At 46.9% G+C, this 127,692-nt stretch overlaps 2 protein-coding genes across 12 annotated transcripts; both read right to left on the bottom strand.

Annotated features, from left to right (window-relative positions):
• Window positions 1-7,494: 7,494 nt before the first annotated feature.
• Window positions 7,495-31,332, bottom strand: TEF (TEF transcription factor, PAR bZIP family member). Of its 4 annotated transcripts, none has more exons than XM_073327189.1 (5): window positions 31,042-31,330; window positions 21,348-21,671; window positions 18,910-19,130; window positions 17,928-18,139; window positions 7,495-16,004 (listed from the first exon to the last, which is right to left on the bottom strand). In XM_073327189.1, exons 1-5 carry the CDS (start codon window positions 31,142-31,144, stop codon window positions 15,983-15,985), a joined length of 882 nt encoding a protein of 293 aa, XP_073183290.1. In that variant the 5' UTR covers window positions 31,145-31,330; the 3' UTR covers window positions 7,495-15,982. The 4 variants fall into 4 exon arrangements, with proteins under 4 accessions (XP_073183290.1, XP_073183288.1, XP_073183291.1 ...); XM_073327187.1 differs by lacking the exon at window positions 31,042-31,330 and adding an exon at window positions 24,616-24,886; XM_073327190.1 differs by lacking the exon at window positions 7,495-16,004 and having other exon boundaries at window positions 17,924-18,139; window positions 31,042-31,332.
• Window positions 31,333-53,978: 22,646 nt separating this feature from the next.
• ZC3H7B (zinc finger CCCH-type containing 7B) lies at window positions 53,979-119,651 on the bottom strand. 8 transcript variants are annotated; one of them, XM_073327179.1, is made up of 23 exons: window positions 119,434-119,651; window positions 111,775-111,835; window positions 108,869-108,902; window positions 108,173-108,370; window positions 103,498-103,656; window positions 98,677-98,757; window positions 96,774-96,833; window positions 94,543-94,585; window positions 91,995-92,254; window positions 91,182-91,527; window positions 90,083-90,141; window positions 89,098-89,260; window positions 88,854-89,015; window positions 87,908-88,113; window positions 86,765-86,865; window positions 86,069-86,250; window positions 81,438-81,523; window positions 71,570-71,703; window positions 65,784-65,889; window positions 62,898-63,006; window positions 61,533-61,666; window positions 60,591-60,754; window positions 53,979-59,317 (listed from the first exon to the last, which is right to left on the bottom strand). In XM_073327179.1, the coding sequence occupies exons 2-23, from the start codon at window positions 111,825-111,827 to the stop codon at window positions 59,125-59,127; spliced, it is 3,033 nt and encodes a 1,010-aa protein (XP_073183280.1). In that variant the 5' UTR covers window positions 111,828-111,835; window positions 119,434-119,651; the 3' UTR covers window positions 53,979-59,124. The 8 variants fall into 8 exon arrangements, with proteins under 8 accessions (XP_073183280.1, XP_073183282.1, XP_073183281.1 ...); XM_073327181.1 differs by having other exon boundaries at window positions 90,083-90,138; XM_073327180.1 differs by having other exon boundaries at window positions 96,774-96,830.
• Between the last annotated feature and the right edge of the window lie 8,041 nt (window positions 119,652-127,692).

Raw genomic sequence — 127,692 nt, 5'->3', positions numbered from 1 at the left:
TGATCTGCGTGTGTAGAGCAGTTTGCAGAATGACGGACAAAAGTCCTGAGAGGTTTTTACTATTACTACTACCTAGATTATAAGATCTTCAAAGCAAGGACTTTTTTTTGTGTGTGGTCAGCATGGGAGGGTGGGCTGTACTTGCAGGCCCAGATCCTCAGAAGTATTTAGGTGCCTCTCTTCCACTGATTTCAATGGGAGTTAGACTCCTAATTACCTTTGAGGATCTGGTCTCCAGTACCTAGCACAATGGGGCCCTGCTCTCTGAGCAAGGCCACTAAGCACTACCAGAATACACATAACAAATCAATATTAAATACATTTTTGCATATCTGAATCATGAATTAATATTAGTATTCCACAATTAGAAGATGTGTATGGAGGTTGGTGAAAGACAGTTATAAGTACTATAGATCTGGTGGTGTATTATGTGTTGAAAAGTCTTTTTTTTTTTTTCTTTCTAGAACTTGTAAACTGAAAAACAATATTTTTAGAAGCTATGTCTTTGGGGGTCATAGTTCAGGTGCTTATTGTTTAATGATGATGTTCACACATCAAGATTTTTTCCTAGAGGATGTATGAATTATAAAGGTATTTGACTCTTGATGCACATTAACCCTTACTGTATCTCCATATTGTTTAATGTTAAGGTTGCTTAATACCAACATTCCTGGTATTTATATTCTTCAATATCTGCTACTTACAGTACCAAAATCTTTATGTTTTAGGGTTTTTTATCTGGGAATTATACAGACATTCAACAACTTCTGACTAGACTGCCGGTAACATTTCAAAAGCAGCTAAGTTTCTTAAAGCCTAAATCCCACTGATTTTCAATGGAACTTGGGCTTCTAAGTCACTTAGACACTTTTGGAAAATGTTACCTTAGGTCTCATCATTGCTGATGATGACCTGGTCTCAGTCATATGCACTTTCATTACCTTCTGACTGGATTATTGTTGTGCGGTTTACCTGGATTTACAATCAAAGTTTACTCCTGCAGGAATTCTGCGCCAATGCGCGCATGCCGAATTCATGTTCCCGACAGATTTCTTTGCCTCCCCACAGAAAAATGACTTTCTGATGAGAAGCCCTGAGAGTGGTCACACACTCCTCCCCAGCAGCGGAGATGCATCATTTTTGGGCACCCGGAGCAGCCGACAGAGAGGTAATTCACTGCAGGGGAGAGGGGACTGGGGATGCCCCAGGCTTATACCCTGCAGCTGAGCCCGGCGCTAGTCCCAGCTGGGCTGGGGATAGGGGAGGATAGGACTTCCTTTTCCCCTGCAAGGAGTGACCAGGGCCCGCCACCCGGTCAGACCCACTCCCAGAAACCTCCCCTGACTGATGGAAGCTCCACACTCCCTCTCACACTTCCTTCCCCCATTGCCCCTCAGCTGTGGTGGGGAGGGATCACTGCAGGGGGAGCTGCTCCTCATCCACCAACCGCCATGCATCTTGACACCCCTCCTGTACCCAGACCCCCTGCCAAGCCCCCCTCACCCAAACCTCCACCCCATCAAGAGGCACCCCCCTGCATCCAGAGCTCCCCTGCAGCCAGACCTCCCTGCATCTGGACCCCCACCCATGCACCCTGACCACCTCCTCCTGAGCCCCCACATTTGAACCCCCACACAAACAAGCCCCAACCCCCTGCACCTGAACCACCCCAACAAGCCCCCCACATTTGGACTCTCACCCCACTGAGCCCCAACCAGCTGCACCCAGATCCCCACCCCACCAAGCCTCACTCCCCCAGCACTTGGACCCCCTTGCTGAGCCCCTCAGATGCAGACTCTCCCACCAAGCTGCATTCCCCTCCACACCCAGACCCCCCGATGAGCCCCAACCACCTTCACCTGGACCCCCCTGCAGAGTCCCATTGCTACTGCACCTGGAACCCCCCCAACAAGCCCCTGCGCATCCAGATCCCTCCCGTAACCCCCACGGAGCTTCCCGCACCCGGCTTGCCCCAGACAGAACCCTCTCACCTCACACCTGGTCCCCCCACACTGAGCCCCTCCACACTTGTATCCTGCCAGGCTGTGCCTGCCTGCCACATCTGGTGTGCCTAGCATAGAGGGGCAGGGCCTTGGGGCATTTCTGGGGCAGGCCCAACCCTTGTGCTATCAGGGTTGGGTGCAGCCTCATCCCCAAGGCCATGTCAGAAGGGGGATGCAGAGTGATCTCCCACCTCTGTGCAGCCAGTGGCCAGTGCTCCCCACTGCCCTACTGAAGCTTCCACATTTATTGACTGACAAATAATATTTGCAGAATTTTAAAACATTGCACACAGAATCTGTAATTGTTTTGGCACAGAATTCCCTCAGGAGTAAAATTTATGCCACTAAGCTATAGTATATCTGCCTAGGCTCTCTTCCATGTTGTAAGCATAAAACTTAAAATAACACACTCTACTCACTTTACTTACCTGGACTTATGGGCATCAGCCCTGAAAATAAATGTGCAGAACGCAGCGGCATCTCTTCTCAGCAACACAGGTTACCACAAACATCAGCCCTGTACTCTGCTCACTCTACATGCTACCTAGAGAACAAATTCACATTTAAGATTTCAGTCCTTATTAGAGTCTAGGGGAAGGTTGCCTGAAGGACCCCTCATCCTCTGAGGGCCAGATGAGCCCATGGCTCAGAACCAGCGGAGCTGTCTACCTGAAGGCAGAAACTTATATCTTAGGCCTGGAACTCCCTCCCAAAGGAAGTAAATACAAACACAGTCTTCACCACTTTCAGTTTCTAATGCAAAGCTCACTTCTTTGACCTCACTTTAACCTTCATTTATGATTTTTTTTAAAGCCAAAATCAATCCCCTCATGTAACTTTTCCCTGTGAGAGAAGAACCCTTTATCTGACTGATGGTGGTCACCTGGTTTATTTTTAACTTTGGAGGATGCTCACAAACTCTGGCGATAGGCAGGGTGTAAGAATCTAGACAGAACTGAAGAGATTAGCTGTTTAAGTCTTACTCTGATTTACTTTAGGAGCCTGAAAAAGTCCTGCTTTTGGGTCGAACAGCTCAGGTCACTGACTCCACTGTCTCTCTCTCTGGAGGCAAAAGTCCAGGGCTAGAAAAATCTAAGTAATCTTTGACCCTGAACTTGCAACTGCGTATGAAAGGGAAAAGGTGTGTAAAGCTACCTATTGCCACATCTAGAATGTTGCCAGAGTCTCTGCCTTTTACCCTGCTCTTCCTGCCTGTCCACTCCCCTCAGTTCCTCCAATCTCAGCTTTCTCTGTCCTCCCCCTTCCCACAGAGGAGAAAGGCTGGACACTAGCTCTTCTTTCACTTGCACTACGCATTATCCAGGATCCCCTCCCCTTCCCCTCCTCCTGATGTAATTGTCTCTTCAAATCAAACCTTGAAACTCTGCTCCTTTCTCTACATGCCCCCACTGCTTCCTTCTATTCCCTCTCATTCCCGACACACCATGGCTGCCTTCTGCCATTCTCCCTTCTCAAATAATCATGAAACCTCCACACTTAATTGTGATTCTGAAGGGGAATTCAGTGTCACATTAAAGCTGTGATCACATATGCAAACTAGTCACCTGCTGGTGAAAGAACCTGCATCTCCAGATCAACAGACTGCTGAAGCACACCTGCTGAAGACCATGTGTAGTGCTTGAAATATGGTTCATAAGATGTGCTAGCTAGTAACAAGGGCTAACAGAGTAGCAGGAAAGAAGAGAAATGCTGGTGAAAGAACCTGCATCTCCAGATCAACAGACTGCTGAAGCACACCTGCTGAAGACCATGTGTAGTGCTTGAAATATGGTTCATAAGATGTGCTAGCTAGTAACAAGGGCTAACAGAGTAGCAGGAAAGAAGAGAAATGCCTTGTTTTAAATACACAGCAATTCTCTGCAGATTAAGTCCTAGTTGGCTTCTTGGGGAGAAAAAATAAATCTGTTGGCAGTGCAATGCCAACACAAAACAGAACAGATTCCAGCTCACTCTCCTATAGCTCTGCTGGCTTTGTGGCAATAGCAGGAGCAAAAAGTACTAAGGGTTTATTCTGGTCACTGAAATCAGCAGATCTGACTCCACTACAGACAGGAAGCAGACTGGCTGAGGAAGAGTTTTACATTGCCACTCTTCTGAGCATCACTGCACTTTCCTGCAGGGAACAGGTAATAAAAATGTGCTTATTTAGCAAGTTTGTAAGTTTCCACAGAAGACATTGACCAGGAGTGGGGGAAGGAGCATCAATGAGTATTTCTACTGCTAGCAGCAGCCATCTTGCTAGGCACCAACCCCAAGTGTTCTCACTGGGATGTTAATCTGTTTCTAGAATGAGACCCATACATACAGACCTCACTGCACCCACACAGTTCCTCTTAAAATGCGCTATCAAGCCCATGGGCTGGACATGACCTTAAATGTTAAATAGGTCAGGTTCTTATTTCTAGTTAACCGATTGAGAGTTTGTTTATGCTCCTAGCCTGAGTCCCCATGCTACCCAGGTCATTGGCAATCATGGCATTTCTCAGGGAGGTGAGCAGAGAGAAGAGGGAGTAAATAATTTGTAGCAGGAGACCACTAAAGCCAGTCATCTAGTCTATTCTCTGCAACACCTTAGGGATTTTGTTCAGCATTTCATTAATGATCTGGATGATGGGATGGACTGCACCCTCAGCAAGTTCACAGATGACACTAAACTGGGGAGAGAGGTACATATGGTGGAGGGTAGGGATAGGTTCCAGAGTGACCTAGACAAATTGGAGGATTGGGCTAAAAGAAATCTGATGAGGTTCAACAAGGACAAGTGCAGAGTCCTGCACTTAGGACGGAAGAATCCCATGCACTGCTACAGACTAGGGACCGAATGGCTAGGCAGCAGTTCTGCAGAAAAGGACCTAGGGGTTACAGCAGACAAGAAACTGGATATGAGTCAACAGTGTGCCCTTGTTGCCAAGAAGGCCAATGGTATTTTGGGCTGTATAAGTAGGGGCATTGCCAGCAGATCGAGTGACTAGATTTGGCACTAGTGAAGCCAAATCTGGAGTATCGTGTCCACTTTTGGGCCCCCCACTACAGAAAGAATGTGGACAAATTGGAGAGAGTCCAGTGGAGGGCAATGAAAATGATTAGGGGGCTAGGGTACATGACTTATGAGGAGAGGCTGAGGGAACTGGGCTTATTTAGGCTGCAGGAGAGAAGAGTGAGGAGGGATTTAATAGCAGCCTTCAACTACCTGAACCTGAAAGGGGGGTTCCAAAGCAGATGGAGCTAGGCTGTTCTCAGTGGTGGCAGATGACAGAACAAGGAGCAATGATCTCAAGTTGCAGTGGAGGAGATCTAGGTTGCATATTAGGAAAAACTATTTCACTAGGAGGGTGGTGAAGCACTGGAATGGGTTACCTAGGGAGGTGGTAGAATCTCCATCCTTAGAGGTTTTTAAGGCCCAGCTTGACAAAGCCCTAGCTGGGATGATTTAGCTTTGAGCAGGGGGTTGGACTAAATGACCTCCTGAGGTCTCTTCCAACCCTATTCTTCTAGGAGTGTATGATTTCCATTATCCCTTAACCCATACCTGATAGATGGGCATTTAGTCCGACCCCTGGAGCACCTCCAGTGATAGAAATTCCACTTCAGCCTTCAGCGGTTCCTTCCAGTGCCCAAGCAAATGAATTGATTGCTGGTAAAAGGTGTGCCCCCAGCTGTTGCTGTAGCTTCAGCGGTCCCTTTATTCCCCAGAGAAAGTAAAACGTAACACGAGTATCAGCAATGCAAGCTTTGTCCCTGCAGCTGTGCCTCAGTCAGACTCTGCTGGAACACTCTAGGGAGGAGATGTCAGTGCAGTCCTTGGACTCTCTGCTGAGACTGCCAAGGAGGCCACTTGACACCAATGGTGAGCAGCCACTTCATGCAGAGCTAGACTGAGAAACTAACTTCACCGCAGTAACTTTTGCTCACCACAGACCTGGGGAGGATCAGAACAAGCAAGAGCCCATCATCAAGCCCCTCCTCATCCAGACTGCAAGGCCATTCTTACAACTCCATGTGGCTCTCAAAGGTTTCATTTAAACAGCAGAGTATGGAACCTTCTGCCTCCACGTGTATTTTGTGTTTATTGTTCAGTCACATCTAGACGCCCTTCCCACCACTGCTTGAGACCTGGGGAAATTTGATTTCACATGTTTCTCTTACACCGCACCTTCCGTAGATGAAGCTGACAGGAGATGGGGCTGTTGTTCAATAAAGGGAGATTTGAGTCCAAAAGAGAGATTTGCTGACATTTTGCGAACTTCAATCCTGCTCAGCACAGCTATAGAAAAAACGGGAGTTAGAAGCAGATGACTCAAGGGTCAGGCACGAGAAAAGGAGCTTTAAACCTCATCAGACTGAAGCAGGAGACATTAGAAATCACTGCTACTATCCTATGGCCAGTCACTGTGAAAAATGGTGAAGACGCCTCAGTGCATTTCCTAGTAGAGAGAGTTGTCCACATAATTTTTTCTACATTGTTCTTTGCAGAGGTAGTCCTCCCCCAGCCTTCCCTTTTAAGGGACTGTAAATTTAGACAGTGTCATTACAGACAATACAGTTTTAGGTGCATGGAACAGGTCTTGGTTTGTTTTGTAAAGCACCATGTACATTTAAACAATGAGGAGTCCGGTGGCACCTTAAAGACTAACAGATTTATTTGGGCATAAGCTTTTGATAAATCCATTAGTCTCTAAGGTGCCACCGGACTCCTCATTGTTTTTGTGGATACAGACTAAACACGACTACCGCTCTGATACCATGTACATTTACAGCACCTTAATTATTCATACTAAAGTCACAACTGGCCCCATTTTTGATAGTCTCAATGGGAATGGCCAAGGACTGAATGGGGCCAGAGACACCAAGGCCTTTCCCCAGTAGTGGTCCTTTTAAGTTAAGTCTGAGGCACAGGGTGGGGATGGGGGTAGTAAAAAGCATGTACTACCACTATGTAGGATTTACCTGATTGGGGGAATAAGTAATCCAGCACTTTTCACCAGCACCATTTATTAGAAAGTTTGGTTGTGGTTTAAAATAGGCAAGGGGAGGGGGGAAGAGGGAGAAAATCATTTTCAACATATTTTCTCCCTGGAGTTCTAAATAAATTCTGCGTCGTCCACAAGATTGCCAACTAAATCCTAACTACCTCATTGTAGTGCTGAGGCAGAGAGAGAGCACAGATGATGTTTGTGGCATTGGCAGGTTTTCTTTGGACCTTGCAAAGTGGAAGTTTGATCTGGAAGTGATCAAGGGACAAGAAGTATGAATGGTGAGATTTGTGACATTTCCGAAGTCAGTTTATAATCACAATGTAATAAAGGAAACAGAAGATGAGAAACTGTGTTGCATGTACACCATATACGCATACAAAGGGACCAGTAGGACCTAATTTTGGAAGATGAAGCACCTTCCAACAACAACTGAAGGATCAGCATCAGGCAGAATGCTGGCAGAGAGAGAGAGAGGAAAAATACATGACTAGATCTTCCTGTAGTGGAATATACACTTTATTTTTTTAAAAAGGAAAAATACTAAACAATTTCATACAGTCAAAACTTTACATATTAAAGAAAAAAGCATTAAAAAAACAGTCATCAAGAGCAGAAAGGATTTCAACTACAGTACCCACAAATTCCAAGCGATTTTTCAATACTTGGAAACTTCAAATCCAGAGTTCGTTCATTAAAAAAAAAAAGTCAGAAATGGAAATATAGGAGGATACTGGGTGTACAGTGAAATGCCCCTTTCCTCATCAAACTGCAATTCAGGTACCTTTATTTTCTTTGATCAGCTGGCAAGAGTATGTGTACAAAATGAGCAGTTTTGGGTACATGATTAATAGCGAAGCTAGATTATTTATGGTAATAGACAACTTTACTCACCTGTTTCACAAACATGATATCTGGTAAAAGTAGCAATTTTACATTTCTATAGGGCCTTTCATTCAGAATGACCAAAAAGCATTTTACAGACTGACTTACAAAACTATATACAGGAATTACTCTGCCTTCCTCAAAAATGGAGACACCCAAGAGGTGAAACACAGCAACTGTTTAATGACACAAAGCAAAACTATATATTAAAATAATATTTTGCAGTTAATAAAATATTCCGCAGTCAAATTTTTCCTTTTGAATGAGTGGGATAGAGTGGTGTCATCTGTAGATCCAAATAAAGGACACTTCAAAATTCTCTTGCTTCTGGCATTAAAATGTAGTGTAAACCAAACACACCAAATGCGATTCTTCCAGAAACACTAATTAGATCAAAACAGACTCTCTCCTCTTCTCCAAAAAAGGTTGACAGGTGCAGAACTCCAGTGAATAATTTGCACATAAGTAACTGTGAAGCAGCTAAATTAACAGCTTGGGAACAGAATACAAAAATGTACCACCATTTCTGCCCACTATAAAAAAAAATGTGTAATTTTCCATTGTTATTTCAATGGAATGCTGCAGCAGCAGATAATGGAGAGCAGGCCACTGCTGTACATCAGTTAAGGTCAGTGAGCTAAAGATAGGTCAGCAGGAAGGTTTTATAACAGGGCTGTGGGCCCCAATGCTAGATAAAGTTTGAAGGACAAGGACAAGTTGCTTCCTAACACATTGACCATGATTCTCAACCATTAATTTTGTTTTCCTCTAGTCTAAAATTGACACAAAGAAGAATTTCACTGGCTGAAAGTTCCATCTGTGCAGTATACAATGAAAATGCACTGAAAACTCAAGTCTTTAGTCAATGTATCTCTCCATGCACCAACGGTGTGCGAGCAGGATAACCATATATTTGTGTGTACACACAACACGACTGATGAAGGTTTATTCTACTTATGTTATGGGTGAGTTGCGGTAACAGTCAATGACAGCGCAGTCTGGTTAGAGGGCTACGTTTAAGCCACAACCAAGCAATTTAAAAAACAAGTTACTGTTTTTTCTGGACTCGCACAGTGCTTTTTATGAAACTGACCAATTGGAGTGCTTTCTGTTATTGGCCAACAGCAAAACGGACAATCCAGAAAATGGGATTGTCTGAGAACAGTGATGAATGTCACCTCAGTGACTACTGTAAAAAAATAAAATGAAGTTTCTCTATTTGGGTGGTTTATTATTTTTAAATATTTTTGTGAACAGGAAGCATCACAATTAAATGAAAACTCCACAACATCAATCTCACTTTGATTTCTGCAGTTCTCTAGAAAAAAAATCCCAAGTCATATGACATGAAGCACTTTTAACAATTTTCAGGTGTTACAATAGAAGCGTTATTTATTACTTTATAAGACAGATTAATTTTAAAAATTTATTTACATATTCTAAATTATACAAAATACAATATTCCAATAAATCACATCATCACATAAGAGTGTAGAAGATGAATCCTTCCATTACCCTGACCAGTAGCAAACAGACACCTCATCGCTTCTCCAAAAAGATAGATACCAGCTACCTGCTATTCCATTTAGGTAAGTGAATGAATCCTCACCTCATCCTCACATATGGATGCAGTGCTGTCAAGCAGTTCAGGTAACCACATGAGCAAAGTGCAGCATTACTGAGATCTGCACGTCAGAATCAAGTGCCTTAATTTAATGGACATACAGTGAGTAAATTAATATAACTACAGTAGTTAAAAATAATAGCAACTTCCCCCACTCTCCAAAGTTCTTTTCACCTTCACTCTCTATTGTGGCCCATAAGAAATATGAGCAAGAAAAGGAGGCACCCATCACTTTAAAAAGTGAACATCTTGGATATGAGCTCAAGCTGTGGGGATGAGATCTGGATCTGAACTGCCCCAAAGTTAGAAGCAGTTCGGCTTCAGTTTCAGCATTCTGGCTCAGGCTAGTATTTTGCCTTAACCTTATCTTTCGGTTTTTCCTCTCTTCTTTATGCTCTGCTTACTTTTTTACTTCCCTCACAACTCTCCACTCTATTGTGACTGCCTGAACTTTAAAAGTTTGTATTCCAAAAAAGCCACACAAAATATAATGAACCATCTGGCTAGAAATATTGACTTTGTCCCTTCCCCCAACCTTTAGTGGTGGTTTTGGTAGATGTACAACAGAGAAATTACTGAAGACCAACAAATCTGGTGAAGATTTTGTATTTGTGTGAGGGGAAAAGCCCTTAAAAAAAAAGATACTAAAATAAATGTTCTTTCCTCAGTAAAGATTTAGATATAGGTTACTGTAAAATATGAAGTTAATGGGTCAGGTCACCTCTGCACCTCCCCTTTGTCTTGGGTTCACCCACTACAGCCAGGAGAAAACAATACAGGCACACCCTGATTTTACAAAGCTTTGAGATAACTAAACACTTTGTAAAATCAGGACTTTTGATAACCAGGAGCTTCAATTCTGTGAAGTTTAGGAGCTCTGTGGATCTGAAGTTGCACAGCAGCACTGCTCTCCTACTGACTACACAGAACGTTTTTGTCACAACAATTGTACTTTTACAGTATTCCTAAACTCTGGCACTGCTGGACCTCCACTGCACCTGCTACCTTAAGATGTACCTGGTACAGTTAGTAGCAGCTCACCAGATGATGCGGAAAATAGTATTTCCAGCTAGAACACAAGGGACTTCCAAACAGCACAGCAAAGAAATGAAATGGATAATTATCAGCAGTGAAGACCTTATTAAAAAAAAAAAGTAAAGAACTATATGACACCTGGAATTAACACATTTCTTCTCTTAGCATGCACTGCATATTTCTTCTTTACCCAGACCAAACAGCAAATCAAAGATTAATTAAGCAGACTATCTGAATAAAAAAAGTTCTCTCGTTCGTAAGATAAACAAAAGTGATGGGAAGATCAGTCCACCAATACTGCACCTGCAATCACAGGGGTCTCTTCTGGTCCCAACTCAGGGCTTGTCTACCCTACAGAGGCGACAGCTGTGCCGCCATGGCACTGTACACGCTTCCTACAGCGACGGAAGGGGTTTTTCCGTCAATGTCACCGATCCAACGCTCTGAGGGGGTTGTAGCCAAGTTGACAGAATTCTTCTGCATCTATATGGGAAGTTAGGTCAACCTAACTATGGTGCTCAGGAGCATACACTTTTCACAGCCCTGAGTGATGTAACTAGGTCACTCTAATTTTTAAGTGTAGACCAGGGCTCAGTGTGCTCCAGAGGAAAGCAAAGTCATCCACCGCTCCAATGTTTGATGAAAACTCAAAATCACCAGAGCAGAGAATAAAGACCTTTGTCTATGGAAGTTCATGAGAGCTTTGCCAACAACTTCAATGGGAACAGGATTTGGCTGTAAGTAAAAAATGTACTTAAGGAGTATTTATTGCAAATGTGCACTGCTATTAGATATCTTACGCTGTTAGACCTATTGGCAGACTTTGTATGAAACTAATGCCCATTGAATTCTCTCTTGCATCATTTATTGAACTGTTTTTTCTGGTTATGTAATAGAATAGACATTTTTAAAGCAGACGTTCCCCACAGGTAACCCTATTAATAGTGGGGACATTTTGAAAGTTTGTAGTCTGATGGCTGTTCAGTGGAAGCTAGATTTAAACCACTAGCCATTTCACAGGGGCTACTGAACAGGCATCCCCATCAAACTGCTCCCTTCATGATAGTCTCTGTAGTAAGGCCAAAGATGCAATTTCCTTTTTTCCCTTTGAGATGGTCCCTATCAGTGAGGCATAGGACACATTGCCATGAAGCAGTGTATGTGAGAACCTTGCTTAATTATTGCTCAAGCTGAACTTGTGCTGTTAGAAAACTTCAGGCTCTTGGCCTGTCAATTCAACCCCTTTCAATATTAAATTTGTTTGAAACAATTTGTCAGTATTCCACTGCAGACACTACGGTACTGTTACCAAGGGGAAGAGGCTGCACAGGTAAGATGGCAATCCTAGTTACATTATCGTCTATCACAATCTCAGAGTTCATGGTAATTTACTCTAAAAGGAGTGGAAAGCTCTGAAGCAGCATGCCTAACCTCCAAGAGACTGTAAGAATTGGAAGAAGTCTGACATAATCTCGCAACAGAAAGCCAGAACAAGACAGAGAGAGGTGTTGGCCCCGCACAAAGGAGGTGGCTGGTAAGAGCTGTGTTCATATGGGAATAAGAGATCACCACCATTACCTCAGAGAACTTACTGGATGTCTCACAACGTGACGGTTCTCCAGCTATAAAAATCAATCCACACTTGAGAAAAAACTATGCTTGACTGACACAACCTTGTATCACCTAGGTACAGCAGCACACATGATGTGTAACTTTGTGCACTAATCTACACAGAAGGACCACGGCATGCAAGATGGATAGTCTTCTCTGAAAGACAAACCAAATGAATATTTCACTGGTTTATGTTATATTGCACAAATTAATCTGGAAACCAAATGGGACTATTCACATTACTTGAATATTATGGTGATAATGTAGCATGATTATTACAAAAGACAATTCTCCATACATGCATTGTTCTAGACGATAGCATTAAAGGTTACCATAGTCCACTGCAGTTGCCTATTTAAATATCAACTAAGACTGCTGAAATAAGTATATTAGGATTGTTCCTAATGCAGAACGATGGTAGGATCCAAATGAATCATACTTGTAAATTTAGTCAGTTATTATTTAACTAAAAAAATCCACCTCACTTCAAATGGTAAACATGGCTGTGAAAAACAATAATTCAGAGCCAAGTAATTGGAAATAAATGCTAGAAGATCATATTTACATGCATTCAGCGTCTTTAAAATCAAGCCCCTTAAACTAAAAAAGTAACCCCCCAAAAAAGGGTTGTTCAAGGCTGTACTACAAGGTGTAAGCCTGTGGCACTTTCTACAGGTGGCACTATATTCCCAACATTTTAGGAATTTGATGCTGGAATAGTAACCCATTTGCAGATGTTTGGAAACTTTCATGTACTATCCTAGCGAATCTTAAGAGTTCCAACTTATACAAGTACTAGTTGTGTTGTTCCATGGATGTAATTTGTAAAGTCATGTGTGCAAAAAAGCCAAAAATGGCTGTGAACTTAGGACAGTAACAGATCACAGCGATGGCTGCACCTGCTGATATTCAGAACAAAAAGAGCTCTCAACCACCTGTGTAGCTGTTTTCCACCGCTTCACACTGACTCTACAGCAAGTTAAAGAAGTATGGGCTGGATGAATGGACAATAAGGTGGATAGAAAGCTGGCTAGATTGTCCGGCTCAACGGGTAATTATCAATGGCTCCATGTCTAGTTGGCAGCCGGTATCAAGTGGAGTGTCCCAAGGGTCGGTTTTGTTCAATATCTTCATAAATGATCTGGAGGATGGTGTGGATTGCACCCTCAGCAAGTTTGCAGATGACACTAAACTGGCAGGAGAGGTAGATACGCTGGAGGGTAGAGATAGGATACAGAGGGCCCTAGACAAATTAGAGGATTGGGCCAAAAGAAATCTGATGAGGTTCAACAAGGACAAGTGCAGAGTCCTGCACTTAGGACGGAAGAATCCCATGCCCTGCTACAGACTAGGGACCGAATGGCTAGGCAGCAGTTCTGCAGAAAAGGACCTGGGGGTTACAGCAGACGAGAAGCTGGATATGAGTCAACAGTGTGCCGTTGTTGCCAAGAAGGCCAATGGCATTTTGGGCTGTAAAAGTAGGGGCATTGCCAGCAGATCGAGGGACGTGATCGTTCTCTATTCGACATTGGTGAGGCCTCATCTGGAGTACTGTGTCCAGTTTTGGGCCCCACACTACAAGAAGGATGTGGAAAAATTAGAAAGCGTCCAGCGGAGGGCAACAAAAATGATTAGGGGACTGGAACACATGACTTATGAGGAGAGGCTGAGGGAACTGGAATTGCTTAGTCTGCAGAAGAGAAGAATGAGGGGGGATTTGATAGCTGCTTTCAACTACCTGAAAGGGGGTTCCAAACAGGATGGCTCTAGACTGTTCTCAGTGGTAGCAGATGACAGAACGAGGAGTAATGGTCTCAAGTTGCAGTGGGGGAGGTTTAGGTTGGATATTAGGAAAAACGTTTTCACTAGGAGGGTGGTGAAACACTGGAATGCGTTACCTAGGGAGGTGGTGGAATCTCCTTCCTTAGAAGTTTTTAAGGTCAGGCTTGACAAAGCCCTCGCTGGGATGATTTAGTTGGGGATTGGTCCTGCTTTGAGCAGGGGGTTGGACTAGATGACCTCCTGAGGTCCCTTCCAACCCTGATATTCTATGAATAGGCTTCAGAGACAATCCTGGAATCTTATTACATACATATAACACATTGATAACATTTCTTACTGGTTAGGAAAAAAGTTAAAGCGTGTTCTTTAACACTGAAAACATGGTCCACTTGTAAGACTAGATCAAGCAGTGCACTTGATGGATCAAGCCCATTCATCTTTCCCAGGTTCCACTGAAAAATTAATTGGTTACAACTTTGTTTAAAGAAAGTTTGCAACAGTCTGCTTCTCCCCATTGCTCCCTTTCCTCTTCACCTTCCTACTAAGATGTTCTGGGGGCAGGAATCCCTCTGGGGAAGAAGACGACATGGTATTTGTACAGTATTAAACCATATGTCATAAGTTTCAGTTGTAATGGATCCTGAGCCTCCCATTTAGGCCCTTTTCGTTTTGCTGGCTTTCAAAAGGTCTTTATCAGCCAGGTGTCTGCCATTAATCAGCCTCCTGGCAGAGAGTTTAGAGAGTTTTCTGTGTGTCATACAGTCACATAGAAAACCTCCTCTCCATTTCTATGTTATTGACATAACCTTGGATACAAGTGCAGCCCTACAATATTTTACTGGAAATAAGCCATTCCATTTTCTCTTTCACCTATACATTTGGTTATGATGTCTGGTTAGGAGTCTTTTGCTGTACTGATGGCAATTTTCCTTCCATGGACATCCTCCCTTTTCTACACAGGGCCAACATCCCTGCAATGCTCTCTAAGTGCCTCATCTATCTCCATACACGCCCAGAGTCTGTTTTTAAAGCTGTTCCATTATGACACAATGGAATTGCTGGATATTTTGGGTCCATGAGACAGATGCCCACCGTACTTTCTGAGGTGCTTGGGGAATTAGAGTGCAGTAGGAAAAAGAGAAGGATGCATAGCATAGTAGCTGCTAGCCGCTGTTCCTCTGGGGCTTCAATACAGACTGACTGGTCTGGCCTGCAGCCAGATACACGGCTCAGCAGCTCAGAGAGGTATACACCTCTCCTCTATTTTGGTACAGCAGCCAAGGAAACGGATGTAATTTGTTTTATTGAGATACAAAAGTATCCCCTTAAAAGTAAAAGGGGAAGGAGGTGGGCTCCCCATAGTGTACATATCAGGAGAGGAAGTAGTTAAGGAGTTTTGTGTCATCTGGGCTATATAACAGGATTTATTTGTTACTCTTTGTACAGCACACTCTATGGTGCTTTTTAGTTTACTTCAACAAATCTGTTGCATTTTCTTGCACTCCTAGACTATTTTCCATGGATGCCTCTGGTTCAGCACCCCCAGCAGTACGTCACAAGATGCTACGCTTGTCAGAACCCAGCTGCAGCAGTAGCTAAAACCTATTCTACTGCTCCCCCCAACCCCAAAAATCGGTGACAATATAGTTTAAGCCATTTTAAGTTAGAATCCCCCTTCCTTCCATTTCGTTCAAGTATCAAAACAGAGTCACCATTCACACAAGTCATCAACAGATTGGACTGAAAGACATGAGCTGTGAGTGTCATTGACAAGTGTCAGTAAGTAACATTACTGTAGTTTGATTACAGAGAGAAGAAAAACATTAGTACAAAAAAAGAGAGATAAGAAAGCCATACACAGCATTAAGGAGACCTTGCACTTTTCATCATGTCAGCCCCCGTGCAGTTCAGATGGGATACTTGCAGGCAGTGTCCCCGTCAGTTGTTTTTGTTGGATACCTCTCACACATCTCACTGTTCACTCTGAAGACAGATGGTTTCATGTGTGCTTTTTAGTTTCTTTGTTTTTAGAAGTCTTTAAAGTTGCATCACTCGGAATCAGATAAGTCACTTTAAATAAAGCAAAGCAGTAAGTGTGACAATTTATTTACAGTATACTCCATCTATCACCACTACACACCACTCTGTGAAAGAAAAAACCCAATGGTGTGGGATTCTATTTTCCTGCTGCAAAGTTATCTCCCTCCTTGATGCTCAGGAGGAACCTGACTGGCGCTGCACAAAATAACCAAAAACAAACAAACAAACAAAAAAAACAGCTCAGCCCAGACAAGCAGGTAATAATGCAGGGAGAAAACAGCTCCTGTATAGATTTACTTTAATCATGCTAGATTAGCTTCCTTCCCCACTCCACTGGGGAGTGAACATATGAATTTAGACAAGCTGTTTTATTCTCACATTGAGCTCACAAAGCTGACCTAGTCAAAATCTGTTACAGAAAAAAAACCCTATAACTTCTACGTGCTCTTATAAGTTTCTAATTCCTTCACTCAAATCTATCCTAAAACCTTTTATCTCCCACACTCCTCTTGCTCCCAAATACAAACACCATCCCCAGACATCTAACCAACAGTTATAACATATTCACTGCCATAAGCCTGGGATAAAATACATATGACAGTGACAGTCTACTTTTGTACCAGGCATTTTACTAAAGCTCTCCATTGCAGGTGGAGGCAGCCTCCAACATTCACAAAAATGCATTTTTCTTTAGCACCATTTACTGTACGAGCAGTACTCGGAAGTAATCCATTCTCAGCACCAAGAGGGCAAGTCATGTGCTTGAGAGAAAACCAGCTGGCATAGAGAGACTGCCACCCAAAGAGGTTGTGAGAGAAGTTCTTCATGTTTAGAGTGGGTGTGGCTTCTCCCTTGCTTGCTCAAAAGGCAAAGGACCAAGTATCACTTACAGAGGTGCAACTCTTGTACGACTGCGAAGATGCATTAGAGTGGTGGATTGGGTTTGTCCCCCCTTCCCCGCCCAAAACACAAAGTGCTGGTGATTCCCAAACCAGATGGACCTAAGAATTGATCTGATGAGGCCACAGGTAAATGACTCAAAGTTTGGTGGTGCCCTTCTCCTTCACTTCTGAATGAAGAGTCATGCGCTGCATAATTAGTAGTTCAAGAAAAGAAGTCCCCTAACTGTATTAGGGGAAAGGAAGAAAAGAGTGATGCACTCCCTAAAACCCATTGCTGTGAACTCAGAAAGTGTTACCTCACATTAGTAAAGGAGAAGTATGGGGCTCTTTGCCCTGCACCTCATCCTATGCTTCTGGGAGCTAACCAAAGAAAAACGTGTAAGTATTGTTTAGAAACAATGTGTTCACTGCACTATGGTTTACACAAATGCACGTTCATCTGAATGTTATCTTCACCTCTGCAGAAGACAGACAGTTCCCAGGCCTAGGAGGTTTCCCTGTTCCTCCTGAGCAGGAGCACAGAGCCCTGCACAACAGGGGCTGCTCAGCTACGTTCCAGTGTCTAGGAACTGGGGAAGGAACTTTTTTATGATGCTGTCCAGCAGCACCCATTTGTATCCCAAATTATAAAACTAAGTTTTAAAAAGAAAGGGGGAGAGAGAGAGAACGAGAACGAACAGGAGACTTTTGCACTTCAGCCAGCTCTCTTTCCATTTAAAATGGAGATTAGAACAGAAAGCAAAAGCCTTGTCCAACAATCTAAACAGATTCACTTTTATTTCCCTGGATGGATGAATCCATTCTCTTGGATTAGCATCACCAACTGCTCTAGCAGTGTTAAAACAAAGCTGTAAAGATGGACACAACTTAGATTCTGGCACCACAAGGGTCAGGAAAGGACCTGACCAAGTTGTGCCATCAGAAGCGGATCTTTGCTATAGATGCACAATGACAAGGTCTCCATACATGTTATTTCTGGGAGTCTCTACAGAAGGCAGAGAAGTCCAAGAACTAAACAAGGAGCCCTAGCAAGGAAAGAGGGTGTGCTTACAAGGGTCCGTATCTGGTCTCATATTTAGAGACAATGTTCTTGCATTTCCCCACTTCCTTGCGCAGCTCTGCCACCTCTGTCCTGAGGGCAGTGTTCTCCTTCTCCAAGAAGGCTGCTCGGATTGTGATCTGATTCTCTTTCAGTCGCCGAGCGTCACGGGAACGTTTCGCTGCCACGTTGTTCTTCTTTCGCCTTGTCCAATATTTTTCATCCTGTAGGAAAGGGGGGGGGGGGAGAAAAAAAGTCAATCTGACAGCTCAGCATTTCATATCCAGCATCAAACAGCTACCTTCCTGCCCTACCACAAGAGTCATCCTACCCATAAAAGCCATCCTACTTGCTATCAGATTTCCTCCTGTAGCTCATGCAGGAAGTTGTTGGGTTGGCTAGGCTCAGATACTAACTGAAGTTTAGACAACATGGTACTGGAAGATTGTCTCCTCAAAAGAAGCCTATTTAGGATAGTTCAGGGTGGGGTGGGGAAGTAAAATTGAGGTGAAATTAAACAAAGGGAACATTTCAGCTAGACATCAAGAACAATTTCTTAACAGCTATGTCTATTAGCCTGTGGAATAATCTCCCAGTGAAAGTGATTAACGTTCCATTGTCTGGGGCACATAGAATTGGACTAGACAAAAGCATTGGCAAATGAGCATATGACCATTTGTGGGGCGCAAATTTGCATTAGTGAGGAAGAGCAAAGGAGGAATGAGCTGAGACAACTTAGTTTTTCCATCCTTTTCTGTGTCTACCACCACAAGTCACTCCTGCCCAACAATTCACTCACTGTTCCAAGTTAAAGCAGTAAGGGCCTTACAGCTGAATAGGAATCAGTCTTCCAACCCTCTTCTGAGCAACGTTCTCCACTCAACCCAGTAGGTATGGCCCACTGGCCTTGCCCCAAATGTATTTCAACATACAAAAAAAGACCCCCACACACTCTGCGTAAAGCCTTATCAGTCTGATAAAAGAAGTCTGTTACCTTTTGCTCATCTGGGACAAAAACCTTCTTGGCCTTTTTAATCATGGGCTGTGGTTTCAGGTCCTCTTCAGCAAACTTGTGCTTGCGAGGATTGAAGAGCTCACCACCGGGCACGCTGGAGAGCACTAAGTCAGCAGGGTCGGGATTAAAGTTCACATCAATCTCAATGCACTCTGGATCAACAGGGCTCGGAGTCTCTCTCTCACTCTCTGGGGAGGAGTCTAGCAAAAGGCAGTAAACATCAGAATAGGAGATCAGCATGATGAAGAAAATAAATCCAGGTACCCATATATGGGCATCTCTGCTCACTGACCTAGTGTATGCCACATTTATCACTTCTATTTAATAGTGAACTCAGTACTGTACAAGACATAGTTCCATTCCCTGCAAGAGATAACATCTCAACTTTACACAGAAGTGCTGGATAACCTGCTTCACCATGGAAGAAATACAAGCCCTGGGCATGCATGCCCAGAATGAGATACACAAGAAGATAAAAATGGCAGAAAGAGATGAAAGTTTCTCCCTTCAGCAAAAATCTTGTGGCCTTGTGCACCTCGCTACATATAAGAAGTATTTGCTCCAACAGAGTGAAATCAGAAATTCAGAGTTCTAGCTCCCTGCCATTTATGGCTCAGAAATTCCCACAGAAGCATGAGCTGGCCTAGAGATTTCTCTCACTGAGCCCACGGAAGACCATAAAAATTTGATTTTCAACATGAAAAACAGAGGTTTGATAAAAATCCACACATCATGTTCTTCCTTATTTGTTATATGTAAATGGAAGAGTAATAACAGAGGGCCTGGTGTGGAAGAGATGTGTACTGTGACAGAAACAGATTGGTAGCATGATCTTTAAAGACATGAGTTAAAAGTCACATTACAGTAACTTTATGTTTATATACATCTTTCACATTGATGAACTGCAAATTTTAGCACTAAGTGAAATATAGGTAGGGATAAATAAATCTCTTCTTCCACCAGTGAAATGCAGCCACATATCTGGGCAGTAAAACATTAGCAACACTACACGAGAGTTTAGGAGAAGCAACAACAAAAACTATACCCAAAGGATAACATAAAACACATCATATATAAACATGGAGTCAATAAGTGAGCACTTGATGCACGGTTGCTTTCCTCTCTCCTGTTGAAAACCTTTGTACTCCATGTTGTGCATATGTCTACCAGGTTCGTGGAAAGGGGGTCAGGGTTCAGGCCCTTTCCATAAAGCCATCTCGCAGGTTCTTTTCCTCACAAAATAGCCATTAAGTCTGTGCAGTGTTATTGTGTGGAGTTCCCAAGTCCAGCACTAAACTGAAAAGTGAAGGTCCTCTCCAGATACGCACACTGCTATCTAGGATCAGGTCACGGGTAGCTAAGGTGGAGGCACCAGAAATGTGTTTTATTTCTTTGTCTCTCCTTTCTCACCTCAGGTACTCAAGAGACTTCCAAGCATTCCTTGGAGCTTCAAACTAAAGTATAAACAGCCTCTGTCCAAAAAACTTAGCTGTCACACTTCACAAGCCAAATGAAAGGCTTTATTATAACATTTCCATAAAGCACAGTTCACTGGATGTACACTAACTACTAATGGCTTACCTCAATGGACTGAACCACCAAGGTATTCAAAAGCTTATCTGAACCTATCAAGACTGCAGATCTTATAGTAACAGATTCTTTCACAAGAATTCAAGGAATTCCAGACTCTTGCTAGGTTAGAAGTACCAATCAGAAAGTTGGTATTTCAGATTTGCCAATTCCAACTAGAAACAAAACAGCACAGAAGCAATGTGTTTTTTGTTTTTTTTTAAAGACAGATATTAAAACCTTAAAAAAAGTCCAGCTTCAGTTGTTGGGGAATGTTTGGGCTGGTTCTTATTTTATCCAGGCTCATCCACCCAGCTCTAGCATCAACAGCCACAAGATCTGCAATCAGATACACTGAATGTGAAGTGGCTAAGCAGCAGTGGCATTAAGGCCTTGTCTACACTAAAAGGAAAAGTCGATCTAAGCTACGCAATTTGAGTTACATGAATAACGTAACTCAAATCAATGTAGCTTAGACCTACTTACCACAGGACCACACTAAGCGATGTCGAAGGGAGACGCTCTCCCGTTGACTCCCCTTACTCTTCTCGATCAGGTGGAGTACAGGAGTCAACAGGAGAATGATCGACTGCCGACGCATCAATCGCCGCAGCGTGGATGTTCCGGTAAGTGTAGACAAGCCCTAAGTTATTTTGAGGGTGGGAAAGACCTCTTCATAAAGATTAGCAGGAACTTACAGATGAATGAGACTCTATAGGCTAAACACTGTTTATGCTTCTGAAGCTAATCTCCTCAGGATGGTAGTGCTTCTCCTCAGGTTAAGGAGGTCTCTTTACATATCACAACAGCAGAAACCATTCACAAGGCTTCAAAGTATTTCACCCTACCTGTGCCGGAGGCAGCTTCAGATGGTTGGAAAACTACAGTGGAAGATGATGAGGGAGGGGAGGCAGCAGATGCACTGGTGGGCTCTTTTCCTTCCAGCTCAGCCACAGGCAGAAGCGGGTTCTGGTTCAAGCCTAGGTGAGCAGGGCTGGAAGGGATTCCATTCTCCAGGAGGAACTCATCCAGATCCATGTACTCCAGGTGGAAAGATTCCCCATCATAAGGGATGGTTTTGTCCCAGATGGGAGGCATGAGGGAGGCAGAGACTGCCATAGTGCTGGCAGCTGCAGCTTCATCCTCCTCAAGTTTTTCCTTCTTTTCTTTATCTAAAAGACAAAAACATAAAGGTCACAGTGTAAAATATGGGTTAGAAGATTAAAGACTAGATTTAAATAATGGTAAGAATTCAATACAGACTCCATCAGAGCAAGAAAATTAACTCGACATGTTCTACACCAGTTTACTCAGACCAATCTCCATGTGTAATGTTCGATGAAGTGGGTTTTAGCCCATGAAAGCTTATGCTCAAATAAATTTGTTAGTCTTTAAGGTGCCACAAGTACTCCTTATTCTTTTTGCTGATACAGACTAACACGGCTACCACTCTGAAACTTAACAGTTCATTGGTCTCCATCTAATAGGTAGGCCACAGAGATTTACAGGTACATGAAAGTCTTTGAGCTGAGAGAGCAGGGTCTTTTAGCATAGAGGTCCTCTGTACAATCCGTGCTGCAAACAACCCACCCAGGGGTGGCATAATACACATAGTCCTAAGCACCATGATTCACCACAGTTTAGATTTGATTATCTTTAGGATTTATGGCAGATATTTTGTTTCTCCCAGGCTTTTCCTGGAAGACAGGAAAAGTAGATGTGGAAGGGTCAGGTTATAATGGAAACTATTAAGAAGCCTTTGAGGTAACAAGAGTTTATCCTGAAGTTGGGAGAGAAGTGCAAAGAGGGAAAGATTAGGTACAAGCGGGGGTGTGGGGGGGGATTTTCATATTTGATTTGGAAATAAGACAAAGTCCATCTATATTAAATGCTAACTGTAATGGTTCAGCTAAGCATTTATAAAAGCATTTGTTCCTGAAAAAATTCAGCGTCCCCACACAGTACTCCCTCCAACACTTAATTATAGGTCAAAGCACCTATCACAGCGCTCTCCAAAAGGGGAGCTTGTAGGAGAGCATCTCAGAATTTTCCCCAGAAACTGATGCAATTTTCTGTTTAAACTACACTATAGGGTATACACAAAAGAAGCACAGTTGTCTCTATGCTAAGCAAAGCCCATTTCTGACTGAATTCCTGGAAGCATGGTCAACTGGCTGCTGAAGGTCATAGATAAGCTGAGCAGAATCTCAGCAAAGAATGAGGCCCAGAAGAATTAGAAGACAGCCTTAAATAATGGCACTACTTTGTTAATGAAACCCACACTCACTCAAGGTGCCTATCTCTAGATCTTACTAGACTGAGTACCATTTTGGGGGCAGAAGCACATCCACAGATGGGTGAAAACATGCTGGTGGAGACCTGGGATGACGAGCAATGGCTGTAGAGCAATGAGATCTTTTCAATTTTTGTGAGGTGCTCACTCCCACACAAGAGTACCTGGATGAGAGCTCCTCTCACTTTAGGCAATACAGTGAAGATTTCTCTCTGGAAGCCAGGAACCTCAGGTAATTAGTGCTTGATGGGATGTTAATTTGGGAGTTGGAAGTCTACATACAGGCTATTGTGTGGGAAGTGTATACAGCGGTACAAATTCATGCAGCAGGTGTGATCAAAGTATAAATATATACTTGCAAGAATGCTCAGCAACTGTAAACTAAATTTCCTTATGCTGCAATATGGAAATAGACAGCACCATCATTCAGATTCCGAATAAAACAACAGTGACCAGAATGACAAATTCCAGAGAGATGTAAATCCTGTTGCATCAGAGGTCAGCTCTTCAATGTTCACATAGGGTAGCCTGGCAAAGGGCACGATGCACAAACCTGAGAACACTGCGCTGTTCCAAAGCAGATGGAATAGATCAGTCAGTAGGCCAGTAGGGTCAACTACACACAGAGACAAGGATAGCCGTTTTAGCCCTGCTGTGATTTTAGAAGATCCTGCCTACTAACCCTTAGAAAACCCTACCCCGATTACTCTGGCAGACATTACTTCAAACTACTTCCTTAACAGGAACAGAAGCAAGGTGGAATATGTCTTTTGAAGGCTCAAGGCAAGAATGAGGTTTCTGTTGAAAAGGACAGCACTGTGATAGAGTATCATTGTTACTTCAACCTGCTGTTTTTCTCACATTATGTTTAAAAGCACAGAAGAAAATGTAATTCATAGCAAATAAACAAACCTGGATGAGAAAGTAATTGCTTTGCCAGCCAGAGGCTCAGGACTCCGCAACAGCTGGCAGGAACACACAGGCTGATATTACATCATAGGCTCTTCAGATAGAACTATGTCTTTCCATGCATTTGTTCAGTACCTAGCAATAATCTAGCCCATCCTGCCTGAGATGGCTGGGTACTAGCATAAGTATTAATCATAGAATATCAGGGTTGGAAGGGACCTCAGAAAGTCACCTAGTCCAACCCCCTGCTCAAAGCAAGACCAATCCCCAATTTTTGCCCCAATCCCTAAATGGCTCCCTCAAGGATTGAACTCACAACCCTGGGTGTAGAAGGCCAACGCTCAAACCACTGAGCTGTCCCTCCCCCAAATGCACCAAACGACACTGACGACTTGATTCTGGTTGGAGTTGTAAGGCAACTGGACACTTGCATGCACCAGGTGGCCACGCCTGGAGCAAAGCCCAGCCCTGGGGGTCAGGCCGCGCTGCTGCGGGGGGGGAGGTTGTTTTTTAGTTTATGTTGCGGTACTTTGCACTGGCAAAAAGCCCCGAGGCTGCAGCCAGACTCCGAGCAGGGCAGTCACCCAGGCCACAAGTCTCCTCAGGGCAGCCCTGGCCGCGTGGCTAAGGAAGGGGGAAGACACTGGACGGGGGGAATCTCTCCCGCTGCCGCCTGGGCACACCGGGAGGGCCCGGAGCTCCCCGGCCCGCAGCCACTCGAGCCTCGGGCTGGGCCCGGCCCGGCCCTGCAACCGGCGGGGCGGGGCAGCAGCACGCGCCACTCGCGGGCCCCGGCCCAGCCAGGGCGCCTCCCCGGCAACCAGAGAGATGGGGCTCGCCCCGCCCCCTCGACACGCGCGCGTCCCGCCGCTCGCGCGTGCGCGCCGTGCGTGCGCGCGCGCTCCCGCCCTCACCGAGGCGCGCGTGCCGCGGAGGATTCTCCATCAGCTTCTTCAGCACCAACGGGAAGGTGCCCGCCAGGCTCCGCTCCTGCTGCGCGGAGGCGGCCGCCCCCGCGCTGCCCGCTGCTGCCTCCTGGCGCGCGGCGCGGCCGGGCATGCTCCCCGCTGCCCGGCGAGCGGTGCCAACACCGAGGCCCCCGCAGCGGAAGGCTACGAATTAGGGCTGCGCCAGCAGCTCCCGGAAAGACACCGCCAAGGCGCACGCGCCAGCAGCTGACGCCGCGAGCCAGCCTCGCCTTACTTCTTTATTCATGAGCGCGAGCTTCCCTCACTTCCCGCCCACAAGCCAGGCCGCCTTCTGTGATTGGCTGCGCCGCTCCAGGGCAGCGCTCCCATTGGCCGCAGGGGGGGGGCACGTTCAGCCGGCGCAGGCCAGGAAAGTGCAAGGAAGGCGTGTGACTCATTAGCATGTTAGTCCCGCCCACCCAGCGCCCCAAGCGTTCGCGTCTCCGCTGCCGCTGTTTCTTCCACAGACCGCGCGCGGAGGGGTGCGGAAAGAGCCGCGCGCACACGAGTGCCGCGGCCACCGCAGGAGAGCGCGCGGGCGAAGCCACTGCGGCCGGGAGTCGCGAGCCCATTAGCCGCCGTGCCCCCTCGGGAGGGGGCGGGGCTGCGGGCGCGCGCAGCGGCTCCCCCCCACTTCCCCAACAATCCCTTCCCCGAGGCGCGGCCCCGCTTCCCTGCAGCGGGTGGGGCCGCGGCTCCGCACCCAGCGGAGATGGGGGGCCGGATTTCGGAGCGATCCCAGCTCGGGCTGCAGCCAGCGCTCGGCCGCGCGGGGGATTATGCCCCACGTGTGTTCCCGCGTGACAAGCTGCGCTGTGCATCGCCCCAGCTTACACTGGTTTCAGGCAAACAGCCTCTGTCTACACTAGGGGTCGCATTACTCCAGCTCCACTCCGGGCTGGCCCCAGCTGGCTGTTCGCGAGTCACCTTTCCAGTGAGGACAAGGCTGATCACGTGACACGGGCTCCACTTGCGTGCAGCTGCTAAATGTCAGCAACACACGCTAGAAATACGTTCGTTTCTTTGATATTCGTATCCTCTAGAGGCAATTACTGTCATTGCCGCAGCGGAGCTATGGGCCCAGAAATATTTAAAAAAAAAGGAGTTGTTTGTGCACAACCGGGGAGGGGAACATACTCTGAGATAAAGAACTCCAACTTCTTCTCTTTTCCTTTCCCACCCTCTGCTTCTCCCCAGCATTTGGTGCTTTTATTTTACCTTTATTATGTTAGTGATGAGGGGCCAACCAAGAATCCTTCCCTGTTGTTCCAAGCACTGTACAAACATAGAAGATGTCTGTCTGTTGCCAAAGAGATCATGTCAGCACAGTGAAAAAAAAATGTGAAATCCGACTCAGCCCCCTCCCTCCAGGGTCTGAAGCAGTGATGTGTATGATCATTCTCCTTGCACAAAAGTCATCATCTAACATTTGTGCCTGACCAGCACCTGCTTTACTTCTTGGAGTAGATTTTCAAAAGTACACAAGCAGGAGCAGAGTTTCAAGAGAGCTCAGTGAGCTAGGAGCTGAGCTCTTGACATCTGGATGCCAGTACCACAATACAACGAGCACTTGAAAGTCTGGCCTTGAGTTCCTTACGAAATCTATTCCTTATTTTTCATCCAGGGAATATTGCTGAGTAAAGATGTGTTTAGAACTTCCATCTCTTTAGCTTTTTTTGTTTTTTTTGTTATTGGGGGAGAGCAGGGAAGATAAGTCACAGTCTAGTGATAATGATTTAGATTAATGGGAAACATAGCGTATTGACCGACATAAGGAAACTAGGTGAAAGGCAATGTAAAAAGGCAGAGCACTCTATGGTACTACCAGTCTGCTTAAATTCAAATGTCATGCAAATTTATTCTCTGTGGCCAACATCAGGGGAGATCAAACCTAACACAACCTCCAGATGGGATACTAGCATTACTGCCTGCATCAGGCAGCATAGCAATTAGGAGGATACATGAAGACCATAAGAACATCGAGGAATATAATTTGGATCCAGAGATCACCTATCCCCTGTGACATGGATATGATCTCCCCCTGTCCTACATCGTGACAATAGCTGCTATGTGTCCTATGTGATGTCAAACCCCCTAGGAGAAGGAAGAAACTTTGAGGTTGTTTCCAGCCCTCAAACAAACAAGGAAAATGGTGCTGGATTTAGAGGTGCAGACCCAATATAACTATACTGGTGAAGTTGGTGAGAAACAACCCAGAGTTACAATCTGACATTGGCAGGCTTTGGATAGGGTAATCTACGAGTTCTTGTTTTTCTTTCTTGTCTTTAGTAATTTCCCACCTCTGTTCCTGCTGAATGTTTCCTGTATCACTCAAACACATATATGACACTTGCCACCTAAATGCATAAGTGGAGAAACTACATCCTGCAATCTTCCATTTCAAAACACACAGATCTCTACCCAGCCAGGTGTTAAAGGAGTACCTCCAGTAGCTCAGCTAGCAGAGCTAATAAGCTCATAGACAGTGATATACACTTCAAACGGACAAATTTTTGAACCGCAACACTGTCTTTTACTTTTCAGAGTAACAGCCGTGTTAGTCTGTCTTTGCAAAAAGAAAAGGAGGACTTGTGGCACCTTAGAGACTAACCAATTTATTTGAGCATGAGCTTTCGTGAGCTACAGCTCACTTCATCGGATGCATACTGTGGAAACTGCAGTAGACATTATATACACACAGAGACCGTCTACTGCAGTTTCCACGGTATGCATCCGATGAAGTGAGCTGTAGCTCACGAAAGCTCATGCTCAAACAAATTGGTTAGTCTCTAAGGTGCCACAAGTCCTTCTTTTCTTTTTGTCTTTTACTTGACTGTAAAAGTGCCACACACATCTACAGTGATGTATGAATAAATAATATATTCCAACCAGTGGAGGACAGTGTGACACATGCTCAAGACGGTCCACCCCATATCTAAAAGAGCCACTTCCATAATTCAGCCAGAAGGGAACTGCACTCCTCTGGCACAAGTGCCATTATCTACCACAAAGATGAAGCTCATTTATGCATTTTCATGGGTCAGACCATGACCATGGAACTCACTCCCATAGAATCTAAGAACTACCTCAGATTTCATCACTTTCTGTCCCAGTTGCAAGGCAAACTTTCTTTGACCTGACCTTCACTAATACAAGCTCATAGTACATCAAAATCAATTTCCCACCCACGCTCCAGGGGGATAAATGGAGAAGAGATAGCACATGATAGTAATTAGTCATGTTGCTCAATGCATCACTGGAAGACATTGAGCATACCATGATGAGCAGCACAGTGAAAAAATCTAAGAAGAATAGAACTGATATATGCCCTCTACAGATTCGAAATAGTAGGCAATTAGTGCCCACATACACACAGCCAATCTCCTCTAGCTCAGCCGGTAGAGGACAGAAATATACAGATAAGAAGATTTAATATATTTTATCCAGCAAGGGGCAATGAAAGGCATGCACAAGACTACTCATAATAAATCCTCCATTTGCAGACCATGATACTCCATGTGGGGCAACTGGACTGTAAATGAAGTTTCCACCATGTGCTAACTTCCTACAGCTAAGACGAGAACTCAGCCTGGGGAGACTTAAAAGGAGAAGGAATCTCCCAGGGGAAATGAGATTTTGCAGAGGAGGTGTCACTGAGTGCTTGTTAGAGGGTTACAGTCCTCATATCTGCTTCCCACCATTTTGTTCAAGGCTGCAGTTTCCCTGGCAAGGCTGGTTTCCAGTGACCTACTGCACCCATCCACTTTATTCCATTGGTGACTAGACTCTGAGTATCTAATCCCAGGAAGAGTCCAAGGAAACGAAGATCTGTAAAGGAATCTAAACTACTGTACTTAGGCAGTGAATTAGCTCAACAGTGTCTTCCTCATCTCTAGGCCCCAAAAGTGGAAGACTGTCTGGTGGAGGTGCAGTGTTTGTGCCTAAGACTGACCTTGTTCCCTGACTTACTTCCAGATGAGTTCAGCAGATGCTGAACATTAGGATTAGCTTTGTACAGTCATAGGCATGTGCCTGTGCACAGGGAGTGTTTAATTTATGCAAAGATGATTTTTTGCATAGGCTTTAACAGGAGTTTCCAGGGAGCTTCTTGTGGGATCCTTCACAATGCACTCTGCATGGGTGTCAAGTGTCTGGCTCTTCTTCAGGCAGTGATGGGAGAGGCTGGTTTGAGAACGTTTCCTTGGACTCTTCCTGGGATTAGATACTCAGAGTCTAGTCACCAATGGAATGAAGTGGATGGGTGCAGTAGATCACTGGAAACTGTAACATCAGCTGCACCCTCCTGCTTTATTTAGATTTTGCAAATGTAACTGTCAGTTTCTCTTTAGCTGTGGTACTAAGAATTGGGGCACGCAAGATGGGAATCCTCAGTGGGCTTAGCTTTTACACTGCTTAGCTTGTGATGGGGAATTCAGCTCCAAAGGGGATGAGGAGAAGCACAGCTCTGATGTGACGGGAGAATCTGTAATAAGGAGCCTACGGCCAGGTAGGGGGGTATGTGTGCAATCAACACCACTAGGAGGTCTGCTGCAGGATAGCAGAGTATGTAAAATGGAGGGGTGTGTGTGATGACAGACCTGGTCCCTGAAAGAGGGGGTTGGAAAGTCTGGCTCTGGCAGGGAGGTGTACTAATAGGGAACTAAGAACTAAAGGAGACTAAGAGAACATGAGGGAGGTCCCCAGGCAAGGGGAGGGAGTTGTCATGGTACCATGTCCCCATGCAGCCAAAGAAAGTCATATCCAATAATCAAAGAATTTCCTCTCTAGCCCCCTCAACAAATTCTTCCCAGCTCTCCTAGGTTGGATGGATTCCAACCAGTTGCCTCGCTCCGCTGAATCTAGATACCAAGGATCTAAGGAATTTACTTAATCCAGCCTTGGCCAGAGCACCATCCAGGCACATGCACTAGTGACACTGTTTTCCTAGCTCTGCCACAACTACACCCTCCTCTCTCGGTCAGCTTTTCACCATGGCACAGGATAGCTGAGAAACACGTCCAGGACCAGCCATCCAGCTCCATATTATATAACAGTCTGGTTATTGTACAAGTCTCAGCAAGGGAGGGAGTGAATTTACAGAGAACAACAGACGGACTGTGCTACAGGGACTTGACAAAATGAATCCGTTCAGAGAGGTGGGGACCTACAGTAATCCCTTCGTCATCACAGGTCTTCCTAATGCCACAGGTCCTTGTGTCTAATTATTCTGTGCCATAAGCCACTTACTACCAGCACTCCTGCCCCCATTTATATCCCATTAGCCGCTCTCCTTGGCTAAGAGATTCTTTCATTAATGCCTTTTCTGGTGCACCTCTCCTGTACCATGTTAGCCCCTTTTGCTGCCACAGAACCATATCTGTGTCCTGGCAGCAGTTTCCTGAGAACATTTAGTTCAGTGAACATCAGTCTGTGAGGTAAGGAGGCACATGTCCAAACATGACTGAGGTGTGCCATGGCATTTCCACGTGCACTCCCACCCACAACGCTGCTCAGCCAGGAAAGAGTTAAAACAACCACAAAGCAGCCTGCAAGGGACATGTTTCAGAGTAACAGCCATGTTAGTCTGTATTCGTAAAAAGAAAAGGAGTACTTGTGGCACCTTAGAGACTAACCAATTTATTGAGCATAAGCTTTCCTGAGCTACAGAAGTGAGCTGTAGCTCATGAAAGCTTATACTCAAATAAATTGGTTAGTCTCTAAGGTGCCACAAGTACTCCTTTTCTTTTTGCCAGGGACATGTAACTATCCCATCTGAAAATGGAAAGGTCCCTGGGTGTAGCGATTCCCCAGTCCTTAGAGTGTATCAAGCAAGGGTACTGCCCCGGAGAGGACAAGAGTTTGCACCGGGGGACCTCCTAGGTTTTTTGCATCTGGTTTGTGCGGTACAGTCCTAGGAACACAGCAAGAGGGAAAGTCCAGAAAGGAAGAGGCTCTAAGTGTACAGAAGGTGGGACATCGCTCTTGCTCCCTGCCCAGCTTTGCATTCGTAACCCCCTCCGCAGCAGCAGACACAGAGTTTGCCCCACAAACACCCAACCCCCTGGGTGACTCGTTCCCACCGTGCGCCCCTGGGGGCGAGGGGCAGCAGCAAAAGCCGGAGGCTCGGCCGTTCTTGTGAAACGGGCCAAACAGGGCAGAGGATCGGCCGGTGGCGAGGAGTTGCGCCTATTGCGGCGCAAAGCCCGCCAGGAGCAGAGCCCCAAAGGCTCGGCAGCTGCGCCCCCTTCCCGGGGCTGGCGATCCGTCTAACCGGGACCCCCGCCTCGCCCTCTCCCGCGGGAGCGCAGCCGGGCAGCGGAGCGCTGGGGGTGGGCAAGGCGGGGAGGGGAGGGGAGGGGGGCGCCCGCCTACCTGCGAGCGTGTCGGCCCAGGGTAAGGAGTACTCCAGCAGGGACTTCAGCACTTCGGGGAAGTCCATGGCAGGCGGGACGCCGAGGTTGTCGCAGCCGGACATGCCGTGTCCCGGAGAGGCCCGCTGGGTGCAGAGCGCGGATGGCGCTAATGGGAGTCACGAGAGAGGTTGCGGCCGTGCTCGGCGCGGGATTGGCGGAGCAGCGCTGGGCTGGGCAGAGGAGAGCGAGCGAGAGCAGCAGCCTGTCCCAAGCCGACCCTGCCCCGCCCCGCCCGCCCGCCTCCGAGCCGCGTCCCCGCTGCGGGGCCCGCTGGTGGAAATGGCCTCCTGACTGGCTGGGCCGGGGCCGCCTGGCACGATTGGCTGATAGGGCCCGCCGCAGCCAACCAGGCGGCAAAGAACTGGGCCTGTTACCTAACTTTGGGAAAGAAGTCACCGGCTGCTTGGAAAGATGGTCGGACAAGTAATACACGCACCGAGAGGCAGTCAGTCACGCGCCCTGAGAGCGGACACATGCACAGAGCAAACACGGGTCATCACAGGCGCTGAGAGCAAACACACAGGGGGAAACCATGCACCGAAACAACAGACCGAGAGAGAGAGACACACACACACACACAGCAAACGCAAACACCCATTGAGAGACAGCGGAACACACACAGAGATACAGCAAGCAAACAAACACACATACTGCGAGCACATACATTGACAGCAAATATACACTATGAGACACAGAGCACAGGGACAACGAACAGAGGCAGCAAATACACACAGTCACACATAGGAGAGTAGGAGGACTTGTGGCACCTTAGCGACCAACCAATTTATTGGAGCATAAGCTTTCCTGAGCGACAGCTCACTTCATCGGATGCATACCGTGGAAAATACAGTGGGGAGATTTATATACACAGAGAACATGAAAGGATGGGTGTTACCGTACACACTGTAACGAGAGTGATCACTTAAGGGGAGCTATTACCAGCAGGAGAGCTGGGGGGGGGGGGGAAGGGGCGGACCACACCTTTTGTAGTGATAATCAAGGTGGCCATTTCCAGCAGTTGATAAGAACGTGTGAGGAACAGTGGGGGGAGGGGGGGAAATAAACATGGGAAGATAGTTTTACTTTGTGTAATGACCCATCCACTCCCAGTTATTACACAAAGTAAAACTATTTCCCCATGTTTATCCCCCCCCCGCCGCCGCCACACTGTTCCTGAGCTGTTCTTGTCAACTGCTGGAAATGGCCCACCTTGATCATCACTACAAAAGGTTCCCCCCAATCCTGCTGGTAATAGCTCACCTTAGGTGATCACTCTCATTACAGTGTGTATGGGAACACCCATTGTTTCATGTTCTCTAGCTTGTCTATCTTGGTTGCTTAAGGTAAGTGGAGTAGCTGTGGGGGCTATTCATTATTAATGTCTGTTTAATGAGGGGAGGAGACAGACTATCCTCAAATATGCAGAGGCCTGCCCCTCCTCAGGGACCCATTCATTGACACTGGCATGCTTGCCTGTTATCACCAAGTCTAACTTATCCCCTTGATTAAAAAAAAAAAAAAGTTGAGCAGGTAGTGGCTATTCAGTTCCAGATGCATTTGTACACCCAGTGACATCCTGGGTTGATTCCAGGTGGGCTACAACCTCTCTTTGAAGGTGAGATGACACCGGTGAGGGACAAGAATGTTTTTTTTATTATTATTTGTTTTTAATTGCATATAGCTAGCCATTTGGGGGCTAGAAGACTTCTCAGTAATTTGTGGAACAAATGCCTGTGGGTTATTGCTAAAGAAGGATGTTGCTAGTGTCTGAAATTGCCATCCAGTGGTTTGAGCCATTAACAGAAAAGAGGGGCTGTTCTGTGGTGATAGATATTCATGTGTTATTCACCAAAGGTCTAATAAGTAGTATCCCCCACCATGTGTTCACCATATAAATGAGGCCTTGTGAAGGTTTGGACTCACCCAGCAGCACCTCCTGCTGGCAGTCATCAGCTCATCCAGGCACCGGAGCACCCTCTGCAGGCCGGTGATCCACCTTACCACTGGCCCCTGTGTCCCTCCCAGAACCCGGTGCACCTTTCTCTGGAGTGCTGCCCCCCTGGCAGTACCCCCACACTCTTAGGTTCTGGGTCTCCCCACCCAGAGGAACCCCCACCCTCTAACCTCACCTCACTCTGGGCTACTGCCAGTCCCCACTTAGCTCCTTGTATCGGGGATAGACTGAAGTGTATACTCCACTCATCACAGGCAAGGGGGTTTTGGGCCTGCTGCCTCTGCCTACCCATGGGCTACCCCTCTGCAACCCTGCACCTATTTGGCCTGTAGTCAGGCCTACAGCCTGAGGCTTTCCAGGCCAGAGCTCCCAGCTCCTCTAACCCTTGCCTTGCCCCAATCTAGGTGTCCTGCTCAGCACCTTGCAGCCAGGCCCTTCTCCCTCTACAAGCAGAGGGAGACTAACTAGGCTCCTGGCTCACAGCCTCTTATAGGGGCCAGCTGGGCCTGATTGAGCTGACCACAGCTGCGGCTGCTCCCTTAATCAGCCTGGGCTTTTCCCCATAGCCCCAGCCCTCTCGCAGGGCTGGCCTCAGCCCTGTCAGGACCGGAGCGGGTAACTGCCCCGCTACAGGCCTCTTGCCAAGACTATGTCTTTCATGCTTCATAGACCCTGAAAATATAGTCCCTGCCCTGGAGAAATGCTTGACTGATTTCACTAGAAGGATGCATCAGAGCGGTCTTGTTTTCAAGGCCTGGGGTATCAAAAATCATGGCAGTAGGTACTCATCGTAACAGGAAGGTTCTCTCTTCCTTTGTGCCCCTGCTGTTGAGGGGGCTTGCTCTGAGATAGTGAATAATGTTTAAAACGCTGGCTCTATCTTTGTCCATGGAAAGCTGTGTGTCAGACATCGTAATAAAATGTTTCAGATGCACAGTTTGTCCTGGCCACATCTTTATCATCTTGCAATGACCTTGCAGGCCCTCATGCTCCTGTGCGGTTTATTATTGTAATTCCATCTGAGTGGAGCTCTCAGCAGGGCTTCTCCATCATTCACAACTTGTTCAGCCTCTGGAAGCATGTTTGCTCACCGGTTTGAACTACCAGGGTCAAATTACGCCTGCCATGCATTCTTTATATAATGTACGTAGATGTAGCTTAATTTTAAACTGGCACTCCTGGGTTTTAAAGCCCTCAGTGGTGTAGGCTTCAGTTACATGCAGAACCATTCCCCTAAACCTCATCCCACCAGGTATCTGATCACACACACCATCTGCTGTGTGGTAATAAGCCTGTTAATCTTGCCTTTTAAATTTGTATGCAATGGTGGCTTGACTGCACTGGGCCCTAAAGTGGAATATTCTTCCCTTGATATCTATCTTAGTACATTTCTTCCCACTTTTACAGTTTTCACCGCAAAGTTGGCTTTTCATATAAAACTAATGTTGAGCACATATTTGTTTCCTTTACACCCCATTCCTACTCTGAGTTTGGCCCTTTTTCCCAGTAGCAGACCCCTCAGTTTGCTTTATTAATTCCACATTTTAAGAAGGTATTTTTCTATAGAGTTTTATTGCATGTTGGTATGGCTTAAAGCGTACAGCAGAGCGGCCTGTTACAAATTATTCCAGTTAGGACACATACAGTTCATTGCTAGGCTGAGGCAACCAAATAAAGACAGACTGCAGAGTATCTCAAAGTTTGTAGGTTTATTACGCTCGAGTGTGGTACCGGTCTGTTAAGCAGAACGGGACCCCGATTACAGGTTACACAAAGATTATATACTGTTGGCAAAACATCCTGCCTGGGTGCCTCGGTCTGGGGGGGGCCTAAACCAATAAACAGGCCTTCTCCTTATCTATCACCAATCCCCTGCAGCCACCTTCCCCCTGCAAAAAAGCTGAATTAGCAACTGTTTCAGGCATGTTGGCTGGTTCCTGTCTCCTTTGTTTCTCTTATCTTGAAACTGTCCAGCTGTCCACCCTGAAGGATCCTCCCTTGGTACGTGATGTGCTCGCCTCTAGTTAATGGCCGAGAGGAAACCAAAAATGGAGTCACATATGCTAACTAGGTTGATTTCCCCTAACAGTCCTGAGTGCAGTTATTATTAATTCTTCGTCTATCACTCCGCCTCTGTGTGGGTGAGGCAAAACTCTGTTGAAAGCAACTTGGTTATCCAGTAGTTTTGTCTCTTCTAGTAAACAGATGCTATTTTTTCTTCAGCTGAGACAATTGATTTTTGCAGCATTGTCATTTGCTTTGGAATGTCACAATTGCCCTCACCGAGACTTCGCATCATTCTGCCACGTGTCCTGTGGATCAAGATGACTCATAGCGTTCGCCATCAAGGCTCCAAGCCCTGAGGATGGAAAAACTCAGCACTGACAGTTGGCCCCTCTTTCCCATTAGAAAAGTTTCTTGGAGGCCAGGCAATGACCTTTCCACATATTTCTTCTTTTCTTTGTCTAAACCAGGAATTGGGCTAGGTAGTCAATTGAAGTCAAGGGGAGTTTTGCCTACTTCCTTCAGGACTGAATTTGGCTTCTTTGGGGATTTTTGTAACTTTTGATGAGAGCCACCTTCTCTGCCAATGACCTAAATTTCACCACAACCTTTTGAAAAAGAATGTTTGTGCCATATCCCAGCTTCCCCTTTACGGTGGACTTTATCCAACCCAGTGCAGCAGGGGTCCTAGGACAATTTTTATAGTAGGGGTACTGAAAGCCATTGAACAAAACTGTAAACCCTGTATATGATGGAAACCACTTCTGCACTCCCAGCATCCCTAGTTCTTGCACCCCTGAATTGCAGTAGTTCATGAAGTAAGAGAGAGATGGAGATCAGAAGTGAGGGGCATTTGGCAGAGCTGCGTGGGACCTCAGGACTGCAACACTAGGGGAAGCTGAAGCTCAGGCTTGAAATGGATTGGCAGTAGGGTTGCCAATTTGGGTTCAATGTATTCCTGGTAGGGCTGTCAAGCAATTAAAAAAAATTAACGCAATTAATGACATGATTAAAAAAATTAATCGCGCTTAATCTCACTGTTAAGCAATAATAGAATAGCATTTATTTAAATATTTTTGGATGTTTTCTACATTTTCAAACATATTGATTTCAATTACAACACAGAATACAAAGTGTACAGTGCTCACTTTATATTTATTTATTACAAATATTTGCACTGTAAAAAACAAAATAAATAGTATTTTTTGATTCACCTAATACAAGTACTGTAGTGCAATCTCTTTTTCATGAAAGTTGAACTTACAAACGTGGAATTATGTACAAAAAAACTGCATTCAAAAACAAAACAATATAAAACTTTGGAGCCTATAAGTCTACTCAGTCCTACTTCTCGTTCAGCCAATTGCTCAAACAAGTTTGTTTACATTTGCAGGAGATAATGCTGCCCACTTCTTGTTTACAGTGTCACCTGAAAGTGAGAACAGGCGTTCGCATGGCACTGTTGTAGCCAGCATTGCAAGACATTTACGTGCCAGATGCGCTAAAGATTCATATGTCCCTTCGTGCTTCAACCACCGTTCCAGAGGACATGCGTCTATGCTGATGATAGGTTCTGCTTGATAATGATCCAAAGCAGTGCGGATTGACGCATGTTCAATTTCATCATCTGAGTCAGATGCAGAAGGTTGATTTTCTTTTTTGGTAGTTCGGTTCTGTAGTTTCCACATCAGAGTGTTGCTCTTTTAAGACTTCTGTGAGCATGCTCTACACCTCATCCCTTGGATCGAGTGCTGTAGCTATCTTTAGAAATCTCACATTGGTACCTTCTTTGAGTTTTGTCAAGTCTGCTGTCAAAGTGTTCTTAAAACATGTGCTGGGTCATCATCCGAGACTGCTATAACATGAAATATATGCAGAATGCGGGTAAAACAGAACAGGAGACATACAATTCTCCCCCAAGGAGTTCAGTCACTAAGTAATTAATGTATTATTTTTTTAATGAGCATCATCAGCATGGAAGCATGTCTTCTGAAATGATGACAGAGGCATGAAGGGGCATACAAATGTTTAGCATATCTGGCACATAAATACTTTGCAAAGCTGGCTACAAAAGTGCCATGCAAATGCCTGTTCTCACTTTCACAGTAAAGAGATTGCACTACAGTACTTGTGTGAGGTGAATGGAAAAATACTATTTCTTTTATCATTTTAAGTGCAAATATTTGTAATAAAAATGCAAAGTGAGCACTGTACACTTTGTATTCTGTGTTGTAATTGATATCAATAAATTTAAAAATTTAGAAAAACATCCAAAAATCTTTAATAAATTTCAATTGATAGTCTACTGTTTAACAGTGCAATTAAAACTGTGATTAATCGCGATTAATTTTTTTGAGTTAATCACGTGAGTTAACTGTGATTAATTGACAGCCCTAATTCCTGGAGGTTCATCACATGACAATCTTTAATTCCTGGAGACTCCAGGACAATCCTGGAGGGTTAGTGACCCTTATTGGCAGAGCTCAGTACTGGTGGGGGCTAGTGGGATAGCTGCCACATAAATCTGAAGTGCAATGCCCACATTGTGTTGCCCTCCAGTACCTTTGTAGGGGACATAATTTTAGCCTATCCCTAGCAGCTGACCGTCCCTTACACTAAATTACCTGGGTGATGATATTGCTCATTATAGACAAATATCACCATAGATTGGAGGATCTTTCATTCAAGTATCATACAGGTTGTGATTTATTTATTTTTTAAGGGAAAATAATCAAATATCAAAGGCGGATGGATGGCTCAGAGGTCTGAGAATGGGAGAGGAATTTTTCCACAGTAGACCACTAGTGACCTAGTTCAGTGACTGTGAAACGAGTCAATGAAACAGGAGTAGGTTAGTGTATACTAGGAAACTTTCAGCACATGGTAGCTGGGTCCACAGAGACAGTTAGTGTGTGGCACCCTAGTGTGCTGTGCATTTACAGCCCAGCTTGCCACGCACTAACAGTTCATCTGGACAAGCCCTTAGGTAAGTGCCCACATGGCAAAAGCCCCATGACTACTGGCCCTAATTCTCAGCACAGAAGCCAAGGATTGAATAGCCTGTAACAGAGAACCTCTCCCATAGGGGCTTGAGTGCCTAAAGCTAGCCAACCCTGATTATGAAGGAGCCACACCTGGGTTGGATCAGGTGGTCCCACTATCAGAGCAGCAGGAAGCTGCAACAAGGAGGAAGCCAGAGAGTGAGAGAAAAGCTGCAGCCGGAGCACTGAGAGAGTTGGTGAGACTGCCAGAGGCAGGAAACTGTGGAAGAGACACCCTGAGGCCAGAATTCAACACTAGCAGAGTAGTGTTATTTTCAATTTTTGTTTGCTGTACTAACAAAACGAAAGAGGACTAAAAGCCTGGCCAGAAGTGTCTGGAGACTGAAGCCTGATAAGAAGCTGGTGAGACTGTTCCTTTGATGTGGAAATTATGGGAGAGTCCTGAAAAGGGGAGGAATTGTTAGCAGGGGCAATGCCCAGGCACCCCTGGCCATGAGGGGGTGCCCAGGAGGCAACTGACCCATAGGGTATGTCTACACTACAAAACTAGGTGAATTTTATAGAAGTTGTTTTTTTAGAAATCGTTTTTACATAGTCGATTGTGTGTGTCCCCACACAAAATGCTCTAAGTGCATTAAATGCATTAACTAGGCAGAGTGCTTCCACAGTACCGAGGCTAGCATAGACTTCTGGAGTTGCACTGTGGGTGGCTATCCCACAGTTCCCACAGTCTCTGCCGCCTTTTGGAATTCTGGGTTGAGATCCAGATGGGGCAAAAACATTGTCGCGGGTGGTTCTGGGTACATGTCATCAGGCCCTCCCCTCCCTCCGTGAAAGCAACGGCAGACAATCGTTTTGCGCCTTTTTTCCTGAGTTACCTGTGCAGACGCCATACCACAGCAAGCATGGAGCCCGCTCAGCTCACTGTCACCCTACGTCTCCTGGGTCCTGGCAGACGTGGTACTGCATTGCTACACAGCAGCAGCTCATTGCCTTGTGGCAGCAGACGGTGCAATAGTCCTGAAAACCATCATCATTGTGTCCGAGGTGCTCCTGGTCACCTCGGTAAGGTCGGTCAGGAGCGCCTGGGCAGACATGCACAGGGACTGAAATAGGAGTGACTTGACCAGGACATTCTCTTTAGTCCTGCTGGCAGTCCTATTGCACCGTCTTTTGCCAAGCAGGCAGGAGATGAGGATGGCTAACAGTCCTACTGCACCGTCTGCTGCCAGCCAAAGATGTAAAAGACAGATGGAGTGGATCAAAACAGGAAATAGACCAGATTTGTTTTGTATTCATTTGCTACCCCCCCCCTGTGAAATCAACGGCTGACAATCGTTTTGGTGAGGTCTGTCGGGGCACCTTGAAAAGTTTAATGGAGATTCAGTCCTGCCTAAAATACCATGTGGAGAGATAGCTCAGTGGGTTGAGCATTGGGTTCAGCATTGGCCTGCTAAACCCAGAGTTTTGAGTTCAATCCTTGAGGGGGCCATTTTGTGTGACAGTTGTTTTTGTTTCTCCTTGATGTAAAGCCACCCCATTAGTTGATTTTAATTCTCTGTAAGCTATGTCGTCAGTTGCCCCTCCCTCCATCAGAGCAACGGCAGACAATCGTTCCGCGCCTTTTTTCTGTGCAGACGCCATAACACGGCAAGCATGGAGCCTGCTCAGATCACTCTGGCAATTAGGAGCACATTAAACACCACGCGCATTATCCAGCAGCATATGCAGCACCAGAACCTGGCAAAGCGAAAATGGGCGAGTAGGCGGCAACAGCGCGGTGATGAGAGCGATGAGGACATGGACACAGACTTCTGTCAAAGCACGGGCCCTGGCAATATGGGCATCATGGTGCTAATGGGGCAGGTTCATGTGGTGGAATGCTGACTCTGGGCCCAGGAAACAAGCACAGACTGGTGGGACCGCATAGTGTTGCGGGTCTGGGACGATTCCCAGTGGCTGCGAAACTTTCGCATGCGTAAGGGCACTTTCATGGAACTTTGACTTGCTTTTTCCTGCCCTGAGGCACAAGAATACCAAGATGAGAGCAGCCCTCACAGTTCACAAGCGAGTGGCAATAGCCCTATGGAAGCTTGCAGTGCCAGACAGCTGCCAGTCAGTCGGGAATCAATTTGGAGTGGGCTAATCTACTGTGGTGGATGCTGTGATGCAAGTAGCCAGTGCAATCAAAGATCTGCTGATATCAAGGGAAATGACGCTGGGAAATGTGCAGGTCATAGTGGATGGCTTTGCAGCAATGGGATTCCCTAACTGTGGTGGGGCCATAGACAGAACCCATATCCCTATCTTGGCACCAGAGCACCAAGCCTGCGAGTACATAAACCTCAAGGGGTACTTTTCAATAGTGCTGCAAGCACTGGTGGATCACAAGGGACGTGATCAACATGGGATGGCTGGGAAAGGTACATGACGCTTACACCTTCAGGAACTCTGGTCTGTTTCGAAAGCTGCAGGAAGGGACTTTATTCCCAGACCAGAAAATAACCGTTGGGGATGTTGAAATGCCTATAGTTATCCTTGGGGACCCAGCCTACCCCTTAATGCCATGGCTCATGAAGCCGTACACAGGCAGCCTGGATAGTAGTCAGGAGCTGATCAACTACAGGCTGAGCAAGTGCAGAATGGTGGTAGAATGTGCATTTGGACATTTAAAAGTGCGCTGGCGCAGTTTACTGACTTGGTTAGACCTCAGCGAAACCAATATTCCCACCGTTATTACTGCTTGCTGTGTGCTCCACAATATCTGTGAGAGTTGGGGGAGGTGTTTATGGCAGGGTGGGAGGTTGAAGCAAATCACCTGGCCACTGGTTACGCACAGCCAGACACTAGGGCGGTTAGAAGAGCACAGGAGGGCGCGGTGCACATCAGAGAAGCTTTGAAAACCAGTTTAATGACTGGCAAGGCTATGGTGTGAAATTTCTGTTTGTTTCTCCTTGATGAACGCCCCCCCCCTTGGTTCACTCTACTTCCCTGTAAGTTAACCACCCTCCACTCCCCCCTTTGATCACCGCTTGCAGAGGCAATAAAGTCATTGTTGCTTCACATTCATGCATTCTTTATTAGTTCATCACACAAATAGGGGGATAACTGGCAAGGTAGCCTGGGAGGGGTGGTGGAGGAGGGAAGGACAAGGCCACACAGCACTTTAAAAGTTTAAACTTATTGAATGTCAGCCATCTGTTGCTTGGGCAATCCTCTGGGGTGGAGTGGCTGGGTGGCCGGAGGCCCCCCCACCGTGTTCTTGGGTATCTGGGTGAAGAGGCTATGGAACTTGGGGAGGAGGGCGGTTGGTTACACAGGGGCTGTAGTGGCGGTCTGTGCTCCAGCTGCCTTTCCTGCAGCTCAACCATTTGAGTTTGATCCTCCAGCAGCCTCAGCATTGAATCCTGCCTCCTCTCATCACTCTGCCACCACCTTTCAGCTTCAGCCCTCTCTTCATCCCGCCACCTTTCCTCCTGATCATTTTGTGCTTTCCTGCACTCTGACATTGTCTGCCTCCATACATTCATCTGTGTTCTGTCAGTGTGGGAGGACAGCATGAGCTCAGAGAACATTTCATTGCAAGTGTGGTTTTTTTTGCCTTCTAATCTTCACTGGCCTCTGGGAAGGAGAAGATCCTGTGATCCTTGAAACACATGCAGCTGGTGGAGGAAAAAAAAGGGACAGTGGTATTTAAAAAGACACATTTTATAGAACAATGGGTACACTCTTTCATGGTAAACCTTGCTGTTAACATTACATACATAACATGTGCTTTCGTTCCAAGGTTGCATTTTTCCTCCCCCCACCACGTGGCTAGTCCCTCACCCCTCCCTGTGGCTAACAGTGGGGAACATTTCTGTTCAGCCACAGGCAAACAGCCCAGCAGGAATGGGCACCTCTGAATGTCCCCTTAAGAAAAGCACCCTATTTCAACCAGGTGACCATGAATGATATTACTCTCCTGAGGATAACACAGAGAGATAAAGAACGGATGTTGTTTGAATGCCAGCAAACATACACTGCAATGCTTTGTGCAATGCTGACTATGTGCTACTTGCCTGGAGTGGTAAAGTGTCCCACCATGGTGGACGGAATAAGGCTGCCCTCCCCAGAAACCTTTTGCAAAGGTTTTGGGAATACATCCAGGAGAGCTTTATGGAGATGTCCCTGGAGGATTTCCGCTCCATCCCCAGACACGTTAACAGACTTTTCCAGTAGCTGTACTGGCCGCAAATGCCAGGGCAAATTAATCATTAAACATGCTTGCTTTTATACCATGTATACTATTTTAAAAGGTACACTCACCAGAGGTCCCTTCTCCCCCTGGCAGGTCCGGGAGGCAGCCTTGGGTGGGTTTGGGGGGTACTGGCTCCAGGTCCAGGGTGAGAAACAGTTCCTGGCTGTCGGGAAAACCGGTTTCTCTGCTTACTTGCTGTAAGCAATCTACAACCTCATCATCATCTTCCTCATTCCCCAAACCTGCTTCCGTGTTGCCTCCATCTCCATTGAAGAAGTCAAAGCACACGGTTGGGCTAGTGGTGGCTGAACCCCCTAAAGTGGCATGCAGCTCATCATAGAAGCGGCATGTTTGGGGCTCTGACCCGGAGCGGCCGTTCGCCTCCCTGGTTTTCTGGTAGGCTTGCCTCAGCTCCTTAAGTTTCATACGGCATTGCTTCGGGTCCCTGTTATGGCCTCTGTCCTTCAAGCCCTGGGAGATTTTGACAAATGTTTTGGCATTTTGAAAACTGGAACAGAGTTCTGATAGCACGGATTCCTCTCCCCATACAGCAATCAGATCCCGTACCTCCCGTTCGGTCCATGCTGGAGCTCTTTTGCGATTCTGGGACTCCATCATGGTCACCTCTGCTGATGAGCTCTGCACTGTCCTGCAGCTCGCCACGCTGGCCCAACAGGAAATGAAATTCAAAAGTTCACGGGCCTTTTCCTGTCTACCTGGCCAGTGCATCAGAGTTGAGAGTGCTGTCCAGAGCGGTCAAAATGGAGCACTCTGGGATAGCTCCTGGAGGCCAATACCGTCTAATTGCATCCACAGTACCCCAAATTTGACCCGGCAAGGCCAATTTCAGTGCTAATCCCCTTGTTGGGGGTGGAGTAAAGAAATCAGTTTTAAGAACCCTTTAAGTAAAAAAAAAGGGCTTCGTCACGTGGACGCGTGCAGGGTTAAATCCATTTAACGCTGCTAAATCCGACCTCAACTCCTAGTGTAAACCAGGGCTTACTCTGAACCGCCTCTGTATTTCTGGGGGGGGGATCACCCACTGGCAGTGTGTCTGCTGCCCCTGTGTTTCGGCTACAGAATTTGATTGCTAGGGGCACCAATCTCACCCCTTTCACCAGCGCTAAAGAAACATCTCCACAGGCTGGGAGCTGAGGGTGGCCTCCCACCTCACTGCTTTAGCAAGCAGAAAGGCCCGGCCTAATTAATCAAAGTGCTCCTGTCACAGCATCCATGGGAGGGAGAATTAGAGTTAATACCCACAGGCAGGTGTCTGAAGAGCACCAGGGAGGTGTGCCTGGTGTCAGCATCAGCGTGACTGCTTCTCCTTAATCCCTTCCCTCGATCACTGGGCACAGCATGGTGTGGGTGTTCAGTTTCAGCTCAGCTCCCTTGAGACAGAGTGGGAAGGGCAACCTAGTTGTTTGAAGGAGGGAGGGAAGGGGGAGGCACTCCCTTACTTTAGCAGAGAAAGAAGCAGCTATGGTTTTCGCTTATGTGAGCTGCAAATGCTTCCCTTAGACATCCTCCTGCAATGATTAGAGCAGCATTTCGGGTGTCCTAGGCTGGCATCCCTGTGGCTCCAGTGAGGAGCTGCTGTGATCAGTACTTTGAGCATCCAGCTTGGCACCTCTGTAATGGTCATCAGCTTTATGTAGTCTATGGGCATGTCATCAGCATGTGTGAGCCTGCAGCTCTTCATCTAAAATCACTACAGTCTTCCCCAGTCCCAGCCTAAATGAAACCAAACTGCACATGGGCAATATTAACAAGTCCCAGCAGCATATCCTTGGCCCCTTCCTTCCCTTCCCCCAAACTGTCTAAAGCCAGCAGGCCTTACTTATGGAGCCCTGTGTTGGACAAGCAACTGATCTCAGTGCTGGGAAGAGGAATCACCTGCACCTCCTGAAGCAGAAGAAATTCCTTTCACATGTCTGTGCCAAAAACTAATTAGCTTTGCTTCAATCCAAAGTTGTGCCCCCTCCCCGAGAGCTCACGTGGCAGCTGGCTTCACCACAGCTCTGCACACCCATGGCCATCTATAGCCCAGCGATGACTCACCAGTGCAGTGCAACTCACTGCTGGTTGTCTCAGGAATTAGCTCTTCCAGCCCAGAGTACCCCCTGCAGGCCAGTATCTTGCCTGCTGCTGGCCCCAGTGTCCCTCACGGACCCCGGTGCCCCTTTTCCTTGGGGGTACTGCCCTCTGGCAATGCCCCCACACTCTGGGTTTCCCCTCCCAGGGGAACCCCCAACCCTCCATCTCCACCTCACCTCAGTGGCTACTGCCAGTCACCATCTAGCCCCTGCTCACTGGGGCAGACTGCAGTCTGCAAACCAATCATCACTGGCAAGGGAGTGTTGGACCAGCTGCCTCTGCCTAATCCCAGACTGTACCTCTGCAGCCCCAGTACCGTCTTTGGCCTTTAGCAAGGCCTCAGCCTGGGGAGTTGCCAGACTGGAGCTTCCCAGCTCCTCTGGCCTTTCCCTAGCCCTGCTCCACTCCAGGTACCCTTTTCTCCCAAGCAGCCAGGTTCTTCTCTCTTGCTCTCCCCAGCTAGAGAGAGACAGACTCAGCTCCTGGCTCACAGCCCTTTTATAGGGCCAGCGGTGGCCTGATTGGGGCATGGGCCCAGCTGTAGCTGCTTCCCCACTGTTAATCTCATAGGGAGCAGTGGAAGCCTTTTGCATAGGGAGGCAAGGAAGGCAGTTGACACGGATTCCCCTCAGGGCAGGTCGATGTACTTCCTCTAAAAATAAGTGAGGCCAGCAGTGAAATTAATGAATTATGTTACAGCACAAACATGCTGGGTAAGGTAATATCTTTTTCTGGATCAACTTCTGTTGATGAAAGACAAGCTTTGGAGCTCTTCTTCACATCTTATGTTACAGCAGACATTTCTCCAGCACCTTTCACCCCCTACACATCCCAGAGCACTTTACAGACTGGATCACTCCCCCACCACTGAAATGCAGGGGCCTCTGGGGTGATGTGCCCTGGAGCAATGCAAATGAGAAGAGCAAGGGAAGACACTGTATGTGACTGAAACTGTGTGTGTTGGGGGAGAATGTATGTCAGAAGGATGTAATTACCCAAACTGGAATTAGGATAGGGGCAACACTTTTCCTCATATGGAAAGCAGCTTTTTTGATGACTCCAGATAGTCAGGGCCTCCATTTTTAGGTCTCAAAAGAAAGATGGCATCTGCAGCTGAATAGATTCCCCTGCCATCATTCTGAAATATTGGTTCCTTACTGACTCAGAACATCCCTGCACGAGTCACTAACACCACTTCCTGCAGCACCATGCAGTTTCTTGGGGGTCTCCTATTGATATTATCATTTGGGCCTGATGCTGTTCAGCATATGAAAACCGGTGCAGTCACCCACACACACTCCACGCAATCAGGGATTTCCAGTTCTACTGCACAACCAGTATTAGGTGCATGTTGTTACCAGGTGTTCAGTTCTAGCAACACATGGCTATCTACCCCTTCCCAGCATCTGCCTGTAAGGTACCAGAAAGTTAATTGTCACTGCAGACAGAGGGAATCTATAGGAGTAAGAGTTACTCAGGGTTCCTTTAATGTTAAGTGTTTCCCCCTCTTCAGAGCATGAGGTGGCCATGATGGGAGTCATGTTTGAGAGGTTCCCCTTCCAGTCCTGGGTGAGCTTCATTTATGAGTTCCACTCATCTGGTACCTAACAGTCTGTTTTTCAAAGGTCTGGCCCACAAGCTTATAATTCCCAAGCATTAACTGTTACAATATTTGAGCTGGCCCACAGGTTTAGCATCACATGTATATATTTCATCTTCATGTTGCATCATGGCTTGACATTGCTCTATAATCAATCAGTGATCATGCAGCTTGACTAGGAACCCCATTTACAGATTTTAGAGCGTGCAAGGTAAACTCCCCGTGCAAGATCACCTCAGAACTGCCTTTTTCAGTTCTCCATATCTAGCTTGTGTTGCATCACCAGGGCCTCCACCACCTGGCCTTGAGAGTCCGTCACTGCTTGCTCTCTGTTACTGTTGAAAATTTTCATCATATCAACACTTGAACTTCTTGCTCTTTGGTCATCACGTGTCCTGCTGCCTTCAGAACACAAGAGTTCCCTTCTTTCAGTGCTCATTTTATAGTTTTGAGTCATATCTCCAGGGAGGTTCTCCTTTCTCAACACCGCACATTTAGCTCCAGCTCTTTCTCCTCGTGTTGTCCTCCAAACCTCCTATATTTGACATTTGTATTTTATGTAGCTTTTGCCTGAAGCATGGAGACCAAAACTCCACTCCGTATTCCAGACAAAGTCACACTAGTTCTATAGAGTGACACTTACCACACAGTTTTACACAGGTGATACCTCCATAGACATCTTAAAACAGCATTGGACTTTTTTTCCTAAAGCTTTGCACTGCAGGCTCATGCTTAGCTTGGCATTGCTTGTTACCAGTAGGTCATCCTCTGTCTTCACCTTCCACATAGCTGTCCTGGTGCTTGTATCCTGCTGCATTCAAGACTGCAATAATGAATCTCAGCTAGTCGTTCATTGCATGTGGCCCACAGTTCCAGTAAGTGGCTGGGTATTTATACAACCGAGTTTCTTGTGTTTGCCACATCTCGATATTTTGGTATAATCAAGAAATGAAATCTCAGATAAGTCATTATTGAAAATATTTAGCAAGTGTCCCAGTATTGACCTCTTCCCCTCACCTGTGGTGCTCCACTGGATAGTGTTCTCTATAGGGGGAAGTCTGGGCAATTACTCTGCATTGCCTTAGCTGCTGGTACTAGGTGCAGAGGACTGTGCGTGTCCCAGGATGTGGAATGTCCTCTTACAGTGAAACATGGGAGGCAGGAGAACTGGCTAACCCAGTTAAACAGATTCAGTTATTCCGACCAATCTACACAGCAGAACTCTACAACAGCCTGACAATCAAGTTACAGACTTGCTCACCCACAGCCTTGAAACATGGGTGCCCCATATACTTAGGAAGGATGTGTTAATGCAGAGTGACCTTGTACAGGCTCAACACGCTTGGTAAAAATATGTCATTCAGATGGACCACTTACACAAAGATTTGCATGGCTGGTGGAGAGTTGCAACACACACACCCACACACTTTTCCATACAAGAGGGCAGCTCCATATTATGAAAGGTACCAGGTTCAATGTTACTGTGGCATTGAGAATGAACAGATTCTTCAGGGTGTGGAAGCTGACTGTTGGAAGAGGCAGTTGGTTTTAGGTTAGACTGATAGATTGACCTGAGTTCAGATGCTCTGTGTAGATGTTAACTATGTATCTAAAAAAGACAAGTTATTAGCAATTAATAATTATGAAGACTGGTGAATTACATGAATATAAAACACAGGGTACCAGGAGAGAAAGTACTGATAAAAAGAACTAGAAGTTAAAAAAAACAAACCCAAACCACCACCACCCTGAGGTAAAAAGGTTACTCATAAGTGAAAAACAAGTTTGATTGAAATAAGATGGATCAATTAAGAGTGCCCCCATTCCTAAAAATGTCAAGAAATGCTGCAGAAAATTGGAAAAAGCTTAAATGTGAACTTGATTGATTTTTGAGGGCGTTGGGATCTACTCATAAGGAAGATGAATAAAAGATTACCTGCAATATTCAAAAAGAAGGACTTGAAACAATTATATAATTCATCTGATTTTAAGGTTAGAGAATATTCTAAGAGTGTGCCTTAATTTGAGGAATACTGTTTACAAAAAAAAAAAATTGAAAGATTTCACTCAAGAAATCAAATGGACGCAGAGACTTTTGAAGCATTTTTAACAGATCTAAAGATAAGTCAGAATATAATTTCCAGAATTTGAGTCAATGAGAGAGATGAAATTGTGATGGGTATATAAAGATTTCAGCGTAAGCACGTTGACTAGAGTCACATATAAATCTGGAAAAAGCAGCAAGAATGTGTCAAACTGCTGAACTTAATCAACAGTGATTGCCCATTTAAGAAAGAAAACAAACTGATGAATAGAGAAGTTAAAAAAAATAGTAGTATGGAGGAAAACAAAGTGAAAGTATTAAAGTTAAAACATATAATCATATGAAAGAACGTTCTAGATGTGGAAGGAGGTACCAACCTAGGCAATGTCCAACATATGGTCAAACTTGTCATATCTGCAAGAAACAATCATTTCACAAAAGTTTATAAACAGAAGTCTGGAAAAACTTTAACTTTTGAATGTTGAACTAAATGTATATTTCTCACGCAATACCAAAGAAGGACAACAGAGCTGACATAACAGATGAAGAAACTTGTTTCTAGGTATTTTGAAACAGTGACTTTGAACTACAAGGAGGATTGGTCAATTACACTATCTACTAATGGAACATTTATTTCCTATGTAATAGATACCGGTCCACAAGCTAATGTAATTTCAGAAAAAAATTTAAAAATGTCTAAAACTAAAATCTGTAGTTATAACAAATACATATTAATTTACAATATTATAGGGATGAAAAAATTCTTATGGCTATTTATGAATTACAGGTCATAGTTAAAGGTAATTTAGAAAACAAGATTTGTAGTAGTTAAGGGAAAACATTTCTATATTAGATTTAGAAACGATGTTTAACACTAAATCTACCTGGTAGAATTCAGACTATTCAGGATTCCAAGACACTGGAAAGAAAACAGCCACTTACAGAGTTATTCACTGGCATTGGTAAATTGAATATAATGTGTAAAAAAAGAGTTAAATGAAACAAACCAGTAATACATGCAACTAGAAAGATATCCTTAGCTTTAAAAAATGGGATACAAAAAATTGGGTTAGTTAATTTAGATATAATTAGAGTAGGTGAATTCATTATTAACAGTAGAAAATAAAGATGGATCATTACATTTATGTTTAGATCTAAAAGACTTGTTTAAGGCTGTTAAAAGGAAACATCTTAAAATTCTTACTAAGAAACAGTTAGACAAATGTCAGGAGCAAAATACTTTTGATGCTTCAAATGGATTTTGGCAAATACCGTTGGAGCAAGAAAGTTGATTGAGATGTATGTTTAATACACCTTTTGGCTGTTACTGGTTTAAAAGATTTTTTGGATTACATTCAGCTCCAGAGGTATTTCATAGAGCAATACAAAACATTTTTGAAAGTGTACATAGATAAAATAATAAGGGAAAACTTTAGAAGAGCATGATATAAGATTAACTAAAGCATTGTCTAGAGCTGAAGTAACAGGATTGAAACGTAATAAAAATAAATAAGTTCAGAGTGCAAGAATTAACATTTCTAGAAGGAAAAACTGACCGCTCAGGGATTATATATTGATCCACAGTGAATAAAACCCATTGATAGTATTGCTTACCTAAAAGACGAGTCATTACAGAAATTTTGGATATTGTTAATTTTATAGGAAAATACATACCTAGCCTAGCAGAACCACCACCATATTTAAGGGCTTTACTTTGTAAAAGTAATAATTGGAAATGGGACCGTCAACAGCAACAAGAATTTAAGCATCTTAAGCAACTAATAAAAACAGCTCCAATATTAAAACGATTTGATAGTAACAGACTTATAAAATTGTCTTCATATGCCTCCAAACAAAGCCTAGGAGCAGTTCTATTACAAAAGTAGGGTGATGTATGGAAATCACTCTCTTATGCATCCTAGAGCCATATCAAAAATGAAATGTCAGTATGCTCCGAGAGAGAGGCTTTGACATTGGTTTTTGCATGCAAAAACTTCACATGTATATAGGGTAGACCAGTATTGGCAGAAACAGATCACAAACCATTAGTTAATATTTCAAAAAGGAACACGACAGACATACCGCCTCAGTTCCAAAGATTATTTTTTCAATTATTTAAAATTAGGGTATCAGCCAAGCAAATCATTAATGGCTGTTGCTACTGTTTCTAGAGCTTATTGCATAACCAATGTAACTGAAGAAGGGGGATGTGGTACATGTAAATGTATTTAAACTGTTTTCTATATCGGAGTGCACAATCCAGACCACAGGTGGTTCTGCAACCTTGGGTGCCTTATGCCTTGCTGTAGTATCTCCCCCATGATCCGCTCACAAACAGCCTTCCAGCATGCAAGCCACACCCTGAGTGTCTGTGTGTAACTGCAGCCTGCCAGCTACACTCTGGCTCTCACCAGCCTTGGTTATACTGCAGGGTGACCCCAACATTTCTCCAGAAGTGTGTGTGCTACACTGCCCAGCCCTGAGTTTGACAATACAAATATATAAAGTCTGTTAATCCTTAAAGGGAATAATGCGCCATTTTATTATTTTAAATAGAGTACGCAGACACTCCCACTTAAACACACTGGAGTAGAGAACAGTAAAACAAGCTTATTAACTACGAAGAGATTGACTTTTATGCCTCATTACTTGTACTCACTTAATCTGAAATGGTTACAAGTAGGGTTGCCAATTTTTGGTTGGACATATTCCTGGAGATTTCATCCCATGACATAGAATCATAGAATATCAGGGTTGGAAGGGACCCCTGAAGGTCATCTAGTCCAACCCCCTGCTTGAAGCAGGACCAATTCCCAGTTAAATCATCCCAGCCAGGGCTTTGTCAAGCCTGACCTTAAAAACCTCTAAGGAAGGAGATTCTACCACCTCCCTAGGTAACGCATTCCAGTGTTTCACCACCCTCTTAGTGAAAAAGTTTTTCCTAATATCCAATCTTAACCTCCCCCACTGCAACTTGAGACCATTACTCATCGTTCTGTCATCTGCTACCATTGAGAACAGTCTAGAGCCATCCTCTTTGGAATCTTTAAAGATCATAATCTTTAAAGATTGATCTTTAATTCCTGGAGACTCCAGGACAATCCTGGAGGGTTGGAAACCCTAGTTACAAGACAAAACAGAAAAAATGTTGACTAGTGCCTAACTATATTAGATTCATACAAAAATTCTCAGCACCTGCTTCCAGCATGGTTATTGTCCAAACTCTTCAGGTCAGGACCCCGCCCCCAAAGTCCAACAGGTATTTCCTTTTGTCTTCTCATGTGCTGACACTGCAACGGGCAGGGGAACAGAGAGGTGTCTTGGGGTGGCTGCCCCCCCCCCCTTGAGAAGCATTTCCAGATTAATCTTTAATTTAAAAACATCATGTAACAAAACCTCCAGGCATACACCCAACCAAAATTGGCAACCCTAGCAACAGGCAGTATGGTGAAGAAAAGAAACTCCATGCTGTTTCTTAGCTAAGATGTAGATTTTTTTGTGCCTGCCTCTTCCTTGCCAAAAAATAGCCACTTCACAGGTAATGGTCCATCAGCCTCATTGACACCTGGCTGAGGCCTCAGCTTGCCCTTTGCCTCGGAGGAACTGGTTTAGTCCCTCCCCAGACTTATCCAGGAAACATACACTTCAGTCATGATTTCAGCTTATGTTCATAACTTTACATATAATGTTATGTGCATTTTGCCATGACATTATTGATCAACAAATTGAGTTTTTTTTAAATACCACACAAGGCATATCTTGTACAAACATTATTACAATAGCATGTAGGGTACATGCATGAACGCAGGAGCATATTCTGTCACACAGTCTGGGAAGAAATTGTACAAGCAACTAGACAGAATGAGAATTTATAAAGGATTATTACAGCTATTGGAAAGCTAATAATACTAATAAAATGATACTGAAGCCATATAATCAATTTATTCAAGGTTTACCAGTAATTGAAGGAATTCTGTTTAAAGGTAATAGTAGTAATTCCCTTTAGGGTTAACAGCAGAGATGTTGAAACACACACAGGAGGGACAGTTAGGCATAGAAAAATGTAAACAGAGCAAGAGAGGTTCTGTATTGGCGACAAATGAACCAAAACAGAGCATTATATACAAGAATGTGACATTTGTAAAAAGATGTAGAAATGCTCAGTCTAGAAAACCTGACATTTATTCATGAAAATTCAAGACCTTGATCTAAAGTAGGTTTAGATCTATTTGAATATAAAAGACCTGCATGTTATAGTTCTTGATTACTTGCATTTTCCTAAATATATCTATACTGGAAAACATGCCAAACAAGTCATTAATAAAATGAAAATTTTTTGCAAGGTATGGCATTCCCAATATAGTAACAACTGATAATGGACCTTAGTTTCAGAGTCAAGAGTTGAAAAGCTTTGCCATAGCATATCATTTCAAACATATTACATCAAGTCCAGGTTACCCATAATCTAATGCGCTAGTGAAAATTGGTGTTAATAGTAAAAAGATTATTAACAAAAAAGGTGAAGAAACAAACACTGATTTATATTTGGCATTATTAAATTACAGAACATCACCATTACAAGGTTTATCACCTGCACATTTGTTGTTTAACAAAAACAGATTACCTACGTTTGTTTAAAAAAGGATATAAAGAAAAGAATAAGTATAAACGGTTGAGTTTGTATCAAAAGATTCATTATGATACAAGATTGCATAAACTACCTTATTAGAAACGGAATGATAGAGTGTGTGTCTATATTGGTAGACACTGGGCTCAGAAAGCCATTGTAACAAAAGAGGTAGCACCTCAGTTTTATGATGTCATGACTAATAATGGTCAAGTGTATAGGCGAAATCAGAGACATTGCAGTTGTTACCTACAGACCAGACTTAGTTGAAAGAAGAAATGAGGTAGTACAGTACCAAGAGCAGGAAGAAAATGACCTCATTCCTCTCAATAATAAGAGCAACTTCATTAATACAGCAAATATAGAATTTAGACAGCCACTGCCTCAAAGAAGATCTGTTAAGACAATTTTGATATGAATAGATTTGTATTAAAAAACTAGAACACAGATGTGGTGTTAATGTGGATTTAAGAGACTGAATAGAATTTTCAGGGTGTGGGAGTGACTCCTAGAGAAGGCTGTTTCTCACGTTAAAAATGATAGATTGGCCTGAGTTCAGATGCTCTGTATATACGTTAGCTATGTCTCTAAGAAAGACTGTTAATAATCATTCATTGCTAGTAGCTTAAGACTAGTGGATTACTTGGATATAAAACCACACCAGGTGTCCTTCAATCCCATACGCTCTCCCCTCCCACACCACTCTCTTCCTGGAGCAGCGATGTCATTTATCAAGGAGGCCTTGAGGCCCAGATAAGGCCTTTCACCAAGCTCTTTGCAACACAGACACGCAAGTCATCTGGAGAGGGTTTAAAGTGCACACTTTTATTTTCTATTACAAAGGCTAAAAGAAGCAAGTTTGTTTTAAGAACAAAAACAAAATTGTTAAAACATCTACATTATTATCTTGGTACTAGACCTTATGAAAGGTACTAAGGTTTTCTTTAATAGTAAAGCGTGGTATTCTTAAATTACATTAATACAAAGACATTTTAAAGGACTCCATCTTATTACTATCCAGCTTAGAACTGCAGCAACCCCTTTGCTATTTTCCCCTTTCACATGCCAAGAGCACATCCATTTCTGACGCACTGTTCATATGAGCGGATTTGTTGTTTTTTGCTTCAAACATTTGGTTACCTCTGACACCAACTTCACAAATCCCTCCCTTCACTTAAAGGATTGGGAGAAGGATTTGTATTATATCCCTCAGCACTTAACAAGCTGAACTAAATCAAAGCCTGGTGTGTGTGTTGGTTTTTATAAATAAAGGGGCAAGATATTTTTCTTAACGTTAGCCCTCAGATTTGTTTTCTTGCTGAAAATCCTCCCCTTAGCCCCCACATAGCACAGGCAAGATTGTTATTGTAGGAGGAGTGAGTGCTGTGCTGAGCATACTGGTTCGTTGTCGGGTTCTTTTCGAACACTGGAGCTTATGGTTTAATTATCGTACAGCTGATAGTGCTGAGTATTTTTGGTGAGATGAAATATCACACTGAAAAAAGCTAAGCAAAATAAAACGAGGGGTCAGATCTGGAGTCTCCTGCCCTTTACATACATATAAGCAAAGCTTTTAATCATAACTTTTACTCATTAGCTAAGCACCTGAATGTTCTTTCACTAGGGTGGGGTAGGAAGGTCATCACCGGAGGGTTTTCAGAGGTGTGATCAGGAAAACCTGTCCCAGCTTGAACCTTATACCTGAACTCCTCCCTTCCTCCTCCTTTCTGCCACCCCAGCTGAGGGTGGGGGGGGGGGGGGGAGCCTTCAAATTGAAACAGGAGATGCTGCATTTCCTGGATTGAGTCCTTTTCCCTTACCCTCATTAAAAAAGATTCCTTCGATACCACACACATATATAATATTATATAGAGCGATATATTTAATACCTGTGTATATATGCTTCACAGGGGTCACATATATACACACTAAAACAAGTCTGTGACAAAATACTGCAACACCACAGATCAGGTTATCATATCTGGGAAAACAAAAATAGATACGCAGTGCCCATGAGCATCCCCAACCCCTGTGCCCCCCCTCCCCAGCCAACACTATCAGTCTGGAGAAGAGTGGGTGCAGAGCAGTTATTTTGATTAAAGAGAAGGGGGGGCATCACCCCGCTCCATAATCTAAACAAATGATCAACTCTTAAATCACGGCACAGCAAATGTGACAATTACACTGTAAATGCAGATTTGTTTTTAAAATAAAAAACAAGCATTTCTTTCCCCCTTGATTAATTTTTCCTCTCTTCTCCCCTGCACATGTGCCTGCTGCCACTCCAGCGAACATGGTACAAGCCTACGCACTGGTGCGAAGATCACTTTTTTGGTAAATTCTGCAGAGGGAGTGACCGGCTGAGCATGCGTTGGTAAAGCAGGGATTAGACCGCTACAAAAAGGGGTGTGTGAAGGGAAGGCTGAATTAGCTCATTTAGCAGCAGTTGGGTTCCTGTTACTTTGCTTAATCCAGTGTCTCAGCAATTCTATACATTATGACTATACTTGGCAAAATAGAAGACAAGCATCCCTCTCCCTTGCCATCTAGCCTTTACAATTTCAGTACTTGAGACAATGAAATGTACGTACTAGGAGATGAGGTGCCCAGTTTCAAATCTGAACAGAAGTCACACCTCACCGTTGATCAGTGGAAACAAATACAGCATCAGCCTGTTCAAAAACCATGGGCATCCAATAAAACTTGGGATTGGGATCAGTGGAGCAAGGATCTTTCCAGCTGCTCTGCTGTCTCCTTGAGGCATGCGTGCATGCGAGAAAAAGTATCCTCCCTTCTCCCACCTCTCTATCATAAACAATGAATACATACTCAATCTTTGTGCTTCAAATGCCACTTCCAGGCAAGGATCCCAAAGAACTGTACACATACTAATGAATTAAGCCTCATATCGTTATCGCAATTTGGCAGAAGGGAAAACTGAAGCATTGAGGGGCTAGCGGCTTGTCCAGGGGACCCAGTGACTTAACAGCAGTGGCTGGAAAGACCAGTCCCCAGGTCTCATTAATACCCCGAGGCTCTAATCACTATGCAAGAGCTAAGCCAGCTGCCTATGAGTTGTGTACGTCCAGAGTTAGGTCTGTATAAAGATGCCAGGTGCCAATTCAGTAACTCCCACATATTACTCCCTACCTAATATCTCTTGTCTAGGGACACGTGTTCTCAGAGGCAGGGTGAAGAAAAGGGGACCCATTGCTGCTTAACCCCCATGCAAAATACAGCCATGTTTTATTTATTGTCCATACAGCACTGGAGGGCTCAGACTTCTCACAGGCAAAACAATCTCATGAGACCCTACAAAGAAAACAAAACCAAAAAAACTACACACACATTGCTTTAAGAAGGTGGAACTGTTTGTTCTTGAGCTGATGGTGCTGTATCAAATTATGTACACACATGCACACTGTATTAAACTGTAATCAGAGTGAGGGGTAGGGAGGCTCAGGACAAAGGGGGAAGATGTCAGCACACCCACTCCCCAGTTACAGGTGAACCAGGATGAGGCACAAAGCTGACCCCCAGAGAAACTCTGGGGTGTTGGCATAAGCTCATTATTGCCATTATAAATACTGAGATCATGACCTCAGTGGAGTTATATCTGAGACTCTACTCCGCACCCCAGTTTGGCCAATCCGTTTGAGCTGGCTTGTTTTAACATAATTTAGATCATACCAGTATTGGAGATATAAAATCCAGCGAGACGTCCTATCACCACCCCTCAAATTAACAAGGCAAGAGTGCAGGTGGTATAGCATGCACTATGGACAGTCTCTGCCATCTTCTTAACATAACCCTGCATCAATCCCATCCCACCCAAATGATGTGGGGTCACCCCGCCAACCTGCTGACAGACGGCAAGTGCTGGGCCACATCATGGATCTTCCCTCTGGAGCCACGCATGCCACATGCGCTGATGAATCCCTTCAGCTGGGCTCAACGGAGAATGGTACCTGCTCTGACAGGAACAGCATTCAGCTGGGTCACTTCATTTGGCAACACTAGCTTCGCTTACAGTGGACACAGTCTACGGGCTGGTCTACACTGGGAACATACAGCCGTACAGCTACAACTCTCGGGGCGTGAAAATTCCGCACCCCTGAGAAACGCAACTATGCCAAGCTAACCCCCGGTGTAGACAATGCTAGGGTGACAGAAGAATTCTTCCATTGTCCTAGCTCTCCCTTCTCAGGGCGGTGGGTTATCAACGCCAATGGGAGAACTGCTCCTGTCAGTGTAGGAGTGTCTACACTGACATGCTACAGCGGTGCAGCTGCAGCTTTGCCCCAGTAGCATTTTCAGTGTAGACATACCCTCTGAGTATCAGCTGCTCCCCCTAGAGCTGACCTAATTCAAAATGAAAGTCAGCACAATACCAGCAGCGGACCTGACAGCTGTTCCCTTTCTTGTGCCACGAGGCGGGGTGATTCTATCAGAGGCTCCTGTATCCCCTGCGTGCCTGAATGTTCCCATGACAAAGAGGCACTCCTCTATTCTTCCTGCTGGGAGGGGCCAGTTTGCTGAAAAATGACCTTACTTGCAGCACCAGCAGTCTAGTGAGGGGAGGGAGGCACAAAAGCTTAGAAGCCAGTTTAAATGCAATGTTCGTAATGATTTAAAAAAACCACAATCAGAAAAGCACACTTCCTACTGCTGAACATTCCCCACCAAAAAAGCAAGGTGTAACCTGATGGGGACACTGCGTCTAGGTGGTTGTGTTTCTATTTACCCTGAGGGACCCTCATATTACAAATATGATCTTCCTCTTCTCTTCCAGACGGTTGTTGAACATTTTGGCCTCTGTCTGACAATGGATACAGGAAGAATTCATTTCCTTTTTCTTTTGGGAGAGCGGAGGGGAGACTGCAAGGGGACACACAGTCAAAGTAAAATCACATTCTAAGAACAAACAAACAAACAAACAAACAAACATTCTCCTCACTTGCATTAATAACTGGCTTCAGTTTAATAATCTAAAAGAACCTTTAAAATTGGTCTCTTCAGCACGCTATTGGTTTGTGTTTTGCACTTCACTCAGCTCCAAACTATCCTGGTCGGTTTGGTCTTCCATTTCTAGTTAGCTTTGTTTTCTGGTTCCCACACACTAGTCAAATGCTATTGAGCTTGATTTTGCAACACTGCAAGAGAAAGTTTCAAGCCCTTCCAGCAACCACACTGTATTCATTTCAATTGTGAAATCATTTCCAAACGCGTTCTTTGTCAAACACAAACTCTGAATTTTGGGCCTATGCTACTTGATAGTGTCCTTTAAATCGATTTATGCCCACTTCCTCTGACAGCACATTCAGCCTCTACAGACAAAACCCATATCCAAGTAACCAAGTATGTAGACTATTTAAAGACGTAATCCCCGAAGCAGAAGCTGACTGACTTTACACTGCTGACAAATAAAAATACAAGCTCCTTTTCTGTTACTTTGTTTTTTCTGGCTGATCCCAAGGCCCAGAGCACACAGATGACAACAGCACCACAGTATTAGCTATATCCTGTGGACAGACTCAGGTCTTACTTACATAATCACACTAGTTTTTAAAAAAACAAACAAAAAAAAAAAACCTGCACTCTTCTGTCCATGAGAAAGACATCAAATGACCCATTACTAGTTTGTTTTTGGGTACAATCAATAGTAATATCAAAAAAGTCATCCATGATCACTTTCAAACTGCCCCTTCTGCAAAAAGCACCCTGCTTGTTTTCTCAGCTATGCTCCTTGCATCCATGTATGTGGGGGCTAGACAGCTGTTACCCTCCTCAGTTGTCGTGTGCCTCAGGGGAAGACTTGGGATGTAATTTTGCTCCTTTGCGGTCATCCACAGCAGCTAACAGGCCAGGAGTTTTAAAACCACCCTTTTAAATCACATGGACTTAAAGGCTTTCCTCACCTGCATCTCAGCTATAATTGTTTTTTATATTGTTCTTTCAGGAGAGTGTGAAAGAGAAGAGGAATTTTCTCCATCATACTGAGGAGAATGAGCACAGAAGACTGCAGACACATATGCTCCAGTAACCCTTTCCCCAATCTCGGCTCCCCCTCTCAGATGCATTCATGACACTGCATTGTCCCAAAAAACCTCCCAGCTACTCTTAAGAGTCTAGAGGTGGGGAATTAAAACGAAAGGATTTTCTCTCTTTCATGCCCAACTGTGTTCATTCCTTTCAATTAAAAAAAGAAAAAAGAAAAAAAGAAGAAGGTGGGGAGAGAATAAGGAAAGAAAAGAGAAGATAGAAAATAAACTTTATGAGCACGGCATTCACTGGCCACAGAGGAATCGGGTCACAATTTCATTCACCACCGGAAAATCATATTGGTAATCTTGAGACAAAAGGAAAAAATAAAGTTCTCCTTGTGAGACATGTATCTCAGTTGCCTTGCCACAGTCTCACTCTTTGAAAACTTGCTTCTGCTTCTCCAGTCAACGGATAAAAACCACCCCCCAACTATACACCGTCCCGCAATAGGAAGTTGTATTTGCCGAAGTCGTCATCCCTGGGGCACAGCAGCATGTCCTTGCGAGCTTTGGCCAGTTTCTGCTTCAGCACCTCCCGCCGATCCAGCCACTCTGTCAGTTCGTCCTGGCCATGAGCAAAGCAACATTTCTCCCCCTCAGGGCAGGCCTTGGTCTTCTGGAACCTGCCAGGAGAGAAACACAACTCACTGGACTATTTTTTTTAATGGGGAAAGGTTTAAAGGGTTGATCCATTTCTCTAGCATTAACATTGTGCTGGATTCTAAAGCACTTTACAAACTCTCTCCCTGTATCGGGCTCATTCTCTGACTGAAGACATGTAGCACCACCTCCGGGGTGAAGCCTGGAGGTTGTTTAAGAGAGTATAGCAATAACAGGTTTGGCCAAGAAGTGATGTATCCATACCCAACTGAGACTAGAAGGGGATTTAGGGCTGCAGAACGAAATGACAAGTTGAAACTGGGCTAATATTTAGGGTTGAACAGCCCTACTCTTGAAAAAAACGCCAAGGGATCTTTAAACAGACACGAGTGACCAGGACCCCAGTTTTCTATTTCACCTCCAGCGGCACAGTGCCTCCGGTCACCATCTTGAGGCATGGACAAAAGAGAGAGGGGCACTCTAGTGAGACACTAAACCCACTTACTGAAGCAGCTGGGTTTCCCAAAGAGATGTCTCAGACAAGCAAGGACCTAGCCAGGCTCTGATTAGCTTGTGAGAGCTGATGTCACCATAGTCATGGGTGGCATGGCTGTTGGGTTAAAGGTTCTTTCATTTCCCAAAATATAAACAGACTGTGAGCCTGGAGAAGCATCACTCGTGCCTTTTAGTTTTGTAGTTTATCACTTTTAGGTGCGGGAAGGGAGTGTGTTCCCAATAATGCAAGGGTGGGCACACTTTTTGGCCTGAGGGCCACATTGGGGTTCCAAAACTGTATGGAGGGCCGGGTAGGGAAGGCTATGCCCCACAAACAGCCTGGTCCCCGCCCCCATCTGCCCCCTCCCACTTCCTGCCCCCTGACTGCCCCCCTCAGAACTCCCGACCCATCCAAACCCCCCTGCTCCTTGTCCCTTGACCACTGCCCCCGCCGGGACCCCACCCCTATCAAACTTCCCCGCTCCCTGCCCCCTTACCATGCCACTCAGAGCAGCAGCAGGACTGGCAGCCGTGCTGCCCTGCCGGAGCGCTGGTGGCAGGCAAGCTGAGGCTGTGGGGGAGGAGGGACAGCAGGGGAGGGGCTAGGCAGGACGGTCCGGCAAGCTGTAGTTTGCCCACCTCTTCAATAACATCTCCTACTTTTCGACCTCCCCAGAACTTCTGCGAGCTGCAGTTCCTTGGGGCTCCCCATTTAGGAGCAGAGCGACTCAGTACCAGGTCTGCTCTCCTTTCACCGGCAGCGGCCCCCCGTGTGGAACGGGGGCGTGGCGCACGCGGTACCTGTCACAGAGCCGGAATTCACCCATGGGGAAGCGGTAGTTCCAGCAGCTCGAGTCGTTGTCGGAGGTGAAGACCTTCTCCTTATGCTTCTCCGACTGGATGTGCTGCTGCCATTGCTTCTTGCTGTTGCTGTTCTTCCCACACAGCCAGCAGTGGTATCCCATCTAACCGGCACAGACCGAGCAGCCCGTTAGCGGTGCCCACCCTGACCTGCCCGGCGCTGGGGAGTGGAGAGGAAGGGATGTCCCCTCTCCGCCAGAGCATCAAGGGTCTCCCCACCCCACCCAGCACCTCCCTCCCTCTCCTGACACATCAGTGTTGGGAACATCAAACTGCTGGCCACAGGGGACAGGACTAGTCTCTTTGTCTGAGCCCACCAGTATCGCTCCCTATAAACAGCCATAGGAGGGATTGTTGAGCAATTAGATATGGTTTCTCCAGACCTTAGTGGCCTGCCCATCCCCCTTCCCCATACCTCTCCTCTGCCACACATTAGTATGCTGCCTATGCACTCTCCCCCTACTTCTCTTCCCACCCATTGGTGGGCCAGTTACACTCCCACAGATCTCTCACCCCCAACCAACTATTTTCAAAACGGCCAGCCGTGGGGCTTTGCCATTCCAGGGCCCCAGGGAAGGGTGGGAGCCTGGGTGGAAGGCGGGGGCCAAGGAAGCAGGAGTTCATGCGTAAGATACAGTTTCAGCTGACTTCTTGGATAAAAACATGTTTAACGGACAGAAAAGTCCTGGAGCAGCCTTGCTGACCCGGGCCTATGGCCTCCTGCCTCATCACTGCTACCCCGGCTGCCCTCCTCCTAGCTGGCAAAGATCACAGGCTTTTCCCCAAGGGAGCGTTCCAACCCTGCTGGATTTCCAGTTAGCACAGCCTCCTCTCAAGAGACTCCTGCAGGGATGCACAGGAGAGAGGGAGGAGAGGTATTACCATGATGTCAGCATAGTCAGTGGGCATCTGGATCTGCTTCTCTCCTTCCCGCGACGTGAGTGGTGTCCCCTCTCCTGGCTTCCCAGGGTTGTGTTTCTTTAGCCACATGTCATAGGTCTGCTGCATATCCAATACTGTGAGGAGGGAATCAGCCAGATCAGCCAGGCAACTCACCTACCCACCCACTATGGACACACTCAGAACAAGGGACCTGTACAGATCTGGTGTTGAGTGTGCACCCTCCCTTCAGTTACAGACACTCCTTCTGAGGTGCGGTTACCTCCTCAGGTGAGAGGCTGGGTAGGGAAATCTCTTTCCCTTGGTCTGGGGGAGGGAGGCAGATGCGAGTTCTGAAACTCACAGGGTACTGTGATGGCAGCTTTTATAAATATTGAGAGAGAAGGAAGGAGGGCAAAGAGTTAGCGATTGCTCTGGACTTCACACCCACAAGGAGGTGCCAGATCAGACCCGAGCCTGGTCCCTCTCACTGGGTAGCTCACCTCCTGCTGCAACAAAGCAGGAGATGCAACAAAAAAAAGTAGCGTATTTGGGTTTCAAATGTTGTGATTTTTTAAACAAAATATTAATTCAAATAGACATTTTCTTCGGAAACAAAGTATCCAAACACTGACATGGGGGCGGAGAGGGGGATCATTCTTTTTTGGCCAAAACTATTCACCAAATTTGACCCACATTTTTGAATAGTTTTGGAACCCCCCAAAAATGCATTTTTTAGCAAAATTGCCATTAGGTAAAGCATTTTGGCCAGCTCTACAACTCAACTGGCGGGACAGTGAGGTGGCAAGGGTAGAAGGAGAAATTTTGGCCAAGACCATGGGGCATGGTGACCACCTACATTTCCAAGAACTATTAACAAGTGAGGACAAGCTTGTTTGTAAGGGGCACTGCCCAACAGCATCCTCATTCAGGACACAAAGTTCACACACCTGTGTACGATCTTTCACACAATCAGCAGGGAATGCTGCAGCCTAGGCGTGAGGGACATTAGCAGAACAAGGGGAGAGGCAAGGACAGGGGCAGAGGTCAGGAGTGAGGTGTATGGAGCCAGGGCTAGACTAGCAGAGGAAGAGCAAAGCTGTGGAGCATGCAGGCGAGAATGGAATAGCACCAGGTGCGGGACTTGGATGCGCTGGCAGAAGGGTGATTGCGCAGCTGTGCGTGGCTGTCGTTTGAATAGCTCTAGCTCACGCTCTGAGAGTCTCATTTTTCAGAGTAATTTCACCCTCTTGCTGGAAAGGCGGGGGTGTGCGACATCCTTTCCAGCTCTGGGACGCCGGGGAGAAGGGGCGTAACATACCCTGTGCTCTTCAGCGTCCCCATTCCTGCCCTCAGCTCACCACTCACTTTTATTTTCTTTCATGAAGGTCCACATGTCTCTCTCCTCAGGGCTGTGGGCAAAGGAGCAGTTCCCAACATACTGGCACTTCCTGCCATTTTGTGCATGGATACACAGCTGTCAAGAGACAGAAAAGAAAACACAGCCCCCCCCCCCAGACCCTTCTGGTTAGGGAGGCAGAAGAGAAAGGGGCAGACCAACCAGCAGAGGCACTGAGCAGGTGATGCTGATCACTCGTGCCTTTTCTCCCTGGGTCCCGTAAGACTTTGGGGGACGAGATCTTTGTATAAACGTACAGGAGGCTTGAGTTCAGTGACTTTCCTCTCACTACCTATCCACCAAGCCCATGGCTGGCCCGCTTACAGATAAGGTTACTCATGGAGCCAGGTGAGGTGGTGGAAAGCAACTTAAGGGGACTCTCACTCATGTCCTCTCCAGCCTGATGGATGGAGGTCTTTAAGAGATGGAGAGGCTTTCAGAGGGAAGTGGAGAGATACCCAAGGTGAGTTTGGATTCAGAGCAAAAGTTCCCAATGACAAAACTCTACTAGGAACAGCAAAGCTTTCCCTGCATACTTCCAGCCCACCCATTGCTAGTAACACACTCGCTCCCTTTCCCCCTGTAAACAGTCCTGCCAAGGAGAGTCCGGAGGGCTCAGCGAACAGCGGGTGGCATATAGAGCCTTTCCTCTCCATTCACGGCTGTCCTTATGCACAGCCAAAGCAAGCAGCTGTTTGGGGCCCTGTCTCCTTCGCAAATCACCAGCTGACCGTATCTCCCGCTTCAGCGCCAGGAAACGGGTCCCCTCCAGATCCCCTCTCCTCTTCCAGCAACCGGGCTGGAATTACGGCTGGGTTTCCCCCCATTTCAGCAGCTTAGCCCCTGAAAACTGTCAAGCTAGCCCTGACTAAGCTGATGGCTGCAATCCAGCCCAGATCAGCAGTGACACCTAATTGTTACCCACTGGGAAGCTGCAACGTGGCCCCACATGAAATGAGCAAGGCATGGTATGAAGAAGGGAAACTGCCTTTCGGAAGCACCTGACCGCAGAGGTTTTTGACACTGCAGCCCCCCCACCGAACCGTCTACCTTGCAAAAACCACCCCCGCAGTTAACACACCGACCCCTTGTTGCAGCCTCAGCAGCAGGGCCAGGGACTGAAGGCGTCACTGGAGACATAACCATTCTCTCGCCCCTTGGAAGCGAGAGAGAGAGCGCGCAGCAGGGCCGGGGTGGGAAGCTTGCACTCTTGCTGCCCATGCACTACCTATTGTGGAAACAAACCAACGGGTTCACTCCCCAGCAACAGCCAACGTGGCTCCTTTTCCACAAACACTAACCACACGTGTCCACCCGCACAGGAAAGAGAGGAAAAGCCCCGCAGACTCTCCAGTAACATCAGTGCCAGCGGCGGCGTTTGGGGCCGCAGGTCAATGATTCCCTCACAAGCTCAGGAAGAATTCAGAGCCAGGCCCAAGGCTCTTGTCAGGTCCTTCTCTCAGGACACAGACTCACAAAACAAAAGCTGTCACCCTAGAGCACATGTGCTGCCCCCGCCCAGGGGTCCCTCCTTCTGCAGCTCTCCCATGGGCACACCCCCCTTCCTCTTAAAGCCCCGCTGAACCCCGTGACAGGCAGGCCTTAGCCTCCTCCTGGCAGTGCCTGTCACAGGCTCTTTAATGGAGGCACGGTGGAGAAAACAAAGGGCTACTTCTTCTGCCAGACACCGGCTCCCATTTCCCATAGCACTCATGCCTCCTTTTGCACTACGAGGAATCTTAAAAACAAACAAAACCAAGTCAGCTATGCTGTGAGTCCACACCCTTCCCCTCTCCCTACCCCACAGCTGGGATCTCTCCTGGGTGACATCTCAACAGCAACTTAGTCTGACCTATCACCCCCTCCCACCTCCAGCACACATACATGATTTTGGCTTTGGGCTGAGAGGGGAGAGACACAAAAATCTGATTAGGAACAGACTGAAAAACCCAGGACAGTTTCCCAGAAGTCAGCAGCCACTCCAGGAAGAAACTCCCACTCCCCCAGGCACTGCCTGTGACTGCCATGGCAGCACATGGAAATCTTTCATTGCGAGGCAACGGAACACACTCAAGCAGCTGAATGATCCAACTGACAGAGGTCACAGATGCTTTATAGCTACCCTGGCTGTGAGCAGAAAGGGATCCCCAGCATTTTCACATGGGCTCCCCTATGGCTCTAGATTAAGACATGCCAGACACCTCTTAATTGAGGGGAGGGGAGCTCTCTGAGGCAGAAAGGAGAAGGGCACTATCCCACCTCCCATCACATGCTGAGCTGGGATTGGGCTTTACAGCTTTTCACATAGCTCTGGGGTTTTAATTTAGGGTGTGAGGGTTTTTTTTGTTTGTTTTTTTTAAACATATCAGTTTTCAAATCACCTTTCAAGAGATCTGTAAAAACTGGTGGAAGTGGCTAGATTGGAAGCCTAGAAGGCTAGTGCTCTCTTTACCAGCAGAACAGGAACAGCAAAAGCAGGGACAACATAAGCTTATCCCATGCCTACTGCCCCACCTGTGACCTGGTCTGGAAAGGTGTGACCTGAGGTGAAGGGCTAGATCCCATCCCCTGAGCCGGCCAGTCCTATAGGTGGTGACGGTGTAAAGAGCAGTGTCAAAAACCTTGCTGCAAGGGTCCTTTCATACCATGACACGGAGCTGGCTGAGATGGAACTGATTTCTCTTGGCTTTCAGCTGGTCTTTGCTTTCCACCCGAGTCCACGTCTACCTACCCACCCGATCATTTACAAAGCACGCGCCCTCGGAGCATCGAAGCACTGGCTCCATGCTTGGTGCGTGCAGTGTTGCAATAGGAAGGGAGAGGATTCTGGAGCCACAAAGGGGTACAGGGCTTACATCATATTGCTGTGGGAAGTTGCGGATGGAAGGCAGCGGTCGGACAGATACCCACTTCCTCTTTGCTTTGGACATCACCAGCAGGACGCGACGCTCCTTTGTCCAGCTAGGAAATGGGGGAGGGGGAATTAAAACAAAAAGGCAGGAGGGGAAGCAAAGGGGGTTTAAAATATCCCATCACCACACCAGGACCGTCACTCAGCCTGCCCCTTGCACTGGTTGGTAGCTGGACTGGGACGCCTGTGTGCGCATGTGCTACAGGTAACTACAGCAGACGCACCAGAAGAACAGACTGTAGCTCTCCAGGGTGAGCCAAAGGGACCCTTTCCTCCCCCCCCACAACCCACTCTTGTGAACTGCTGAACATCTGCAGCACTCCATCCCCAGGGGTGGCTGAACCGGTCCTGATCTATACAGTCTGTAAAAAACAAACAACAAAACAAAACACCACTTCGGGACCCCTCAGGGTGAGAGATGCTGTAGAACATCCTTACACACAGACACTGCACTGTGAACAAGATCCTACAGTTAGGCAAATCACTCTTCCACAATGCCGTACAAAAGAATCAGAAGAGGGTATTGTGGCAAAAAAAATCCAGGCCAATAGACCACAGTCAGAGAAATGACATCCCAGGAAGGGAAGGTGACAGTCCCTCTCTATGTAGCACTGAGGAGACCTCTTCTAGAGCACCACATTCACAGACCAAGGCAGAGAAATGCAACAAAAATGATCAAAGTACATACCATGGCTAAAAGTATAACCAATAGCGATAGGATTGCCACCTACAAACAGCAGACGTCTGGAAACAAGTTTGGAGATGAATTGTTTTGGGTGCTCCAGCTGAGTATAGCTAGGAGAAATGGGATGAACTGAACAAAGGGAAAGTGGGCTCCTAGAGTGGGGACTGTGTAAGCTCCTAGAGAGGGGATTGTGTCTTTTCTCTCTCTGCAAAGTGCCATGCCCAAAAAGGGCCCTGCATACAAATGAAAAATAATAGAATCTGACAGCAGAAAAAAAACCCAACAGTTACCTACCTTTCCGCAACTGTTGTTCTCGGAGATGTTTTGCTCATGTCCATTCCAGGTGTGCGCACGCCCACGTGCACAGTCGTCAAAGATTTTTGCCTTAGCGGTATCCCTAGGGCTGGCTGTAGCGCCCCCTTGAGTGCTGCACTCATGCGCCGGTATATTAGGCACTGCCAGCCCTATGCCCTCTCAGGTCCTTCTTGCCAACTCCTCCGACAGAGGGGCAGGAAGGCGGGTAATGGAATGGACAGGAGCAACACATCTCGAAGAACAACAGTTACGAAAAGGTAGGAGACCGTTTTTCCTTCGAGTGCTTGCTCACGTCAATTCCATTGTAGGTGTCTCACAAGCAGCATCAGTGGAGGTGGGCTCGGAGCTCACAGTCTTGCAGCTTGCAGCACTGCTCTGCCAAAGCCAGCGCCGTCTCGAGCCTGCTGGGTAAGAGCGTACTGAGACGTGAACGTGTGGACATATGACCAGGTAGCGGCCCTACAGATCTCTTGGATTGGCACCTGTGCCAGGAAGGCCGCTGACGATGCTTGCACCCTAGTCGAGTGTGCCGTCACGATTACTGGTGGAAGCATCTTCGCCAGTTCATAGCAGTGGTGGATGCAGGCCGTGATCCAGGACAAAAAGTTCTGAGTAGACACTGGGTGACCTTTCATTCGGTCTGCCACTGCAACAAACAACTGCACTGAGTTACAGAACAGCTTCGTTCTATCTGTGTAGAAGGCCAGCACCCTCCTGATGTCCAGAGTGCGTAGCCTGTGCTCCCTATCTGACGTACGAGGCTTTGGAAAGAAGACGGGTAAATATAGGTCCTGGCCAGTATGAAACTGGGAAACTACCTTGGGCGGAAATTACCTTGGGTGCGGTCGTAACTGGACTGTATCCTTGTAGAAGACGGTATAGGGCGGCTCTGAAGTAAGCGCCCCGATCTTGGACACCCTGGGGGCCCGATGTTATCGCAACCAGGAACGAAACCTTCCAGGAGAGAAGCAGGAAACCAGAGGTTCAAAGGGAGGCCCCAGATGCCTCAACAGCATGAGATTCAGGTCCCAGGGAGGGATGGGATCCTGGACACGTGGGTAGACACACTCCAGACCTTTCAAAAACCATGCCATCATGGCATGAGCAAAGAGCGACCTGCCTTGGAACGGAGGATGGAAAGCCAAGATAGCAGCCGGGTAGAACTTGATCGATGACAGGGACAACCCTTGGAGTCTGAGGTGCAGCAGATAATCCAGGATCTCCTGCCGTGGGGCCTCCTCAGCTCAGATACGCCGTTCGGAGGCCCATCACATAAACCTTTTCCACTTGGCCAGGTAAGTCACTTTGGTGGAGGGTTTCCTGCTACTCAGCAAGACCTGCTGAACACAGGGGGAGCACACCCGTTCGTCTGTGCTCAGCCACGCGGTAGCCAAGCGGTCAAGTGCAGTGCTGTTAGGTTCAGGTGCAAAAGGCCGCTGTAGTTCTGGGACAGCGGCAGCAGGGTGGCTACCGAAAGGCTCAACAATGTGCCAAACCAGTGCTGGTGAGGCCATGCAGGGGCTATTGGGATAATTCTCGCCCCGTCTTACTTGATCTTCACAGGGACCCTGTGAATCAACGGCACAGGTGGAAAGGCATACATCAGCGCCCCCGACCACAGAATGAGAAAGACGTCCGATAGGGGGCCCCTGTTTATTCCCCCCGGATCAAATAGAACACATGGCATTTTCTGTTCTGGAAGATTATGCTGACCGCCTCCAGATGGAGCAGCCACTTGTGGTGAGATGAGAAAGTCTTGCTAAGGTGATCTGCTATGATGTTCCTTGTTCCGGGCTGGTGCGCTATCATGCCGCACACAAAAAAATCCCGAAGGCGGAGAGCTTCTTGACAAAGGGCCGAAGACCCGGTGCCACCCTGCCTGTTGATGTAATACATCACGGCAGTATTGTCCGTCAGGATCTGCACCACCCTGCCCTTCAGGAGGGTCAAGAAAATTGCAGAGTACAGCCCTGAGATACTCTGTCCAGCACCCCGCAGTCCGAGGTGACCTGTGACCAAACGGTAGGGATGAACATGATCAAGGAAAGAACAAGGTGGATGCGGGGATTTGACTGGGGCGTCGCTCTCGAGCGCACCTTCAAAATGAGCATTTCTGGCCCTGGGATGCTTTGCCAGGCTGGGCTGCACAGGTGGCGATGACGAAAGCTCGTGTCTCTATCCCTTCTCCTTGCAGACCCCTGGAGAGGCTGCCAAGGCCTTGGTAGTGGGTGCAGCCAGAACTGCTTCCGTGCAGACTGCGGCATATGCATGCCCAGTGAGCAAAGGGTGGCCCAAGTGTCCTTTAACCTAAGCAGGCTTGCATCAGTCTGCTTCGAAAAGAGACCGTCCTCACAAGTTTAAACTGTACCTGCCAGAGAGGGCCTGTTGGTTCACCATGTGGAATTGCAGGCTGGCTGTTGAATAAATTTTTCTCCCCAAAAAGGTCCAGTCTTTTGGCGTCTTTATTTTTGGGAGTTGAACTGGTGTGTCCCTGCTTGTCCTTTTTGTTGGCCACAGAGACAACCAGCAAGCCCAGAAGTGGATGGGTATAAAAAGGTACTTGAACCCTTTGGCTGGGATGAAGTACCTCTTTTAGGCCCTTTTGGAGTGGGAGGGATGGACGACGGGATTTACCAGAGAGTCTTGGCAATTTTCAGGACCCCATCATGCACTGGAAGTACAACACATGCCGGGGTAGAGGCTGAGAGGACACTGAACAAGGTGTCCACCTGCCTGGCCATCTCCTTCACTTCTAGGGCCAAGTTCTCGGTCACCCATTGAAGCAGGGCCTGGTGTTCTTCTAAAACTGTCCGGCGGGCTGGCCCTCAAGGGTCCCGTGACAGCCTCATCCAGGGTTGAGGACGACAACTGTACTGCTGGGGGAGGCTCCGGAGCATCATCCCCCCGTGGAGGAGCGGGGTTTTGGGGTGGATGCCGTCTCCTCTACTCCGACCTCCAAGCAGGTCTCATGCACCTAACCCGGTGCCGCCGGCTGTTGCTCCAGGTGGTGGCAGATGAGCGATGTGAAGGGGGCATTGTCATTACCAGCATGCCCCATGCACTCTAATAAGGCCACTGCACCGGCCACGCTGCCAAGGCAGCGCTGTAGATGTCAACACAGCATCAGGTGCCCAATCGCGCTGGTGGGGTCTTGGTGAGGGGCTGAACTGCCCTTCCATGCCAGAGCAATCCCCTTCCGGTGACCACGGCAGGGCCATCACCGCCTGTGTCTGCCTGCTGACTGTCGCCGCCAGAGACCAGTGCCTGGAGTGGGGGGGTGGGAGTGGGGAAGAGGAGGAAGAGAGACCGGTGCCGGCATAAAGGGGACTGGAATCGCGACGGGGAGTGCTCCCACGGGGCAGGCAACCAAGATGTGTGCCGAGAGAATGACTGGCGGGAGGGTGAACAGTGCCGGTAGAATGGAGACCGGTGCCTCCCCCTAGGTGATCAGCATTGAGATGGTGGGGACCGTGATCGCAGTGCCGCTGACCGAGGGCGAGCCCCAGAGGATCTGGGGTGCGATGCTGTAGATCTGCGATGCAGAGATGGAGAGCGCTGCCTTGTCTTGGGGGATTGGTGGAGCTCCACTACCCCCGGAGGGGTCTTAGTGGCTGGCTTGCCCTTGTAGGGAGCCTTTGCCACTTCCTGTGGCACGGGAGGAGACCTCTACTCTCTCAGTGCTGGGGGAGCTTGGGAAAGCGTCAATGCCGCCAGAAGTTTAGGTCCCCTAACCCTCCCGGGAGTCAGTGGTGGCTCCTTTAAGGGGCTAAGGGCCCTGAACGGGAAGCGCGTCCACATGGCTCTGGAGCGACTGGTTGGCCCGAACTGGGTCCTTTGCTTGATGCCCCATGGCCCTTCTTGCCCGGTGCCGGGGAGCCGTGCTTTTTTGTTTTCTTTCTGGGCACCGGCAACGGGAAGCAGTGCCGGAGGTGTGCTGTGCACTGAGGCTGAGTACTAGGTGACTCTTGGTGGGACGGCTCGGAAACCAGACGAAGGGCAGCCTCCATGAGGAGAGCCCGGAAACAAATATCCCGCTCGGAGTCCTGGGTCAAATTTTCTTTTTTTTACAAATATGACACTTGTCCTCCACATGATTCCAAGCACTTGAGGCAGCTGCTGTGAGGGTCACTTAAGGCATAGGCCTGTTACAGTCCATGCAGGGCTTAAACCCTGGAAACCGGGGCGTGCCCCACCTGGGGCAAATTCCCCTCTGGGACTCTAACTTCTAACTACATTTAACAGCTACTTAACACTAACTACTATAAACAACTATTTACAAGGCCCTAAGGCTCGAAGTCAGAAGAAATGAAACTGCTAGCCCTTGCTATGCAAGGAAAGGTGCTCTGACTAACCACCCCTGGCAGTAAAAAGTAACAGATGGCATAGTGCTGGCGGTACTTGATATACTGACGTATGAGCACGGCAGTCAAGGGGGCGCCACAGTCGACCCTACGGATACTGCTAAGGCAAACATATCCGACAACCGTGCACATGGGTGTGTGCACACCTAGAATGGAATCGACACAAGCAAGCACTCAAAGAATGTTTGCTAATGGTGATGTCTATTAAACTGTGGAAGAGTCTCCTCAAGGGAACAGTCTGCCAGGATGGAAGCCCTCACAGATATTTCAAAGTAGCCTGTATAAAGCACTGGAGAATGAATACATGGCGGGGGGAAATCCTGCACTGAGGCTAGGGGGGGAGACAGAGGAGAGGGCAGGAACACTCACCAGTGGCGGGCTTTGGCACTACAATACTTGAGGTCCTTGTCTGGCTCCACCACCTGCCCGTTCCTCCAGCATTGGCCACAAACAAATTTCATCTGGAGGTCAAAGCTGCTTGACGTCGGAGCCCGGGGGGCAGCCTGTGAAGGATCACATGAAGAAGCAGGATTCAGGCAAATGGACCTCAACACTTTGCCCCAGTCATTACTGTGTACATGCATGCGTATGCCCTGGGATAGATGCCTTTCCCCATAGGCACTTGTACACTACAGCAAAGAGCATAGTATAAAAGCCAAGACAGAGGCAGACTGAGCTCTCATTTGGCAGCACAAGCCATTGGTCCATCAAGATACCAGATCAGATCAAAGCACTGGTCAGTTTAGTCTGGTTTCCTTACTTCTTGCCATATGACATAGGGCCATTGATCCCTCCTGTTTGTACCCTCTCTCTAACAATGGCTAAACCCAGGTCTTCAGAGGAAGACACAACCACCTCACAATGCACGTAACCAGGCCACACACACACCACTAGCGCTGACCGAGGGCTCAATCCGTACCCACTGGTGCAGCTGCAGACAAGGGGTGGGGATTCATTCGCAGGGAGGGTAGGGGGCATCTGCACTGAACTTCCTGGGGATGCTGTCTATCTGGAGAAAGCAGTTTAAAGTCACAATTTGGGCCCCTTAGGAGCTCTGATAGCAGAGGAGGCCCCCCAGGCTGCACTGAATCAACATGTCTCCTGGTCACACTACATCCAGCCACCGCCACCCACTTTTGGGTCACAGCTGGATGATGCGGGCCCCATCTTGTGCCTCTAAACTCCATTCTGGGCAGACTTTCCACCCCTGAGGTTCCTGTGCCCTGAGTTGCACAGCCAGACTCAACCCACCAGCCTATTAACCAACATGTGACCCGACGCTTGAGAATTCATAGCCCTTACATCATGATCCCTAGCTGAAAGAGTCACAAAATGTCCGCAGTCCTTTCACATGCTGTCTAGGGAGGAAGAATGGTCATATGATTAAGATACACAATTTGCAATCAAGAGGCCTGAATTCTGTACCTGCCTCTTCCACGCACTTACAGCAGAGTTACATTTGGAATTTGCGCCACTAACTCAGGCACTTATACCTGCAACAACAGGGAACACGTGATGTTTGAGTCTACAGCTCAAGGAAGAAGCAAATGCAGATGCAAGGAGCTGTGCTTAGCAGCCAACCACCTGGGGTGCAGCCAAGGATCCAGAGCCAAGGCGGAATTCCCAAAGGAATGCCCCTAGAGGCGAGCGGGCTGCGGAGCCCAATGATTTTGTGCCAGTACACGCGACTGTCTGCCTGTGCCAGCTAACCAGCTTGCACCAGCTGTCCCATATTGACTTTCCTATGCTGGGCATTTACCAGAGAGCAAACAATCTCCATGAGCAGCAGGTTTTAGTCAGTTTGCTCAGCAGCAATGTGGATCCTAGGGACGTTTGGGCCAATATCTGGCAGGTGGAAAGGTCCAATGGACAATGCAGAGCCCAACTGTACCTCAGTTACGGACCTACAGGCTTCCAGTTCGCAGACTCAGTTCTTTTGATTGAGGCAGATCTGGTGGCATATTCATTTTCACCAGCCCTGCAAGATCTGCTGTATTATCCTACCATGTGGTATATTTCCCAACATAACCATGAGATGCAGGTTAGCTCTACCCGACAGGCCAGACTGACATGTCAGATCCAGAGCATGACAATGTTCAGGGACCTGAGAGGATTAGCTGAAAAGGTCCTAACAGTGTCTGGCTCCTGTTCCGAGAACTTCAGGCAGGAGCTAACCAAAAGTTTTCTGATGTGAGTAGTGCAAAGACCGTGAATATTTACTGTGACGATCAGGATCCAGACACCCCAAGAGGAGAAGAGAAGGTTTAAACCCACAAAATGAGCAGTTAAACCAACTGAATTACAGCATAATACAGTACGCAAAATTTATCGAATAAGGTCTTTCACAAAAGCTCGTCATGCCCTGAACTTGCTGGCCAGTATGAGATATGTACACGGAATGAGGTTATGACTCTATGTGTACAGAAAACTGCTCAGAAGCTGTACTACATCTCACAGCAGGGCAGTGAGCCGTCAAGCAGAAAGGGGCACCACCCAAGCCAGGTGTTTTAACATGAAACCAGCTTTTTTTTTTCAGCCCAGAAAAAGGCAACAATGGACCATTAGCGATAACGGGAAGGCAGAGAGACAGCCTGGCTATCAAGCCAAGAAGGAATTTCCCCACTCTGGCTAAGCAGGAGTCATCGTGGACAGAGAGAAAATAAAAGGGAAAAAAACCTTTTAAAAACAGGCTTGAGACTGAGGGCTCGTCTACACTTAAAAGGCGACAGTGGCACAGCTCTGTAGCCGTAGTGTTTCAGTGTAGACGCCACCTACACAGACGGGATGGTTCTCCTGTCAGCATAGGTATCCACCTCCCCGAGAGGTGGTAGCTAGGTTGACAGAAGAATTCTTTTGCCAACCTAGGGCTGTCTACATGGGGACTTCGGTCGGCTTAATTATGCCGCTCAGGGGCGTAGATGTTTCACACCCCTGAGCGACGTAGTTAAACCAACCTAATTTTCCAGTGTAGACCAGGCCTAAAGTTTTTTATTCCAGAACTTGAGGGACAGTATCTAGGCAGGAGGCTGTCCATGAATGCTGGATCCCTTCTATAGCTAGAGGGTATGTGGAGAAACTGTTTTAGGGCAATAGGTAACTTGTATTTGAAAAGGGATTTTATCTAACACGGAAGAGTAAAGTCGGAGGTTGTGTCTATGTTTATTTACTATGTAACTTGTACAGGTTTTCACGACTTTACAATTTCATCTTTGAACCTGTGTTTTTTTAACAAACAAAACTTTTGTTTATTTTTACCCCAAGCGGGTCTCTAGTGTGCAAATTGAGTGGAGAGTGGGGGCCAAAGTGAACTGATAACTGGGAGCTGGTTTCATGCCTTTAGGGGTGAAGAACCAGATGGGAACAGTCTGAGCATCTTGTACTTAAGAACTGGGGGAGAATGAATTTGGGACTGGAAGGGCTGGTGGGGGTCTCTCTGCAAGGAGCACCTAGGCTGTTGAAAGCCAGGGTGAGACCTTGTGCTTGTGGGCAGGCTGCTGGTGTCAGGGGATTGAATCATAGCTGCACAGCACAGGGACACAAGGTTACAGGGCAGGCAGTGACAAAACCCCTAACCAGGCGGGTGATCCCCAGAACGTCTCACTGACCATGTGCAGTAAATCCAGCATGCATGCATGCTCAGTGGGGACTGGGCGTAAAGAGTCAAAGCAGCTGCTGCTATACACAGCTGTATTTGTAAGGACATGCTACACGTCTGGCAGACTGGTAATAAAACAGATCGCCGTGACATGGAAATTAGGGTCTCGAGAGGTTGCTACACATTAAGTCAGTCAAACGGGCTTCAGGTTATAACAGCGCCCATTGTTATGAAGCCAACACAGAAGACTACAACAAAGTTAGCTACTAAACTGTAGCAACCAAATGAATCAAGACTTTGGCACGGTCGTTCTTAGCTTTATGTTCCAAATAAGGCACCAGACACATTATAAAGGAGGCAAAAAAATTCTCCTTCCCACATTTTCCCCTCAGTGTCTAGCTACCAACTCTGATGCTCACCTCAGATGTTGTTCAGCAGCTGGCCACTGTGATGTGGCACAGTAACTTCTGGAGTTGCAAAGACCTCCGGGAGCCAGGGTAAGTCTACTGCAGATTCCCCAAACCACCTCCTCTCTCACCCACATCCAGCAGCCGTTTGCTTCTGCACTGCAGCAGACTCTGATCAGAAACTTCTCTGACCAGCTCTGGGTGAATGGCCAGAGAGCCCCACGTCCTCTGGGACTGAGCTCCAGCACTAGCCTGCAGAGCAGGCCTTTGGCATGTGGCACCTCCTGCGTGAGCCTCCTCGTCTGCACAGCATTGCGGCCTTACACGGTTCTTCTCCAGCCAGAGGCATCTAGCTGGTTTTGGGGCTCAATTAGCTGCTGTGACAGTTTAGGTTGCTCCTAACCCTATAGGAGATGCCTTGTTCCTGCTGTCTGAAGAACACCCTGAGAAGCTGACATCGGAGCTATTTAAGTTAAGGGTGGGAGGAGGGGCTAGTTTGCACAGTGCTCCTGGGAAGTTGCCTTTGCCATGCAGCTGAGTTGTGAAGCTGGGTGGATGTTATGCCAGATTAATCTGCTCAGGCTGGAGAAAAATAAAAGCAAAAACAAACTTCGCTCTGCCGAATGGGCTAGCCCTGCCCTGCAGTCTGCAGCAGCGAGTTGCTGACTCTCCTGAGCCTACTGTCCGAACACTCACTGTTGCCAGAGCTGTGGTGCGCTGCCAGGCACGCATGTGGCTTTAACTGACTGTAGGACAGTCTCTCTCTCTTTTTAAAGACACAAACGATGCCGTGCATTGGCGTCAGGCTGGGGCACCGACCAGCTCCACGCTCGTGACAAGGGACGACGTGATAAGCAAGCACCTTCCAGCTACACTGACAATATATCCCACGTGTCCCACGACAAACACAGCGACACAGGCCCTGCAGCTCTGTTATGTTGCACACCACCACAAAACTCAGCGCCTGGCTGTCATGCAGCTTTATGAAACCGTTAGCAAAGGGGGCTGGAAATTGTCAGCTTGGTCTTCAATCCCCACAGGCACTGATGTCCTCCTGATCCTGGCACTGCACATGTCACTGCTATAGGCCTTTAGCAATAAGGGGAACCCGCATATTCCAGGTGTTATTTCCTACTTCCCAACCTTTGTCTTTATTGTTTGTACATTGTCCATTTTAGGACCTAATCCCTCTGCTAGGCCGAGGCACCTCAATTCCCAGTGATTCTGATGGGAGCTGAGGACGCTCAGGGTCTCACCCGACTGGATTCTAGCTTTTCAGCTCTGCAGGGAGGGAACTGGCTCCTGTGGTCTCTACACTGCCAACAAAGTATTGTTGCTCTGCCACCCAGGCACGGCCCCTACATCCTGGGTGAGCCACTAGACTCCTCGGTATGTTGCAGATGGAAGCCAAGACCCCCCCTTGTGGCAGGAGGGTTTAACAAGGCATCCCCCGGTGGGGTTTGTATGCCAAGGCCTTGATTGGAGGCATAAAGAGACTCTGCTCCTACTTTTCTCACCTTGTCAGCTGCACCAGACAAGTAAAGAAGAGAGAACTCTGTGTTCTAATGCAGCTTTAATCTGACCCCAGGGCGGGGCTGGGCTCAGATGGTTACTCACCAGCTGGGCTCTGTTCCACAATGCAAACAGCCACCACCACCAAGGTAGAGGGCACGTGGTTAGGGCTAGGTCTGCCTGACACCACCCAGACCCTACAGCTCAGAAGGAGGCAAGCGTGGAGCAATGCTCTCTGCTTAAACACCCCTCTTCAGGGTCAGCGCTGTCTTGAAAGCCTGGGGGGGAGGAGGAGTACGACCAGGGGGACAAGCAATGCCCTCCATTTGCTCTGCCCTGCAGCCAGGTTGGTTGGCTGGCGTGACCAGCTTCACCAGCACCTGAGCTTGAATGTCCCTGGACTTGTTTTTAAAAATGGGCTCCTCCACCCTAAAAGGTGTGTTTGAACCTGGCACCCGTATGACAGTTACTGCTCCTCACGGGATCTGGCTTGCATTAGCGGGATGCCCTCCTTCCCTGCAGAGGCGACACAGGGGCAGGGGGAACGCAGGGTCACGTGCCCACCCCCCCCCCCCCCCGATTTCTCATGCCACGTCTCGCCGGGATGCCTAGCAGCAAGGAGGCAGTGGCTCGCCCTGGTGGCAGCGCTCACCATGTACCCATGCAGCGCGGGGAGGAAGGAAGCAGCAGGGTGGCTGTGGGCTGAGCTCCCCCGCGCACTACATGGGGCTGCTTCTCCTTCTCTGCTGCTAGAGTCCCAGCGTTTTGCAGGCTGCCCGCTTTGCAGGCTGCCCGTTAAGGTGAGTCAGGTGGCATCTTCGAGATTGGGAAGAGGAGCTGTGACATGGTGCCCAGCACCAGGTAGCTCAGGTGGAGCCCCATCCAGCCCGAGAGCCCTGGGGTGAGTGAGGGGAGCAGGCGGGGGGAGAGGGGGAAAGAGTTGGAAAGTGGGGGCTGACCCTGCTGCTGCAATGCACCCCTAGCAGCAGCTTGCAGCTGCTGGGAGTGCATTGAAACAGCAGCAGCCTCCAATGTGTCTACTAAGGAGAATGTGATTTGGGGGTGTCACATCCCCACTCCAACAAAAAGTGGCTGATAATTCTGCAGCTTCTCGTTAACTGAGATGAGCCAGCCCCAAGCACCGTCCCACCTTGGTGCCACCCACCCCGGACTGCACATCCCAACTGCATTCAAGCTCTGCAAGGGGCTGGCCAGCCACAGGGCAGAGAGCATGAGGAGGAGGAAGTTGCTGGTGTATGTTGTCTACATAAAGATCAAGTTTTAGGGGATGGAGGCAGAGGCAACATGAAGGGCGGTCATGTTGTGTGACCCCCACTATCTACACTCATGACTCACCTCTCATCTTCCCTCCACCCCCCCCATCACAACAGGCACCATCTTTGCTCCACCCCTGGCACACAGCGGGGGGAAGGCAGCCCTCACTGTGACTGAGAATGCCGGAAGCGATGCCTCATGCTAGAGAGAATCAAATGAAGTGAAAGTCTTAAATGAATCCACATCTTCCATAGAATCTTTATGGATAGTAATCCTATGCTCTAATAAGAATATAATAGTAGATCTATTATCGACCACCTGACCAGGACAGTGATAGTGACGATGAAATGCTAAGAGAGATTAGAGAGGCTATCAAAATAAAGAACTCAATAATAGTGGGGGATTTCAATTATCCCCATATTGACTGGGTACATGTCACCTCAGGACAAAATGCAGAGACAAAATTTCTCGATACTTTAAATGACTGCTTCTTGGAGCAACTGGTACAGGAACCCACAAGGGGACAGGCAACTCTCGATCTAGTCCTGAGTGGAGCACAGGATCTGGTCCAAGAGGTAACTATAACAGGACCGCCTGGAAACAGTGACCGTAATATAATAATATTTAACATTCCTGTGGTGGGAAGAACACCTCAACAGCCCAACACTGGCATTTAATTTCAGAAAGGGGAACTATGCAAAAATGAGGAGGTTAATTAAACAGAAAATAAAAGGCACAGTGACTACAGTGAAAGCCCTGCAAGCTGCATGGACACTTTTCAAAGACACCATGATAGAGGCTCAACTTAAATGTATACCCCAAATTAAAAAACACAGTAAAGGAACTAAAAAAGAGCCACCGTGGCTTAACAACCATGTAAAAGAAGCAGTGAGAGATAAAAAGGCATCTTTTAAAAAGTGGAAGTCAAATCCTAGCGAGGTAAATAGAAAGGAGCATAAACACTGCCAAATTAAGTGTAAAAATATAATAAGAAAAGCCAAAAAGGAGTTTGAAGAACAGCTAGCCAAAAATTCAAAAAGGTAATAACAAAATGTTTTTTTAAGTACATCAGAAGCAGGAAGCCTGCTAAACAACCAGTGGGGCCCCTGGACGATGGAGATTCAAAAGGACCACTTAAAGATGATCAAGTCATTGCAGAGAAACTAAATGAATTCTTTGCTTCAGTCTTCATGGCTGACGAGGTTAGGGAGATTCCCAAACCTGAGCCATCTTTTGAAGGTGACAAATCTGAGGAACTGTCACAGATTGAAGTGTCACTAGAGGAGGTTTTGGAATTAATTGAGAAACTTAACAGTAACAAGACACCAGGACCAGATGGCATTCACCCAAGCGTTCTGAAAGAACTCAAATGTGAAATTGCGGAACTATTAACTATGGTTTGTAACCTGTCCTTTAAATCAGATACTGTACCCAATGACTGGAAGATAGCCAACGTAACACCAATATTTAAAAAGGGCTCTAAAGGTGATCCCGGCAATTACAGACCGGTAAGTCTAACGTCAGTACCAGGCAAATTAGTTGAAACAATAGTAAAGAATAAAATTGTCAGACACATAGAAGAACATAAATTGTTGGGCAAAAGTCAACATGGTTTCTGTAAAGGGAGATCATGTCTTACTAATCTATTAGAGTTCTCCGAAGGGGTCAAACAAACATGTGGACAAGGGGGAATCCAGTGGACATAGTGAGTGTACTTAGATTTCCAGAAGGCCTTTGACGAGGTCCCTTACCAAAGGCTCTTATGTAAATTAAGTTGTCATGAGATAAGAAGGAAGATCCTTTCCTGGCTTGAGAACTGGTTAAAAGACAGGGAACAAAGGATAGGAATAAATGGTAAATTTTCAGAATGGAGAGGGGTAACTAGTGGTGTTCCCTGAGGGTCAGTCCTCCGACCAATCCTATTCAATGTATTCATAAATGATCTGGAGAAAGGGGTAAACAGTGAGGTGGCAAAGTTTGCAGATGATACTAAACTGCTCAAGATAACTTAAAACCAAAGCAGACTGTGAAGAACTTCAAAAAGATCTCACAAAACTAAGTGACTGGGCAACAAAATGGCAAATGAAATTTAATGTGGATAAATGTAAAGTAATGCACATTGGAAAAAATAACCCCAACTATACATACAATATGATGGGGGCTAATTTAGCTACAACTAATCAGGAGAAAGATCTTGGAGTCAATGTGGATAGTTCTCTGAAGACGTCCATGCAGCATGCAGTGGCAGTAAAAAAAGCAAACAGGATGTTAGCAATCAATCATTAAAAAAGGGATAGAGAATAAGACGGAGAATATCTTATTGCCCTTATATAAATCCATGGTAAGCCCACATCTTGAATACTGCATACAGATGTGGTCCCCTCATCTCAAAAAAGATATACTGGCATTAGAAAAGGTTCAGAAAAGGGCAACTAAAATGATTAGGGGTTTGGAACGGGTCCCATATGAGGAGAGATTAAAGAGGCTAGGACTTTTCAGCTTGGAAAAGAGGAGACTCAGGGGGGTTATGATAGAGGTATACAAAATCATGAGTGGTGTGGAGAAAGTGAATAAAGAAAAAAGAAAAGGAGTACTTGTGGCACCTTAGAGACTAACCAATTTATTTGAGCATGAGCTTTCGTGAGCTAAGTGAGCTGTAGCTCACGAAAGCTCATGCTCAAATAAATTGGTTAGTCTCTAAGGTGCCACAAGTACTCCTTTTCTTTTTGCGAATACAGACTAACACGGCTGTTACTCTGAAACCTGAATAAAGAAAAGTTATTTACTTGTTCCCATAACATACGAACTAGGGGCCACCAAATGAAATTAATGGGCAGCAGATTTAACAAATAAAAGGAGGTTCTTCTTCACACAGTGTACAGTCAACCTATGGAACTCCTTGCTTGAGGAGGTTGTGAAGGCTAGCACTATGACAGATAAGTCCATGGAGGTTAAGTCCATTAATGGATATTAGCCAGGATGGGTAAGGAATGGTGTCCCTAGCCTCTGTTGTCAGAGGGTGGAGATGGATGGCAAGAGAGAGATCACTAGATCATTACCTGTTAGGTTCACTCCCTCGGGGCACCTGGTACTGGCCACTGTCGGTAGACAGGATACTGGGCTGGACGGACCTTTGGTCTGACCCAGTATGGCCTTTCTTATGCTCTCCATGGCTGTGCAGAGCACCATTCGCATTGGGGTGTGGCAACAGCAGGGCTTCACCCTTCCCTGCAGAACTTCAGGTCCAGCCCAGGCCGCTGTCATGTGCTCACTCCCACCTGCTCGCTGTAGCACACGGGAGGCAAAGGGGGCCCTGGCAGCGCCATATTCTCTCTCTGATTGGTGGGGAGCAGCAGTGGGAGGGGAAGGCACAGAACTGACTGTGACAGGTGCAAGTAACAGCTCCAAAAAACCACAAACCAGTCCCAGGGTCCCCGTGGCTTCTTACCGTGCTGCTGGTGGCTTTGCTGGCATGCGCCTCCATTAGCTGCCAGTACTTTTTAGACTCCTGGACAATATCTTCATGGGTCATACCTGAGAACAACAAAGCAGAGACACGACTGAGCATCCCCACACCAGTCTGCTGACCCAGGCACCCGAGCGTCAAAGGCACTGAGGGAGGGAGGGGAAAAGGAGCCACATCACCACCACCGGTCCAAGACTCCACTTCTAGTAATGCTTCAGTTCATGCCTGCATCACATGGATCTTTAGTTTACAGGCTAAAAAGGTGCTGGAGTCACATCCCTGGAGACGCCAGCCTTTTACTTATCACCAGAACAGGTTCACCGCAGGCCAAGAAAGTTCAAATTTCCTCCATACACTCTCTCTCTCGCCCATGTGAATCAACACCGCAGAGAGAGAGAAGAATTCAGCCTCCATGACTCAGTCAGTCTTTGGCCTTCTTGCTGAGACAGCCACTGACTCCTTTGCTGGCAGTTTTTAAGATGTGGACACTTGTTCTACAAAATCTTGACAAAAAAGATCCACCAAACAATGTCATGCGGAGCACTGACCAGCCAGCAGAAGCCACATACATTACTACCAACCTGCAGCTGGGTTGGAGCTGGTGCCTTAAGGATGAAAGGCTGCATACAGTAGAACATCAGTGTTTGGGATACCTCGGGAATGGAGGCTGTCCGTAACTCTGAACAAGACGTTACAGACTTCAGCCATGGGGTGGGGGCTGTCAGGGCTTCTGACCCTCAGGAGCACCGGGGCTCAGGGCTTTAGATCGGGGGTGGGGGGAAAGAGTGTGCTGAAGCTCGGGGCTCCAACCTCACAGGGTTTGTTGGAGCTTCTCTGTCCCGCAGCTCCTTTCCTGGCTTCAGGGGGCACTGGGGCATGGGGCTGGTTTCAACCCCAGCGTTCCCCCTGTAGCTAAAGCTCCGATCCCTGGCACCCTCACAAAACCAGAAGCAGAGCTGTGGGGCTGAAGCCTCGCACCCCAGTGCCCCCCAATCTAAAGCCCTGAGCCCTGGTGCTCCAGAGGGTCAGAAGCCCTGACCACCCCCTGCCAAGAGTCTTGACCTCCCCCTTCCACGCAACTGCAACCCCAACCTCCACCCGCCCCACAAAGCCTTGAGCCCTGGGGCTAAAGCCCCAAGGCAGTAAATATATGGGGGTGGGGGTAGTTGGGGGGTGGGTGGTGTGTCTGTCTCTCCACTGCTGCCTGATGACTTCCGGTTCCAGAGGGTGTCCAGAACTCTGGAATTTGTATCTTTGAGGTTCTGCTGTATATCACATTCCCCTGAGTCAACCAGTCTCTCACAGATCTTGAAAATCTAAGCTAATTCCTGGCTCCTAGATTCAGTCTGTCTGTTTATGGAAAGTCACCCAGTTTTGATCAGGGACTCAACAAATCCACTTTAAAACAAAACAAAAAACCAAAACCCAAACAGGCCGTACATTTTATTGGATACCAACTATGGCTCCTCCCATTAACAAGACATTCACATATTTGGTTGAAGATAAATGTCTACAGTTTTTGTACCGATATAGCTATATTGGTTAGGGTATGACTGTTTACCAGTATAGCCCCTAGTGTGGACAGTTATATCAATCTTGAGATACCTTATACCAGCATAGCTTTTCCTGTACAGGAAGAGGAATAAGCACATTTATACCAGTAAAACTGTCTCCAGTCTAAGAGGGATGTGACACTTAACTGTAGTAGTGTAGGTAAAGCAATATAATTTGTGCGTGTAGACAAGCCACAAGGGCTGATCTACACACAAACTGTCACTAAATAACTAAATCAGGTGTAATTCACACCTCGTGGTACTTTGCTGCAAGTCTGTGTGTAGACACTCGTTTCAAAATAAACGTCCTTTTTTCGATTTTGATCAAGTTGGTAAGAAAAAGACTTACGGAAACATTGCCTTGGTCACAATTTATCTCAGGAGTTAACTCCTCGATGGGTTCAAGGATCTGAACCAAAGCCTTTGCCAACACTACCAGCGTGGAGACAACCAACCAGCATTAAGAGTCTCAGAGCACCGAACAGTGAGAACTTGTTAATTTTCTAGCAGGCGTACAAGCATGCAGTCAGTGGACCAGTATGTGGTGAGACATCTTTAACTAGCTGGGTTAATGCCAAGCCTAATTATCTTGTTGCCGTGCAGTTTAGAGATGGCGTATGAAGGATGTTTAAGATGTCTGACCAACTTCCAGCTCACTGAAACCAAAAACACCAGAGGGTTGCTTTAATAAAGCCCCACTTATACAGAAAGGCAGCAAAGCTGTATATATTACAGTCACTGAAAGCTGTTATGTTAGCTTTGCTATTACAGAGTACCCTGTGAATGCTCTCTCGGCTCTGAGAGTCTGTGTAGTCCAGAGGGTCGGAAGCCAGGAAACTCTATACTTCTTATGACCTGCTGCGTGGCACTGGACAAGTCAGAACATTCCGTGCCTCAGTTTCCCCATCTGTGAAATAATACCGTCTGGCAGCTTCCCAGGCATGTTGGGGCATTCATTTTGTTAAAGTCTGTACAGTGTGTTGAGGAAATCCAAAGCACTAGATAAGCATTTTTATTATTCAAGCACACCCAGAAATGCCTCTGAAGCAGCAGCTGCCCTGTGTTTGGTGCTGAAATCAGTGTTTTGCTGGTGATGTCCTTGTTGATACAACTTGGTGTTAGCCCCCAGGAAAGACTGCATCATGTCATTCTGGGTCCACTTCTCCCAGCCCTCATGCATTCTGCAATTCCAGAATGTAGGGTAAAACCAACCTCTTACCAGAAGATCCTGCTCAAAAATCTTTTTAGTTTTAAAATTACATTTCTTGACCTTGTGGTTGTGTAAAAAAACCTTCCAAGTGCAAACAGTGCTGTCCTTTTGAGTCTGCAGACAGCCTGAAACAATGGCTCTGAGAGGCATGAACTGCCCAAGCATCTCAATGGGATAGGAATGCTGAAACCCAAAGCCAACTATTTACGTTTTGACATTGTCAGCTGTTTCACCCTCCTCTGTACCATCCACCAGTATGGAGGGCAACTGCCTGAGGAGTCCAAAAAACCCCAAGTGTTGTTGGATGGTGGCAAAAGAATGCCCACTACCATCTTCTACTCACCAGAAGATTGCACCCATCTGGCTGTCGTGGCCCAGGCATGTGTCCCCTCCAGGCCTGACAAGTGCAATTCATCAGCCCTAGGACACAGCCTGAGAAAGCTCAAGCGGCTACAAAATGCAGCAGCCCATCTGCTTAGCAACACGGGTCACTGAACACATCACCTCCAGTACAACCACCCTCGCACTGGCTCACCAGTGAACAGAGTCCAAGTCAAGCTCCCAGCCCTGCTGGTCAAAGGTCTCCATGGGATTGGCCCCAGGTCCCCAAGAGAGCCCCTCTCCCTCCGTAACCATGAACTCCCATGGCAGCTACATTTCACTGCGACCATCAGCCACGGAGGGCAGGCTCTTGAGTGACCCAGAGACAAAACTTTCCCAGGGACTGCCCCTACGTAACAGCACCCATTCCTGCAAAGAAACAGGAATGAGCATGGTTCGAGTCCCCCATGCAACTAAATGCAAAACCCACGTCCTCTCCTCACACACAAACACACTCACTTGCACCCAGGCTGAGGAGGGAGTTCATAATTTCTCTTTTTATGTACTCGGGAGGAGCTTAAATACTACAGAATCCATCAGTACGACAGGCCACACAAGCACCTCGAGAGGCAGGCAGATATTTCTGTGCTTTCCCCTCCGGATGGGCATCAAATGGAACTGTCACAGGTTTAGCAGCCTGCTTATATTTAGGCAGGCAAAGGACATTTGCCTTCTAATTTCAGCCGAACTCCTCCAAGCACACTGCTGGGTTCTCCACGAACTGTTCCAAGGCAGGAAAAAGAGTCGTGCTTCATTTTGGGACAGGACAGTGAAAATCTCTGCTCAGCATGCAGTGAGTCAGAGAATCAGACAAAGCACTTGGAGGGGAGAGAAAAATCAGACTGAAGAGATTTCCGTGCCATTATGTAAGTGACCTGAATTGAAGACCGCACTCTGAGAGGGGGCAGATGGCCTGTTGCCAACTATTTAGTTTCCATAACAGCCTCTTGGGAGCGGCTTTATCAAAGGTTTTTTGAAAGTTCAAAGAAATCTCACTGGTTACCACTATTTTGTGAACATGTTCGAAGAAGCAAAACATCAGAGGGGCCCGATTTCCTTTCACAGCAGCTGCGCCGGCTTGTCCCTGCCATATCCCGATCACCTAGCAGTTCTAGGACTCTACTTCTAACGACCATTTCCTCCAACACACGTGGTCCTGAGGTAAAGGCTCGCTGGGCTAGAATTCCCAGGATTGCCCCTAGACAAACAAACCTGGCAATAGCACTGGAAGGGCTGACCTCCCAGTCAGAGCATTTCACGGCCCCACCTCTATCTCCTACAAGCCGAGAGAGGGAAGGGAGTGCATGTATGTGAGAGAGAATGTAAAATGTCTTGAACTCTACCAGACCCCCTGCAAGGCCCGCTCTCTGTCCCCAGTGGCACAGTACCTAGGCTGGAGAAGGCATGAGCACACGCTCTCTCCTCCTCCTCCCTCCCCACCCCAAAGCCGCACCCAGCGGCGCACTTACCCGAGTATTGCTGCAGCAGCCAGACCTTGAGCTCGATGAAGCTGTGAGCGAAGTGGCAGCTGTCCTCACGCAAGCAGCCGTAGCGCACCTCATGCCGGCACACATCAAACTGGAAGTGCTCCTGGAACTGGCGGATCTTAGAGTATTTCAGGGAGGTGGAACGCACAATATGAACCAAACACCTGCAGTGGGGAAAATGGCCGAGCAAGAGAAACACAAGGGATCAACGGATTGACTCTTCACCCCTCCTCCTCCTTCCCCATTCTCTGAGCTGGCCGAAGCATGGATGGGTGTTAAAGCCGAACCTAGGAGTCACTAACAATCTGATAGTGCAATGAGCAGCCATTTGCACGGGTGGATCCAAGTCCTGGGTCATGCCTTGTCCCCAACCCTGGAGCACCTCAGGCAGACACTTTACACCACCTTGTTTAAAATATCTGACCTCTGAACCCCTGTGCAGCATAGGCCAAATCCAAGCTCACTGGAGTCAAGCTGCAGTCTTTCCACTGACATCAATGGGCTCTGATCTGGCTCCAAATCCCTTGGCACCAGGTGTCAGACATGCAGGGCAACATATCGCACCTTGTGCTTTCATGTGCTGGGGACGAGAGGAAGAAATGGGCAAGTAACAGGAGCTAGCTGGCTGGGCACCAGTAGGGTTACTCCAGCAGGCACTGCACGGGCCAGTTCACTCACTTGTTGTCATAGAAGCTGTGTTTGGCAGCAAGGTTGGAGCAGACAGCTGGAGAGTCCTTGGTCCCTTTGCTGATTATCCGGGGTTTGCTGTCAAAGCAGATCTGAGAAGGGAAGAAGCAGCACACTAGGAAATCTCAGAAAGCAGGAAAAAGGAGAGATGCTGCCAGAGAGCTCACCCAGACTGGGATCATTTCACTTGGAATGGAGAAGAGCTAGAGGGAACTTACTCAAGAGGTCCAAAAATTAGAACAAGCCTGATGGAAACTTAGCACTAGAGCTGCTTGGAAACCAGTAAACACATTTTGCAAAAATTTCCAAACAAAATTTTTGGAGTTTTTTTTTTTTTTTGGACATTCCAACAGTTTTTTTTCATCACAGTTGGAAAAATTTTAACCAGGTCAACTTATAATTCCCTTCCTTTCATCCAAAAAATGCAAAAGCAAAGGGAGTGATAGAGGAAATTAAAGACGAGTAAGTCCAAAACAAGACATGTTGCTTTACATACACAGTCACCCTGGGGAACATGCTTCTGCAGGAGGCCAAGAGAGAGAGGGCCAGATCCTCAGTTAATGTAAATCAAGGTAGCTCTACTGGTTTCAAACAGCATGTGTTGTGCAAGAGGTCAAACTAGATGATCACAATGGTCCCTTCTGGCCTTAGAATCTATGAATGAAGTGACACTAGTTTTGCCCATTACGTGGTTATGGTTTTTCAAACATCTGGGTCAAAGTTATGATTATTAACAACCTTGCTAGCTATGAAAGCCCAGGGTAGTCAAACTGTATGCTCCAGGCGTGAGCTGACCACCTGCAGAGGGCAGAGAGGAGTTACCCCCTTCCACACCTACAGCATCACACAATTGCTCAGGTACATCATGGATTGTTCAGTTCTGTCACCTTCCTCTGAAGCAATAGGGACTGGCTGCTTCTGGAGGCTGGATACTAGCCAGGATGGACCAATGGTCCAGCTGCACACTGACAGCTGAACTACGGTGGGATGCAGCAGAAGGGAGCCTGCCTCTTTCACACACTTACAGTAGAGTTATATTTTGGCATTTATATCTGCCACAAGGAATGTGTGAGGTTTGTGTCTATAGCTATTCCACAAGGAAACAGTTCTCCCCGCTCCTCTTCCTCCCTGTACCTCGCAGAGGAAGGTGAAGATGCCCTGGTGTTCCTTCAGGAGCTTGGCAATGGTCAGGTTGCCCCTCTTGATCCCTCCCAGTGGGTCAAAGAGGAGGTCGCGATTGAGTGTTCCCTTCCTTTCCTCCGTCCACACGTCAATCTCCTCCTGGTGGTACGCGAAGGTGCAATTATCCCCATACTTACAGTCCTGCTTGTTAATCATATCTACAAAGCAACAAAGAGCAGAGCACCCCACAGAGAGGGGGGCCAGATCAGAAACTGAGCTCGCCCTTGTCACCTTGCCCTGTTCCCCACAACTCACAAGGAGCTAAAACTGAAGAGTTAAGAAAGACACCAAGCCTGAGCTTTTGGCCCCTCATTAGACACTTTACAGTTACACCACCTCAGAGACTAGTCTGGTTACATCTCATACACGGAGCAGGGTCGGGCCTGATCTGGCCTAGGATGGGGAACTTCTTGGGAAAGTCCCAGTGCTCTGCAGCAGAGCTGGTTACTCAGCAAGGAAGGCTCTCACCAGAACCAAAGTCCCAGCCCGTGCTGGTGGGAGCAGTGTTAGTAGTTCAGTGCCAGTGGGAGACAGGCTCTCCCACCTCAGCAGGGCACCTAAAACTGGTTGCTTTGAGAGAAGCAGGCTGCAGTCTTGCCATTCCCACCACCCTGAGAAATCTCCAGAGGCCAGTCGTATCGCTCTTTCCAAGCTGTCCCGTACCCAGAGCAAAAGCACCAGCTGCTGCTCCACTCTGCGAAACTCCCGTTTTCTACCTTGTGTTACAGGTTCATCCGTCTCGTCTCGGTTTCTCACTCCACCTTCCAACCCCTGAAATCCAGTGATCGTTTCACGAAGGAGCAAGAAGGCTCCAGAGGGAGCACATGATCCATGCTGAAAGCTCCCCTGATACCTCTGACGGCATATGCCTCACAGTCCCGTCCAGCCACCAGCTCACCTTTGCACAGATAATAGGATCCCACAAAGTTGGTTTTGGTGGGGCGGGGCCGGATCCTCTTCCAGGTCTTGTCTTCAGAGTTTCGCAGTCTCCCCAACAATACGTCCCGCTTGCACTTGTGCTCCAGGCCTTCCCGGTAAGTGTAGTCACCAGCCTTGGGGCCTATGGGAAAGGAGGACCCGATCAGCAAGAGGGAAAACAATCCCCAAGCACACAACTGCTGCGGGTGTTACGAGCACATCACCTGTTTTGGGGTAGCAGAGGTGGCAGGCTTGTTTGAAGACATGAGTGGATGCCAGGGGGTTCTTCACAAGCAGGGCAGTGTTGGGCATCATCGCCTCTGGCTGAGACTGCAGGAGCTCTGCCCCCTTGGGGATGATAGGGTGACCCACACCACTGAGGCTGACCTGAAAGACAAAAAACACATACATCCCTCTTCTAATCCTCACAGCCAAATGTACAGAAACTGGCTCCCAGACTAATGCTGGGCCCCCTTCATGACCCCGTAAACACACAACAGCTCGTGCCTCAGCAAGATGGTCGCCACCAGCAGCAGGCGGCTCAGAAATGGCATCAGGCACACCAGTTGTGTTTTCAAATACACTCAATGGGCAATTTATCTGCAGCAGAGAAGGACCTCTCCCTCCCCACGGAAGGGCCAGCAGCTCAGGGGACAACAGCTCTCTCTTCATCCCTGGAGGAAGGGCTTCTCTCCCCAATCTTCCCAGCACTTGGACAGAAGAACTAACCCTGCCGTGCAACGTGTCAGACGGAAATAAAACAGGAAGGACGGAGGTTCAACGATGCCCCAGCCCCACTCAATAACCTAATTTAGACAGAGGCAGATCATCCCACCCACAGAGCTCCTGGGAGAAAAAGCCTCAGCCCAGCCTCAGACTCGGTGAGACCAACATGCAATCCCATGCATGACGGAGACTGGAATGGAGCATTTGACTCCATTCTCACCCCAATAATACACTGGGGGAGGGGACAAAGAAGGAAGAGGAAAATGCTGTGCTACCACATACGGAGAAAAGTCTCCACACAGCCCTGCCACCACAGGGGGCGAGTGGGCAGGAGGTTACGCACACAGGCCAGGGTAACTGAAGCCACCAGATTTTGGAACTGATTAAGAAAGGGCCCAGAGTGCAAGAATAGCCCCGTGCCCTCCCCACTCCCATGGCACACGGGCACCTTGGTACATTCAGCGGGGGTAGCAGCTCACTCACCGCAGAAGATGGTTTCTGGCTGCCAACAGTGTGTCGCAGTTCCTGAGGACCAGCTTCTTCTGGGCAGAGGAAGAAAAATCCCAAACACACACACCTCACTTTTGGAACCTGCTCTGATGCCCGAGACACAGATTTATGCTTGTTCAATAGTTTAATTCTTTTAATCTTCCAGGAACATCCAGTACCCAGGGCAGAGACTTGAAAACCTCTGCAAGAGCCTCCCCTTTTTCTGAAATCCCTGAAGGCAACAGAACCCCACTGCCAGCTGCCTTAAGGGTGCTTTTCACAAACAGCAAGGGACCAAAGGAATTCAGCACAGACAGGAGCCGAAGTTCCAGCACAGGCCTCACTGGGCAACCTCTTCTCCACTTGTGACGCTCTAGCATTCAGTCTGCTGTAATGTCCCCATGCTTGCACAGTCACCCATGGAGCCTAACTATGCCCCACGGGGCTGAAATGCTCCTTACCCGATCTCCCTCCAGAGCCCAGCTCCACAGAACATGACTGGAGTGCTCTTTGGGCTATGACACTTATTGCTCACAGAGATCAAAGGAGGCAAAGACTGACGAAACCATCTAGTCCACCCCACCCAATGCAAAATCCTGCCCTAAAGTAGATTCGCCAAGACTTTGCCAAAGTCTGTTTTAAATTACTTGGAGTAAAAGGGCTCCCACTACTTCCCTTAGGAGACCACTCACACTCTAGGAGATCTCAGTGTCAGGCAATGTTTCTTTGATATCAAGCCTGAATGTCCCCTCATTGCCTGAATGTCCCCTCATTACTCTAGCTATACCCCCAGGATAACCCTGAACAGCTCTGCCTCCTTAGTGTCTACAACCTGCAGATGCTTGTAATCAGCAGTCATACCCCCCACCATACACCCCCCCCCCAATTATCGCTCAGACAAGCTGTGCTGATATTTAGTTCAGTTAATCTTTCGTCCATCTCAATCAGTTCTCTGGAAACTTAACTATTGATCTCTCGTCTCTAACATGGACATCTGCCTGCTGTGGAGACACTCAGAGCTTAACACAGTGTTCTAGGGGTATTGTCACAGTCAAACACCTGCAACCCCCACTCCTCTGTGCCCTGCACCTACCTATAGCAAAGGAATCCAGGGCATCCAGTGATCCCCTGCTAGTCCCAAAGGCGTCCAGGGCATCGAGCCGTGGCTCTGTGTACGGGAGCAGGTCCAGTGAATCCAGAGAATCCAAGGGGGAGCCACCACTGCCCCCTGTGGGCTCAAAGGCATCCAGGACGGAAGAGGAGAGCTGCTTGGTGGGATCCATCACCAGGCCGAAGGAGGCAGGTGGCAGAGGATGTTGGTTGATCGGGATGTTGGCTGTCACCACAGGGGGCAGCAGAGGGGTTCCGCCTGGAAACACGGGGATCAGCTGGGGCATCTCAGTAGGCAAGTTGGTGGGAATGGTTCCCTGGACCAGAGACTTTGAGAGTTGGGAGGAAAAGGGGGCACAGACAGCATGTTAGAGAAAGGACTGGAGGAAGCGTGTGTCAGAGAGATGGGTGGATGGACAGAGCACACTACAGCAGCAAGTAAAACAAGGTCTCCCACTCCAGAGTGCACAACGCTTTACTTCAGAGCAATAAGCCAGCCTCTACCCTCCAGGCCCATTTCCACCCCCAAACACTTAAAAGCAGGGGGTGAAAGGGGGCAAGGTGCTAGCTTCATTCCCATGTGGGACTAGCCCCTCCATCTGGATTTATGTATTTCACTCACACCAGGCCACCCAGTGAACCAAGATCTAAGATGGGCTCCTGAGAGACACACAAGCCAGCGATGGAAGAAAGAAAGTGACCGAGCACACACTGCCAGAGGAACACGCAACGGTGAGGAGAGAGAGAACGAACATGCTCTAAAAGGATTAATTCAGAACACGACCGGAGCTCTTACTAGAGGGTACTGTGACCCATCAGCCAGGGAATCCAGAAGAGAGTCCAGTTCTTCCCCAATGACCTCCCCATCTGTGAAGTCCTCCACACTCTCGGGCACAGGCAGGGATACGCAATCCGGAGAATGGAGCAGTGTGGCAGCAGGGAGAGAGGTGGGCAGGCCCTTTGCATCCATGTCAGAGGCTGAAAGGGCTGCGCCCTCGCTCACAGGAATAGAGGTGGCGAGGGGAGCAGGGATGCACTGCAGGTCCATGGAGAAGTCTGCGGGGTGGGACGGGGACACAAAGCCAGTCACATGGCACCTGGGGGTGAGCTGAGCGTGGCTTGGCCAAAGAACACAAGACGTACAACTTAGTTGAACCTCAAGCCCCAAGCAGATGAAACCCTTTACAGACTGGTGGCTCCAGTTTCAGAGATTCTTGGCCTTTGGTTTTTGTCTCAGACCTCCCAAAGGCCTTCGCAGAATGTCTCGTGAATAGCCAGACAATGCTCACCTCCCATGATGATGCCTGGGAAGTGTCTGCAGGCCAAATCTTAGTCTCACTGAAGTCAATGGCAAAACTGCTATTGAATTCAGTGATGTCCAGTCCTAGCCCCATGAGTCCAGAGTCCTATACCCCATTGTCCGGTGGTTTTTAAATGCTTCTAAACTGCCTCCTCCTGCAGAGCTCAGTTGTCCTCCTAGCACCTCTGCTCCTTGCAGCGCCTGTGCCCCCCACTAAAACCCACTTCCCCGCAGGCTCTTTAAGTTTTGAGCTTCCCTGGTGGGGAAGGGAGGGACACACACAAACCCTGACTGGGGAGGGGAGCAGGGTAAGGAAGCCCAGACAAGCCTCCCAAAGATCATACAGAATACTGGGTCCCCAACAAACATTAGAAGACTCACCAGATGCCCTTGCCAGAGTGGTGCCTCACTCCTGAGTACCCCTCCCTTCAATGTCTCCAAGAGACAGGCTTCCTGCCTTAAAGATCTTTACTGCATTACTGAGGCTTCCCTCAGTAGTTTTAGGGGCAAGGGGAGGGAAGAGGGGGGGAGAAGAGACAACTTTCCCTACAGCTTCCTTCACCCTCTGGCCCAGTGTTCTGACTATTTGAAAATGAGGCAATTCCGCCCCCACCCCCACAATACTCTGTTAAGGTGGCAAGCATACGTTGGTCATCTGAGCACGCTTTATCCTGCAAAACTGTTAGAGTTTGAAAAGAAACAATCCAAACGTTAGACCCCCCAGGAGATGCAGAGTTACACATGTAAGTCTCAAACCAGGCACCCAAACTACCTTCATTCTGCCCCGTAGCGATGCCCTGAAAAGAAAAAAAATCAGAAAAATACTACCACCTTCTCCATCCTCTACTAAAGAGTTCCATGTTCAGAGATTCCAAGGCCAGAAGGACCACTGTGATCATCCAGTCTGACCTCCTGTATAACACAGGCCATAGAACCTCCCCAAAAACGTTATCAGCAACCCCAAAACTCGAACGCCTTCATCTCAACTGATTAGTGATTGGGCTGCTTTATGGACTTCCACATATGCCAATTCCTGATCAGACAAATAGCAAAGCGAAAGCAATCATTCCTCACTCTGCATTAACAGCCCAATTCTGTGACGTACTGAAGGCTCATAAGAGACGCTCATCACCTCACAGGTCTGGGTCTTATGATTCCATGTGATAGTCAATTATTCAAGAGTCATTAAGCACAGAGCTAATGTGTTTCCACATGCAAACTTCATACACCCAGATCATAAAATGGGGCCCTTTACCAGGGCCCAGCAATAGTTAGTGCAGTGACAAAGCTTCACACCTAGTATTGCAGACATTTATGCAAGGAACAAATAAAAACCAATGTGCTGTGGAGCATGGTTTTCAATACGCTGTTAAGAAGGGTGGGTGTTGGGCTGGCATTTCTACGGGAGATAGAGTTACAGTAGTTTAGTCCCTGGCAGGAAGACAGCAACCTTGCAACTTTCACTCTGCATTTCCTGGGGTTCTAAACATATAAGGCTCCAATTCTAATGCTCTTGGAGGGTAGCGTGTATTCAAAGCACAGCTCTGTGTCTACCGTCTTAACTTTAAAGCTGTTTAAACTTTAAAGTTGTTTTCTTTGGGAACATACAAAAGAATCACATTTGTTCAAACCCAGCTTTAGAGCTGAAAATAGGTTACGTCCCATGTGTTTGTAATTTGCATGAATTAGTCCCCATTTATCCAAAAATATGATATGTCCCTTGTTCTGCTTGGATAGCTAGAGTTCAATTGTACAAGGTTCTCCTAGTAAGTGCCTCTTGACCTGGTTTTCCCCTCTGTCAGTGTCTTAATAGTTCACTGAGGATTCTGAAGAAGTGAAGAGAAACCAATATAAAGAACAGCACCTCCATACATTCCTGCTCCCCACCACCTCCTGCCCCCATCCCCGCTAGGCTGGTCTCTTCCAGTCTCCAAAGTCAGGAAACTCAAAAGAGGTCCAAATGAAGACAAAGCCACTATTAGTCCACCCAACTCGGGCAGGTGCCTTATTGCTGCCATGAGAAACAGAAAGGAGAAAGCTTTACCTGTTTCAATATCATCTATGGAGCCCAACCCATTGGAAGTCATCTGCAAGGCAGGGAGAAGGAGAAGAACAACTCATCACTACAAAGACATCTTTTGAAAGGTGTTAGTGCTTCATAGCCCCAAATCTCCCCTCCCAAATATCTTCAGTGCAGGCTGCTGCTGCTCCTCTCCCCCCACCCCCGCCTTTCAGTGCTGGAACAATTTAACTGATGTACTTTTGGACCACTATTCCACCTAGCCTGGTATTTCACCTTCAGCAGTGACCAAAACCTGCATTCCTCTGAAGTAACAAACCCCCATAATACCTGACCTTCTCAGTAATTCTGCACATAGGATTGCATGTGGGTGAGAATATTCCTTCCTGATTCCCAGAGCCAATCAGCTAGCCCCACAAAGCATGAGATCTGATTAGTTTTATCTTACATAACTAGCCTTTCTGAGCTTACATATCTTTCCATTTAATAAACCACTAATTTTTACAGCAAGACTAAAAACAGGAAAAGGTTCCCGCCAAAACAACTGCTGACTGTGAGCCCTAGGCAAGGAATAAATAGGCAACTTTACAGAAGTATGAATGGTGCTGCTGGGAATAATTTTCCTAATAATTTCACTAGGCCTACCATGACTCCATTTCCACACAAACATTCCTGTATTAGTCCAAAGGCCACTTGGTGTTAGTTATATCCAAAATACAAATATAAGCAAATATACCTATATTCTATACTCCAGCAACAGTACAGTTTTAAGTATTTTGGCCAAACAGGCTCCGGCTCGGGAAGACACCTTCCCATCATGGCATCACTCTGACACAGAACCCCTAGAAAACCTTGCCTTTTATGCACTCTAACAAACGAGTGATGTCATTGCTGGTTACCAGACCTTGGCCAAGGCCAGATGAAGCAGCTTAGAGCCTAGCTCTATCCTCTGCTCTGGTCAAGACAAGATTAATGACTGGGCCTCTTTCCTCAAGGTTTTCTTATCTCATTTTACCATATTCCTAAACTAAGCATTTCTTTATAATCAATTCAACCAATCATTTACTGCACCTGGTACCCAAATAATAATATTTTAAAAATTTCTATGACCTCAGACCAAACCTTAAATAAGATAACACAAGTAGTTTAAGGGTCACCACAAGTTTAACACAAACAACTCTTCCTTCTCATGATCTGACTCTCTTTAAAAATCACAGGCTTTGGGCCTATTCCTTATGCTAAGATTGAAACTCAAGTTAAAGCCACAGTTCACCCTAATGTGAGCCTATAGTCCAACAGTGCAAACACATTTTTCTTCCTACTTCTAGTTAAAAAAGACAGACGTCAGTATGACAAATATTAGAGATTACACATTTGCAACTTCATCAGTTACAACTTCAGCTTTTGCAGTGTTCTAATTTTCCATAAAAGGGAACATTTTCAATGGAAGAAGATTATGGGTGGCTACAAGAAATGATCCAAGGCTGATTCTCATTGCTAGACAGATATTAAGGCAAGTCACCCAGCAATGTAAACTTAAAAGATACTAGAGCAGTACAATTTGAAGGGATTTTTAGGTTCTTTTAAAAAGGGACAATGTCAAATTGTGCTAGGCCCCAAATTTAAGAGCCTAAAATGATTGTTAAATATTTTTTTAAAAAATATGAAGCGTTTTAATGAAATCTCTTAAAAACCTGCAGTGAAACCAGCGATCTGATTATTTTTCATTCTGTGCTTGTACAGTGCCTAGCACAATGGGGTCCTGGTCCATGACTGGAGCTCCTAGGTGCTACGGTAATACAAAAAAGAGTAAATAATAAATTAAGCAATATTTAAATTGGCACACTTCACTCAGCTTGGACAGTGAAATCCCCCAGTCTAGTTTCATTTTTTAAGTTTCTTCATCTGTTTCACTTCCTGTTCTTGCATATTAGCACTTTGTAATTGTACCAGAACCAGAGAAGGAAACAGAAAGTGAAGTCATCCAGTCTAGATAAGTGAAATGCAAGCTTTGACAGTGAAAAGCAAAATTAAAGTCGAAAAATTCTTAATCTAATAATTTAATCAGCACTGCAGCAAATGGAAATATTTTAAAAAAAATGATTTTCTTGACATTGTTCCTTGAAAAGGGAAAAATAGATAAACACTGATCTTTTATTCCTAAAAGATGGTAATAAACTTGCATGATATAAAATATAGAAACTCTCATGTAAAATAATGTACGGGACATTGAGAAAGTCAGACAGGAACTGTACCTGATTTGCTAAGCTGGCTGATGTGCCATTACTGAGTAGAGAGAAAGTTTCCAATTCCTGCTGCAAGGAAGAGAGAGATTTCATGACACAGGGATTCCTTGAACTCCTGCAAATTAGGTAGTGACTGATTGTATCTTGTCAGCCACTGCTATCCAACAGTACACTTCCCTAACAGGCATTCTCTACAACCACAAACCATAGGGAGAGAAATCAGGACTGCCTGCTTTTCCTCAGTGTGCACCAATCATCCCAAAATTCATGTCATTGCCCCTGAAGCCTGTTGCTTGAAGGATTATGAAAGAGCCCCAGATTCAGTCCAGCCATCCTGGCGCAAAATGCACATCGATGCAAAAGCCTGGTGCGAAAACACCCCTGTTGCAATGCTGCATAAGGAGATAGTAAGTTTGAACCCCACTCCACGACAGACATTCAGCCTTGTAATTTAAAAAATTAGTTGTGGAGTGCATTAAAGCATTGGAATGAAAAACAGAAGCTAGAGCAAGCTGTAGCAAAATGCTACCAAAATGTTTCAATTAATTAAAAAAGGGAGTCTTGTGTTTTGCTTGCATAGACACAGTTTAGACTCATCTCTGTGGAGTAACAAGGTAGAGGGAAAAGTGCAGAGGGCCAACGGGGTGAGTAAGTATGGAAAGTATTTCAGGGAAAGTTTCCCTTCTCTCAAGATTCAATAATTACAACATTTTTAGAGATCTAGCAAGTGGAGGATTTTCCTCTAATCCAACACCACTTATTATTCTGCATTTCAAAACATGCAGACTTGATATTTATATAGCATCAATTACCCAAAAGCTCTTTGCCAACTACTACAAATCACTTCACTTAGCACTGAAATGCAGCCACTTCTCAGCTGGAATGTACCAGCTGTTTAACACTGCACAGCAAGGTTACACAAGAGTTAGAGACAGGAACTGAAGAAGCATGTTGCATCTAAATAAAACCGCAGAGAGGAATTTGAGGGACCAGAATGTCAATCACTCAAGCTGGAATTCAGCCAGAGCCTTGGGGCTAACATTCCTATTCTTGAGAAATGTGTCACAGGAGCGTCAGTGACCAGAAGTGATTTTGCCTTATCTAAAGGACAGCCATAGCAGTAGCTCAGCACCCCTCAGCACAATCCTGGGGTGTACATTTCATGCTAATAGAGAGAACAATGCTCCATATTGAACCACCACATCCATTTATTGCAGCACTAGGGTTTTCCTTAGAGCAGTGATTCTCAAACTTCATTGCAATGGGACCCCCGCCTTCTGACAAAAAAATAAAAAATTACTACACGACCCCAGGAGGGGGGACCGAAGTCTGAGCCTGGTCAACCCCTGCCACTCTGGGGGAGGGGGGGCAAAGCCCCACTGCCCAGGGGAGTGGTGGGGGGAACGCAAAGCCAAAGCCCAAGGGCTTCAGCCCCAGGCAGGGGGCCTGTAATCTCAGCTCCACTGCCCAAGACTGAAGCCCTCGGGCTTCAGCCCCAGAGTATGGGACTCGGGCTTTGGCTTCGACCCCTTGCCCCAACAAGTCTAAGCCAGCCTGGCGACCCCATTAAAATGGGGTCACAATCCACTTTGAGGTCCTGACCCAGTTTGAGAACTGCTACCTTAGAGCTATCCCCTCAAACAACGTCCAGGCTCCATTCTGCTTAGCTTAGGATATATGAGATTGTGCATCAAGCCAAGATGCTTATGGCTGCAAGCCGGAAATGCACCTGCAGGGGTGCTGAAGGCCAGGACTGAAGAATGATTGGCAGATCTGGGGGTGGGGCATTCCCAGGAGTGGAATAGCAGGAGGTGCTGAAGGCTATACCTATGGCAATGCAGCCGCTCAGAATCAGTAGCCTGTACAGAAACATATCAGTGGACTCCAAAGGACAGTCTAGAAAGAGTCATACCTGAGGCCTCTTATACGCTTTCCGAACCCTTAAACCCAGCTTCTGTGCGAGCTCCTGACCAAGCTGCGTAACGCTCTCATCCTAGGGAAAATGTAATTCAAGGACATTGTCATTTTAAAGCATGTGGTTTTATTTTCCTGCACATACAATAACCAACCAGAATCAGACCACAAGTTACACAAGCAGACTACACAGACTGAATTACATGCTAGTATTCTTATTGGTATGCAAGTCGAGAGGTAGTCAATTGCAGACTCCATTCCAGGAGAGGCCGTGCAGATTTAAGATGTCATTCTGCCCTGCAGAGATACAAAGCTGCAGAAATGGAGAGGCAAACAAAGTATCGAGTCTCCAAATGCAGGGCTAGTGATCCTTACTGACACAAGGGCCGGACCTTCAACCCCGCTCCCTCTCTCCAGTCCCAGGATCTGGGTGGGAGCACTGGTTCAGAGGCACCTTTGACTTTCCACACTCTCTGCTGCACTGAGCTCTGCTAATGATTTAGCTCATCACATCCAGTCTGCATTCACTTTCTCAGTTCCTCTTTAAAAAAGTTTCCAATGTACCAAACACATAGACGCTACTTCCTGGAACTACACAATCCACAACGTAAATTCAGCCAATCACTGCCCCTCTCTCCTGTTAGAGTCCACCCTATTAACCCACAGCACTAGGTCACTCCCAGCATCTGCTCCTGCTACCATGTCACTCAGCACCGTTGGCGGGAGGCCCATGACCACACTGCATCCCCCACTACAGTTTCGTTCTCTCCTCCTTCAACTCTGTCATCTCCCTGGCCAAACAAAAACAGGTTTCCTCCATCACCAAGTCCCACGAGCACAATCCCCAACACTTATTTTCACCCTCTGACTGCCTCCTTCAGCCTCATGTTCCCCATCCTTTCTTCCCTCCTTGCAAAGTATTTGGTTAACTTCGTCACATGAAAAAATCAACTAAATCCTCTATGATTCGCCCCCTGCCTGGTTCCCTTCAAACATCTTCTCCCTCATCACCAAACTTCAAATTTTGAAGTCTGCTGCCTTCTCTCCACCACTAACCCCTCCACCTGCCCCAGTGAGTCCACTGATGCTTGGCTCTTTACCTACGTTGCCCCCCTTGCTCCTCCCCCTCCTTCTCAACCTCTCTGCAGCCTTTGGCTCCTCCCCCTCACAAATACTAGTGTGCCCTGGTTTCCCCTCTCTTTTAGAGCATGATCCTTCAACCAGACCTGTCTCTCCAACTACTGCCCTGTCGCCATCCTCGCCGTCTCTGAACCCACTGAGCACAGTCTAAAACCAACGCATTTACTTCCTCTCCTCGGTCTTGGACCCCTTCCAATCTGGCCCCCCACCTCTCCTCTCTACTGAAACTGGTCTCACTAGTGTCTCCAACAACCCCTTCCTGGCCACACCTCAGGGCCACCAACTCTGTGCCACTTTTGATACTGTCCATTACCCTCCCCTTCTTGGCATCTTATCCTCTCTGCATTTTTGAGATACCACTGTCTCCTGGTTCTCCTTCTATCTCTCTGTCCATTCCCTCAGCTTCTCTTTCAGTGGGCCTACCTCCTCCCCTCTCCCACTCACAGTGGGGATTCCCCAGGCCTCTGTCCGTGGCCCAGAGACAGGATGTAAAGTGAGGACAGCACAGGGCCAGCTCATTTGCTTACTCCGCTTCTCAACCTGTCTGTGACATCTCCTCTTGGACGTCCATCTTCAGTTAAATATGTGGTCAAAACTGAACTTCTCTCTCCTCACAAACCTCCTCCACTTTCCCATCCTTAACTCTGTCAACCACACCACGCTGTCACTGTCACTCAGGCCTGCAATTTGAGGGTTTCTTTGTACCCTCCCACTCTGTTGCCACAAATACTCAGGCCATAGCCAAATCCTGCTACTGCTTCCTTCTTAACAGCTCCAAGATCCATCCTTTGTTTTCCCATTTCCCACAGTAAAAACCTCCATTCAGGCCCTCATTACATCCCATCTCGACTACTGCCGCACACTCGTCTCTGATGTTCCAAACACGCACATTGCTCCCTTCAGTCCGTACATAATACGGCTGCTAAAATCATCTCCTTTACTCATCAGTCTGTTTAGTCTCTTCCCTCTTCAGATTCCTCTACCAGCTGCCCATAAGCTATTATAGCAAATTCAATCTGCAGGTCACCACCTTTAAGGCTCTAGAGGACTCTGCCCTGCCCCAATTATCCTCCCTTCTCAAACTCTGTGTTTCCCCCTCAGTCTATCGCAAAAATGCCTCCAGGGCCCGCATACATGGGCCCAGCTCCCTGACCTTAGCCACAAGGCCCCAACTCTGTCCACGTTTAAGGCTCTTAAAGACCCACTTCTGCCATGCTGCCTACACTGAATCTAATGATTTATTTAAACAGTTTAAGGAATACCTATGCCAAATGCCCTAAAAATTCCTTAACATTACAACAACGAGGACCACACAGAAGCATACTATATAGCACCACAGTATTATTTACTGTTATTTAGATTTTAAGCTCTTTGGGGGATAGAGCATCTGTTTGTTAAGTAGGTGCACAGGGCCTAGCACAATGGTGCCCTGATCCATGATGCTACAGCGATATAAATAATATCAATATAATCATCATACTGGTAATGTATTAACCACACAAGCCAGCAGCAGGAAATAGCAGAACCAGGTACCAAATTAACTCAGTCAATCACTTGAAGTCTTTAGATAGTCTATAGCTCAAAAAGGAATTACAGGATTGATGCAGGAATTCCTGGGTGAAGCTCTCTGGCCTGGGTTATACAGGAGGCCAGACTAGATGGTTACAGCAGTCACTTTCTGGCCTTAAAATCTAGGACATCAAAGCAACATTACAGAATCCCAGAAATGTAGAGACTTTGAGAGGTCATCTAGTCCAGCCCCCTGCACTGAGACAGGACCAAGTAAACCTAGACCATCCCTGACAGGTGTTTCTCCAACGTGTTCTTAACAGCCATCAGGGATAGGCTTCCAATAGGGATGGAATCCCCATTCTAGAGATTTACTATCCTTATAGTTAGGAAAAAACTTTTTAATACCTAACCTAAATCTCCCTGGTCGCAGATTAAGCCCATTACTTCTTGTCCTACCTTTGGAGGACAGTCAGTCACAGTCCCCTTTATAACAGCCCTTAACATATCTGAGGAGTGTTATCAGGTCCCCCCTCAGTCTCCTTTTCTCATGACTAAACATGCCCCGTTGTTTTTTTAACCTTTTCCTCATAGAAAAGGTTAAAAAACCTAAACCTTTTATCATTTTTGTTGATCTCCTTTGGACTTTCTCCAGTTTGTCCACATGCGATGAAGTGAGCTGTAGCTCACGAAAGCTTATGTTCAGATAAATTTGTTAGTCTCTAAGGGGCCGCAAGTACTCCTTATCTTTCCTAAAGTGTGGCATCCAGAACTGGACACAATATTGCAGCTGAGGCCTCATCTGTGCCGAGCAGAGCAGAACAGTTACCTCCAGTGTCTTACATGTGACACTTCTGTTAATATACCCATATTAAAGCCCCTTTCACACACTGACACCTCTCACCCCAAGAAACACTGGCCACTGAGGGCCTGAACTCAGCTCTTAATGGGTAAAACGACTGCTATTTATCAGCTAAAACATATTCATGGTGCTCTACTGAGGCTTGGGGGATTAGGAATAGGGTATGTCTACACTAGAAACTTAAGTCGACCTATATTAGGTTGACTTACAGTCAGCACAGTAATTACTACGGTGGTGCATGTCCACACTTCCCTCCTTGGGTTGGTGGTGCACAGCCTCACCATGAGCTCTTCCACTGACCTAAGAGGGGCACTGTGGAGAGATGAAAGCCTGGTGTCTCGGCTCTGCTTGCAAGTCCCTGGCCGGAGCCCAGCTGCCCTACAGGCTCCTGGACTCCAAGTGGGCTGACTGGGGCTTCTCGCCTCCCCGTTCCCTACTGAGAGTGGGGTGGGCTGGAGAGAGAGAGGGGGAAGTTGCCCAGAGCTTCTTGCCTCTGGGGAGTGGGATCCAGTGGTCCCAGCTTCTTGGCCCCCTGCATCCGCTAGGAGTCAGGAAGCCCTGTCAATTTCACAGCTACAGCATGGAGCCATGAAATTTGACAAGACAGCCAACATTTCCAGCCGGCCCCGCCCGGCTCCCAGCTGGAAGCAGAATCCATTCTTGTCCTGACTCTCCTGCTGTGAACCCGACAAGACAGTCAACAGCTGATGTAAGTAATGCAGTGTCTGCACAGTCACTGCATTGCCCTAAATACACCGACTTAAGCTCTAAGCCTCTTGGTGAAGTCGAGTTCTGATGCTGGTGTAGTAGGGCACTTACACTGACAGGAGCAAGGCTGTAGTGTAGACACTGACATAATTAGGTCGACATAAGCTGCTTTATGTCCATTTAAAACGTGTAGTGTAGACAAGGCATGAATCTCTCTCGTCCATGTCTCCAGTTCCCATCTGTCCTAGACTGGTAGTGACTAGCAGTCATTCCCACCTGATAGCTGTTCCAACACAGACATGAAACGAGTTGATGATCTCAGCTCAGTTCCAACTGGGGCAGGCTTTCACATCACAAAGCCATCCCAATGGGAAAGGGGCAGCTATTTTGTTGGAAGCCTCAGCAGAGATGATTTGGGCTGACAGGGACATGGAGTTGGAACTCCCCGAGAGATGCGATTACTGGGAACGGGTGCGTCGTATAGAACAGCCAGCTTTTCTCTTCCACTACCATCACCATTCACGCTGTACTAGACCGCGGGAAAGGAAAGATGGAAAAGTGCCTCAGAGGCTGAGGTAGACACGCATGTCACACACTTACATGTGGGAGAGACAGCAGGCAGCGGCTATTACATTCGTACGCCTCCTTGTGCCTCCCCAGCTCATTTAAGGAGCGGGCTTTGCGGAAGAGGGCACGGATGTTCTCCTTCTCAAGCACCAAAGCCTTCTCGCTGTCTTCCAATGCCTTCTCGTACAAGCCCTGCATGAGAGGAAAGAGACCACCTGAGCAGGCAATGGTGTCTGCCACACACTGGAATCCACCTCCTCTCCCTGCGTGAAAGTTCTGCCCAACCATTTACTGCAGTTCACTGGGAACATACGTCATCAAAACCCATGAATATAAAAGCAATTGGAGATTAGATTTAATGCAGATTTGGGGGGGGGGGAATTATAAGGTTATAAAGGTTACAGAGTCAAGCACTCAAAAGTTAGGAAATGCCAGAATTAAGGGCGTCTGTGTGCATCTTAATTCAGCCCCTTCTGTGTACGCTGTAGTCTTGAATTACATGATCCCATACTACTTTTTCCACAGGTCTTCCTGCACCATTCAGTGCACAGGGTGGGCCAGCTCTAGGGATGAATAAGGGTTGTGTAGTGAAGGGGCCTGCCCCATGTGTTGGGGGGAGTTTGAAGGCATGTAGTAAAAGAGGCAGACAATCGAAGGAAGGGCAAGGATGGTCTCACGGTTAAGGCAGGTGCATGTTGCCATGGAGAATGGGAGTCTACCCCTCCCTCTGCCACAGAGTTCCTGTGTGACGCTGAGCAAGTCACTTAAACCAGACTTTTTACAGGTGGTCACTACTTATGTATTCCTCATTTTCTGGGTGCCTGAGACCCTGGGGTCCATTTTGGAGAAGTGCTGAGTTGCAACTGAACCCAATGGGAGCCACGATTTGAACATTAAAAGTGCTATGTAATGCGGAGTACTCTGAAAAAATCAGATCCTAGGCATCTCAAATTAGGCACCCAAAATTAAAGTCAAAAGTTCCACTAATCACCGTGTCTCAGTTCCCCATCTGTAAAAGTGAGATAACACCCCCCCTCCCATCTTACAGGGGTGTGTTGTGAGAATAAATTTGTTAATGGTTGTGAAGCACTCAGATAATGTACTTATGAGCACCACAGAATAGCATATGAGGAAATTAACAACTCTGTCTTCAGAGCCTAGTTTGACTAGTGTGCATTAAATAAGGTCTGGGGACATTCTCTAATCAATGAGAAGAAAACTAAATATTGAATAGCCGCTCATTCGGTAAGTGCTGCCTGTTCTGTGCTGAGCACCATCCACACTGAATGAGGCAGGGGTTCTGTGGAAAAAATAGTATGTAAACATGTAACTAGAGATTGCATCATAATACGAGGCACAAGGGGCCCAAATTAAGATCACACAAGCAACTTTTAAATGCTTGACTTTACCACCTCAATGTTTTGTTTTGTTTTTTAACATGCGTGTGCGTGTGTGTGATTTCCTAGGTTTAAAATAAGCATATCAAATACCATCATATTGATAAATTTCTAACAGCGAGGGTAATTAACCTCTGGAACAATTTACCAAGGATCATGGATTCTCCATCACTGACCATTTTTAAAACATGCTTTGATTTTTTTTTTTTCAAAGATATGCTCTAGTTCCAATAGAGTTACTTTGGGAGATTTTTATGGTCTATGTTATTCAGGAGGTCAGACTGGATGATCACAGTGGATCCTTCTGATCTTGGCATCTAAGGGTCATCAGCAGAGTTGGAACCTTTAGATTTACCACACAGACCTCTGCCACTTGAGTTAGTGGAGTAACTGGTAGCAGAAGTAGGCTGTCATCCTCTTTGTGTACCAGCACTACAGGGAGATGAGAGACACTGTCAGTGGATTTCACATATATCTGCTGACAGCAGAGGAATGCCGAGACTCAGGAATCCTAGGTTCCATTTCAGGCTCTGGAGGAGAGTATGATCTAGGCAAGCACAGACTTTTCCACCCACTTCCTCCAAGCTTAACCCCTTCTGCGCCTGGCCCCTCCAGCCCACACCTGGCCCAGTCCTGTCTCTTTCTCACCCCTGGTTCTTCATCCCAGTCCCATTCTCCGCCCACCTAGCCAGTCCCAGTCTCCACTCCTCATGCTTTTCATCCCGATCTCCTTGCCCAGCCAGTCCTAGTGTCTCCCTCCAGACTCCTTATCTCCCCACACCCCTACTCAACCAATCCCAGATCCACCCCCCAGATCACTGTCCCTAGTTTCTTTGCTGAAACAGTGTTACTTCCCCCTCCAAGCTCCTCATCTGCATGCTGGCCTCCAGTCATGCCCACTCATGTTCCAGTCTCCCTCCCCAAGTTCCTAGTCTAACCACAGCATCAACCCCACAAGCTTCTCATTCCAGTCTCTTTACCCAGCCAATCTCAGTTCTCCCATTGCACTTCAGCTCCTTGTCAGATCTGTCTCCTCTCCCCTACAGCTACTTCCCCCAACCCACTAGTTCACAGTTCAGGTCTACTTGCACAGCCAGTACCAGTCTCCCTCTACCGCAATTTTCAGTCCCAGTTTCCACCCCACCTCACCTGCCTGCAGTCCCAGTCTCCCTCCCATCAGAGTCCTTGTCCCAATCTACTCTCCCTTCCCCACCCCAGGTCTGGCTATTGTCCCCTTTGTATTTGAATCAGTCAGCTTCTTCCACACTGCATGGGACCAGCAGAGGGTGTTCACTGTTAGCATAGGAGAGACAGGCCCCTTGCTCCAGTGCCTGGCTCCAGACTAGTCCATAGCATCAAGGAGCAGTAGCTACAGGTAAAATCCTTCTCAGCCCCAAGATGGAGCATGCTCAGGGCCCTTAGAATCTTGGGGAAATTTGCTAGAAAGTTTGATAATGTCTCAGTTGGGTATGTGCAAACTTAGAATTTTTCAGAGGGTTGAAACTGGGCTGGATTTTCCTAGGGATGGCAAAAGACAACTCCCTGTCACAAAGGCCATCTCACTGCCAAATTAAAGTTCCCACTCCAAAGCGCGAGATAGCAAGAGCATCTTCAAGAAAAACCTGTCAGAAATTTTGAACATGGGCAAAACATAATTTTTCCCCTCGCCTTGTTCTCGGAAACAGCTGAACCATTTCAGCTGAAGTTTTCCCAAAACATTCAGCCGAAGGCAGACACCCAGTGTGGAAAATTTCAGCCTAAACAGTTAGTTTGGCAAAGTTATAAGCAACTTGAAACAGGATCTTATACTGGGATGGAAGCAACCTTAATAATAGGCACTGCCTACCAGTTCTACCTATAACAACTTTGAAATGGGCTTCTGAAGGGAAGAAATCCTACTGGTTGACTGAAGCCTCTACTGCAAGAGTACTGGTATGACCATATTGGGATCCTGGAAGGGTAACGTTTAAAACCAGTTAGATAGGAATATAGAATATACTACCACACCAGATCACAGCACTGGTCCATCTAGTACAATATCCTGCCATACCAGTTCAAACAAATAATCCACCCAATCCAGCACCCTCTCTCTTACCATACCAGTTTTGGCCACTGGTCTACTTAGTTCAGGATCTTATCTCCACCAACGGTTGATACTTCAGAAGACGGTGGCCCTGAAGCCAGAGGATAAGAAGAGAAAATTTCCCCACAACTGTCTCCATTTTTCATCTTATCTTCAGAGACACTGCAGCTAATAACCCTTCTCTTAACATGTAATGTTTTATTAAATCTATCTTTAGGAGGAGTTATAATGGATACCAGCAATTTAACTAGGAGGGTACTGGGGGTTCATGGCATACTTAGCTGAGAGAATTATGAAGTTAGAGCTATTAGAAATTTTTTTCATCTGATGATTTGCGGTGTGTGTGGGGGGGGGGAGGAGGTTGACAGAAAATTAGGTTTTCACTAAACAAAACTTTTGCAAAGTGTCCTATTTCCACATAAAACTTTTTTCCCCCATTGAAAAATTGAACATTTGAAAACCAAAAAATTGATTTTTTTTCCCTCATACAAAAATGAAATATTTTAGTTCTGAAATCCCTCATGGAAGCTGTGGTTTGGGTACCTCATGCTCCTATACCCCTCTATAGGCTGAGTTCCCAGCCAGACTTCACCTTTCGTGACTCATTGTGGTCATGACACTGCCATGATGCACCACCTCAGCTCCCCTCTTGGTAAGTGGAGGTGTATCATGGGAGATGTAGTCTGACCAGGGAACCTGGTGTATAGAGAATGAGGCCCTTGAACTACAGCTCCCATGAGGTACTACAGCAGTATTCAGAATCAACATATTTCAGTTTTTGGTTGAAATATTTCAAAATTTTCTACGGAAACCCCACACCCACCATGTTCACACCAGATCTAGATTAAATGTATTTTCTCAAGCACAGGAGAAAGAATAATTTACAGAGCAATGCTCCCAAGATTGCATTATCATCATGGAATACTTGAAGGAACTGGCCCTTTATAGCTCAGAATTCCACAGCACCTCAACCTCTCCCCCAGCACTGTGATCTATATTAGTGCACTCTCAAGGCCTGTAAGGGCACCCCCTCACATTTTCTGTCTGGATCTTGTGACACCAATGTCATAATGAGAAGAGTTCAGAGTTTTCTGTATTCCTCCTCCAATGCTGGAGAAGTGGACGAGATCAGTTCAAACCCCCATCCTCTGCATGGCCATCTGTTGGGTCTCCCCACTTCCCAATGTTTTTTGTCCAGCTCTTGGGAATGGCTCAGGTAGGTGCTCACCATGGCAAAGTAGCAAGCAGCCCGGTTGACGTGCAGCTTACATAGGAGCTCCACTGGGATGGTCACCTCATCCGAGGCCGCATAATCCGCCACGTTCAGCCCTTCTACGTACTGCACCAGTGCCAGCTTGAAGTCCTTCTCCCGGAACAAGTCATTCCCCTCTGCAAAAAGGTTCCGCACCAGCTTCTGTAAAAAGGCCTGGGTGGAAAGAGAATATAAACAGAGTGGAGTGGAGATTCATAGATTCCATGGCCAGAACAGGTCATTGTGATCATCTAGTCTGACCTCCTGTATAACATGCCCAGAAACTGAGAGGGGTTTCCCAACCCCCAATTCATCTTCACGTGTGCCCTCAAATCAAGTCCTCCTGTCAAGAAATTAATTCCCCATCCTCAAACTCCATCCGTCCCCTAGTGGGGAGGCTAATTCAACCAAAACTCCTTCCCTCCTAGGGCTAAGTGCCATCACCCAAAGTCCCCCTCTCTTGGAGGTTAACTCCTCCCAGTATTCTTCCCCTTCAAGATCTTCCACTATAGACAAATGGCACTAGACCACTCCCACACATAACTAGCCCCTCTTGGCTCTCAAAAGCAAGGACATTAATTTATAACATCTGTGCAAGAGGGCAACATGTATTGACCAAAAGCCACCGTTATGTGGTTTCAAACGCCTTCAGAAAAACAAATCTTAAATTACCTCATAATCTTCTTGGTTTAGGGGTAATGTGGACCTGAGGAGAGAAGAGGAAGGTTTCATGAAACATGGGTCTGTGCAAACACTTGCATCTCTCTCAGCTAAACAAGCAGTCTTTCTTGCTCTGTGTTATGGATCTCATTACGCATTTTACTCCACATTTACTATTGATTATTTGTATCGCTGTTGTGCCAAGAGGGCCAGTTAGAGATCAGTACTCCACTGAGCTAGGCACCAGATAGCCACAACAGGAGATGGTCACTGCCTCAAAGAGTTTACAATCTGACTAATTTAGGAGACTGCATTTTCATGGCTATTCCCTATGCAAACCAGCTGCTCTAGGGGCTGCATTCAGGCAGCCAGGTTTCAATCTGGGATCAGAACAGATACTGTCATGCTAAAATGTTTTTATAAAAGAACATAAATTTTTTAAGAGAATATGGTACCAGTGAAAGATGTTGGACTGGTAGGTCCCAGAACACTGAATCCCTCTGTTTAGCCATGGAACAAGTAAGGCCCAGAGTGCAGCAAGTTGCTTCCATGCTTCCCCTGACAAAGGGTCTAAACCAGAGGTTCTCAGGACAAAATTTTTGGTGGCCTCAGAGTGCGGCCACCAACTCTTGGCAGTGGCCGCTCTCACACTTTCCCCTAAAATATTTAATTAGCTTTAGGACAACCAAATAAATATGCACATATACACGTCCAAATCATTGTAATTTATTTATTGCTAGCTAGTAAGTCTGTTGTGAAAAGTGATATTAACATACATACAAGTATCACTTTTCACAGAGATTTATTCAGCTCTGGCAAGCCAGTGACAGATTAAGCCCTGGATGAGGGGCCAAGGGAGGCAGCGAGGGGCCAGAGCCTGAAGCCCAGCTGCTGGAGTTTGGGGCCTGCTGCTGCACAGTCGGAGCCCAGAACTGGACCCTGAAGCCCCTCACCCACCCACCCCACCGCCCCAGGGCTGAACCCCAAAGCCTGAGATCCACCATCCATGGGAAGGTGGAGAACTGCTCCTCCAGCGTTGTGCCCTAGGGCCCAACCCCCTTGTCTCCAGAGGGGGACAGGGCCCCAGCAACCAACACCAGGGCAGGGCATCCAGGAGCAACAGGGTGGGGGAGTGGCTGCTACTTTGCCCCACCCCCAGCCCAGGAGGCTGTGGCCACAAGAAAAGTGCATGGTGGCCACATTTGAGCAACGTTGGTCTAAACCCTCCCCCGGAGGGAGCACCTCACAGGAGCTCTGGCTCCATAGGCCATCAATCCTTGCCTTTTCTGCAGAGACCATCAGCCAGGGAGCCAGTAGTGCTGGGTGGCTTCTGTGGTGAGAACACATGTACCACAACAGGACTGAGACCACGCCATTTCATACGGACCACCAAACAGCAGTCTGACGGTAAGGACTTTTGGTCACTTTCAAGATGGGGCCAGACTAGAACAAGTGACCCAGGGGTGAAAGACTCCATATCCCAAACCCAATCTTGAGATCATCCAGTCACCTTCAATAAAGTGTCTTTTAACCATCACAAGATAAGCCATGTTCCTTCCCCTTGATCAATGCACCAAGCCCAGATCCACAGTGTTTCTTTTCTTCAGGGAAGAGAATGCCAAGCCCCCCAAAAAGCCTTTCACTTTCCCCCTACCTTTCTAACCCCTGTCTACTCTCGGAACACTACATCATAATCATCTCACTAGCCAGATACACCAGACTCTCTTTCTAGAGCTCATCAGTTATTGCACCTTAAAATCAGGCAGAAGAATTTTCATGGACTTCATAAGTAAAGTGTGTGGGGGTGGTGGATGTGGCCCCATCATCATCAGGCCACTAAAATTTGAAAGCCCCTCCTCCACAGTGACCCCTCAAATCAAGCCATTAAATGAAACTTACACTGCTCCAAGGTTCAGGACATGCTATACAGGAATACTACTACTTCATATTTCTAAAGTGCCTTGAGATCCACATCTGGAAAGTGCTGTAGAAATGTGAACAAATTAAGCCTCACAACTTCCCCTGTGAAGTAGGTAATCACTATTAGCCCTACATACTCAGTCTGGCAGAACTAGGGACAAAATAGCACTGCAAGGCCAAGGCACCGGCAACAGTTTTGAAGTCCTATATGTCACAAATTGATCCATCAGAAGTACAAATACATATTATATACTATTGGAGAACTAGCCTTCTCAGCTTTCCATTACAAAACGGATCTTTAAAAAAAGAAAAAAACAGAACACCAACACATAATTCTCATTACCACCTTGCTTCTCTCTCACACACACACACTGGAATTTTGACCCGAGTTTTCAGCATTTGCTAAAGTAACTGTTGGAGAAAGAATACAAAGCTGTATTCCATGTAAAAGCAACTTAGGCTCCTAGCTTCCAAACACTGTACAAACATTCATCTCAAACTCAGATAGTCACATAAGGATGGTCAGGACTGGCAGTTAAGGAATCAGGATTCTTCTTGGGACATATGGCACCTCTTGTGCCTTGGTTTCCTCGTATCTCAAATGGAGATACTACTCTTATCTACCTCACTGAGGCAGTGAAAGGCTTAAATTATCAGTGCTTGACCAATGCTTTGAAATCCTCAGATGGAAGGCTTTGAAGAAGTGCAGAGTGTTAATATTATTATTACTGCTGCTGCACTGGGTATTAAGATCACATTGGAACGGAAGTAGTGGGCAAAACCAAGACGGGAATTGGAATGACTTGATTTTAAATATGGACATCTTGCAGGACAAGCAACACTTGAAAGAATCAGGACAAATGCTCTCTGGACCTTTCCAAGCATCAGCCCTGGACCAGTGAACAGAATGAAAAGAAAATGTTATTTCTCCTTATACCATACGTTGCAAGGACTATGTCCAAAGTCAAAAGAAAAGAGCAGTGAACCCGCTCACTTACTGAATGAATTGAAGTCCCTTCTCTATTTCCTCTTTCCTTTTCTGTCTCTCCATTATAGCGTCTGCAGAGAGAAAAAGACAAAGCCAGTTATTACAGATCTTACTGTCAAAGTAGCAGTGCACTATTTAAGTGATATAGCACTAGCAAAATGTTCCAGACTGACTGCCTTAGACACCAAAATGTTTTATTTACCCACAGCGTGGGAGGCAGCACCAATGCAAACTCGCTACCCATGCATCTCCCCCATGATTTGCAGGAGACCACCCAATGGTGTGAAAAGGAATTCATTCATACCGGCCCATTCAGTCCAAGCTCTCTGCTTAGACTGCCAACAACAGTAGCATATTGTCTGTGTATGCAATACATGCATGGCATTCCCCAGGACCAACCACGCCTGCAGGATGATTCCATCAGGCCCCCAAATGCACATGGAGGATGCCATTTTGAAGAACAAAATGGCATCTTCTGCACAGCATGACCTTGCATGCACTGTACATGCGAGGTCACGCCACATCAAGGATACAATTTCGCATGCAAGTGTAGAAGTGCATGCCTGACTAAAAATGTACCGGTATGCCATTGGCCAGCAAGGAAGTCAATTAGTGAAAATTGTGATGGTGGTTGTTCACTAGAAAATTAACTGAGACCTTCCCCCCACTAACTAATTTAATGCAGGCTACCAAGCAGCCATCAGATGATAAGCAACTTTGATCACTACTTACCTGGGTTAGATTTTAACCTGGTGTAAGATGGGGGAGGTTGGATACCATGGGGATATAGATAAACTGCCTACAGAATTTGAGAGATGTAAGCACCATGGTAGCTGAGGAACCAATTTGTGTGGTACAAATAAAAGTACAAGGATGAAACTGGGCAAAGAGAATGTCAGGCTGACTACTGGAAAATGTTTCCTAATGGTGACACCTGTTAGACTATGGAATATTCTCCTAAGGAAAGTGGTGAAAGCCCCATCATTTAACATGGAATGGACAGAGCCCAGGGGAAGCCACTGTAGAGAACAATCCTACATTGGCCAAGGATAGAAAGAGACCAGATCCATTCTCTTGCACCTCTATTTTCCATGACTCTATGGACGAAAACAAGTTAACCATACAAACGGGCCAATATCCCCCCTACCTTAGATTTGTGAGTAGTGAGACCTAGAAGGCCCTGTTCTCAACTGAAATGGGTTAGATTCCAACAGTTACGTTTGCATTGTTCATCTGCTGCAGCTTTGGTGCAAAACCAGGAATAGCCCACTCCCCACATCTGCACTGCTATCTTAACGAGAGCATAGGGGTAGCAGAGAGAGATAGAAGGCACCCTGGAATTCTGTGCCAGGAAAGATCTGTTGAAGCCCACAGATCCACACTGACACAGAGAAGCCATGTTCATGAAAGGTGTTCAACCTGGTGTGCGGGGGGAAGGGAGAAAGGCAGATAAACAGAGTAAGGGCAGAATAAGGGAAGTGAGGTGGAATTCAAGCTGCCACGTTCTTCAAGGCATGATTTATGCTCCCATGCTAGGGTTGCCACCGAAAAGGCCTGGGGGTGGAGGAAAAATCAGCCACCCCTCTAAGTCCACACCAAAACATCAAAGAGATATGGCCTACTTCTTATTTACATTAAGGCCATTTCCACCCATTTTAAGTGTTCTTTACATTAAACCAGAACAGGTTGAAGGAGCCTTGTTGTAAATGAGAATTAAGCCCTTGATGTCTAAGCAAGACATGGCAGCAGAATCCAACCATTATCATTTATTGAAGCCCCCTCACCATGCTCTGCATTATACAAAATGTAGAGAAAGTCATGGCCCCTACTTCAAGAAGTCTTTCCACGGAAGACTGGATAGACACTAGTGCTCAGATATGTAACACACCAGGGATCAGAGGGTAAAGTGGGGCAGACAGTTTAAGTCTCTCTGGGGATTCTCTTTACTAGGACCTGTGGAAGAAGGGCAGCTTTATAAAGGGGATCTGGATGAGGAAAGAGAATATGCCTGATGCAAATGAGGGGACTGTTCCAGGGGAAAGTGGAAGAAAGTATGAAAGCTAGAGTTGGAGATGGCTACAAAGGGAGCAGTGAAACAGGAGGATTGGGCAGAACAAAAGGAGCCAGAGGGAGAGTAAGAAGAAATGCAAGCAGATGCTGAGCTGGGCAGAGCCTTGAAGGTGAGGCTGGGAAGCAGGTACCTGCCCCAGGTGATGGGAAGCCAGAGGTCATGTTCAAAGAGAAGAGTTGCATGGTCCAAGCAACAGGTGGAAGAGACTATTTTAGCATCAGCATTTTGGATGGACTGGAGGAAAGAACCAACGAGGTCAGAGAGGAGGACAGTGTAATAAATGAAGCAAGAGATTATCAACGTACAGACGAGGGTTTTTAGTAGAAGGTATGGAGAAGACTGGATAGATGTCAGAGAGGTTGTAATAGAAAAACCAGTAGGATTTATCAACAACCTGGGCGTAAAAAAGAGAGGAGATAAATGTAACAATGAAATTGTGAGGCTGGGATGATCAACTGTGATAAAGAAGGGAAGGCTTGGAGAGGGGAGGATATGGACTTGAGTTTGGGCCAAAGAGTTTGATTTGATGTCAGGAAGCGGTAGATTTAGGAAATATCCACATAGAGGTGGTAGTTGAAGTGATGAGGAAGAATAAGGTCACCCAAGGATGAAGTAAAGAAGGAGACAAAAAGCCCTAGTCAAAGAACCTTTGGGGACATGAGAAAGAGAGGAAGAGGAAGTGGAGAAGCCACCACCAGAGACACTGAAGCAGCAACGGGAAAGGCTGGAAAGGCAAGAGAACACAGAATCACAAAAATCCAGAGAGAGGAGAGAATGCAGAGGAAGAGGGAGTTACTGGCCATATCAGATAGAACAAAGGATATGAAAATAAAGCAGTTGCCTATAGACTTCGCCCACTGGGGACCACAGTGAGAACAATCAAACATTGGCAGGTCATTCCAAAGCTAGAGGCAACAAGCCAAAAAAATGCTATGGCAGCACTTTGAACTCCTGTTTATCCACACACCAAATACAGCATGAGCAGCAGCTATGAAAGTTTCCTGTACACATCACCTAACCTAACCTCTGCCATTTGCATCAACCTTATTCTCAAGGGACCAGTAGGAGGAGTTGGTGGGGGGAGAGGAGTTCAGCTTCCATTCTATTACTTCCTTAGCCTTCCTGCTCAGACACCCCACGAGATGGCCAAATGGAGTGCGGACATAAATTACAACAAGATCTGGACTAGGACTTCTGACTTATTTCACACATCACTGAAAAAGCTGTCAACGGATAATGACTTTCAGTCACTACTAGGACTATAGGATTGTAATGGCGGTGACAATGTGATGGACACTGTGCCTTTTCAGCCTGGAGAGAGGGCGCATTGACAACACACAGCAGCATCCTCCGTCCCTGCACAGCAACCCTAATCCTGGCCAGGTCCCAGGCACAGGGGCTGCAAAGCCAGCTTGCCTCACACTCACTCTGCAGCAGCAGCTCCTGTCCCACAGGGCTGGGTCTGGTTCCCTGGTTCCTGGTTGCAACCTGGGAAACAGAGTCACAGTGCTGCTCAGGTTTGGCCTGGCCGTCGCTCTGTCATGACTCATACCTCATGACTCCTACCCATGACTTTACATGCCATTTCCCCTTAAACCCGTGATTTTTATTAAATTTACCATGACTGCTCTGTGGTTTTTGATAAAAAAATTTCACGACAAATCTGTACCCCTAGTCATTACTGATCAGAGGCCTGGTTGGAGCCACAGACTTTGCAGGGAAAAGGCTCCATAACTCTTCTCTGATCCCCCAGACTCACCCAGCTCCCCTTGGAGCTCATTTCAGATTTCTCCCCTTTTTCACCACCCCTGCTTCCCCCACACCCGTCTAACCTGCCACACCCCACATGCCTTCCCTCCAGAGCTCCCCACTTTGATGACTCACCAGCCTAATCTACCCCTGCTGTGACCCTCGTACCTGTCCACTGATCCCCACTGGATAACCCCACATAAAGGACCACTATCTCCTCTGCACCATCCTCTGTGCCTGAGAGGTGTTCTCACCTCCCTGCACTGCAGGCATAGCCAGCCCGTTCACTGGCCTTTCTACGCTCTGCATGCCTAATAGCGCCCCTCCTACCTCACATGGTTAACCAACCTCCTCTACTGCTGACCCTGACCACTTTCCTTTGCTGTTGAACCCACCCACACCTTTTCACGCGCCTCCACCCCTGCTTTATGTAACCCCACATACAAGAACTGTCCTCCTGCATCCCACCATCCTGCAATACTACCCACTCCTTTATATATCTCAGACACATCATCTCCTTCCACTATCTTTCGCTGAACAAGGATCACCACCACTTTCCACTGTGTTCCACCCCATGAGGCTGACGTCTCCCCCACTCTCCTTCCATAACTGCTGTGACCTGCCTGCCTGACCACTCCCCTATCCCACATATGACCACGCCCCCAACTCCTTCTGCCACCCCCGACTCTGCAAATCTGACCACTTTCTCATCTCCCTCTGTCATTACTTACTTTGTGAGCCTGACTATTCCCCAGTCCCGCCTACCATGTCCCATCCTATGCCTCGCAAACTTCAAACCTGCAAATGTGGAACACCAGCAATCCAAATGCATGAAAAACAAGCAATATGTGGAGCACTTGGATTTTGTGGCATATCATAACATAACTGACAGATAATTGTTTTTAATTATAAAACCTGTTTTAAAGGATGTGTTCGCACCATCTTATTTTAAAATAAAAATGGAAAACCATGCTATACCACATGCAACAACACAATACTTCCTCTGACTCAATCGGCAGGAAGGTTTAAACCCTGGGCCTTCACATCCCCTGCACAAACCTCTCTACCACTTGAGTCACAGAGGTTAGCTGTTACCATCTGGGTGGATTAACCACTAGAGGGGACTTTACACACATTTTGCCAAGGAGTTACAAACTATTTACTAGACAGCAGAAAAATATTGGCAACCACGTAACCTAAATTCTATCCCTGGCTCTGGGAGGGAAATGTGGTCTAGTAGTTAGACAGGGTAACCGAAGCACACAGATTTGGCACAGTCAGTCTGAAAGACAGTATAACTCGGTGGAAAAGACTTGAGTCTGCCATATTAGAGATCTGGTTTTTATTTCCAATTCTGTCTGTGCAAAGTTTCTGTGAATTTATTTGAAAAATGGGGATTGAGAAGGCTAATACTTGACTGCTTTCCAGGGTTTGCTTACAATGCTTTGGTCAGTAATATGGGCTATAAACACGCTGAAATATAAATGGCAATCAGTAGAGGTGAGATCAGAACTCAGGTCTTCTCACTCCCACCTTTATTTTTTTATTTTTTATTTTTGGCATCAGGTACTTTATGAAAAGATAAGAAATCAATCTATAAATTAAAATTAAACAAACATGAAATAGGATCTATTTAAATAGCTTCTGAAATACTTACTGTCCTTGTTTTAACACCTTTAAATATTGATTATTTAAAGATAAACAAGTCACTAATCCAAAAATACAAACTTCCTGATTTGTCTCATGCCCAGAGGTTTTCCTTCTCCACACAGGTTTGTAACCATGCTGCCTGGTTAATCTTCAGTGCTTTGGAATAAGTGTGAATATCTGTAGTCCATGCATTGCTTTAATTTCTTCACTTAGTGCCTGATTAACCATCTGATGGTGCTGGACAGTTCTCTTTTCTTTAAATTCTTCAGATTCTATATGAATTTCATAAATCGCTCCACAGCCTCCCGATATATCCACTACTTTGATGGCCAAAGCCAAAGGGAATTTTTCTCGGAGGACCTGCATCACCCTGGCTTCCCCACCAGTCTGCGAAGCAAACGTTCTCCACATGTGGCATGGGAGAAGGATCCTGGGGCCGCGGCCCAGGATGCCGGTGGCCATGTCCCAGCGAGCGGGCCACAGGGTATTTAGATAAGGAGTTGCTAACCTGCAGAACTGTACCTGATTTGGTGCAGCAAAACAGACAACCTAATTCAACTCAAATGCAGAACATTCTGCATAAGCCAGTACATCAAAGAGCTCTGCCCAATCCTGCACATTTGATTGTCCTCCGCTCCATGTGCTTGAACTCTTCCCCAGTCCTTCTGCACCATGGCCCTTGCCTGTCAACTCCCCATGTCCACCCTGTAAACCTGACCACCTCATCCCATACCCCACTCTCCATGTCTGACCAACCCCCATCCCTTCTAACATGCCCCATCCCATATACCTAGCCACCCTCTCTCACCCTACCACTCCTCTTCTCTCCCTTGCGCCGTGCCCATTAGAAATGCTGCAAGCCACCAAGGTCATTAGCGGTGTCTGGCAAGACAGCGTCATTGTTACAACCTCTCTGAAATAAATATGGGGCACTTCTATAGCCACCCCTGTGCCCAGAGTACCCGAGTGCCGCCCCCCCCATTTAAAAGCACACACAATAATGCCATTTAGACACACCACCCAGTGCACCAAGCCTTGGGGATCCCCACCCCACGCTCAGGCCTTGCCCCACTTTATAGCAGGCTCCCACCTGCACTGAGCCATGTTTCCCCCAGTCGGTGGGTCCGTGCATCTCCTGAGGGGGTGGCATTTCAATGCAACAGGCACCCAAAGGGGCAGGGGGATTTTTTTCCCCAGCCACTTCTTTGTATTGCAGGCGCTGCAGCCCTTCTCCCCGCTCCTCGGGGCGGTGTCACTCCCCTGCCCCACTGAGGGCCCTAGCAGCAAAATAGCCTGGTTTGAGCTCCCAGGAATAAAGTCATCTCCGCCCCTCCCCCACCAGCCATAGGCCGCCGATCCCCGGGCTCGCTTAGCAGAAGCAACGGGCGGCAGGAGCATCTCGGGCGGGGACATGCGCTAAGGCAGCACCGCCTTCCTTTGGCAACTAGTCTTCCAGACGTTCATCACCCCGAAGTCAGCTCTCCCTATTGCTGGGAGGTGTCTCCCATCACCAATATCGCCCAGCTCCCCCACCCACTTTAAAAACGACTCCCAAATCATTTCAACCAAAACACGAAAACAAAACACCTATTTCCAAGTGTTTTGGGAGACGACTTAAAAAAGGGGGGTTGGGGGGGCTAACAGCACCCTCCACCCAGAAGCCATAAAAAGGATCAAAGAATAAAAATAATCTCTCTTATTTGATGAACTTTCCAACCCCTGAGAAATGCACATCTGAAAAGCTATGTCACAAGCATTTATTTGCTGTTTCATGGGGCTTATACCCACAGAAGGGAAAACTGCAGGCGAAACACAGAGAAGGATAAAGCTTTGAAATCTGAAAACCACACAAACATAAAACCAGTTCATACCCAGTGTTCACATCAACCCTAGGGGCTTTTTTAGCTCGCTAGTAACTTTTAAACTCCAGTTGCATTTTTTTTTAAAGGAGGGGATTAGGGTCTTTCACAATTATTTCCTGCAAGCCCCACATCTTTTTGGTGGGAGGTGGCCTCGAAAATAAATAATTTTCTCTCCTTGTTTTTTGCTACTGCAAAACGTTTCCTCTATTTAATTACTATTAGGGGGGGGATTTTGCTAGTGTACACAATATTTAGCTTTTCTTCCTATTTCTCAGACCTGTCCCCTTTTATGTCTGGAGTTAGGAAAAAAAATCCAAAAAAATAATAAAGGACTCACCTCCGCTTGGGTTTTCCCCCACTCACACTATGTATAACTTTCCTTGATAAATGGTATGATATTACTAGAGATATTATTAGAGTATTATTACTGTTAGTAATAATAATAGTAAATGCTATTTAATTACAGAAGGAAGCATTCTGCTTCCGGATCTGCTGCCCCTGCAGCTCCCTCCATGTGCCTCCTGGTCTCTTTACTTTCATTTCCAGGTCTCTCTCTCCCCCTCCCTCAGCAGTAACAGCAGCTTCCCTGAGCTTCTTCTAGGTCCTAGTGGTAACCGGTTTCGCCTAAATAGACCCTTCCCTCATGGCGTTGGAAATCGGTTATTTGATTTTTACCAAGATAACTGTCTTGCTACCAAATTGTCACAGTGTTTGTTATGGTTGATATTATTTTGATCACTGATTTCAATAACTTTTACTGCTCTTTTTAGTAAATACCTGTACAATAACACAGGCCTGGAATCTTTGCATACACACTTGAGTAACTTTATGCAAATAAGGCATCACATTGAAGTCAGCAGTTAGAGTATGCCACCTAAAAAGACCATCACTATCTGTGTGCAATGCGACTATCACATGCATTAAGTTAAGCAACTGCAGGTGCCTAAATGGCTTGCAGGATGAGGGCCATGAAAATTAGAGATGGCAATTACCTAGTTCATCCCACACTGCTTTGGGATTGTTCTTTACAGTAGTAGTTCTCGGCCTGGGGCCTGGGGGCCTTGAGCTGGTTTCAAGGGAGCCTCCAAACAGGGCCAGCATTAGACTCACTGGGGCCTAGGGTAGAAAGCTGAAGCCCCCTCACCTGGGGCTGAAGCCCAGGTCCCTGAGCCCCACCACTTGGGGCTAAAGCTGAAGCCTGAGCAATGTAGCTTTGTGAGTGCCCCTGTGGCATTGGGCCCCAGGCAATTGCCCTGCTTGCTACCCCTTAATGTCAGCCCTGGCTTTTATATGCATAAAATCAGTTATTGTGGCACAGGTGGACCACAGAGTTTTTACAGCATGTTGGAGGGGGCCTCAGAAAGAAAAAGATTTAGAACCTCTGCTTTACACTACACTCTTAAACTCTTTATCTCAGTACAAAAGACACAAGCAACATATCCAATTTCAGTTACTTTCAAACTTCTAATTGGCTTCTGCTGGGGACTGATTGTCTGTTGCTAGAAATATCAGCTGTAAAATAATTTTTACTGCTTTTTCAAATCCATACATATTTCCAGTTTAGGCCCTGATCCCACATAAAGCTCCATGCAGGCAGAACCCTGAATCCATGTGGAGCACCTCTATCTTCAATTAACTCCATTTGGATCCAATTCCAGGATGGGGGCTTAATGTGCTGTCATTGTCTCCCCCCTCCCCCCAACAATATTGTTTAGTGGCAGATGTTTCTCTTCGGACCAATTCTGAAAAGACAAGACATAACAGGTGGGTAAGACAACAAGAGGGACAGGGTGGGGGTTAAGGAGGCAGGGTTAAGGGCCTAAACACTAAAAGATTGTGCACAGTTCTTAGCCAGTTGGGAGTAGTACTCCCAACTCACCGCCTGCCTCTTGGGAGACTGACATTGAGACTGAGACTGTGGCCACAACCTTCTAGCTGAACAATTACCTGGCTAATCAACCCCTTACAGTCTGTGTTGTGGATTGTCCACTCCCTTTCCAATCAGTTGTCACTTATTTAGGAGTCAAACTGGACCACACTGATACCTGTTCTATCTAGAACACTTAAAGATCTGCACTGTCTTGATCCAGAAGCTAGCAGGAACCTTCTGGGGAGCAAAAGCAAATGTTTTACGAACCTCAGTACCTCCTGGTGCTGGTATTTGCTCCAGCGGAATATTGTGCAGCAGTTTGGGGCAGAAGTTGGCTACACAGCTCGTTGATTCAGAGATGAACACAGCCACCTATATCATTATTGGCTGTCTTAGCCACACATTAACATCTAATTTATAAGTTGGCTCACATAGCTCCCCCAAAACTTTGCCAAGATGCCATCACCCTTAAAACTGCACAGAGGACTATGGTGGATGAAAACAACCTGCTGCACACAAGGCTGACAATGGTCCCAATAGGCACAAATAAACAACACAGAAGAAGATCTGCCCACTTCCAGAAGAAAACACCTACACCTGAAGTTCCTGCTGACTTGGCACAACTAACTTTGTAACATCCTTTTGCGGTGGCCATCCATGCATTATGGCCAGTGCCAATCTTGGATGAACAACAGCATATCAAGGCCAACAGCTATGTCCTCACAGAGTGGCAGCAACTCTGGGATAGAGAGACAGGCATGCTGATGAATTTCAGAAGCCCCAACTTATAGCCACCTGTTTGCAACCTGTGGTGCAGATCTTGGACTAGGCTTCACAGACTGCTGACTGGAACAGCCAGAGCGGCTGCCACAATGCAGAAATTTGGCTTAGTCCAATCTTCACAGTGTGACCGTGGGGTAGCGATGCAAATGGCCACACATGTGGCGGAGGAGTGCACAATTAGAAGATTGGAGGGTGGACTGCAACACCTTGCTGCCCTTGATGTTGCAGCAGTAAGATGGTTGAACAATCTAGATATTGACCTGCGACGCATACGAAAGAAAAGGACCTCCAGCCTAATAATTAATCTAGTTTAAACTCATCCTCCAGCTGCCCATGCACTAGGTTGTCAATAAGGACTAAATTTTTCATACAAGAATGTTCAGTTTCAAGATGGAAATATCCCAACTGCAATCTGTGGGTGTCCTAACTTGTTCCCCTAACAACCCTTGCCTGTAACAGCAAGGTGTATTCAACAGTGACATGCCCTAATGTGTACTGCTCCAACTTGGCCAAATCATCTTTCCCCATTGGTTAACCCCAAGATTCTACCACCAGCAGTCAGCAGGGAAGGCTATTCAGGCATTATCTATACACACAAAGGTTGTACTGCTCTATCTATAACAGTACAGTTCAAGTGGTACAGCTCCCTACCCCCATCCCTAATGTTGACACAGTTCTATAAGAATGTTCACAAAATCTTGTTTCCCTCAACACAGTAAGATCAAACAATAGTAGGTAGTTTCCTTGCTCACAATTTCCAAGCCTGCTTTTCCAGCCAGCATTCTGTCCAAAATAAGCCCTCTCTCTCCTGGCTTCCTCTTAGGACCACATTACCAATGCTTCTCTTGCTATATGATCCTGACTTTCTGGTTGTTTTATACTTCTCATTCATATGGCTAAAATTCAATCGATGACCCATTGTGACAATTTGCTGGGGTTCCCAGAACTGTGAGTTCTTCATCGAGTGACTGCACATGTCCATTACACTGTAGTTATGTGCACACCTCATGCACAGTTCTTGCAGATTTTTTCCTGAGCGGTACCTGTTGGGGCAGCGTCAGTGTCCTCTGGTGCCTCATACAACTGCTAGAGGTATAAAGGGCTATGCTGCCCCAGATCCCCTCAATTCCTTGCTTTGTTGGAGCTCCAGTCTTTGTATCGGCAAGTCTTCCCTCTTTCAGTGTATCTAGTACCCGCAGAGTTACTTTTCAGTCTAGTGTAATGTGTTTGTACTATTTAAATATAAGAATAAGTTAAGGATAGTAATTTTCTAGAGCGGCACTATCAGTTAGCGGCTGGGTACTGGTCTTGGTACCAGACTAATGCATAGTTTTCCTGGCTTCAAGGCCTGTCGTTCATGTAACAAATCTATGCCAGTGAGCAACCAACACTTCAGCTGCCTTAACTGTTTGGGAGAGGCATATGTGAGTGACAAATGTGACATTTATAAGGGGTTCAAACCCTGATCGAAAAAGGACGGGGCTGGCAGACTCAAGTACCCACTTATGGTGTCTGTGCTTCACCTGCCATAGGAACCTGCTCGGAATGGGTACTGAGCAAGTCCAAATCATCTAGGAGTACTCCTCCTGTTCTGATTGAATCCAGAGGCAGATCCTCATTGCCAGTACCTAAGACAAGACAACATTAAGTCTCCCATAGACTCAGTACCAGGGCTTTGAAGTCTACAGTGAAGGCACCAAGCAGAGGCGATGTCTCAGAAGTGCACTCAAAGAAGAGGCACTCCTAGACACAGTCCATAAACCAGCAGGGATTGCTGACTTGGGAGTCCAGGAAGGGTCCAGTGATACCAGTTCCTGAAGGACCAGTGTGCACCTTTTGGTATTGCAGAAAGGAGCCCTTTCTGGTGCTGTCTACACCTGAAGCTTTAGAGGCAGCCAGAGAGTTGCTTAACCTGTCAGTGCCAGCTTCCCCTGCTGTTCAGGAATCTCAACCAGTAATGGGATTGGAAGTGCATGTCCCCATGGTCCCAGCTCTAGCCCCAGAGCACCATTCGGTGGCTTCTACTGTTGTGGCTCCTCTCCAGGGGTACTGGAACAATTTGTATAGTGGGGGTGCTGAGAGCCATTGAACCAAACTGTAAACCCTCTATATGATAGAAACGACTTCAAGACAGGGGGTGTGACAGCTCCCCTAGTTCTAGCACCTATGCTCCTCTCCGTAGGGTTCCACCTAGAGGGAAGCCAGTGATGATCTCACCAGAACCGCCATCTCCAAACTCAGAGCCAATCTCCCCAGTACCAATAGGGTCAGCTCCACTATGGTCTGAGAAACAGACTCCACATCAGACCCCAAGGTCGGCTCCTATGTGTCCTGATCTGAATGCCCAGTAGCCCCAGGGGGCACCAGACCACTGTAGTACCGGCCACAGCCTCAGCACTGTAAGGACCAAAGGCCTGCAGATAACTGGGTCCCATCTCCATATCAATGGCCCTTTTGGGGCCTTGGGGCTTTCCTCCACATTCTAAAGCCTCTACGCTCCCTTCCTGCCCTTATACATTGACTAGGCACCAGGAGCATCTGCAGCAATGTCACTGTCTTCCCTCCCCCAGTACAAGGACCGGTACCGTGCAGGGGGAACAGCATGCTGAGGACTCACCTGTGGAGGAATTGGAGGAGGGAGCTCCTCAATAACCCTTTGCCTCTTCTTCTTCGTCGCCTGATGTGGCGGTACCTACTTCTCCCCCTCCTGATGATTTCAAAGCTCATGAAGACTTGTTGAGGAGGGTGGCTGCAGCTCTGGCTATCTAACCAGAAGAGGTGCAGGTAAGGTCACGCAGGCTTATTGACATTTTAGCCTCAGCAGGATCCTCTAGGGTAGCTCCCCTTCTTAATGAGGCTATCCAGGAATCTGTCAAGGGTTTATGGCAAATCTTCCCTTCCTCCCATTGCTAAAAGGGTGGAGAGAAGACATTATCATAGAATCATAGAATATCAGGGTTGGAAGGGACCTCAGGAGGTCATCTAGTCCAACCCCCTGCTCAAAGCAAGACCAATCCCCAATTAAATCATCCCAGCCAGGGCTTTGTCAAGCCTGACCTTAGAAACTTCAAAGGAAGGAGATTCTACCACCTCCCTAGGTAACGCACTCCAGTGTTTCACCACCCTCCTAGTGAAAAAGTTTTTCCTAATATCCAACCTAAACCTCCCCCACTGCAACTTGAGACCATTACTCCTTGTCCTGTCCTCTTCTACCACTGAGAATAGTCTAGAACCATCCTCTCTGGAACCACCTGTCAGGTAGTTGAAAGCAGCTATCAAATCCCCCCTCATTCTTCTCTTCTGCAGACTAAACAATCCCAGTTCCCTCAGCCTCTCCTCATAAGTCATGTGTTCCAGACCCCTAATCATTTTTGTTGCCCTTTGCTGGACTCTCTCCAATTTATCCACATCCTTCTTGTAGTGTGGGGCCCAAAACTGGACACAGTACTCCAGATGAGGCCTCACCAATGTCGAATAGAGGGGAACGATCACGTCCCTCGATCTGCTCGCTATGCCCCTACTTATACATCCCAAAATGCCATTGGCCTTCTTGGCAACAAGGGCACACTGCTGACTCATATCCAGCTTCTCGTCCACTGTCACCCCTAGGTCCTTTTCTGCAGAACTGCTGCCTAGCCATTCGGTCCCTAGTCTGTAGCTGTGCATTGGGTTCTTCCGTCCTAAGTGCAGGACCCTGCACTTATCCTTATTGAACCTCATCAGATTTCTTTTGGCCCAAGCCTCCAATTTGTCTAGGTCCCTCTGTATCCTATCCCTGCCCTCCAGCGTATCTACCACTCCTCCTAGTTTAGTATCATCCGCAAATTTGCTGAGAGTGCAATCCACACCATCCTCCAGATCATTTATGAAGATATTGAACAAAACCGGCCCCAGGACCGACCCCTGGGGCACTCCACTTGACACCGGCTGCCAACTAGACATGGAGCCATTGATCACTACCTGTTGAGCCCGACAATCTAGCCAACTTTCTACCCACCTTATAGTGCATTCATCCAGCCCGTACTTCTTTAACTTGCTGACAAGAATACTGTGGGAGACCGTGTCAAAAGCTTTGCTAAAGTCAAGAAACAATACATCCACTGCTTTCCCTTCATCCACAGAACCAGTAATCTCATCATAGAAGGCGATTAGATTAGTCAGGCATGACCTTCCCTTGGTGAATCCATGCTGACTGTTCCTGATCACTTTCCTCTCATGTAAGTGCTTCAGGATTGATTCTTTGAGGACCTGCTCCATGATTTTTCCGGGGACTGAGGTGAGGCTGACTGGCCTGTAGTTCCCAGGATCCTCCTTCTTCTCTTTTTTAAAGATTGGCACTACATTAGCCTTTTTCCAGTCATCAGGACTTCCCCCGTTCGCCACGAGTTTTCAAAGATAATGGCCAATGGCTCTGCAATCACAGCCGCCAATTCCTTTAGCACTCTCGGATGCAACTCGTCCGGCCCCATGGACTTGTGCACGTCCAGCTTTTCTAAATAGTCCCTAACCACCTCTTTCTCCACAGAGGGCTGGCCATCTATTCCCCATGTTGTGATGCCCAGCGCAGCAGTCTGGGAGCTGACCTTGTTCTTGAAGACAGAGGCAAAAAAAGCATTGAGTACATTAGCTTTTTCCACATCCTCTGTCACTAGGTTGCCTCCCTCATTCATTAAGGGGCCCACACTTTCCTTGGCTTTCTTCTTGTTGCCAACATACCTGAAGAAACCCTTCTTGTTACTCTTGACATCTCTTCCTAGCTGCAGCTCCAGGTGCGATTTGGCCCTCCTGATTTCATTCCTACATGCCCGAGCAATATTTTTATACTCTTCCCTGGTCATATGTCCAACCTTCCACTTCTTGTAAGCTTCTTTTTTATGTTTAAGATCCGCTAGGATTTCACCGTTAAGCCAAGCTGGTCGCCTGCCATATTTACTATTCTTTCGACACATCGGGATGGTTTGTCCCTGTAACCTCAACAGGGATTCCTTGAAATACAGCCAGCTCTCCTGGACTCCTTTCCCCTTCATGTTATGTCCCTTCACAAGGATTTGAGCACGTCTATAACCACCCTCCTCTAGGCTCCCTAGTAGTCACTGCTGCAAATGAAAAAGAGAGGCAGGGACACCAGGCCTCTACCCTGAAAGGAAAAGAATAAAAAAAGATACACCTATTCAGCAGGAAGCTTTATTCCACAGGAGGTTTATAGCTTAGGATCACAAACCAGCAGGCTCTGCTGAGTCGATAAGACTTCAGCCTGTGGAATAATATCCTGAAGTTCAAAGTCAAGCTTCCTGATGAGGCAAAGCAGGAGTTCACTGCTATGGTGGAGAATGGCAAATTAGTTGCAAAAACAGCATTGCAAGTGAGCCCAGATGCGGCAGACTCTATGGCTCGAGCTATGGCTTCTGCCATCACTATACGGTGTTCATCTTGGCTGCAGGTGTCAGGTCTTCCCCCGGAGGTGCAGCAAACCATTCAAGACCTCCCATTTGAAGGCCACTAACTCTTCTCTGATAAGACACAGAAGAGGCTTCAGAGCCTTAAGGATTCAAAAGTGACCCTTAAATCCCTGGGGATTTATACACCGGTGGCAAAAAGAAAGCTGTTCCATCCATGGCAGTCCCAAGGGTTTCAGCCCTTCTTGCCACAAAGCCAGGACCCATCCAAAGAGAGGAGCAGAAGTTACAAGAGGCAACCTTCTTCTCCTCCCACCTCTTCTGCAACTAGACAAACTGGATCCTCTAAACAATCATTGTGAGCAGCCTACCACTGACCAGAGTACCATCTTTCACACCACAATTTTTGTCAACCACTTCCTAAGTGCTTGGACCCACATCATCATGGATCAATGGGTCTTAAGCAGGTGGAATAGGGATACACTCTTTAATTTATTTCTATCCTCCCTTCCCAATCCCCTTCTCCATCCCTCTTCAGGGACCACTC

The sequence above is a fragment of the Lepidochelys kempii genome, chromosome 1 (assembly GCF_965140265.1).
Source record: "Lepidochelys kempii isolate rLepKem1 chromosome 1, rLepKem1.hap2, whole genome shotgun sequence".
NCBI lineage: Eukaryota > Metazoa > Chordata > Testudines > Cheloniidae > Lepidochelys > Lepidochelys kempii.
Note: the sequence above shows the minus strand (reverse complement) of the source record. Positions and strands in the feature narration are given on the sequence as shown.

Bases quoted from the DNA above. Each gene is read 5' to 3' on its own strand.
- TEF (XM_073327187.1), bottom strand. From the start codon at position 24,760: ATGCCCGGCCGCGCCGCGCGCCAGGAGGCAGCAGCGGGCAGCGCGGGG. The intron at 19,131-21,347 runs GTAGGGTGAAAT...GCCTTTTGCTAG, and splicing joins TGAAGCTGCCTCCGGCACAG to ACTCCTCCCCAGAGAGTGAG. The intron at 18,140-18,909 runs GTAACAGACTTC...CCTTTCCTACAG, and splicing joins TTGTCCCAGATGAGCAAAAG to GATGAAAAATATTGGACAAG.
- ZC3H7B (XM_073327179.1), bottom strand. From the start codon at position 111,827: ATGGAGAGACAGAAAAGGAAAGAGGAAATAGAGAAGGGACTTCAATTC. The intron at 88,114-88,853 runs GTGAGCTGGTGG...GTTGCTTTGTAG, and splicing joins ATCCTATTATCTGTGCAAAG to ATATGATTAACAAGCAGGAC. The intron at 86,866-87,907 runs GTACAGGGAGGA...TTCCCTTCTCAG, and splicing joins TCTTCACCTTCCTCTGCGAG to ATCTGCTTTGACAGCAAACC.